This window comes from Stenella coeruleoalba (genome assembly GCF_951394435.1).
Source record: "Stenella coeruleoalba genome assembly, chromosome: 1".
NCBI lineage: Eukaryota > Metazoa > Chordata > Mammalia > Artiodactyla > Delphinidae > Stenella > Stenella coeruleoalba.
In genome coordinates, this window is record NC_137169.1 from 82,492,424 (window position 1) to 82,636,602 (window position 144,179).

The 144,179-nt window shown below is 38.4% G+C and overlaps 1 protein-coding gene across 8 annotated transcripts; it reads right to left on the minus strand.

Annotated features, from left to right (window-relative positions):
- Window positions 1–972: 972 nt before the first annotated feature.
- Window positions 973–83,524, minus strand: ARHGAP29 (Rho GTPase activating protein 29). Of its 8 annotated transcripts, XM_079913554.1 has the most exons (24): window positions 83,096–83,524; window positions 61,204–61,440; window positions 58,692–58,730; window positions 47,250–47,384; window positions 37,621–37,717; window positions 37,182–37,254; window positions 34,985–35,033; window positions 34,419–34,556; window positions 33,457–33,521; window positions 32,920–33,030; window positions 32,734–32,814; window positions 32,342–32,530; window positions 31,469–31,606; window positions 19,449–19,606; window positions 18,766–18,905; window positions 18,381–18,485; window positions 15,835–15,933; window positions 14,380–14,519; window positions 13,903–14,091; window positions 13,496–13,633; window positions 9,135–9,367; window positions 7,583–7,913; window positions 7,342–7,450; window positions 973–4,870 (listed from the first exon to the last, which is right to left on the minus strand). In XM_079913554.1, exons 2-24 carry the CDS (start codon window positions 61,406–61,408, stop codon window positions 3,987–3,989), a joined length of 3,846 nt encoding a protein of 1,281 aa, XP_079769680.1. In that variant the 5' UTR covers window positions 61,409–61,440; window positions 83,096–83,524; the 3' UTR covers window positions 973–3,986. The 8 variants fall into 8 exon arrangements, with proteins under 8 accessions (XP_079769680.1, XP_079769675.1, XP_079769674.1 ...); XM_079913549.1 differs by lacking the exon at window positions 58,692–58,730 and having other exon boundaries at window positions 83,096–83,523; XM_079913548.1 differs by lacking the exons at window positions 58,692–58,730; window positions 83,096–83,524 and adding an exon at window positions 78,454–78,625.
- Between the last annotated feature and the right edge of the window lie 60,655 nt (window positions 83,525–144,179).

Sequence of the window (144,179 nt, forward strand, 5' to 3'; positions counted from 1 at the left end):
TGCCCTTTTCCTTGGCTCACATTCTTTCCATGTGAAATAAAACAACTTCCTGAAGAATGGACTGCTACCACATTACTGGGTAGCAGGGCACAGGGCACGTGTGGGTACTCTGGAAAAAGCAACATCTCAAGAGATACTTGCTTAATGTCCCAGGAAACCAGAAAGCATCTACAGACTAACAGCTTTAGCTGGACAAGATGCCAGAGAGCCCTAAAGGCAAAAAGGAGCCGGAAGTGGAGTCCTCACTTGTGAGGTTTAAAAGTGAGGGGAAACAGAGAGCTCACTTGATTATGATACACTCTTTGGGTTGTCTCAGTAGATTAAAAGAAAATTAAAAGTTTAAAAGTACATTTCCTACTGGGTGAAAGGTTACCAGCTGGTATTCCACACCCAGGTCAGTGACCAATCTGCTCCTTACACAAGCGTGGCAGAAGCAACAGCTCACTCACGACATTACTTCTCCAGAGTCAGTGTGTTATGTCTCTGCTTTATGCTCCTTAGAAAGAAGATGAAGGACTTGAAAGCCTTGATGTGTTTTCCTAGTAGTTGCCATTGGGATTAGGCTGAGCGAGATCCTGAGGACTTTATCCCGTGGTGTGCCCTACTCTTATTTTTGCTTTGTCCGCACGAGAAAAATAAAGATGATAACTTAGTGTTGAGATGTGAATTTGGGGGTTTATATGCTATGGGGAAATTTTTAAAAACAAACATAAAACTATGTACATTATGAGGAAATTATGCAATAAAAAGTATAAAAATTAAAAAAATACATCTTCTAAGTTTCAGTATGAAATGATGAGAAAGTTCTGGACATGGATAGTGGTCATGGTTGCAGAACAACGTGAATGTACTTAATGCCACCGAACTGTACACTTAAAACTTAGTAAAATGGTAAATTCTATGTTACGCATATTTTACCACAATAAAAAAATTTTAAAGGTGCATTTTCTATTGTTAAACACCTGATATTATTGAGTTGGCCAAAAATTTTGTTTGTTTTTTTCCGTAACATGGCTCTAGAAGCACTTAGTTGTCTTTAACTATATGCAAAACAATTTTGTTAGATTGTATTGTGACAGCTGTCATATCAGTGTACATTAAAAAAAAACTTATCAAAATTGGTGAATTTTTGTATAATTTTAATATTGAAGATGGAAGAAATAAGCAACATTTTTGGCATATTATGCTTTATTATTTCAAGAAAGGTAAAAACGCAACTGAAACGCAAAAAAAAAATTTGTGCAGTGTATGAAAAGGTGCTGTGACTGACTGAATGTGTCAGAAGTGGTTTGTGAAGTTTTGTGTTGGAGATTTCTCGCTGGACGATGCTCCATGGTCCGGTAGACCAGCTGAAGTTCGATAGTGATCAAATCGAGACATTAATTGAGAACAATCAACATTATACCATGTGGGAGATAGCCTACATACTCAAAATACCCTAATCAAGCGCTGAAAATCATTTGCACCAGCTTGGCTATGTTAATCGCTTTGATCTTGGGTTCCACATAAGTGAAAAAACCTTCTTGACCATATTTCTGCATGGGATTCTCTACTGCAACATAATGAAAACATTCAATTTTTAAAACAAATTGTGACGGGAGATGAAAAGTGGATACTGTACAACAGTGTGGAATGGAAGAGATCGTGGGGCAAGTGAAATGAACCACCACCAACCACACCAAAGGCCGGTCTTCATCCAAAGAAGGTGATGTTGTGTATATGGTGGGATTGGAAGGGAGTCCTCTATTATGAGCTCCTTCTGGAAAAGCAAATGATTAATTCCAACAGGTACTGCTCCCAGTTAGACCAACTGAAAGCAGCACTCGACGAAAAGCATCTGGAATTAGGCAACAGAAAACACATTATCTTTCATCAGGATAACATAAGACTGCATGTTTCTATGATGACCAGGCAAAAACTGTTACAGCTTGGCTGGGAAGTTCTCATTCATCTGCCTTATTCACCAGACACTGCACCTTTGGATTTCCATTTATTTTGGTCTTTACAAAATTCTCTTAATGGAAAAACATTTCAATTCCCTGGAAGACTGTAAAAGACACCTGGAACAGTTCTTTGCTCAAAAGATAAAAAGTTTTGGGAAGATGTAATTATGAAGTTGCCTAAAAAATGGAAGAAGGTAGTGGAACAAAACAGTGAATACATGTTGAATAAAGTTCTTGGTGAAAATGAAAAATATGTCTTTTATTTTTACTTAAAACCCAAAGAAACATTATGGTCAACCATCAGAATCTGGCAGCCCTGTGTTTTTGACTCCAACTGTTACACCTCTGGAACCTACAGCACATTATTTAACTAAGCGTCAGTTTCCTTATCCATAACACAAGAATAATAAAGTACTTACCTACCCATTATAGGATGCTGTAAACTTGAAATAATTTATGTGGAACTTAGCAGAGTTCATGGCACGCAGAAGGGGCTCAATCAATGTTGGCTCTTATTTTCTTTTTAGGTTTTCATACCAATACAATTCTTTTATATTTTTTACAATGAGGACTACAAACAAGGCTCCAGTACAAAAAGATTTGGGTTATTCTTTCTTCCTAGTCCTTAATGTCATATAGAACTATAGAACAACTTCCCATAAAATGAATTCCATGTTGTAGTCAAGGGACATATGAGCCCCAAGTGCTGACCACTAAGCCAATGGTTAATAAACCTTAAAGTCTCACACCCTAAGAGGCAACAATTTCAGAGAAACCACAAGAACTTGAAATAATTTAACAGGTTAATGTATATATTTTTTATCAAGTATAACATGGTCATACAAAAGCATTTGTTACAAATATAATTCACACATATAAAAAGAGGCTATTTTATTTTTTTGTCCCTTTTATATCCTATTTTACGCAAAACGACAAAACCAAGAAAATAACAGAACTATACTAGTTCCAAAAACTGGGAATTTTATAAATGAAATATATCCAATCATCTATACCTCCTCTCAAATTCCAAACAATGAGGCTTATTGAATTATACTTAGAATCAACTTAAATAAATCTTTGTATGATTCAGATGAAACATACATTGTCAATGGTTATAAACTCAGGTAGAAAAAGTACATAAAATTATTCATAAGTGAAAACACTTCATACAAAAGAAAGGGTTTTTTTTTAAAGAAAATCCCAGACAATATTAAAAGGAAAGGCACTGAATTTTAAAACACTGTTTTGGACTATTATATAAAATACCAAAAGGTTCAGAGCTGTTGAACAACAAAAGTTTATGCAGAACAAAGCCGAGAAGTGAAAATTACTAAATGTATAATAGCTAAAACCAAATAAGACATGACTGAACTATACAATTTGGAAACATGTTTAAGTGCATTTTCTTTGTACAATTCAACTGCCTCTCACGTGTAAAATCTGGCAATTAATTAAAATGCAATTAAATACAGATTTGCAAGCCTTTTGGCCATTACGCAAATATGAAAAAGTTAAGTGACTCGCCAATTGAAAAATACAAGGTTACACACATACCATAAAAGCACAAATGGTCAAAGATACACTATAAAATTGTGTGAAAAAACAATCATACCAAACAAAGATCTTTCAGGCACTTGCACTCAGAAACATTCCTTTTATAAATAAGCATGTAGTTTCACGTCAAAAAAATAAAGCTGATTTCCTCAATTGCACCTATTAGTTGAGAGCTATATCATATATTAGGGATGCACTTAAATGGACCATATTATGGGGAATCAACTGAACTTTAAAAAACATGAGTCCATCTATTTATTCACAACTTCAAAAATACATATAATTCCAGTGAGGCACAGATGGGGCCCTATCAAAACATTCTGTCATTCAATATAACCAATACAGGATAACACAACACAAGGACAAAAAACAAAACCCATGATTTGGCAATCCTATACAAGAGAGGCCCTGTCAAAAATTTCTTCCAGAAAACAAATACACCACCACAAAACAACAGAACAAAAACAGAAAAACTGAATTCTGACAACCCTACACAAACTGTGGGATTTCATCTTCAAGGTCTTCAAACTGCTGCATTCGTTTTAGCCTCGGTCTCTGACATGCTGGATGTACACCAGGTAAGTCACGCTCTTCAGCCTTCTCTTTAGGCTTGCTAACCGGCTGCACGGGACCAGCTGATGCATTTTCAGAACCTGGAACTGATTTCAGCGCGTGCTCCTGGGGAGCGTGAGTTGTGCAAGGGGGCACAGCTGCGGAGGATGTCACAGATTTCTCCTCATCCCCTCTCCCACTAGCAGCAGGAGCAGGTGGTTTATAAAACGTGGTCCAGTGCTGGGGCTGCAGTGTTCTGGGTGCTATGACAGGAGCAGGAGGGCAGGAGTCAGAAGACCGTCTCTCTGACACCTGTCTGGCTGACCTGATGGGTTCTGTGTATGGCTTACTGGTGGTGCTGACTGGGTGGTCCCCACCACTCCTGATGCTCACTGACATTTCTCTTTCCTGGAATGCACTGGGCACAATCACTGCAGTCTTTGCAGTCAGGTCATTTTGTTCATACCGTTTCTCCCGAGTTTTCTGTAGAGGTTGCTGATCAAAGCCATCAAATTTGGAACAAACAATAGTTGGGGTGTCTTTTCTATTAACTCCTTCAAAGGTAGGATTCTTGCAAAACTTGTCTGAATTTACATTCCCCATATTTCTGCCAGTTCTCTCATTAGGAGAGCTTGCAAGAAGTAGTAGTCTGTCTACAGGCAAACTTACAGGTCTAATCTTGGTCCTTGGAGTATGCCTCTCGACACCATTTATTTCCCTATCGGACTTCAGAGTAGGCAGCTTGGAGGTTTTACAAACATCTTCCATCTTTTGTGATGCTGATTCAAGCTCTTGGTCTACAAGCAAACGCACTTTGTTGTCTGAAAAAGGAAAAGATTCATTTAAAAATCAAACTTTATGGCACGTAGTTAACAAGAGAGTCCAAATGAGTTATAGATGAACACCCTCTCAAAACAAGGGTCTTCATATATTTTTTCCAAGTTATTCTCTAGGCAGAGGAGTAAAATACTCATAAAATATTAAAGGTACACTTTGAATTAAAATGTTAGAATTCCACATTTATTTAAATCAATATAATAAAAAGCTACAAAATTCACTGCAGGTTAGTGAAAAAAAACCACACTTGCTGATGTAGCTTCTCTTATGTGCTGTGTATGAACAAGTATTTGCTGGCTGAAAGGGTTGTCACGATTTCAACAGGCAGATATTGGTGTGTTACCCTCAGAAAAGTTACACCAATGTACATGCCAACCAAATGTAAGTATGCCCTGAATCCTAAGGCTTTTGCCAACTCAACCTGCTTTTCAGTTACATTCAACCCACAGTGAGAGCATATCATATTAAATGCCTTCGATGCCCTCATCTTATCAACTGATAAATGGACTATCATATTCATCCTGTCTGATTAAGGTTGAATAGTTTTATTTTAAGTAAAAATTGCCATTCTCTTTATTTGCTGTTTACTCCCAGACGTACTTTCTTCTCTTTCCTATCAAGTCTGGACCCATGTTTTCTCAAACTGGGACCCTGAACTCCTTCAGACCCTATCCTTTTTTGTAGCATCTCCCCTAAAATAGTCCCATTTCTGGTAAGTTCTGGCCTTCTGCTCATGCTCCTCTTTTGGGCAGCGGTCTGCAAACAGCAACCCATCAGAATGACTTGACAGTCCTTACCTCATCTGACCTTTCTCCTTACCTGAGACTGTGGACCTCTCTTCTCTGGGCTTCCAGGACAGTGCTCTCTTGTTCTGATTTCCCAGGTGCTTCCCCACGTGTATAAAACACCCTAAGGGACCTGACACACTGTGGTCAGGCTGTAGGCACCAAAGTGCATTCTTTTTTTTTAAAGAAGATGTTGGGGGTAGGAGTTTATTAATTAATTTATTTTTGTTGTGTTGGGTCTTTGTTTCTGTGTGAGGGCTTTCTCTAGTTGTGGCAAGTGGGGGCCACTCTTCATTGCGGTGGGTGGGCCTCTCACTATCGCAGCCTCTGTTTTTGCGGAGCACAGGCTCCAGACGCGCAGGCTCAGTAGTTGTGGCTCACAGGCCTAATTGCTCCGCGGCATGTGGGATCTTCCCAGACCAGGGCTCGAACCCGTGTCCCCTGCATTAGCAGGCAGATTCTCAACCACTGTGCCATCAGGGAAGCCCCAAAGTGCATTCTTAAGTTCTAAGGGAAAAAACTTGAGTGTAATGGGTAAGAGTGCAGACTCTGAACCCCACCTGCCAGGTTTAACTCAACTCTACCCCTTCTGCACTAGGCAAGGCAATCTCACTGCCCCTCAGTGTCTTCATCTGTCAAAAGGAATCATAATTTTATCTATGATTATATGTGGCCTAAAAGAGCTAACCATGAAAAGTGCTTATTTATCTGGTATACAGTTAGCCCTTGAAAAATGACATTTATTTTTATTACTATTCCTAATTGGGAGCCCTAGCTCATGGAATAGTGAAATAATCACAGACATAGGTCCAAATACTGAACAATTTATTAGGGGCATGACCTCTGACATTATTTAACCTCTCTCAGACTATTAGGCTATGGGTTGAACGGGGCTATTACTACCTATTTATAGCACAGAATTGTTGATAAATGGAATCAAACAATAAGCACAGTGCTTAGCACAGAGCAGGCAGGTACTTAGTGAATGTCAGCTCCCTTACTTTTTAGACCTGTCAGGCTGTGATCACTAATACTTCATTACACTCAAATTTAAAATATATGGCTGCACTTAAAAAAACTGCAAGTTAGCTCTAGTGATGTACAGAATTATAGTAACAAGTGGAAGCCTTTCCACAAATGAATAGCTTGGTAGCTATCACTGAAACTAAAATTACCATACAGTGAATAAAATGATTACAGTCAAGGAAATTAAAAAGATATACACAGAAGTGTGCTTAATGTGTTACAGGCAGGCAACAGGAAAAGGCATTTGAAAAACATTTTAGAGGTTTTTTGAGTCTAAATTTTTTGAATTTTAGGAGTCTAGTTGACACCTTATGAGTAATAAGATCAATACAATGATCTATAGTAATAGAAGATGCTAACGAATCATCATACTGCTTACCAGATTCTGCCTTGACTTTAATTAATGGCAAAAATAAAAATAAAAAAATTTTTCAGAACACAAAACACACCTTCGAACTCCAAGTCTTTTTATAAGAAGGGTTATTGTAAAGAATGAAGGCAACTTTCTTAATGGCTGGCAAAGATGCATTTACTAACGAAGCTTCTTTCTCTGACTTCTCTTAACGCCACTCACCTTGGCTTTTAATCATGGTTTATTGGGACAGTTTTAAGTCAGCAAATATGCATTTTACATGGCCACTCACCAATGAGACATGCATCACATTTTTCGAATGCATTTTGCTTCCGTTCTGATTCCTCAAATGATGCAGTGGATTCAAAACTTTTGCTTTCACTATCTGCAGTATGGATATCCTGTGGATGAAGAAAATTTTTAAACTTGAAGAAGCAAAACACACCTCAAAATAAACAGTTCAAAGATTCTTAACTTATTAATAACGTGAACATTACAAAGTTCCAACACAATTCCATAAGAGCAAAACTCACTTCCTTTGAAGAGAAAAACAGTGACTTCGTAGAATGTTCTGGATCTCTTTCTTCTGGTGATAACAGAGGCTTCGGAAGATAGCCTTGGTCAACCTGAGGTGTACCACCACCTGCACTACACACAGCTATATCTTGTGGCTGTAGGGACCCATCGAAGATCTTCTGTGAGTAGGTAATGAGGAACTCCACCAACCTCGCTTGATTTGAATAGTCAGCAAGAGAGGAGATGGTGATAGGAGCAGCTGTGGGTCTTGGCCTAATGAGACTTGGTCCAAATATCACCCCCAAGTTTCTGGAGTTCATTTTGTTTTCTTCTGCATGATCTACGACTCTGTGATGCAGAACACAAAAGGCTGTATTAGATTTCCTTGACAGTCGTTTACTATGGGCTGGGAAGGGTGGAGGAAAAAATGGGCTGCAGAAGTCTAGGGAAAGGATCTATTTATTTGCTTAAATACTGACCACACACCAAGTTGGGTTTCACAGTATTAGGATTAAATATAAGTAAGTAGAAGGAACCAGTACAGTTTTAACAGCAGAAATTAAAACATACCCCTAAAAGCTGCTCCCACCTTAGTAAATATATATTACATCCTCCCAGGTCCATATGCTGGAAACTTTCTATCTCACTGCTAGTCTTCAAGCCTAGCTGAGCCTAAAGATCTCTCTGCTTTATTGCCAATCCCACTGCTCTGACCTTACCTCAAGCTCTCATCACCTTTTATTTCTCTGGCTATTCAAAGAGATCCGAACTGAAGTAAATAAATACCTCCCCTCCAACCTATTCTCCATATTGCTGCCATAAAGATCTAATAGGCAAACCTGAGCATGTTAAATTCCCGGCTAAAAATTCTTTAGTGAGTACAGAAAGAAGACAGTCGACTCATCTGCCAGGTATGTGTGACTTTACCAGGACTCCTCCAGCTCACTTTGTGCTACGCCTGCTATATCCTGGCCTAACCAAATTACTTAAATGTCCTCAAAAGCAAAATGATCTCTTGTGTCTCTATGTCTATTACCCTCTGCCTGGAATGCTCTTTTGTACATTCTCTGTCACCAAACCATTACTCAGTTCTTCAAGTCTGGCTCAGGGTTACCTTCTCTGATTCATGACCCCCTCTCCCCCATCTTCCACTCATGTTGAGCAAAGTTCCGTCAGAACAAGAATGACGCTGTGCTGCACTTGTGTGTGGGTCTGCCCCTCAAGCTGACAAGCACAACAGATGACAGAAACCTTATATTTGCATCCTAATTTCCCCAGCCAGAGCCTGGCATATAAGTGGCATCTGAGGGAAAGATGTTGGCTGCACGAACACATATTCAATGTCTCTCTTTCCCTAACACATATTAGAAATGAAACATTCAATGTAAAAACAATACCACAAGAGTGTGAATGTACTTCATACTACTGAACTGTACACTTAAAAATGGCTAAAATGGTAAATTTATATGTTATGTGTATTTTACCACAATTTTTAAAAAACCCATAAAACCCGAAAAACTGATCAATTATCCACCCACTAATCAATGTCTGTCTTATTCAAATTCTTACCGCTTAAGATGAACTATGAGGTAATGAAGGCTGTTAAAATTTGATGCTGGCAATTGTCTTAGAAGATCCTTGCTTTTTAGAAGAATTCGGTTTATTTCTATGCACGTACTTGGACATTTTTTGTCCTCAGGATTATCCTTTTTCATCTCTTGTTCTTCATTTACATGTTGGATCTCTATTGCAAGGTCTATAAATTCCTTGTACAATCGGAATAAAATAAATGGTTCTGGTAGCTAAAGAAATAAAATTACATTAGAAATATCATTCTGCCCATTTTTTCCCTGTTAATAACCTACTGAATAGCTACTGAGTGGTTTAGCATGTTCTTTTTAGAGTAACAAGACTTAAGGTCAATGACATTTAGAAATGTACATGTCTCATCACAAGGGAAAATATTTTTCTATTTCTTTAATTTTGTATCTGTATGAGATGATGGATGTTCACTAAACTTACTGTGATAATCATTTCATGATGTATGTAAGTCAAATCGTTGTGCTGCACACCTTAAACTTACACAGTGCTGCATGTCAATTATATCTCAATACAACTAGAAGAAAAAAAATTACACCCAAGAACAAGAAAAAAAAGAAATGTACATATGTTTGCTAGATGTGATCTATAAAGGAAATCCGATATCACCATACATTATATCTATATTAAAAATGACTTAACTGGTAATCAGTAAAACTCTAAACCTAAAGCCACATGATATGATCTTAAAACTCTGATAGATATGCTATACCAATTACATTCATGACTGCCCCCAAGTTAGCATGATCTTCAACTATTTTATTAAAACAAACCCAGGATAATATACAACATAAGTCAAATTAATTAGAAAAAGCTTATTTTCTGTTGGTATGGGGGAGAGAGAGAACAAAAAGCTACAGGGTGCTTGTGTTTTACTCGGGCCAGATGGAAGATTAGCAAAAGACGATATGACTTACGAGAAAGAAACTGTCAACATTTTGTCATCCAATTTTTAAATACAACTTGAATTGCCATAAGTAGGTCAAAAAAAGTTCCTCTCTCAAACTGTCAATGGGCATACCACCTTGATCTGTCTACTGGCATAACTGATTTCAATGATTCCACTGCTCAGCGATGGAAAATACAGCATCTCTCTGGCTAGCTGATGTCCTACAACATCTGTGGTGAGGTAGGCACCACTTCTCCAGTTTCCCCTTCTGTTCCCAGAGAGGGGAAGCCTTGAGATTAATTTCTACCTCTACCATCTTGGTCACTCTTGGAGCTTCAGATTTCCCACATGGTAATGAGTAAATAAAGGCTACTCTCTTAACACTGTAAGAATTGAGCATGGCTTCCCACACTAAAGCTTTGGTCCCATAGTATTTCTAGGATAAAATGAGAGCTGACAGTATTGGACCCCATTTATTTCCTCTCCTCCACTGAATAAAAGAAATAAAGGATGATTCATTATGAGATTAAAAGTCATTCAAAGACACTGTTTCCACTTCTCAGTTGAGAATCCTATAAAATGTGATTGAAGAGATATCAATAGTTTCCTGGGCTAATGTGGCACATCCAACATTTGTACCTAATTTCTTTCCCTCCTACCACCCCACTGAAATACAGTTAAGCCTACAGGACTGGAAGAACAGGAATGGGGACAAAAGTAACATTTCACAGGCTGAAGAGGAGGTGAACAAGTGCTGACGTAGCACTCCTGAGAAAGCTGAAATTCCAAACTGAGAACCAATATGATTTAGCGGATCCTAAGGAGACTCAGGGATTGTCAGACTAGGTCCTCTGATCTCGGGGAAGGGTGAGCTATCTGAACAGCATTAGATTTCTAGACCCTTGTCTCCACTCCATGCTCCTGAGCAACCTCAGAAGTCTGGGGATTTCTTCTCTGGGCAGTGTGAAACAGAGGGTCTCTGGACGGGCAATGCCAAGCACAAGGAACAGGTGGGCAACTATCTTAAAATAAGGATTTAATGACTGTGTGCCTGCTGAATGCAGAGATCCTGGAGCTTCTGACCTAACACGGCTCCCAGAGTTCTGGAACCATACCTGTAGGCAGGGAAAGACCTTTCTCTGGGGTATCAGACCAGCCCAAGAGCAGAGAACTAGAGATACAGACCTCAGGTACTTCCCAAACAGCTCTCCTAGATAACACTACAGTAAGGCTCAAAATCTTCAAAGCCTTCATGTATTCAAGAGCTTCTGGATAGATTTCAGTTCCCAAAGCTTTAATTTTAAGGAGACAACTATGGAAGACAGAGTCAAAATAAGTAGGAAAAAAACCAACTTGAAGGTCTACAACTGTGCTGTCAATATCGTGGCCACTATCCACATACGGCTACTGAGCAGCGGCAAGGTGGCTGCTCCAAACTGACGTGTGCTCTAGATGAAAAGTATATGCCATACTTCCCAGAGTCAGGGCCGAAAAGGTAAATGCTTCATTAATAATTTAAGAACACTGATTAGATGTTCAGATAATATTTTCAATATGTTGAATAAAATATTAAAATTAACTTCACCTGTTTCTTTTTATGTGGCTACTAGATAATTTAATATTATATATAGGGCTCACATTATATTTCTATTGGATGGGGCTAGAAGCTAAGCAGAGGTAAGAATCCTCTTTAAAAAAAGCTACGAAGAGTTCAGGTAGAAGAGATGCTGCATTCAATTTAAAAAAGAATGCTATAAAAGGGACAGAAAACCAGAATTCTTGGAAATTAAAAGACGATCTCAGAAATTATTAAAATAGTTTACAGTAGGAATGGAAGAAAAAGCTGAGGAAGTTTCTTAGAAGGTGTTAAAAGAAAACAAAAACAAATGAAATTAGGGAAAAGGGAAGGAAACTAGAGAACCACTGTGGTTGTTAAGTATCTAAATATAAGTTCTAGAAAGAAAATAGAAAATAGAGAGGAGGAAATAAGCAAGAAAATTAAAGTTCCAAAAACTAAAGGACAAGTAAGCAGAATGACAGAGCTTGTGGAGTGCCTGAAACCATGGATGAAAATACACCCACATCAAGGCATACACTGTGAAATTTTAGGATAATGGAGAGAAAAAGAAGATTCTACAAGCTTTCAGAGAGAAAACAATAGGCCACATAAAAAGAATCAGGAATGAGAAGGATTTCAGGCTTCAAAGAGAATAAAAAAACACCTTCAAATTTCTGAAGAAAAATAATTTTCAGCCTACAATACCATAAACTTTCACAGTATCCCCATTCAAGAAAGCAGAATAAATACATTTACAGATCAAACAGTTTCAAATATTTACTCTTATTCCACCTTGCTCAAAGATGGGCATAACCAAAACAGGACAATAAATAAAAAACAGGAAGACATGACACAGAAGACAGGTGTTCCCTCACAGAATTGGGTAGAGAAGAGAGATCCCAGGATGACAGCTCTTCACCATATTAAAAAGGACCCAGATGAAGAACAAAGCTCCTGAGATGGACACAATGAGGACCATCGTCACTATGCTCTCCGTAACTGTCTCTTCACTTTCACCCAAGGACAGAGAGCTTCACCCAAGGACAGAATGCAGCTGGGCTTGTCCCAGATCTTTTGTACTTGGCTTATCATAACAATGTGCTGGTTGTTCCTGTAACCCTTCCAGGAACTGCTGCCTGAGCCACTATGGCCACTTACTTCACCCACAGAAGCGTTTTCTTCAGACCTACTCCTATAGCATGCAGGTACAAGAGTGAGCAAAGAAAGAGAAAATATAGAGCAAGTCCACTCCCGACCACATTCCTGCTGAATTTACAGTACCTCGTTTATAGGATAGCCCTGCCCCCCAACTAAGGTGAACTTCATGTTCCCTGAATGCATTCACACCTTGACTAGTAACCTCCCATGATAGTTATTTTAAAATATCTATGAAAGTAAAGCCAAACTATGACCCAGACACTGTTCTATTGGCTGAATTCTTCATATAACAGTGTGAATGGTGGACTTTTCTTAAACAGCCAGATTTATGCTTTCTACTCAGTTTTCTAGAACTTAATGATATATTGTTTAGGAATACACAACAGGTATTAAAACTATTAAGAAAAGAGAGGGAGGTATTAACATGGTTAGGAAAGACCACTGGGTAGAGCTGTGGGCTACAACTGGGGAGGGGCAAACAGAGGCCTTCTATAAGGTATAGTGATATTTTATTTCCTTAAGCTAGGTGATGGAAAATGAGTTTTTACTATTATGGGTCTTTAAATTGTACATATATTTTATACACTCTTTGATCTGTACATTAATAATTGGAAAGATATTAACATGGTCTATGTCAATGAAAAAAATATGTGTGGCAAACATCAGCAAACCGCAAATTATATTTTTGCTCTATTTAATGGTAAATTTCAAGGCTAAAAACTTTACCTGTCGAAGGTATAATTTCAAGACATCACAGATGTCATGTGAACTAAATTCTGAAATGTCTACCAAGTGCATTCCATTTTCCAATGCTTGACACAGTTTTTCAGTTTTTATTTTGTTTCCACATACACGATAAATTCCCTTGAGAAGAAAAGAGAAAAAATTTTGCAAAATTCTGCTTCAGTACAAATGATTAAATGCAGACCTCTAAATATACTTAATGTCTACTTCAATTCTAAATATTTTAGGAAAAAACTAGGACCAAATGAGGTAATATTTTCCAAATAAATCTGAATAAATTCAGTTATTTAGTAAAAACTGAGAGCACTGTTCTCCTTTAGTGTCTCCTTATCATTAGAACAAATCACATTTACATTTAAAAATTTTTAATTTTAAAAGTTATAATGTACCTGTAGACACAAGGCTCTATTTTCAATCTCTGAGGCACATATTTTGAGTACAAAAGGGATGCCATCTGGTTCCTTTTTTGCAACTTGTGTGAATTCTGCTCCAAATAAGTGTATTTTCCCCAGAAGTTTCTGATGACCACAGATGATGACTAAATTTTCCAAACACTTTCGGTGACAAACAAGGAGACACTACAAGAAAATGAAAGTCTAAAATGGTTAACTCACCTTAAAACTACTCACAACTGGACAAACTACAGGTAGAGTGGTAACAGAACAAAAATGAGTTTAAAAGGTATTACTTGTGGTGTTTGAAATACATTTACTAGCAAAATGAAATATAAAATTACAGAAATACACCGTGGTTCAATTTATTAAAAATACATTTGCAAAAGATCCTAATCGGTAAAATGAATAACAAAAAGCATTGCTCAAAGCAAAAAGCATAAAAGGGCTAATGTAATTCCAGAATGACCTTACCTCTTCGCATTCAACACCCTGGAATACCACAATGCCTTCACAGTCCCTGCACTTTGTGGGGGATCTCAGTTTGCGAAACTTGTGAGTGAGAGCTGCCTTTGACATCAAAGTTTTCTTAAATGTTCCGAGGGAATTGGGTCCTTGTAACAGAAGTAGAATAGTATGTAAGAATTGTAAGACTACAGAAAAATTATACCGTATGATACTACATTTAAAAAAATCTTTAAATAAGATTACAAAAAGCTCTTACTATAATAACAAAATAAGCATCCAACTTATAGATCTCTTACAAGGCACACATATATCAAACATTTAAGCTACGAGTAAAAAATCACCATCAGACCAATAAGATACTTCTAAAATAGCATGGCATAATGTTTCCAGAATCAGCGAATTTACAGTTATTAACATGTCCTTTATTACACAGGTGGCATTACATTCTTAGAAAATGACCCTTTGAAAGCTTGGAATAAAACTAGCTATATGAGGTTAGTGTGTCAGCATTATTTGCATTAAAGATAAAGCTATTCTCAATTCATTACAAAATTGTAAGTAATACTAGCTAGTTATCTATCAATATCCTACCAGAGGGCTTCCCTGGTGGTGCAGTGGTTGAGAGTCCGCCTGACAACGCACGGGACACAGGTTCGAGCCCTGGTCCGGGAGGATCCCACATGCCGCGGAGCGGCTGAGCCCGTGAGCCACAGATGCTGAGCCTGCGCTCTAGAGCCTGCAAGCCACAACTACTGAAGCCCACGCACCTACAGCCCATGCTCTGCAGCAACAGAGGCCACCGCAGTGAGAAGCCTGCGCACCGCAACAAGGAGTGGACCCCGCTCGCCGCAACTAGAGAAAGCCCACATGCAGCAACAAAGACCCAATGCAGCCAAAAAAAAAATCCTACCAGAGGTCAGATGTTCTTATACTATTTAAGAAAATGATACCAGAACAGGTATCTGGAGGTCTCAAATGAAGCCATTAACGTGACTTCTCTTTTATACCCTTCAGCATCCACAACTTTCCCTGCCCTCAAGAAGTACATGTATTTACTTTTCCCGCCTAGCTTCTTACACTATTTCTTTTGAAGAGGCTTTTCTCATATAGAAATTCTCATGACTAGAATGTCTCTCATGTATTGCAACACTCTGAACAATTACGTCACTATTAGATTTATGAAAGACCAAAATATCTAGCCTATTTTATCAACATGCTAATACATTTTGGCTCCAGTGGTTTTGCTGTTTATTCTTATATTTTTACTTGTAACATTTGATTAATACATTATCAACCCATACTTGTACATAATTTGTTGGGATATATTTAAGTCACCATAATGCCTTTTTTTTAAATACACAGTAAAGGAATTCTTTAAATCATACTATTTTTTCCCTAATATCATGCAATGCTACTGATTCAACTGGTTTAATGGAAACTTGATTCAGGTGAGTGTAATACCAGCTTCTGAAGGGGAAGGTGGCTCTCTTTCATCCAGATCATCTGCAGAAGACATGGTTCCACTGGATGGAGTTCGTGGAAGTTTTCGGTGAAAGTCTCCTAAAAGAAAATTCATTGTAGAATTTAAGAAATGGGCAGTGACAACATTTTTTGAATAACGCAAGTCATACTATTATATTAGCTACAATGTAAACATTTGCTTCCATTCACAGACTTTGGACACAGGGGATTCTGATATTCTTGGGAACAAAAGAGGAATGAGCCAAATCTGACTTTTCCAAATAAATTTAAAATTGAGGATCACACATTCCAATGAACCTTATTGTCAACTTCTGATAGTAAGTGCTAGAGATTATAAACTCAAGGACAGGGAGTATTTTCTATTCAAGTCTTATATCTAATGTCTGACAGAATAGCTGGCACAATGGTAAAGTTGTCATTAAATGCTTGTTGAATTAAATGATAAAGAAATACTTACAATGTAACCTAAAGCTTTCTAAAATAAACAAAAATCTACAAATATAGCAATACAACAGTACCATCACATTTATGTTGCCAGTAAGACAGAAGACCAGGAACCAGGACCAATGATCCTGGCAGGGAGCAGAGCATGGGATATAAGCTGTCAGCCAAGGACTCTGCCATGTGTCTCAAAGCATGGGTGGAAGCAGCCTGACCAGGTAATGAAATGAGGTTTATTTGCTCCCTGCTGATATTACACACAGGGCTGTGTCTAAGTGGAAGGTTACACTTAACTCAAGCCCTTAACAGTCTTAAGAGTTAGAAAGGGCTTTACAAATTATTTAAACCACATCTCTCCCAAAAGATTCCCCCTGCCTTCAAACTATGCTTAAAAGGCGGTCATCTAGTTTTTGTTTTGAATGTGTCCTCTAATGACTAAGAAATCATGAGACCACATGCTGATTTTCGAACTATTCTAACTGTAAAATGACTTCCTTGTATTGCTGAGCAGAAACCTGCCACCTATAAATCCCAGCTCTTGGTCACATGTCTCCCTAAAGGAGCAAACAAGCAGGCTGACTCTCACCCTTTTACACTTCAATGTCTGAGAACAGCTGTCACGTCCCCAGGTTTCCTCTTTCCCAGGCTATGCATCCCTCAGTCTTCACCCATTTATCATGCGACCAGTTTCCAAATTTCTCTCTTTACCACATGAAGTCTTACAGGATTCCAAATAATTTAGAGCTGGCTCTAGACTGTCTCTTAATTTCTGGGGATAGCTAGAACCACTCTGTTTTTACAAAGCTAATTACAAATATTCAGTTAAATGTTTAGGATTGCATCTCCAGAGTGTCCCTGAACAGCAATAATTTTAAAGTAGGACTCAAAGTAGTTGCTGACAATCTGCCTATAAACCCCAGTACGGCATGGAAGTCATTTCTAACTTTAAATTCAAGGGCTTTATTTACATGAATAAAATTTCTGTAATATGTAGAACACCAGGCAAAAAAAAAAAGCCTTGGACTCTGAGGTAGGTTAAATCCTAACTTATCTCCCGCAGTGCCAAGATCGTAGGAGAAAGACACTTAGCCAGGAAGAACAAGACTGGGAGAAGTCTCTGGCAGAAAAGCAGAGGAGAAAGAACATCGAAAGTAATACTCTCAAGGGTTCAAGTGACACCTTCTTCTCTTGCTAGCTGTATTACCTCTGGCAAGTTATTCTCTTTGAAGCCACTAAGGGAGAGTTCAAAACATCTATTCTGCCTCTCTAAGGAGCATGAGACTATCAAAGTACCTTAAAGCACATTTATAAAAAATGAAGTTATCACAGGCACAAGAACTGTTGTTAACTGTACAGTTCATTATAGTGATTAACTACAAAACAATCCAAAAGACAGATAATCACATTTACGTTCATAAAACGGAATACTATACAGCATACAGTATAAAATAAAGACAGCTTCTCATATCAATATGATCCAAAAAAAGATGCATGAAAGAAGTCACAAAAGAATAGTACGATTTCATCTGCATACTATTCCAAAGTGGGCAAAGCTCAACTAGATATAAGTACTAAAACATTTAAAATAGCCAGGGAAAGATTAACAAAATTCAGGACGATGGCTCATCTGGGGGGTGATAGAGCAAGGTTATCAAGGAGGTATACATAGAGGCCTTCTAATATACTAATAATGTTTTATTTCTTAGGCTAGGTGTTGAATATATAAGGGTTTGTTCTATTATTTTTATTTAAACTGTACACATATATGTACAAACCCCTCTCTATGAGACAGTTTATTATAAAAATAAGATAGTTATAAACAACAAGGATTTACTGTATAGCACAGGGAACTATATTCAGTATTTTGTACTAAACTATAATGGAAAGGAATCAAAAAAGTATATATATACATAAATATATGTATAACCTAATCACTTTGCTGTATACTTAAAACTAACACAATATTGTAAATCAACCATACGTCAATTTAAAAAAAAGGAAAAGAAAGTAGTTAAAAATATCCCCCTAAAGGAAAATTTTAATCTGTCATTGAATTTTCACTCTAGACTTAAATACTTATGTACCTGGACTTATAGATTCAGAATCCAGAGATCTAGATTCACTGCTTCCTCCAGTGCTCTCAGAATCACTAAACATCCCAAATGTCCATGACCTTATAAAAGAAGGACCTTTAAGAAAAGAATATTTAAAGTCAAACTTGGCTACGGACAAATTTCATAAGTGTTTCAAAACACTGACATTATTTAAAATGAGACAAGTCAAACTTCTTTAACAGTGTTAAGCAACTGACTGTAAGACAAGCACAGTGCTCACAACTGTGAATAAAACCTCATAAGGTTACAATTCAAGGCCTGATTTTTAAATTCCAGAGCTGCAATTCATTTAATGATCCCATTTAAACAATTTGATCTTTCATATATTAGTGCTCTCTTTAATGTGAAACACTACCTGATATGTCTGCACTGTTAGAGCATCTGTCCTCTTCAATCTTATTAGAGTTGTCAGGAAGGCGCACAACATCTTCTAAAGAGTCGGAAGGTCCGTATCCAGGAGTGTGAGGGGTATTTGTTAACTGTTTATTTACATTCCTAAGAAAAACCCAAATAAAACTCATCATTCAGAAGCATGACTACTTTATTCTATTTTCAGGAAAATCTGTTAATTTAATGAACAGAGTAATTAAATTAACGAAATATTAGGAACAAACCATATTATACTGTTGAACTTCTTAAAAGAGAGGTGAATAAAACTTATTAATCATTTGTATTTATTATAGCTGAAACACAGAAAAAAATAGCAAAAGTACAGTCCATTATTCATATCATGGTTAAACTCTTCTGGTATAACCTGTGTGGAAAATGTAGGTTGTTAAGTTTGTGGACATTCGAAATTGATATGACCATGATTTGCCATTCTCAAAGGATTTCTAAATCTCAAAGAACCGAGCTCTGTGTTAAAATGGAAAACTTTACTCTTAAGTGAGTCGCATCTTAAATAATATTTTAAAAATTCAGAAGGTTTTAAAGTCAATTCTACCAGTGTTAGAAAAAAACATCACCTGACACCAGATAGGAAACTTAGCAGTAAAGGTTTTATGCCTTGAAATAATTTCACCTAACATTAATTCTCACCCATCAACTTTTTCTTCCTCAGCTGAATTCGTGGCCCTGACAAACTCACTGTACTCCTGGCCTGGGTCATAGAGTTTGGCACCATCACAGAGAGACTGTAAATTGTTCGCGAGGGAGGCAGCCTGCAGGTGTTGCATCTGGAAGAGGTTAACCGTTACCTGTGGGAACAGATAGAAACAAAAGGCAACGTAACTCATGTTATAGAGAATGCTGCATAAATACACATTTATTTCAAGTGACAGCACCAAGAAAAAGGTCACACAGTGAAGAGCTCAACAGTGAATCTCCTCGAGAGCACACTATGTTGCCTGACTCAGTACCAGGTCTAAATCAGAAAAATAAAAAAAGAAAGTAGTTTTAATCCAATACCTAAGAGCAATCATTTCTGGCAAAACTGGCTTTAATCTGAAACGTTTAAAAGCACAACCCCGTGTCCCTAATGGTTCACAATTTTAGGAGACAGATATGTTTTTGAGGATCCCCAGCTCTGTACTGATGGTCTGACCACAACTGTCTAAACTGAAAAACATGGGGAAAAATATTCCAATCAGAACACTGTTATTTTGACTTTCACTTCTTCAATCCTTTACAAATAGAAATGCTTTATACTCATAATGTGTCCTACAGCGCTCAGTTTTTATAATTAGGTACTATCCCGAGTCTCTTCAAAATACAGTATTCCACTGAGTTTCTACAAATGCCTAAATACACTGTCACTACTGCCACTTATAGTAACAACAACAATAGCAGCTGGAGCGTGCTTACAATATGCCAGATCCATTCTGAGAGCTGTACACGAATTAACTACTCTCATGTTCACAGAAACCCAGGCTTTGGGTATACTACAGCAAATAAACAGATGAGATCCCAGCCCTCATAAGAGTCTGCATTTTCCTGAGGGTGGTGTTGGAGAGAGGACAAACTAAGTAAATAAGATAATTTCTGGTACTGAAAACTGCTACAAATACGATATATTGTCAGGTGATGGAATATGACCAGGTATATGCTTGCAAAAAGGTACTTTGGACATGACAGTTTGGTGAAGGACTCTCTGAAGAGGTAACATCTGAACTGAGACCTGATATAAGAAAGAGCCAGTGTGAAGTTTCAGGGAGAAGACCAATCCAGACGAACGGAAGAGGCAGTGCAAAGATCCTAGGGCAAAAGTGAGTAAGAAAGAACTTGTCATGCTCAAGAAACAGATGAAAGGTCAGTGTGGCATTTCAGTTTGAGATGAAGCCAGAAGGGGAAGATGTAATCTAAACCAAGGTAAGGGGTCTGGATTTAAGTACAACTGAAGGAAGCCAGTGGAAGGTTTTAAAAGGGTGTTAAGAGCTATAACATGATCTGATTTATTTTTCTAAATGCCACTCCGGCTCCTGTGTGGGAAATGTGAATGAATGCCAAATTTCAATTGGCTTAATGTTATTTCAAAGACTGCCATGTTTCCTCTTTCATCTCTCTTGATTATACCAGATGATATGTTGAACTTCTGATTAGCCTCTAAGTCCTTTCCAAGATAGACAGGCATTCTCCAAAGATAACTAAGAGTCAGCATAAATAGTATTTGAAAAGTGCACATAAATGAATAGCTTGTTTGTGCCCTCTTTCAAGGAACATAGGAAATCCAAACTGTGGATGGTAAAGTTTAAGTCCAGCAATTAGCTACAATCAGGGAATTCTCCAGTTAATGGTAAACTGAACTTACTTTCTTGAGTCAAGGTAACTAACTGTATGTTCATTTTTAATACTTTTTAATAAGCTCTATGAATCTAGTTAGAAACACCAATAATTTAAAAAGCCAAATGAATATACTGGCATAATCGCTCATCGGCTGAATGTTTGTCTCTGGGTACTTATTAATAATAAAGACTTAAGCAATAATATATACTGGAAGCCCAATCTTAAAATCTCTTTTCTCTAAATGATTCAGCCTTCTCCCTCACCTAACAGAAGTGTTAAAGATTGAGGTCCCCATGGGGTAGACCCTACAGGACTTGCTGGGCATCTTAACTGGGGTGGCTCATGGGTACCTCAAAAACCATCATGACTCTAAGATCTTTTTGTCCCCCAATCCCTTCCTGAGTCAGGGACTTGGTCCTTTTCTTCTAGGCCCCCAATGTGTAGCACAGTGTCCTAAGTGCTTCATAAAGGCGAAATGACCAAATGAATAGTAGTAGAATGTGTTATCAGTCAAGGTCATACTGAAATTCTGCACATTTCCTGGTACTGCTAACTCAAGCACATAGGACTTCCAACTCTATGCCCAGCTTTTGTCACCTACATCTAATTTTTAGCTATTCCATGGGCACATAGATTAGCACACATTTCTCTGACAGTTGTTGAAACTGAATATGCCATAATATCAAATCAATGGGAACAGATTCTCCCATATAGATTAGCAATAATCTAAAAATTAATTTTTGTTCAATATAATTTTCTATCCTATATTTTTAAAAAGATAATTTTTTCTTGAATACTCTTTAAAACAAAAGGCAAAACTTTTGTGCTAATGTTTCCCATTCTTCAAAGCCCATTGATTTGATTAGGTCTTTAGTGACTGACTTGGTAATTTCTCCTTCCTCTCACTTAGTAATGTAATTATAATCTACATCCCATACCCTTCAATACTTCATAATTCAAGACAATTTTGAATATTCAGGAGTAATTCTTGTTGTTCATGATATGACTTACAATTTTGCTGGGACATGAAACTGATTTGCGTATCTTTCTTAAGACAGTGAGTGAATATAACTGTGTCTAGCAACTTTACATCTCAAATAATTTTGTTTTCTCTGCAATGATATGCACAATAACATATCCTAGAGTGAAAATAAAATTCTTTTAAAAACAATTTGAGAGATGGTGTTGCAAAATAAGTCACCAAAATCCCCCAATTCTCCTGCTTTGATGGAGAAGAAAACATAAAGAAATCTGAGACAATTATGGCTCTTACCTGGGAAAAAACACCAATATTCAAGAACTCAATGTTGGATTTGGTATCTGCTTGGATCTTCATGTGAATAATGCCATATGGAATAAGTAAAACTGATTAAACTGGTTCAAAAGAACTCCAGCCAGTAAGAAATTCTGCTCACATATATAGAGAAATTTTCTATAAACTGTCTCGATACATTACATGCTGTAGTGATTTTCAGGAGTTTGGGGATTTGTTCAAGTTTGGGGAACTTTAACCTCAAAGTCTACTTCATACACTGATATGTACTGCTCTCCAATTTTTCAGATGTATTAATTCTCTCCCCCTAAATAAATGCTAAACTCCTTGAGGGCAGGTCTTACCTTTCTTTTAAATAAATAGTAGGCATTAATAAATACAGATGTTATATACAAAATTAGGTAACTTCTTGTTTATATCACATCAAATTAAAAGAAATCATAATTGTTGGATCACCAAATAGCATCACTTTTTAAAAGGGAGGTAGACAAACAAGATTAAGCTCATGAGAAAACTCAAAACCATGTCACATGAAGAAAAGTAATCAGATTTGGGGGTGTTTTGCCTGGAAAAAAACATCCAGGGAGAGAAGGTAATAACTACCTTTAAATATTTAAAGTACTATCTTATGGAAGAGGGATTATATCAGTACAGTACAACTTGAAAAGGTCCACAAGAAAACAGATCTTTTTTTAGCTCAATATAAACATCATATTAATTTTGGAGCTGTTCAAATCCAGGCTAAGTAATCATTCAGCAAGACAGCATAGTATTCAGGAGCACAGGCTCTGAAGTTATTCAGCCAGGGTCTATCTTAGCTTTACAACTTACATGCTGGGTGACCTTGATATCAAGTTATTTATAACTTCTCTAAACCTGTGTTTCCAAAAAAGTTAATGTACAAATACATATTATAGGGAATCTTGTTCAAAATGCAGATTCTGATACCAAAAGTCTAGGCTGAAACCCAAGATTCTGCATTCCTCACAGGCTCCCAAAGGAATGACAATGTGACTGGTCCAAGGAATACATTTTGAGAAGAAAGGCTTTCTAAGCTTCAGTTTCCTCATCAGTAAAATGGAGCTTAAAACAACTGTTTTTACCTAGTAGTACTCTGTGAAAATTAAATGAGATAATGAAGGCAAAGAGCTTAAGGCACTGGCAAGCACATAATCTTAGCTATTGTCTGAGGTGAAAAGGACTTGTTAAAGGTAAAAGATTGGCTTAAATAATTTACGTGGGAATTTTGGATCCTGGGATTTTGTAATTCTTTTAAATAATTTTACTAAAATTGATTCTGTAAATTAACCACATATTAATTAATCAGAATTTGATAAATAAATGAAATACAATTTTAAACACCCAGAAACATTTTAAGGAAGACTTCTGATTCAGATGGAATAAGCTTACTTCCCAGTCTCTCAATGAATTTTCCTAAGAACCCTTGACAGAATGCATGGATTAGCTATCTGAGGGCTCTGAAAAGTAAATGGTAGCAGGTAGACTGTGGAAATAAACTACAAATCAAGGTATGTAGTACCAAAGCATACCAATTAGTGGTATGCTTCCTGTTATTTTTTTTCTGCTACTGTGTTTCCCAGCTAGTACACAGCTCCTACTCAAATAAATGTGACTGAAAGAGTGGGGGAAATCCTTTGGTTTCTTTTGTATGTTTGTTTTCTCTTCTGCCCCAGCCCCCAAGCAAGACCCAAGCCCTAAGATGGAGTCCTGTGGCAGTGGCAGTGATGGCAGTAGCAGCAGAATAGACATCTAAAAACTCTTCTCTATAAGCAGAGGGGAAGTAGATGAACTGTGGTCTGAAGAGTGAGGGGTCTGAAATTCCTGTTTTTTCTTTCTCTTTATCCTTCCTCTACTTGGCTCTTAAAGCAGCAGACTAGGTTGACTACAGTTTCCCAGCCAGAAAACATAGAAGGGAGCCCTTAGGAGTTGAAGAGTGAACCTAGCTAGATCAAATGCCTGCAAAACTTTTTAAGAATCAACATTCAATATAGGTTATAAAGAAAACCCAGAGTCATATAAGGTAATATTGCAAATGTCTAGGATATCGTCCAAAACTACTTGTCACACAAAGAACCAGGAAAATCTCAGTGACTCTCAAGAGAAAAGATAATAAACAGATACCAACCCTGAGATGACTCAGCTACTTGAATTATCAGATAAAGACTAAAGCAGATATTATAACGATTTCAAGAAGGGCCAACAATATTAAAACGTGGAAAGACTGAAGTCTCAGCAGAGAATTGGAAGATATAAAAAAGAAACAAGAGGAAATTTTACTACTGAAAAATATAATATCCAAAACAAAAAATTTACTGGATTGACGGTATAAAAAATGGAGATAACAAAGGAAAGAGTCAGTGAACTTGAAGCTAGATCAGTAGAACAAGAGAAAAAAAAGACTGGGGGAAAAATAGGTCCCACATTCCTGTGGGATAATAACAAAACGTCTGACATTTGAGTCTTTAGAGTCTTAGAGGAAGAGGGGAGTGTGTTAAAAAAAAATATTTGAAGAAAAAATAGTCAAAAACTTCCCAAATATTGCAAAAGTCAAACTTGCAGATTCAAGAAGTTCAGGGAACCCCAAATAGGAGAAACCCAACAAAATCCACACCCAACTACATTGTAATCAAACTGCTGAAACCCAAAGATAAAGAAAAATTTTTGCAAGCAGCCGAAAAACCAAACCAAAGCAAAACAAAAAACAATGCATGCCACATAGCGGAACGCTGATTCAAATGACTATAGATTTCTCATTAGAAACTATGGATGCCAGAAGGCAGTAGAATAACATTTTTAAAGTGTTGAAAGAAAAAAACCGAATTCTATAACCAGTGAAAATATCCTTCTGGAATGAAGAAGAAGTAAAGACATTCTCAGATGAAAGACAACCAAGAGCATTCATCACCAGAAGACCAACTATAAAAGAAATGGCAAAGGAAGTTCTTTAGACAAAAGAGAAATAATACCACAGAGAAGATGGAACTTTGGAGTGAAAGAATAATAACAAAAATGGTAAATACCTGGGTAAATGTAAAGACTATTTTTCTTCTCTAAAATATGAGACTTTTGAAAACAAAAATTATAAGATTGTCTGGTGAGGTTTTCAGTGTACATAGATGTAATATACATATATCAAGCACAACCCAAAATGAGTAAAGGAACTTATATGGTGGTATAGTTTTTACATTCCACTTGAACTTGGTAAAATATTAGTTCTAAGTAGACTGAAAAGTTCATATATATATATATACACATATATATAGGTATATATATATGTGTATATATATATATATATATATATATATATATAGTGCAACCATTTAAACAAAAAACACTATACAAACAGATATAATCAAAGATCCAATAGATAAAATGTATATAAGAGATAAAATTTAGATAATCCTTTTAGATAAATTAAAATATAATTCTAGTATATAAATAAAACAGATTAAATCTTTAATAGATAAATAGATGAATTAAAATGTAATTCTAAAAAACTATCAATTTATACAAAATTAGGCAGCAAAAGGGAAACAGATGAAGGGAAACATAAGGTACAAATAGAAAACAAATAAAAAATAGTAGGCCTAAATCTTAACATATATTTACATTAAACATAAATGGTCTAAACATTTCACTTAAAAGATAGAGATCATCAAAATAGATTTTTTAAAAATCAACATTGAAAATATGCTATATAAGAACTTCATTTAAAATATAGTGATTAAAAGTAAACAAATGGAAAAAGATATACCATACTAAAAATAATAAAAAGAAAACTTAAATACTTCTATCAATATTAAATAATGTAGACTAAAAGGCAAGGAAAATTACCAGGATAAAAAGAGACATTTCATAAAGATAAAAGGATCAATTCACCGAGAATATATAACAATCATTAATATATAAGCAACTGAGAGATTCAAAATATATAAAGCAAAAACTGATAGAATTAAAAATGTACAGTAGATTGAAAACTTTGAAACTCCTTTCTCAATAATTGACATAAATAAAAAGTAAATCATCAAGGATATAGAAGAAATAAATAACACCATAAACCAAAAGGAACTAATTGACATTTACAGAATACTCCAGCCAACAACAGAACACACATTCTTTCAAGTGCACACACATGGAACAAGCACCAAGACAGACCATATCCTGGGTCATAAAGCAAACCATAACAAATTTAAGAGAATTAAAATCATACAAAGTATTTCTTTCACCATAACAGAATTAAACTAGAAATCAGTATCAGAAAGATATCCAGAAAAGCCTCAAATAATTAGAAATTAAATAACAAGCTTCTACAATATCCACAGGTAAAATATGAAGTTTCAAGGGAAATTAGAAAATATTTTGAACTGTATAAAAATGGGAAGTACAAATTCAAAATTTGTGGGATGTAGATAAGTAGTGCTTAGAGGGAAATTTAAATCATTAAATATTTGTATTAAACAGGCAGAGATCTTGATGAAACCTAAGCTTCTACCTTTAAGAAACTAAAAAGAATAGCAAAATAAACACAAAGCAAACAGAAACAATAAAAAGCAGAAATAAAAATTTAAAAAGACAACTAGAGAAAAACCAATGAAATCTAAAGCTGTTTCTCAGAAAAGATCAATGAAATTTATAAACCTGTAGCCAGACTAACCAGAGAGAGGAAGTGAAGGAGAAGGCACAAATTACCAGTCAGGAATGAAAGAAAGGATATCACTACAGCCCACTGAGGCACTGAAAGGATAAGAGTTATGAACAACTCTATGCACATAAATACAACAACTTAGATGAAAGGGAGGGACCTAATTCCACAAAATACCAAAATTCACCTAAAAAAAAAATAACTAACTCAAATAGGCTTATATCAAAAGAAACTGAATACATAGTGAAAGATCTTCCAAAAATGAAAACTCCAAGCCCAGATGCTTTCACCAGGGAATGCCACCAAACATTTAAAGAAATAACACCAATTCTACACAATCTCTTCCAGAAAATAGAATAGGAAGGAGCATTTCCCAACTTATTTTATGAGGCCAAAATTACCCTGACTCCAAAACCAGACAAAGGCAGTATAAGAAAAAAACTAAACAAAAACATAATACCAGTATCTTTCATTAACAGAGAAAAAAAAAATACTCAACAAAATATTAGCAAATTGAATCCAGCAATATAGAAAAGGAACAATGCATCATAACCAAGAGCAGCTTATCCCAAGAACGCAAGGCTAGATGAACACTCAAATATCAAATGTAATCCATCATATTAAGAGACTGAAGAAAAATTATATTATCACATCAGTCAAATGATGCAAAAAAACCCTCATTTGATAAGATCCAAGATCTTCATGATAAAATTCTCAGCAAACTAGAAAAAGGGGAAATTCTTTAACATGATAAAAGGTATCTTTTTTTTTTTTTTTTTTTTGCGGTACACGGGCCTCTCACTGTCGCGGCCTCTCCCGCTGTGGAGCACAGGCTCCGGATGTGCAGGCTCAGCGGCCATGGCTCACGGGCCCAGCTGCTCCGTGGTATGTGGGATCTTCCCGGACCGGGGCATGAACCCGTGTCCCCTGCATCGGCAGGCGGACTCTCAACCACTGCGCCACCAGGGAAGCCCGATAAAAGGTATCTTTAAAAAAACTTACAGCTATCATCATGTTTAATGGTGAGAGACTGTTTTCTTCCTAAGATCAAGAATAAGGCAAAGATGTCTTTTCTCACACTCCTATTCAACAATGAACTGTAAGTCCCAGCCAGTGCAATAAGAAAAAAGAAAAAAAGGAATAGTTTGAAAGAAAGAAAGAAAACTGTCCCTCTTTGCAGACAATGTGATTTTTTATGTAGAAAACCCCAATGATTCTGCAAAAAACATTCCTAGAACTAATAAGTGAGTTTATAGCAAGGTTGCAAGATACAAAATCAACATACAAAAATCATTTGTATTTCTCAACACTAACAATGAATAAGTGAATTTGAAATTAAATAAGTGTGTGTATGTATGCATGCATAGATACATATACACATGTACACATAAATCATGTATGTATTTATTTATATCAATCACATTCACAACAGACCCCCAAATAAACACTTACATACATAAGCTTAAATCTAACATAACATGGGAAAGACTTACATGTTAAAAACTACAAAATGCTGATTAAAACTATCATTTACCTAAATAAATGGGAGACACATACTGTGTTCATGGCTTGGAAACTCATAGTTAAGATGCTATGTATATAGTCAATTCTCCCTAATCTGATTAAGATTTAACACAATTCCAATAAAAATGTTGGCAAGAGTTTTTTGTAGATACAGACAAGCTGATTCTAACATTTTTATGAAAGTCAAAGGATCTGAAACACTCAAAATGATTCTGAAAAGAATTAAGTTGGAAGACTCAAAGTACCTGATTTTAAGACTTGCTAGACAACACCAGTAATCAACCCAGTAGTGTTTTGACAAAACAATAGACACATATATATATATCCATGGAACAAAATACAGAAACTAGAAATTGAACTACAAAAACATGGTCAATTGATTTTTGAGAAAGATGCAAAGGCAATTCAATGGCGATGGCACAGTGTCTTCAACAAACAGTATTGGAACAAGTGGACATCTGTATTAATCATGTTTTTTTTTTAAATTTTCTGTATTTTATGATGTTTTAATATCTTAAAAAGCTTGCTGGCTGGGGAGAGATTGCTCCTCCCAATGCTAGCCAATTCTTAGCCGGGGAACATGCATGTCTTTCATATGCAACTCCAACCATCTCTATCTAACTCTCACACACCAAGCCAATATTTCCCCTTACCCTAACTCATCCCAGGGCCAGGTACCAAGCAATTGCACACCATCCCTATTCCCTAAAGCCCACTGAAATTACACAAACGAGCCAATCCTTTATTGCTTATCCTGTCCTACCTTGCCTTTCCCCAGAAACCCCAATAAAGGCTTTATACTCAACTCTCCCCTCACTCCTGCTTCTGCTTCACCAAACCTGGTACCTTTATGGCCCTTTGTGGCATAGTGTGTTCCCTTCTCTCAGGAAATCTAAGTAATTCATTTTTCAATGACATTGACCTCTCCATGTCAACATTCAGTCACCTCTATAAATTAAAGTCCTGTGGGTATAATTTTAATACAACACCCATATGCAAAAAATGAATTTCAACCTATACTTCACACCTTCTAAAAACATTAACTTAAAATGGATCATTTCTCAATGTCAAACTATAAAAGTTTTAGTAGAAAACATAGAAGTGTTTGCGATCTTGGGTTAGGTGAAGCACTCTTAGATATAATACCAAAAGCATGACCCATAAAGGAAGAAATTAAGTTAGACTTAATTTCTTAAAACTTTCTGCTCCCTGAAAGACACTGCTGAAAGAATAAAGATATGCTTCAGACTGGAAGACAATATATGCCAGCTCAACAATAAGAAAACAAACAACTCAATCCAAAAGAATAGGCAAAACACAGATTGCAAACAAGCCCCTTAAAAGACGCTCAATATCATAAGTCATTCTAAAAAACACAAATTAAAACCACTACCTAAGAACAGCAAAATATAAAAACAACAACTGACAAGTGTTGTCAAGGATGCAGAACAACTGGAACTCTCATAGATTGCTGGTTAGAATGAAAAATGTTATGGCTACTCTGGAAAACAGTTTGGCAATTTCTTATAAAGTTAAACAGACATTTACCATACCGCCCATTAATCTCACTCCTAGGTATTCACCCCAGAAATGTGAAAACTTATAGTCACACAAAAAACTGTAAATAAGTATTCATAGTAGCTCTATTCCTAATCACCCCAAACTGGAAACAATGCAATTGTCCAACAGGTGAATGGATAAACACTGTGGTACATTCATATAGTGGACTACAACTCAGCAATAAAACGAAATGAACTACTGATACATGCATAACATTGATGAATCTCAAAAGCATTATGCTGAGTAAAGAAGCCAATCTCCAAAAGATACATACTATAATTGCATTTATATGACATTGTGGAAAACACCAAACTACAGAGATGGAGAACAGATCAATACTTGCCAGGGATAAGGGATGGGTGGAGAGTTTGACTACAAAGGGTCAGCATGAGGAAATTTTTTTGGAGTGATGGAATTGTTCTGAATCCTGACTGTGACAGCAGTGGTTACACAAATTTATATACGTGTTAAAACTCGTGAAATGTACACCGAGAAAAGGTACAGTCATTCCTCAGTATCTGAGGGGAATTGTTTCCAGGACCACCCATGAATACCAAAATCCACGGATGTGCAAGTCCCTTATATCAAATAGCATAGTATTTGCATATATATTATGCACAAACTCCTGTATACTTTAAGTCATCTCTAGGTTATTTATAATAATGCAATGTAAATGCTATGTAAATAGCTGTAAATACAATGTAAATGCTATGTAAATAGTTACCAGCGCAGGACAAATTCAAGTTTTGCTGTTTGGAAGTTCCAGGAAAATTGTTCCCCCTGAATATTCTCAATCCATGGTTGCTTGAATCCACTGATGTAGAACCCGTGGATACAGAGGGCTGACTGTATTTTGCACATACTTTTTTTAAATAAAAACCATGGTAAAGAGGCAAATGAAAACACTTGAGAACAGGATGCTTTGTCTTCAAATAAACCATTGGGTTCAATTTCAATATTTATTAGTTTACTCAAATTTTGAAGAAAGATCTCATACTGCTTATAGAAGTTCCAGGGATTAAATCCACTTTGTCAACCAAGCCAAGAAAGACAGGGGCATAGAGGCAATTTCAAACTCTCAGACTTCAGTTTTAACAGAACAAATCATCAATCCATGGAGTGGAGAGCCAGATAAAAAAAATGAAACTCAAACCACATACCAGTATTAAAAACTGAGAGTCGACTTTTAAAGTCTAAACTTCCCATTAATCTCAGAAATTAAATCCCATAAGAATCATGACTCATCAAGCATTCCTCTCCCTTCTTCAGATATATAGATTATTTTTTCCTCTTTAAAATACTGAAGAAATTACTTACAGCTTTAAGGGTAAGATCACACTGGAAAACGAGTTTCCGTAGTTGTGTTAAAATTTCTCTTTTGGTATTTTCTAGATCATTTCGTCTTTCTTCAACATTTGTCACACAAACTTTGTAGTGTTCATTTGCTTCTTCTACCTTCAGGAGTATCAGAGAAAAAAGTGACACTGGTTCACTGAATCTATATTTTAAAACAAATGCTTACTCTAGTACGGCTTGATTTAAATAATTGAAAAGGCTTATGCATGAAAGTTCTGAAATATTCTATAGTTTAAGTAGAATATTTCTAAAAAGAAATATTCTGTTTTGGTCAGCAATTCAAGGACACTTGTCTTTTATCAATAGTCAAGTATGATTTACAATTAGTACACTGTCTATAAAATTAACATCCACTTCTATTTAATAGCCTCTTCTATTTATATTTACCATTTTCTATACATCTTCTTACAGAATTTATCAATTATATTTCATAAATAACACAAAGCTTCAGCCTAGTCTTGCTACCAGGTATTAGAATAAGTACGCATATACACACAGTTGCCTAAATGGTGAACTTTCTGAACAATCAAGTAAAAAATATTAAGATATATCTTTCACAAACAACCCCCAAAATTCAAAAGATAAGCAAAAATCTCTTAGCATAGTGGTTCTCAGAGTGTGGATCCCCGGCAGCAGCAGCACATGGGCACTTAGAAATGCAGGTTGTCTGGGGCCAACCCTAGACCTGCTGAATCAGAAACTCTGGGGATGGGGCCCAGCAGTCTGTTTTAACAAGCCTTCCAGGTGGTCCTGATGCAGGTTAAAGTTTGAGAACCAAAGCCTTAGCAGATTAGTGCTAATTCAATAATAACAAATAACAAAAAAGATGATTACTTTTTGAAGAGCCTCTTCTTCCAGTCTTCGCTTTTTTTCTAGCTGCCTGTTGAGATTTTTTACTAATCCACCACTTGAGCACAGATGCTCCTCTTCTGCACGAAACATGGAAGATTTTGCTTTTTCATATTCATCTTGACGTTGCATGCACAACAATTTTGCCTTTTTAAGAGCAGTCTCTGTTTCAAGCTACACAGAAAAAAAAGAGTATTAAATAAAGAATATGAAAAATCCTAATGTACAGGTTTCTTTAGCATATTCAGCAAGATAGTTAAGACTGAATTTTAGATAAACTATAGACTAAGATATGCATCTTCCCAGGGTAGATGCTTATAGACTGCAGATGATTTTTAGATGTTCACAAATAGATGAAACTCTACTATAATACTAACCATTTTATTTTGTTCCTGTTTCCAAAGTTCTTTTATTTCTTTCCTTTGTTTTTCCATTTCATTTTTCCTCCCAAGTAGAGGCTGGCAAGGGTATTTTTAAAAAAAGAAAGAGAGAAAAAAGCTGTTTTCTAAAGGTATACTGCTGTTTTTTTTTTTTTTAAGTACATTGTATTTATAAATTTTTACCTGCACAAATTTGTTGGCTTGGAGAGCTGCAATTGTTTGTTGTAAAAGGTGACTGCTCTCTATATCATTAAGAAGAGCATTGGTAAATAAAGACTGCAGTGGCATAAACTCCTAGAATTTAAAATTGAAAAGTAAATTTTCCAATAGAAATGTACTAGAGTTCTAGATCCCCCCCACCCCCACCAAACTTCTTCAAAAAGAGAAATTTTTAAGCTTAGATTTTTTTCAGAAAAATGACTATTCATAAATATGACCATATGAGAAAAATACTGAAGAAAATTAACGAAGTTATTCTAAACCTCGTTAGCAAAATTAGTAGCTAACAAGTTAATCAACATTCATATAAAACTGTGGATTTCCTAGTTTCTTCATAATGGGTATCCTTATAAGTTTAAAAAGATTTTATTTTGTCAGTAAAAAGGTTATTTAGCATGTAAGCTCTTTCCTATGTTAAGTACAAAATTTAATCTGATTTTGCAAGGCGCTCATCTGAGTAATCTCTTGGCAGAGGACCCTAGTAGTTCACTGACCACTTACCTGTAGTCCAATGTTAGTTCTAGTTGCCTCTGCCAACTTGACAATATTTCTAGTGGACTCCAATTCTGAAAAGGTCAAAGAAGGCATCAGAAGGTAAATTCAACTTATTTTTCCCCTCCCATACTCTAAAATTATTTGTAATCCCCCAATTAAAAAGTGATCACAAATACTAATCTGCAACATGATATGAAGTTATGATTCTTAATTGGTAGTACTCATCAAAATCAACTGGGAAACTTTCAAAACGCACTTGATTAGATCTCACTTCTCTTGGGGAATGGGACCTAGGCCTGTGTATTATCTATTTCTAAGGCTATTCAGGTGAATCTGATGGGCATTCCCTATTAAAAGCAAATAATGTAGTGGAAAGAGCATAGGCTTTGGGTAAATTCTATACATACCCTATACTATATGATCTTAGGCAAATCTGCTGACCTTAGGCAAAACCCATCTCATTTGCCTCCACTGTAAAATGGGGATAATAATCTTGTCTTGCCTACTTCCCAGGGTTTTGGTAAGGATTACATGAGATAATGGATGTTGAAAGCATTTTGTCAACTGTAAAACACTGGGAAAATATTAGCTATTAAGATGTTCCTTATATGTTTCCACTGCCTTCTGATCCGACAGCTACTGTTGTTTTTGTCTCCTTTAACCATATTATCTGATTGCATTTCTTTTCACCCACTAGAGTATGACTTCTTTAAAGGCAAAGACAGTATACTATCTGTCTTGGTGCCCCCAGATCTAGTGGTTGGTCCACATCAATGTTCAATAAGTATATTTACTGTAAGAAGAGTCTTTCCTATTTTAAGAAGAGAAAAATGGGCAATGATTTTATACACTACAATGAAAGAGCTACTAATTTGGAATCATATTATTTATAGTCTGTAGAACATGAATCACAAACAATTCAGTTCTTACGTTCCAAAGTTAATCAGATGCCCTAAAGGGCAACTCACCCAAGCTCAGCTTCTTTTCAACCCATGAAACTATGTTCTTGGTATATTTTAACCATGTTTTAGCATATGACAAAGCCAATTCTATAGAGTTAGTGTTCTTTAACAGCATGCTGTCTAATTCTATAGGAGAAAAACTTCCTGAAAATAAAAATATCAAGGTAAGTATACATTAAATATGAGCTCATAACTCTAAACAAAGAAGCATTCATATACTAAGATGTTCTTCAATGAAAACTGGTTAAAAATATGTGACAAATTCATAATTAAAGGGTCACAGTTTAAACTGAAAATAGTTTTAAATTATATTTTTTAATAAATATGTATTTCTATTATTCATCAAGTTACAAGCCCTATATAATTCTTGATCAGTCTCTATCATCCATTATCTATCTACTCTAGCAGGTTTTTTTCCTTAAGTTTTATATGTAAAACTTCACACATCATTCATTTTATGTCTGAAATGAATACTTTAGGTTACTAAGCAAGGAAAGATTAAGTAATCCAAAACATTTATCAAAAGTAACTGTAAAAAGTTTGACTAAAGTTTTAAGTACCTCAAGCATTACCTTTTTCACTGGATGAGTCCACTGATTCCACAGAAACATTTTCAAAAGACTTAAAACACGGAAGAAAACAAATTTAAGATTAGAGCAGAAGATAACAGAACTTTGCTTCAAAATTTTTTCACTCTCATTTGTTACTCTGACATAATTCCTACTAAAGAATTTCAAGCATTTAGAACTCAAAGGGCCTGAGAAATCTGTTTAAATGCCAGAACATTTAATAAGAATTATATAGCTTTTTACAACAGCAGTTCTCAAGGTCCAAGAATGAATAACCTCATTGTTTACTAACAGCATTAGTTAACATTAATGAATCCATTCAAAACTTTAAATTCTGCAGATCTCAAAAATATTAGTCAGCAAGTTATAGAAGCAATCTAAATAGACTGCTATCTAAATAGAAGACAAAGACCTCTCTCTTTCAGCCATCTTTTACCATTTCATTATATGATAAGCTGTCTCTGAAGGTCCACTGGACAGCTTAGTGCAGAACTTTCTATGATGATGGAAATGTTCTATATCTGCACTGTCCAGTAAGGTAGCTAATAGCTACATGTAGCTATATGAGCATTTGAAAAGTGGCTAACTTAAATGAGAATTAAAAATTTAATTTAATGAATTACATGTGACAAGTGGCTACCTTATTGGACAGTGCAGGAAAAGGTTACCTACCGAAATTGTGAGAGTTTATATTTAGTTGGGCAATACGGAGTATGAAGGAATTCAATGCAACAGGAATCAAGTAAAACCTGGGTTTGAAGTCAAGCTCTATCACTCAGTAGCTGTGTAACACTGAGCTATGTATTTATACTCATTTAACTTTGGTTTGCCCTTCTATAAAATGAGGATAAGAACATTACTTCATAAGACTATTTTAAGGATTAAGATGATATAGGTTTAGCACAGTGCATGGTTATCTATTAAGCACTATTAAATAAATGGCAACTATTATTTTAAAAGATATTTTTCAAAACTCTTCATCGAACAAAGTAATTTTATTAGTAGTATATCATCATGGATTTTTAGATTTCAATTTCTAGGGTAAATTAAAAACTGCAAAAAGGAAAAAGTATTATCCTATTAAGAATTAGTATACATGTGCACAACAGAAGTACACGAATAGGAGATATGATTTACACCTAAAATTTAAATTGTTCAGACCCCTTTTACACTGATATAATGTTTTATTACACCTTCTAAATTAGCAGCAAGCTTGAAAATATGAAATTGAGGAAAAATCATAAATAACAGCAAAATATTTAAAGATCTTAAAATTCTTCATCATTCTGATATGGTTTCTACACTATCCTCCTTTAGTCCTTCAGTCACCAAATGGATGACTTCAGAAGTAGTCACAATTGTTTTCTAAGTACTACAGTACATATAACAAATGCCTTAAATAGTCATTCATATTTTGTATTATTTAAGAAAGATCTGTAGTTTTTATATTATTTTGATATAATAACAGGTACTTGGTACATTTCCAAATATTTGTTGAAATCCTTTTGGATTCCAATCCTTTTTGGAAATCCTTAACAGGAAATGATCAACGTATGTCCCTAATGCAGTTTGTTTAAATATCTTGCATTTGGTGAAAAAATTTTAGTCAAATGAAAATATTACTACTACAATTAGTATAAATCTTTAAAGCAATATTCTACATACATTCCTAATGCTCTTTTATTTCATAGCAATTTTTCTTCCAGTTAGGAATCAGAACCCCAATTCTCTAACATACTTATAAGGATGCTCTCAGGGAGAATTCAGACCTTCAGTTCTGTTAGTAAGTGTTTCATGGTAACAAACAAACTGTAGGATGTGTGAAAAGATTAACACCCTCTTTACTTCTTGCATCATTTTTCTACCAGTCTTAAAATCTGCGACAATGTCAGGAAGGAAAAACAGCTATGAATTACTTACTAAAATTTTGGACCATAGACATATAGGTTCATTACATAAGACACTATAAAATTACCAGCTATGTTTTTTTTTAAATGATGGTTCCACTTCAAAAGTACAATTAAATTTTTGGTCCAGAAACTGACCATAATTTATCATATTTAAAATGAACTGAGCTGTTTTTTTTTTTTTGCTAAACTAAACAACTATCAAAGACTAATGCTGAGATTAAGATTAGGATATTATTAAAATATTAAGTTAAAAACATTAAAATCTTTGCTTTCATACAAACTTGGCCTACCTTACTTTCCCGGGAAACAGGCAGTCGCAATAATGAATCATTGCCTACATCTCCCATGAGGAAGTTTGTCAGGCTATCCAGGGGAATTTAAAAAAAAAAGAAATGGAAATAAACAAGTCATGACATTGCTCTGTCACAAGCTTTACATTCAACATGTCATCTAGGTTAAATTTTTTAAAAGTAAGAACCTTAGAAATAAACTGCTAGGAATCTATCCACATAAACCACATAGTCACTTGCAAATGGATGTTGCTTCTAAACAGCTATAAACAACTCCAAATACACCAGTAAAGCAACACAGAATGTAGCTTTTCTGAAGTTGTGATAATATTTCATGCTAGTTAATACTTTACTTTGCATGTATGTACTAAATTATTGTGACATACTCTCAATGAGACATCTAGGCCCTAATTTCTTTAAATGACAGTCCTCTACTTACATATTTCCAAAGGTAAAGGCCAAGGTTTCAATGGAAGAAAACACTTCTCTGAAGAGATCATTTTTGTTTTCTTCATTTACTTCTGTGAAGTTCACAGCTTTAAGGAAAAGTTGGTTATAATAAATGAGGAGAAAATACTTTAAACTACTTTTATACAAAGTCATTTAATCCCTTAAAAATCCATCATTACTACTAGAAGCATTAGAAGATTCAGAAACTGAAAAGCCTAATACACAAAATAAATACGATGTTCATTAAAGAAATCATACAAAAGAATCACCTTGCATAAAAGTAGCCAGCATTCCAACCTGACTGCTCCACACATTACATAATTTGACACATCTAAAAAGTGACTCAATGTGAAATCAATTGATCTTGAGTCACGCAGTCCATGTTACACCAGCCTTCTCTCATTAAGAGTGCTCCGTATTTTTTTCTCTTGCTTATTGCTTCACAGCATTTTTTAAAAACAGCTAAATGCACTGTTTAAGTCACTTAAGTCAATATGAAGTACATTTTCCACTACAAATTACCAATATTTGAAATCACATATACATTTGACATAGCATAAAACCTATATACAAAGCATACCAATTAAAAACACACAAAGCTTTAAAATTTTTAAATTCCTATTTATTTATATCCTTATTTCTTATAGGGTCTTGGGCTCTGAGGTCCATTTTAATTGATACATAGCTGTCTTTTGTTTATCACAGGGACAGTCTAACATTTTGCATTTTGTTAAAATTATGAAACATAACTGAAAAAGGTTTCTTATCATAACTTCATCTGTATGCACCTTTGTTAAAAGCCCAGATACAATCTACAGAGACAAAATCTGAGGGTTGAATAGGTAAATTTTTTAAAGTAACTCATTCTACTGAGATTGAGTTTAAGGAGCAACCGGCTCCCTGTAACCCACCCTCCCTAGGATCCTTGCCAATAACTGGAAGGAGAGAAACCAAGTGGAGAGGAAGCTATCCTTTGTTTTAAAACATAGTTGTTCTTAAGCTTGTCTGCACATCAGAATTGCTTATGCAGCTTTAGAAACAAAGTGTGAGTCCCACCACCAAAGATTCAGATTTCAGAGGCCTGGTGAAGCACATATATTTGTTCAAAAGCTCTCCCAGGTGATTCTAATGTGCAACTAGGGTTGAAAATGTTTCCTGGAAAGCCAGGATTCCTAAGCAGGGATGAATTAAACCTTAAGCCTGGAAGCCTCATGAAATTACAACCAAGATTTTACACGCCTTTGTAGATATGAGGGGGTAAGGTCCACACCTTTAATCAGATTCTTCTAAATATCCCTGATACAAACAAGAAGAAAAACTTAAGAACCGCCATAAATAATTTTAAAAATATTTTTTGATTTCTGCTCTGGTCAAGATGGAAAAACAGGCTTATATATCTGAAACAACTAAAAGAAATCTGTACAAAATATACGAAACAGCAGTTTTCATGACATTAGCTATCAGTCCACACAGAACAAAAATCCTAACAGACAAGAAACAAACATGGTGAGCTCTACAACTGCCCCAAGCCTACTGCCTAATAACACACAAAGATTTCTAAGCAAAGGAAACTACCAGAGATAAAGAAGGTCATCTTATAATGATGGATTCAATTCATCAAGAGGACACAATCTTATACATTTATGCACCTAACAAACAACTTCAAAATGCATGAAGCGAAAACTAATAGAACTGAAATGACAAATTCACAACTACAGCCAGAGATTTCAAAAACCCTCTCTCAATAATTGACAGAACATGTAGACAGAAAATCAGTAAAGGATGTGAAAGCCTTCAACAATACTATCAGCCACCTTGATGAGACCGGCATTTAAAGAACACTCTACCCAATGACAGCAAAATACATGTTCTTTTCAAACACACACTGAATATTTACCAAGATGGACCATATTATGGGCCATAAAACAAGTCTCAATGGGTTTAAAAGGATTCAAGTCAGGTAAAGTATGTTCTGTGACTAGATGGAATTAAATTATAAAAATCTCTGGAAGAATCCTCAAATATTAGGAAACTAACACACTTCTAAATAAACCATGGATCAAAGAAGAAAAAGGGAAATTAGAAAGTATTTTGAATACAATGAAAATGAAAACACAACATATAAATATTGGTGAAGGTGGTGGCAGAGAGGCACAGAGGGAGGGATGACAAAGGGACATGCATTACCTGGATTGTGATGGTTTCACAAGAGTATGCATATCAAAATTGATCAAATTGTACCCTTAATTTAAATATGTGCAGTTTATTTTAAGTCAATTATACCTCGATAATGCTGTTTTTAAAACTGCACTTGAAAGTAGACTTTAAATGTAATTTATAATGTAATACCAGCAAAAATGTAAAGCCTACTCCTATTTCCCAACTTTAACCTGTTAGACTTTAAAAAAAAAATACTTTATAACACTTTGCAAAATCCTATAATTATTCTTCTTTTCCTATAAATGTATTTTTCAAAGCACTAAACATGACTGTGAGATAACTGTAAGTAGTGAAATAATTCTAAGTCGTAAAAAGACAATTATTTGAACCATCTTCAATCATTATCTTCATCCCTACTCAAATGAGGTTACAGCCATCTAATGAAAATTCCTATTACGGCTCTTGCCTCTACTTCAAAACAGCTCTAACAGCTCTATACTTCTAATATCCTTTCATTTTTTTGCTCCTGTCCAGTGTTTCAAAGAAAAGTCTTTGGCTCCTTTCCAATAATAAATCTTCCCATTCTCTCCCGCATTCTCCAAAACCCTTACCACCATTACTCCTCCCTCATAACTTCACTATCTCCTACTAACGGACATTTTTTCTTGTGCTACTAACAACATACCCAAATCTTTTCTACAGGAAAAAAATTAAATTTACCATATTTCTTCTTAAAGCTACCATCCTATCTAATTCAGCATTTCTTTACTACTAAAACTTTATAAATAGATAATGACAATTCACCAGGATTTGGCTTTTCATCCAGTTTGATGGTTAGCAGGGGTTGGAAAACATTTTCTGTAAAGGGCTAGATAGTGAGTATTTTAGACTTTTCAGGCTACACAATCTGTTGCAACTATTCAACTCTGTATAAAGTAGCCAAACATAAACAAATAAGAGTAGTTGTTTCCGATAAAACTTTATTTACAGAAACAGGCAGCAGGCCAGATTTGGCCCACTGGTAGTAGTTTGTGCACCCCTGGTTAAAAGGATGGGTTCCAAAGCCAGTCTGCCTAGGTTAAATCCTAAATCTGCCTCTTAACGAGGTTAAGTAACTTAACTGCTCTGTTCTTCAGTTTCCTCATTTATAAAATGGGGATAATAATATGTATTTTGAGAAACACTGTGAAGATTTAATGAACTTAGAACAGAGCTTGTTACATAGAAAATGCTCAATAAATGTTAGTTATTTTCACTCAATACCACTGAACAACACTGTCAACAATAACCTCCAACTGTTTTAGTCAAACTTGGAAGTCTTTTTCCTTCTAAGTTTTCATCCTACTTCACTGTTCTGCAACTCTGAACAACTCTACCACTTCATACGTATGCAACCTTGGACAAATCACTCTATGTCCCAGCTTTCTTATCTGCAAAATGGGAGTCGATATAATAATAATTTGCTGTGAAGATTAATGGGTAATCCATGTAAAGAGCTTAACAGCATCTGGCATACAGTAAGTACATCCTCAATATATTATGTCAGCTATTATTAATACAAATATTAACCATTTCCTTCTATCTTGAAGCATTTTGCTTAGAAGCAATACATTATAGCAACTAGAAAATGCAAGCCTTCAGAGTTTCAAACCTGAGTTTAAATCTGACCCTTACCACTTCCTATGTTACTCTGGATACATCACCTAACTTCAATTTCCCCATATGTAAAATGGCGTGTTACTGAAAGGAACAACTCAGAAAACAAATGTAAAACACCTAGGGTACAGTGCTTGGTATTTAGTAAACATGAGCACCCCCATATTCTACATCTGATCTGTGCTTCATACAGTTGTTTCCACTCAGCCGGCAGTTCTCATCTTGGCCTTCTTCTCTATACATTACCCCCAGAGAATCTCATCCACTTTCAATACCTTTAACGGAATGAATCCTTAAACTACCTGTCTAGTTTTACCCTCTGAGCTCCAGACCCATATTTTCGATGGTCTGTTTGATACATTCCTCCCCCTATTTCCCAATCTTTACCCACCAGCACTGCAATCTCAACATGTACTAAACTGAACTCTCATCTCTTCCTATCTACTCTGCCCCTCAAGCCTACTCTCTTCCGTACATTCCTTAGCTCATTAGTTTTGCTTCCAAAATGCCTCTAACTTTTTTTTCTTTCTTTCCATTCCCATTGACACTTAGTTCAAAGGCCATATTTTACTTCTAGTTTGGACTATTTACCAACCTGCTAAGTGGCCTCTCTGTCTCCACTCTCTCCCCTCTACTAGCTGACCTTCGAAATCAAATCAAGATTTTGCTTAAAGTTTAAATAATTGTCTCCCTTGGGTTCCCTATTAAGTCACAACAATGAGCACTAAGACACATTTAGTATCTCTTTAAGAAAACACATGAATAGCTTTCATACATATAACCTATTAGAACAGCAACTTTCAAACAGTTTTACCACAACCTTCGGTAAGAAATACATATCACATCATGACCAAGTATACCATATACACATAATAGTTATCAGTTACATAACACCTACAAAGTTTCTGAAATATCCTTAAGTCTTATACAATGAGTGTTACACTCTGATTTTTCTTTTCTATTCTCTTTCATATTTTAAAATGCTGGTTACAATTCACTAACTCGATGTCATAAATCAAAAGCCAAAGTTTGAAAACCACCGAATTAAAAGATATAATGGAAGAAAATGTTCACCATTTGCACAGGGAAAATTCCTTAGGGAGAAAAACAAAACAAAAGCTACAAGATTTATAAACTGAAAACTTCACATTGCTTCTGAGAAACAAAAAAAGACAACCTGAAGAACTTAAATGCATACCATATTCTCAGATAAAAATGCTAAGTATATAAATTCTCCTTAATTTTATTTATAAATTTAATTATAAATTAACTATAATTTATACATTCATAAACTTAACTATAAATTAATTTATAAATTTACATATTTAACTCAAATCACCCTCAAAATACCAATAGGTATTTTTTGGAACTAGACAAGCCAATTCAAAAATCTTGATGGAAAAATAAAAACCTGAACAAAAAGAGTAATGGAAAGAGAAGCTACCCCAACCAGACACTAAAACATACTATAAAACCACAATGAAGACAGTATGGTACTGGCACATAACTAAACAAATCAAGGGGACAGAATAAGGTCCAGAAATAAATATATGTGACAATTTAGTGTGTTTATGATAAAGATGGCATCTCAAACCGATGGGGAAAATATGAATTATTCAATAAATTAGCTAGAAACATAGATACTCTAGAATGTATCAAAGATTTAAATTTAATAAATAACACCATGAAAACATTAAAAGAAAAAACAGTGGAGAATGCTACTATAATCTCCAAGCAGGGAAATCCTTCCCTAATACTCAGAAAGCATACAAAAGGCACAAAAGGGCTTCCCTGGTGGCACAGTGGTTGAGAGTCCGCCTGCCGATGCAGGGGACACAGGTTTGTGTCCCGGTCCAGGAAGATCCCACGCGCCGTGGAGCGGCTGGGCCCCAACGGGAGAGGCCACAACAGTGAGAGGCCCGCGTACCGCAAAAAAAAAAAAAAAAAAAAAAGGCACATAGAAGATTGAGATAGAAATGCAAAATAAAACAAAATACCATAAGCAAATCAAAAGATAAAAAAACAAACTAAAGAAAATCTGCAACTTATATCAAAAATTAAGGGCTAATTTCACTTATATGAAGTTTCTATAAATCAATACTAAAAAAAGACCAACTATCAAGAAAAAAATAAACAGTCAAGTCACATAAAAGGATATGCAAATGACTGCAACATATTAAAAGATACTCAACTGTACTCAAAATGAGGCAAATGCAAATCAAATCTATACTGAGATACCAGTTTTTACTATCAGATTGGATAACAAAGTTTGGTAACCAGCTTTGCTGGCAAAGGGGTAGGAAATCAGCTTCTTCAGCACGGCTATGAGAAGGACAGAACCTCTACAGAGGGCGTTTAGCAATATACAAAATATAAATGCACATGCGCTCTGTTCCAGTAACTACCCACCTAGGAATATACAGGGCTATTCATTGAAGCACTGTTTGTAACCAAAAAAACTGGAAACAATCCAAACATCTATTAGTAGTGAACTGGTTAAATTAATTATAGTACATCAGTATAATGGATTATCATGCAGCTTTGAAAAAACAAAACAAATAACAACAAAAGAAGACAACTTTTTATATACAGATAACTCAGAACAATGAGCAAGGAACAGAATGCTACCCTTTGTGTAAAGGAGAGAACATATTGTGTTTGCTTCTATATGTGTATAATGTCTCTGGAAAGATACACAAAAAACCAGTAATAGCTGTTGCTTATCTAGGGAAAGGAATGGTGGCTAAGGTCTGAGGTAGAAAGACACTTCACTGAATACTCTTTTATACCGTTTGCACTATGAATCACGTGAATGAATTGCCTATTAAAAAAGCTTCAAAACAGAAAGAAAACATGAGGCATCTGCAATTTTGGATGCATAATTAAAGCTTATTTTTCTTTCTTGTTTCCAAATTTTAAATATAGGGCAAAATACAAATCATGAAAAACCTTAAAAATGGTCCTTTTAAATTATATTACAAATAAGATTTACCAGAATACTTCTAAATGATGAAAACACAAATACTAAGTACACAATAAATTACTGAGAGCTACGATGCCTTCATCTACTTCACAAATAAGCTGTATCTCTCTTACCATATTGCAAATATTTTGTAAGACTGAACTTCCTGCTTGGAAACAAGAGGAGACACAGGAAATACAAATCACTATTAGAATGAATGGGGAAAAGCTAAGGATTCTTCTTTTAAAGTTATTAAAAGGTAAATTCTACATTTAAAATAAAAAATAAGAGATGTTAAAAGATCCCAAGTTTATTCCAACGCACTTATTCTTATTATGCATAGGAAGTGGATAGATTTCATGCATTCAAACCTGCAGCAGCACAAATAAGATTATACCTCCCTGATCTAAAGTTATCACTCTGTATATGTTATTTTTTAATGGTTTGGTATGTTTGCAAAATGCATCTGACAGTTGCAAGATCTCCAAAGCAAGTCAGGTTACCACTGTTTTTTAAATGTAATTAGGAGGTTAAGACAAAATGATCACATTCCTGACAGCTTTCTGATCATAATATACAATAGTTTTTAAGTTTTCCTCTTTAATATAGAAGTCAAAATGTACCTTTGTAAGTTTTTTGAAAACATGAAAGTAGACAGCGTATCCAAGACATTCAGATTGCCACAAGATAGACATTCAAAAATGATTTCTACCTCCCCCTTGCCTTTCCAGGGTTTGAAAACAAAATTACCATTCAATGAAAGAATTAAATAAGCTCCAATTTGACATCAATTTTCCACGTTACTGAATATTTTTCATTTGGGTTATCAATGATATTTTTACATGGCCTCAACAATAAGATGGGGGGTGGTTTATTTAAAAACTTAAACTTACACCAAAGAAAACACAATTTTTAAAGTTTTCTAGCATCATGGAGTCCTACTGAAACAGAGTAAGTTCCCCAACAACAAAGTAAGTTTTAAAATTTCATCCAACAAAAAAGTAAAATCGTAACAATAATTCCAAGAGTAAAGACAGTCTTAGAGGGAAATAATACTCAAAAGATTGCTTTACCTCAAAGAAAAAAAGATCTATAAGGCAGCTGAGAGGCCACTTTCTTCAAGTCTGTTTCTGGAATGTGGACATCAACAGACACACTCCTTCCCCAGGACATCCTGACTGCACACAATAGCTACTGACAACAATTGAATGAACTGTGGTGCTATTTCCAAGCATGGAAATTTTACTATCTACAGACACAAATTTCCCTAACTTAAGTTAAATTGCACTTACAAACAATCTATTTTAAAACAAATTTGGTTACTAAGCATTTTTAAGAGGCACGACAGAAGCTATCCATTTTGAAGCCATCTACATTTTTTTCAGTGCTTGAAATACAGAAAAAAGAGAACCATGCAAACATGATTAATCTACATAAAAAGTAGGGAAGGCAGTTCTTAAGTATATGGACTATATTTTATTGACAAGGTTTTTATTTTCTCTTCCTGTCTCATCCCCTTGACACTTGCCCTTTACCCTCTCTACATGTGAGTATGTTCATTAATCACATCCTGTTCTTCACATCCAGAGTTCTCACACAAGCACCCTTTATCACAGTGCCAATCCCCACTCTAACCCCATTAATGCCCACCTGACCTTTGAGACTCAGGACAGGTAATCCCTTTGCCCAAAGAAGCCTTTTGTTTCCTTACTCAACCCATGGTGACTCACTTTTGTTAAACATTTTAATTCATATTACCTATCAGATTGACATTTAACACTGACAATCACTTCCTAGAATATGACACTTCTAAAATTCCATAACATCTTTCTCCAGATCATCTCCCTACTTCTTTAGTGTTTTTCAGGTTCCTCTATCTTCCCTCTGTCCCTGGGATCTCATACTCAGTCCTCTACTTAGTTTGTACACTCTGAGTTGGTGTCATCCTCTTGCATCACCACCCACAGACCAACAACACTCAAGTCCACGTGCTCAACTCCAAACTTCAACTTAATCCCTAACATTCAACCTGTCCTATGTTTCTTCAACAGCCATCCCCTCTCCTGTGACAAGCACATTCCACGACTACCACACCCCAGCTTCTGCCTTAAATCAGACTATTAACCCTCATCTAGCCCATTATTTCTAACAATCTCCTAACTGAACTTCCTAGTTCCAGTCACATTCTTCTCAATCTTTATATAATCTTCACCCTCAATCTTTATATAATGCAGCCTAGGATAACAGATTCTAACAATTTTTGGTGGCAAATCATTTCTTCAAAGGATAATGTCCCAATTCTTACTTCTTTTAGCACATGTAATATATATACACACACATATATATATACACATATACATACACATATATGATAAACTTATTTTCCAATTTTAGTTTCATTTTTCCACATTTGAAAATAAGGTCCCAATTAAGTCTTCTTTTTCTCCATTTGTCTCCCTCCTTTAAGTGGAATAACTACAAATGGCCATTTTCCAGCACCAACTGTCCTCAGATAACAAAGACTTTTTGTACCCTAATAACCTACTTCAAAAGAGCATACATTCTTTCAAAAACTCAAAAATTGTAAACCACAGTTGTTCAGTTCATTTCAGTTAGCATTTTTAGAGTGTTTCCTGCCAAATAAAGTTTTAATTTTTAAAAGAAAGAGAATTTTAGGTGTGATTCAGTGGGGATATTTAAATACCAAAGTGTATATAACTCCTACTGATACACATCATATAGATGCCAAGAGAGATGGTTCTATAACCATTATAAACGAAAATGTATCACCTGGATCCTTTTTGCCCATGCCAACCCACTGCTAATATTATCTTTCTTACCTTTCACTTTTGCAGCAAGCATTTCTGCAGCATTTTGAAGGTCAACAGAATTGAGGTTCTGATGTTTATTCATTACAGACTTTAAAACACGAAGAAGTTCGTCCAGACGTATATGAATGACTTCTTTAAAACAGTCTTAAGAAAAAAAAAATTTTTTTAATTTGTTAAATCAACCATTTTGAAGCACATTTCAGGTAGAAGCAGCGGCTCCACAACTTTTGCCTACTGTATGTTCACTTTTATTTTCACTACTGCAATTATATGCAATTTATTTAGCCTTCAAAAATCCATAATCATTTTAATTCATTAAAGATTTCAAAGTCACTCACAGTCATGGTCAACTTAGCACTACCTTTTTCAGTTTTCTCAGTCTAAATGTGCTCTCCAGATTTCCCTTGGGGCAACTTTACAAGTTTTTCCTGTCTTACAGTTTTTACTATAATATACTTTTTAATATATATGGTAACAGAGTTAAAGCCCTATAATGCCTGATATATTAACTAATATTAAATAGCACTTACATGTTAAGTTTCTATGTAAGAATTGACTCTTTGCATTAAGATATTAGAAATGAGCAACTCACAGGCATATATATAAGGACCACCACCTGACCTGCACATCTTTAAAACTGTGATATAATTTACATACAATAAAATGCATAGATCTTTATATGGTTCAATGAAATTCTCTACTTTTTAGAAAAATTGAAATAATTGCCAATGATGAAAAATTGGGGGATCATTACAAAAGCTCCAGATTTATGCCTACTCTTGAAAAATCAAAATCTGGTTATACCAGGCCCACATCCACCTTGGCCACAAGCAGCTGAAACAGAGCAGTACTGCTCTCTTAGGTGTGCTTCTTTCCCAGTCCCTACCTGCCTAGCCCTAGTCTGCTCTACCCATTTTACAGCAGCCCTGGTCAGAGGGACACAGACAATGTTTTATAACCCCTGGAAATAAGGTGACCATATAATTTATCTTCCAAACCAAAATACTCTAGCAAGAGAAAAGGTGGGTACTACTCATAATCATGCCAGCAAACAGGCATATCCCTGGATCACCATCCCAGGCAAACCAGAAAGTATAGTCATCCTAACCTGTAAAACCCCTGAAGTAGGGACTTCCCCAGTGGTCCAGTGGTAAAGAGTCCGCCTCCCAACGCAGGGGACGTGAGTTCAACTCCTGGTCGGGGAACTAAGATACCCACATGCCGTGGGGCAACTAAGCCCACACGCCACAACTACTGAGCCCGCATGCCACAACTACTGAGCCCGCGTGCCACAACTAGAGAGAAGCCCACATGCTGCAATGAAGAGCCCACACGCCACAATGAAGAGCCCACGTGCCGCAACAAAGACCCGACACAGCCAAAAACAAAGAAATAAATAATTTTTTAAAAAACCCTGAAGTAATCCTCAAAAGTTTGAAAAGACAACCACCTGAAATACAATACTCTGATGTAATGTTCACTTCTATAACCTTACACATAGCACTAGTGTTTAACAATAGCACATTTATTAAGTGCTTCCTATGTACCAGGCACTGTTAAAAGCACTTAAAACCTATTATCTCATTTAATTTTCACATCATTTCTATTAAGTAGATGATTTTTTAAATCTCCATCATACAGATGAGAAAGCTGAGGCAAACCTAAGTTTACCAAGTCAGAATTTGAACCCAGAGAGTATAATTCTAGAAGCTAAGCTCTTAATACTGTCTCCCTATTGAAAGAGCTTAAAAAACAATCAAAAACATTTCTTAAAAGAGTGTTTTAGGGCTTCCCTGGTGGCTCAGTGGTTGAGAGTCCGCCTGCTAGTGCAGGGGACGTGGGTTCGAGCCCTGGTCTGGGGGGATCCCACATGCCGCGGAGCAACTAGGCCCGTGGGCCACTACTGCTGAGCCTGCGCGTCTGGAGCCTGTGCTCTGCAACGAGAGGCCGCGATAGTGAGGGGCCCGCACACTGCGATGAAGGGTGGCCCCCGCTTGCCGCAGCTAGAGAAAGCCCTCGCGCAGAAATGAAGACCCAACACAGCAAAATAAATAAATTAATTAATTAATAAAACTCCTACCCCCAATATCAAAAAAAAAGAGTAAGATGCTGATTTAAATTAAAAAACAAATGTTTTATAATTATGCAATTTTTTCCAGAAATGTTAAAAGATAATCACTAGAAAAACTGTCTATAGGATAAAAAACAAAAACAAGTAATTCTATCATCTATCAAATATTCCATTCATTAACAGCATTATCAAGAGAGAGAAATAAGTAGTATACGAGAAGCAGGCAAGGTGAGTGCAAGGTGGGGAGCTGGGTATATTAGGGCAAAGAGTATCCCAGGAAGGGGTAAAGAAAGAATAGTTCAAGTAGTGATGGAAGGAGAGAGAATAGAGTGCCTTCAGGAAAAAATCCAACTCATTCATCCAAAAACTTTAATAATAGAAAAAGAAACACAGGCGATTAGGTGCTGGCTTAAGCAGCTTTGGAAGTAACTGGAGTCTATAAGATTAAAGGCAAAGGAAATGAACATAAGCACTGTACTCTAGTTGAGAAAGTGTTTTCAATGAAGATTCAGGTTAAAAATGTTGATATTGCTATACATGTATCCTGGAAGTGAATAACTAGGTAACCGGATGGTGGATGGTGGGAGCCAGGAATCTCACTGTTGGAATGGAAATTTACAAACAAGCAGGGAGAGGAGGCTATAATGATCCATGTGGTGATAGATTAGAGTTGGATACTTCTGTAAGAATTCGTATTTAGTTTATCATAGATATAGGTGGCTAGAAATATTTATAGATGTGTGTATATATACAGGTTAGTACACATACATATATTTCTTTTCTTCATCAGGTGAAAGGGCCTAAAAGAAATGATGCCCCAGTAGCAACAAACATACCTAGCACCCTGATCTTGGCTTCTAATACCATTCTCCAATAAAAGGAACCAGGGCTCCTTAGAGAAATGGCTGGTTCTAGGACTGTGTCAGAAAATACACAAGATGAGTTAGGAGCATCTTGTAATGCCAGAAAGTAAGCGCTTAAAAAAAAAAAACCCTCAAACTGAAGAGGGTATGCCAAGGGTGCACAGGAACCAACTGAAAGACCTCCCAATGGCCAAAGGTGGAAAAATTTGAGCAATAAATTTAAAAAGTGGCACTGGATTATAACTCAAAGTATAAAGTAAATATCCATGAGTACATATTGATACAAATAAACATCTGAATAAATTAATAAATGGAAGGAAAGAGACAACTCTCTTGTATAAAAGAATTCCTAATAATTTATATAGATATTTTGTCCTCAAGGAGGTGAAGCATGTGCACAGTGACTTCCTTCCAAAGAGTACAACATGGAAAGGGGGACGAAAAGATTAAACTAAACAAACTTGACAACTACTTCTTATGACAGGTGATCAAGGTCACCATTAACAGTGATAAATCATCTACTCTTGATAATGACATAAGAAATATGTCACTTTACATCTGTTAGCTTCTTCTCAGTATCCCATAACACCAGTCTAATCATGAGAAAAACATCAGACAAATTCTAATCAAGGCGCATCTGGGACTTCCCTGGTGGCGCAGTGGTTAAGAATCCACCTGCCAATGCAGGGGACATGGGTTCAAGCCCTGGTCTGGGAAGATCTCACATGCCGCGGTCACATGCCGTGGAGCAACTAAGTCCGGGCACCACAACTACTGAGCCCGCGCTCTGCAACAAGAGAAGCCACTGCACCACGACGAAGAGTAGCCCCTGCTCGCCACAACTAAAGGCCGCGCGCAACAACGAAAACCCAAGGCAGCCAAAAAAAAAAAAAAAAAGGCACATCCTACAGAATACCTGACCAGTACTCCTTAAAACTGTCAAGGTCATCAAAAATAAGGAAAGTTTGAGAAACTGTCATAACTAAGGAGAGCTTAAAGAGACACGACAATTAAATGTAATGATACAATTCTGGAAGGGAAAAAGGACATTAGAAACAATTTATGGAAATCTGAATAAACTATGGGCTTTAATTAATAATAATATATCATTATTATCAAATATTGGTTCATTAACTCTAACAGATGTACCATACTAATGTAAGATGTTAACAAATAGAGGAAACTGGGTGTAGGAGTATATGGGAACTCTGTACTATTTTCTCAATGTTACTGCAAATCTAAAACTGTTCTAAAAATAGTCTAATAAATGAAATAGAAATGGGCAAAAGATTTTAGAAATTTTATGTACTGTTGGAATTTTTCCCATAAACATATATTACTTTTATAATTTAAAAATTCATTTATAATTTTTTAATTCCTAAGGAAAATGTAAGCATGTAATTTCAAGAATTATCTTAATTAAATGATCACTATCTATTTTGTCTGTTTTATCACTGTGGATATTAGTTTGGTCGGTTTACTTAGCTGAGGCAATACAGCTTAGTGGTTGGTTAAAAGCGTAGTTTCTAGAAACAGATTGCCTGAATTTGAATTCCAACTCCATGGCTGATAAACCTTGGGCAAGTTACTTACCTCTCTGTGCCTCATCTATAAAAAAAAAAGAAGCTATTGGTAGCTACTTCATAGGGTTGTTGGACTAAATGAGTTAAAACACATAAAGCACTTGGAATAGTGACTGGAACACAGTAAGCCCTCCAGAAATGTTGGCAGCTATTGTTTTTAGTTTATACAGAAGTAGAAATAGGTTAACAACATAGACTAGGTCTGAAATAGAATCAAGTAGCTTCGAAATGAAAGAAACTTCTGGGACAATAATACAATTTGAATACCTATAAAAAATAATATAAATGTATTTTTTCCCAGTTTTGCATTGCAAAGTCTATCCTTTGTTTTATATATATATAGTGTATATATATATATATATATATATATATATATATATATATATATATATAACTAAATAAAGCTATTTTATGGTAATAGTTCTGCCTACTTGTCAAAACCAAGGCTGAATCTAATGTCATAACGAGTTGTGCTATACTCTTTCTGAAGCCTAATCTATGTTTGCCTTAAAAAAGAGAAAGGTGGAAATTCTCTGGTGGTCCAGTGGTTAGGACTCTGCGCTTTCACTGCTGGGAGCCAAGTTCAATCCCTGGTCAGGGAACTAAGATCCCGCACAGTGTGGTCAAAAAAAAAAAAAAAAGAGAGAGAGAGAAAGGAAAGCCAGTCATTTCTATCCCCTACTGATGTTTCACAATAAAATCTACAGATACTAACATACTTAGGAAATACTAAGTAAAAATACTTTGTCTTATTTTGAGGTCTCAAGACAAAAGAGCTTGATTTTTGTGTGCCAACAACATCAATATTCAAAATCAGGGTTGGATATTAAGCAAGAACTACAAAATACTAATGGTTTAAATGCCTAAATAAACCAAGTTAGTAAATTCTGGTCTTCTCAGAGGCAAGGAAATTAACTATGTGGAATAAACATATTTCAAAATTATTATAGTGTTTTTGTACGTTTTAAAAACATATTATTATACGTTTTTCAATGTTCCTAGTTTTAATTTCTAACACAGTAAATAGTAACAGATACAGCCCACAAAAACAAAAACTTTTCTGGGTTCTCAATAATTTTTAACAGCATAACGGGTCCTGAGGATTGCTGCTATAATTTTTCTTTAAAATCACTGTAGAACATTCCAATAATTGTCAACATAAATGTTTTACCAATATGAAATTCTTTTTTTCCTACAAGGAAGCCCTTATAAACAGATACTGAAGTTGTTTCAAAGCAAAATACTAGAAAACAATAACTGAGTTATTTAGTAAGAAATTTCAGAAGTATCTCAAATTACCCTATAAATAAGTCTAATTTCCTGTGATTCAACACATCTCTGAAGCCTATAAGTCAACAGAAACGAACAAGATGGCTAAATTTAACAAGCGTTAATTACAAAGATTCATAAATTCTCCTATGTATTTGAGTAGATGAGTCAACTACTAGGACATCAGTATATTCTGATAATACTTCAGCTGGGACTTTATAAAATAGCAAGCCCTTAATTACGCTTTACGAGTGGTAAAAATGTTCCAATGTTCTATTTTCTTATGGTAGAATAAAGCTACCTCAAATTATTTTTATGAAGCAAAAGCCTCATGAACTTTTTTTTTCAGAAAGCTTTAAATTTAGGCAGCTCCTTCACCAACACTAAATATCCCCACATCAACAGCAGCAGCAATGAACAAAGCAAAAGAGAGAGTAATTTTTCTTCCCTAATACAGAAGAAAGGTAAGTAGCTGATTGGTGTGGTAGAAAACAATAGATTTAAAGCAAGAAACCTGAATTCCAATGTTTGATCTGCCACTTGCTTGAAATGACCATAAACAAAACTCTCAGTTTCTCTGACCTCAGATTCATCATCAGTAAAACAGTTGTTGTGAATATCAAATAAATTAACAGAAATGAAACTGCTTTACAGTCTTAATATATGTAAGCTATTATTACTATTAAATCTGTAAACCATTCAAACTAAATACCTTTGAAAACAGAGTTGTCTCACACAGAATTACACTCAGTAACAAATTACAGTATGGTCCCACAATATTTTGGCTAACGAAAAAGAGACATTAAAGTTAAATTTCAATTTAATTTTATAGGTAAAGTCTAAATTAGTAAATTACTTAGAAATAAAATCATAATTAAGAGTGTATTTTACAAAAATATTTCTATACCTATCAAGTTATAGTACTTAGTCATATAATTACCAGGTAATTTTTAAGTTTTATAGTAGTCACGTTGTAAATGTAATAATTCAATTTATACCACAAAGGTATTATATATGCAAATATTATAATGTTCAACCAGTCTTAACACCAGCTATATAGAAGAGTAAAACTCCTGTATCCCAATGTTTGCTTGTTTATCTACCATCCCTATATGGTAATCTGAATTTTAATTTATTGTTTCATTCATTTGTGCCATTTATTTTCTGCTTCATTCAGCTTATCAAGTGAGAACAGATTAGCCAGTTCCACTTTTTGGTTCTCATGCATTAACACAATACCACAGTGTTTATATTGCAAACACTTCATGGAAATGCTTATGTAAATAAATGAAAAAACTACGGTGTTTTTCCTTGATTTAAAAAAAACTGACAATAATTTTTAAAATCAGTCTTGTTAATTCAGCTTAACCCCTCTGGGAAAGCAATGAAAACAAGAAGGAAGGAAAAAGTTTCAGAACTTATCACTAGGAAACTCACTTCTTTTTTTCTGTAATGACTCCTGAATTTACAGGATAAAATGAAGCCTAAAGTGCAGCTTTCGTTATCCAGCCACTTGGGGATTGTAAAAATAATAATAGCTGACATTTTAAAACACTTATTCTATGAGCTTTATATAAATGAATTATGAACTTATTTAATTTTCACAACTCAATAATGTAGGTACTATTATCTCCTTTTAGCAGACGTGAAACTGAGGCAGAGAATATAAGTAATTGGCCCAGGGCTATATACAAACAGTGGCAGAATGAGGATTCCACCTCAGGGTTCTGGCTCTAGAACTTTAACATGGTTAAAGAAGTTATAGCTTAATGACAGGTATACTCTGCAATCTGTGATTTAACAGGCTTTAACTTCCAATCAAATATACCAGTTAACTACTGTAAATGGTAACATTATGTAAGCCATTCTAGGTAAGTGCAGAAGAGGAAAGCTATCTCCTAAGAGCTGGCACATGTGTAATAAATGAGCTACCTGGATTTCATACTTCATTCCTCAAGGATTCATTTTGTACCTTCTAGGCACTAAGCCATAAACTACTAACATTCATATTAGCTTTTCCTAAACGGTAACCATTGGAAATCACTTCTAGAGAGGTTTACTTCTAAAAAAACATAGCAGGAGGACATATCTGAGACTAGCAACTTAATGTTTCCAATATTTCACAAAATATCTTGCACACTATAGAGGGTGAAAGTTAAGTAATAGTCAACAATGGTAAAATTAATACTCACTGGAATTTGCCTAAATAAATTTACACATCCTCCTGTATATTCATTTACTCTGGAAAAAAACTGGGGTAATCCACAAGACAGGATTTCAATTAAGATTTTGAAAATTTATACAGAACTTCCCTCTCACAACAGAACATAATATTTAATGCCATTAAAATTTTTACATAATTCCTTCTTTCAATAAAATTTGCTTTAGAAAGTTAATATACCACTTCTGACTATAGTTCTGTCAAATTTAGGACCCAGAATTCATCAAAAGCTATCACTTAAGAGATCAGTTACCTTTTTACAAATTAAAAGTGATACACTCAAATTAGAAATCATTTTTAATAATGAGAGAACTAGTTTATCTAAAACTGATGATAAAGTTTAATCTTCCTTTCTAGCCTATTTAAAAAACAAAACAGAAAAACAAGCCGCCACTGTCACAACAGTAAACTTTTATTAAAATCCATTTAAAAAATAGTGTTACATAATCAAAAAGCTACAAGAAGTATTAGACTAACTGCCAATTTTTCTTCAAATATATGTTATAACGGCAATGGACACTGCCAAGCATTGAGTACCAGACAAATTAAGCAATTTGCACTACTCTTTCTAGCTGAATTAAAAGCCTTGCACTTTTCAAATTCCCAGATTTTGAACTTCCACGCACGGTGTTCCACCTGGGAATGGGAAGGTATGTCACAAAGAGAGAGTTTAAGATTACTGTATAAACTAGAAGAACATTTATGAATGTGTTCTTTGGAATTCAGAACACATTATTCCTCAGAGGGGCAACCATAAACCTGAACTCGTACTTAGACTGCACATACATTAATCTGCAGTGTTATATTTAAATACAAAGGACATATGCATAATTGCGTGCCTTCAGCATTTTAACATAAGATGAAAATTTTGCCCTGTAATTATTCATAATGCACCTTAATGACACAAGATGGAGATCTAAAACTTCAAATTCCACATCTGCTACTTATATAAGACTACAGGGTAACCTCCTCCTGGAAATAAGTAGTAGACAGAGAATCAACAAACTATCACTAAAAAAAAACAAACAAACAAAAAAAAAAACAATCACTTACCCTATCTAAGTAAGCATGTTCATAGTCCTCTGATCTCCCTCATTAAGCTCTCCACTTTTTGTAAATAAAAACAGTAGAGGAATTCCTTGGTGGCACAGTGGTTAAGAATCTGCCTGGGGGCACAGGTTCGGGCCCTGGTCCGGGAAGATCCCACATGCCACGGAGCAACTAAGCTGGTGTGCCACAACTACTGAGCCTGTGCTCTAGAGCCCACGAGCCACAACTACTGAAGCCCGCGCACCTAGAGCCTGTGCTCTGCAACAAGAGAAGCCACTGCAATGAGAAGCTCACGCACCGCAATGAGGAGCAGCCCCCACTCGCCCCAACTAGAGAAAGCCGGTGTGCAGCAACGAAGACCCAATGCAGCCAAAATAATTAATTAATTAAAAGAAAAAAAAAAACAGTAGAGACAGTGCATACATATCTTAACTCTGTTGGGGGCAAAGAGTTCTTTGGCAGACACTAATTTTCTCTAATCAGTTCATCAACACCTACTGCAATACGAGCTTCACATTCTCACTTGGGAAAATTTCATAAACCCACACTTAAGAAACTTATCATAAAACTCACATTAAAAAATCCTACAGGGCTTCCCTGGTGGCGCAGTAGTTGAGGGTCCGCCTGCCGATGCAGGGGACGTGTGTTTGTGCCCCGGTCCGGGAAGATCCCACGTGCCATGGAGCGGCTGGGCCCGTGGGCTATGGCCGCTGGGCCTGCGCGTCTGGAGCCTGTGCTCCACGGCGGGAGAGGCCACAACGGTGAGAGGCCCGCGTGCCGAATAAAAAAAAAAAAAAAAATCCTACAGACTGGTGGGAGGCGAATGTCCTCTAAAATGCATTACATAGTTTGAAAACAAATACTTAGCTGTTTTCTTCAGCCTTGAATTGTCAATATTCCGAACAACGTAGAATTTCCAACTCTAATCAATTTTTGGATCACAGAATTATAAAATCGATAGCATCTGGTGTAAGTGCCTCATTCTTAACAAATTATTAAATGACTTAAGCCATATTCCAAAACTAGTTGATAGCAGAACTAGGCCTAGAACCTAGATTGTGTGATTCTCTTTCCTGAGCTCTTTCTGCCATTCCTTACTACCAATCTCACCAATTTGTATAAAATGCTTGGAAAGTGATCTGCTAGTTCAAATCAAAGAATGGCATGAAAGCTAACATTCCAAAGGCAATTTGAGGGAGATTCCAAGAATTCCTATGTCTAGGTAAAATTTTCTTTAATTTGCTCCAATAACAACTTTTTCTAGGTTTCCTTTTCATGCTATACAAATCAAAAATACTTATAGCTCAAAAATTCATCTCAATATTCTTGAGATTGATAAATGCCAAATGTCTATACCATCACTGTCTGATAGAAATCTCTGTTAATGATGGTAATTTTTATAACTTCACCATCCAAAATGGTAGCCACTAACCAGAGGTGGCAAATAAGCACTTGAAACGTGGTACTGCAACTGAGCTGCATTTTAAATTTTAATTAAATTTAAATAGCCATATGTCTAGAGGCTACCATATTGGATAGTGCAGGTAGAGATAAACCCCACGGAAAACAGAATTGGTTAATGAAATAATGGAAACTGAGCAGTGTTTTTATAGTACCTGCCACGTGAAGCAGCTGAGATAGCAAGAAAAGAACACACCATTCTGCATTCATGACCTCTGGGTTCCAAATGAAACCACTATTTATCAGCAATAAGAGGTTGATGAAATCACATAATCTAAATTATACATACAACTCATCTGTGAAACAGGTCTAAAAGTACCTGCCTTTGTGGGGACTGCATGATTAAATACCGTTTGTATGTAAAAGTACTCTGTAAAATGTGAAGCACCATATACAATTATATGTCATCTCTGTAACTAGTTTAGGAAAGGGAAATGTGGCTATAAACCTATCACAAAGCTATTAACCTAAGCCTAGTCTCAACAACATGATTTAACACTTGAAGCAGTAGTCAAGTGATTTTATACACCATTGCCTCATGACAGGTAAAGTACATAGAGAAAATGGTATTCAGATAACATCAAAAGGTGATTAGTATACCCACAGTCTATATTCTTAAAAGTTAACTTTTTAGCTTTTTAACAGCCAACTGACATGAATTGAAAAGTAACAAACAATACCAAAAATTTGGTTTCTTTCTTTTAAGGAGGCAAAAGACAAAATACGGGCAAGGCCGCTGATACAATATTGACAAGGATCCCTCACTCCAAAATAAAAACAGTGGCCACAGTTTACAACTATGCTGGTACTAAAGAACAGCAGAAGTCCAGGGATATTTCTCAATACCCAGAGACAAAAGCATGGCCTATGTCTACGTCCAGTAACATATATAATAACACCACCTTAAATAGTTGCAGAATTTAAACTTTTTACCTGTTTTCCTGAAGATCTCATGTGATTGTTGTAATAATTCTATTAAATAAATAAATAGTATGATACTCAAGCTGAAAATCATGAGCAAAATTAAAGAAGCATATTATTATGTAGCATTTCTTGCCATCTATAATGAGGTTAATTTATATGTTTAACATACTCCCTTAAGGAAAACAACAAACAAAAAAGGTTCTATCAATTCAAATAAACTAAAGAATATATTTCTAGATTTTGATAACAATGATGCAAAAACAGAGAAAACAAATTCTTGCTAAATCCAAGATTTATTCTGAGATGGCATACATAAATCCTTTTAACTCTGACTGAAAAACCAAGCATTAAAATCAATCCAAAGATAAATTAATGAAAATACTCTGGCCACTGCCTACTAATGAGAGTTGGTTACCCAAAAGATGGTTTTCACATTTTTAAATTAATTTACCACTCATAAACGGCAAGCTTTTTTATTATTAGCAATATAATCAAGTCTTAAATTATGAAGTACTGGTTTTCTTATTAAAAGAATAACATCCTTTCGGATTTTTAATATTACATTTCTGTAAAAAATATATTTCCTTGAGTCACATTGCTGTGCACCTGGAACTATCACAACATTGTTAATTGGCTATACTCCAATATAAAATAAAAGGTCTAAAAACAAATAATAAATTAAATAAATTAAATAAAACACGGAGACAAGTACAGACACACTCCTAAAATATATATTTCCACACATACCCTTTTACCTCAAAAGGTAATCTCCTTTTGCTGTCTTATACTTATTACCAATTTTCTCTTTTCTTTTCACTTAGGATCAGCTTTCAGTCCTCTTTCTTCCTAATCTATGAACTGTTTACTCACAAATTAAAACTCATAAAAATATTGTGGAGATAAGGAGTGGGTCCAACTTGCTTTAAATTACCATCATTTTAAATCTGTGAAACAAGGGATAAATATGCGAGATGAGGATTTCAAATGATATAAATCTCCTATGGAAAACAAAAACAAACAGATATCCTAACTAAAAATCTTATTTATATTAATGAAAACCTATTTTTATTGATACATTAAATAAAATCAGATTTTACCCTAAAGTGAAGTAAATGATTTGTTAATTAACACATCATTTTAAATTTCGAATTCAAAATTAACCCAGCTACAACAAAAAGAGTAAATTTTACTGTATGTGAATTAAAAAACAAATTTAAAAGAAGTAACTCAGTTAAAAACAAGTCTTTATTACAAAGCTATGCTTCTTTAAATAAATGGCAGATGTGTCATTTTAGTAATGAATCTGTTACCAGTATAATGCTTAATGTATTTAGAATATCTTTCCACATTAACAAGATAACTTTATTACCATTTAATTATCCATAATTAGACTTCAAACTCAAGCTATTAAAATGAACAGAAGTGTAGGTAAATTCTTTTCTAAAAACATACATATAGTGTCAAAAGAATGGCTTATGTGATTGTCATTTTAAGGAAAATTCAAATACTAAAATTTTGAGGCTACAATTCAAGTCCAGGTATTTTGGGCATTTCAACTTGAAAATTATAATCAGGTTAGAAATAAACTCCTAAAAGCAGCATTTAGGACAAATAGAAGACATGGTTGCAGTTTCTGTTTTTCAGAACGCATGTCAGAAAATGAATATCTAATTTATAAACACAGAAAATATTTATGGAAATCTTATAAATGTCTATGAAGTCTCAGAAGGTCTCATATAAGTAACACTAGGAATCTTCATTTTTCTACATCCAGACATACCTTTATGAATATGGACTAAACTGCTACTTATTACAAAAGAATAGGAACTGTATGATTATTAATTACCATTGCCATCAAAATTAGATATAAAAGAGGCACGGAAAGTTGAAAGACTTAAGTACTAAGATCAAGTCAGGGAGTACAAATACATAGAGCTCTTTACTTCAGGAGAATCAAGTCTCATGCTCCATTATCCATTTCTAACTAGACAGAGAATAAAGTCTGTGATTATCTCTTAATTGAGGAAGAGAATAGCAAAACAGAATTAAGTTTGATTTTTGAGGAAAAAATTCACTCAAATCAGTGATTTTAGATTCTTTTAGGAACAATATAGAAAACTGAATCCAGGCAGAAGTGTCAACAATGTAAATTAAAAACATCAGTCTGCTTATTAAAGACCAATCAATGCACTGTGTTACCATTAACAAGAAGGCTAAAATTCTAATTATCTAAAAATCTCCCATGTCAAATGGGTCCAACTTTTAAGAACCAAAGAATGAATTTTTTTTTTTGGATTCCTGTTCCCTCACTTACCAAAGTTTCTACTATGTATTGCACTGTATCTGATTATAAAATACTTTACACTGTAAACATCAAACATTTGGCAAAAAATAAAAAACAGAATAACTAAAGCAGAATACCCTGTTGCTACTACTGTGTATACACTTATCTGTAGCTAGGCTGGCAATTAAATTTTACAAACTATTCAGTAAGAATGCTAAGAGAAAAGAGTTGACGAACCTGAAAGAATAGCTTCTTTCAAATATAGTAACACATGGGAGAACTTCCTGATATCATTCACCAACTCCTTGATGTAATCAGGATCCAAAATGGAGTTGGAATTTATGGACTTGAGCCCCATTTCAGAAGTTGTAACATCAGTAGAGAGCTGGCCTGTTGACAAGACACGTTTTTTCTTTGTCTTTTTCTGTTTGTGAGCAATCATCCTTTCATATAACAGTCAAAAAAACGGAACTCCTTAAGGGGGTGAGAAAAAGAGAGAAACACAAATACTACATTAATCAGGGGACATTATACTAGATTTTCACAAATAGCCCAAAGCCTGCCTCAATATTCTATTTAAAACAATAACAACAACAACAAACCCTGTATTACTGATAAAGCAACTTCCATTTATTAAGTGCCAATAACCTTGAGAACTCTATGATACGCAAGCTACTATTCTCTTCATTTCACAAGTTAGGAACCTGAGGTTTGGAGGTTAAATAATTTGTTTAAGCTCTCAGCTGATAAATGAACTGGTACTTAAACCCACATCTGCCTTGTCACCAAAACCCATGCTCTTAATAAACTTCCTCTTAACTCCTAAGGTACAGAATTTTTTAAACTGTAAAAGTTATTCTGAAATGTCAATTAGTGGAAGAAAATATTCTCCCTCCATGACATCACCTTCAAAAATAAAGGTGAAATATGAGCTTTGAAAAAAGAAAGACCTGTTTTCAAAATCCCCCTCCATCACTTACTATGCGTGACCTGACAAGCTGTTAATCTCCTCACTTTGGTAAACTCATTTATAAAATGGAAATAACATCCTGACGATACCTACCTCATGAGATTATTGTAAGCATTAAGAGACAATGGTATAGAAGTGTCCAACACATAAAAGAAATTCAAGTACAGTATGTTCTCAATAATGCAAACTCATATACACATACACACACACACACACACACACACATATATTCCGGATTATCACCTTTCATCAAGAACATTTCTCTGCTGAAAACAAGTTCTAAAGATGTCCACTAATCTGACACACCTGGATTGGTTGAACAAATAAATGTATGATTACTGGACCAATATTTTTGGTAATTTCAGGGTGGTATAATACAAGATTTGTTATGAGAAAGATTGAGAATTGAATCGTTACTGAATACTTCCTAAATGTGTGACCTGTACAATTTGCTTACAGGCTATATGAAGATTAAAAGGGAACTCAAAGTTTAAAGACTTCATATGTTAAAACGCCTAAACCTGGCACATAGTTGGAACTCAAGAAAATCTTAGTTTGTTTCTGCTTCATCCTTACCTTTTACCTTTCTGTAATTAAAAGTCCTAATTTTGTTTGAAATCAAAAAGGAAATGACTGGAGGAATTGAATTAGCTCAAGCATTATTAAAACATTTTTCAAATGTTTGAGCTGAGATCAGAATGAGTAAACAAAGAGGAAGGAGTAGTCTAGCTGCTGTTACTAATTTCCTAATGATCTCTCCACATCCATTCTTGTCTCATTCCAAATGTAGTGAGTACATTTTCAAAACATGAATCTCATCACGTCATTTCTCTGCTCAAAACTCTTCCCAAAGACAAGTGAGATGCTATCGTGCACTACAAGGCTCAGCATGAAATCTGGCTCCTACTTACCTCTGCAACGTCCTCTGGAGTCACAATTCCTACTCAACACTTAACACTCCTGCCACACACACCTCTTTCTCATTTTTCCAACAGTATTTGTTTACCGTGACCCACAGTGGAGCCAGTATACACATTAAGTATGTTATGTTTGTGTGTGGTGTGTGTGTAGGAATGCGTAAACATAAAACAGATTCTGGCTAAGGAGCCAGGTGATGTACTCAGATGTTTTCTTTCCTATCCCATTTCATTTTTTAAAAAGCCGATTGCAACCCACCAAATTGGTCTCAGAATTATAATGGGTTCTGTCCCTACAACTTGAGAAACACCAACTGTTGGATTCAGGGTCCTGTCTATATGCAGCTCCATTTGCCTGGACTACTCCTTCCTCTTTGTTTACTCATTCTGATCTCAGCTCAAAGATCACTTCCTCAAAGAAACCTTCCTGGACCTCCCCTGCTCCCATAACCACCACCACCACCACCAAACTAGAACAGAATCTCCTGTTATATGCTTTGCACCATCTTATACTTTTCATCACTGCACTTATCGAAGTTCTCATAGGTGATTCGTGTCTCCTTATCCAGACTATAATCTCAAAATCATGACCAATGTTTGCTAACCAAGCGTTCTCTGCTTAAAGCACAGTGCTTCGCATATGAGGGATAAACAACTCAAAACTGTCCACAGAATGAGTGATGAATTTGCAGAACTAATAATGAATAATAATAAATAAGTAGTTTATAATGAATTTATAAACTTTAAAAGTTTATAAAGTTTCAACTAATTTTTACAGAAATAAAAATGTTTAACTTTGGATTGTTGCAGTGTTTTGAACGGAAAATAGAATCGGTTTTTAAAAATCTGTCTCTAAAATAGTATCTTACCAAAAAACCAAGCATATGAAGTTGAGTAACGGCAGGAGTACATAAAATTGAAATCAAAGGTTGATTTCTATTATTGTTTCTCTACTTCTGGTTATTAAATAAGGTGTCCTGACACTTCTTCAATGGCTTTTAAAATTCCTTTATTCAGTATTCTTATTAATCTCAAATTACTTCTGGAAATGCAATTTCTACATTTAATCTAGTTTCAAACCTATCTAACATTAATCCTTAAATGTGTAAATAACTTCTAAAATGAACTTAGCTATAATAATAGTGCTCCCCAAATTGTCCTAAGTCTCCCCTCCAACAAAAACAAACAAAACACTCAAGTGCCTTGTTTGGGCAGCTCTTTTACAAATCGCTAATTGAGAAGACTATTAGCTTAATTCATCACTTTTGCAGCTTACTTAATAAAGTCACTCTGATTAATTTTGATGGCTTTTAGTTTAGTAAATTAGAAAATTGGTCATTGTCACTGGTAAAAAGATGGTTATAAATTTTAAAGCATATATCACAAGCTTCGATTGTGATATTCACTTCAATTCACCTATTTCAGTAAAAAAAAATTATTTTAACTGTCAAATTAGTAGCCCAAAGTTGTAAAAAGTGTTTCAGAAATGCATGAATACATTTAGTCAAGACTAAGAATGTCTGTAAACGAACAAAAACGATGGGGAAGAGAGGAACTAAAAGGGGTCATACTCTACCTCTAGTCAAGATTACGGTGAGCAATGTACTACTTTTATTACATATACTTTACTACTTTTCATATTTCAAACTGAAGGAAACATTACAGTTGAAAAAAATGTTAACTTAAAGTTAATCCAAGCTTTCACAAAATTGAACTATGATAATGAGAAAGTTTGGAGGTTATACACTTTCCGAGATCATCCGCATTACTTTCTCATGTCCCAAAATGAACATCCTCTAGTTGGTGGTAACATAAAATGTAGTTACTAACAGATTGCAACTGGAAATTTAATTAAATGAGATAATAATATGGGAAGCACTTAGCACAACGCTTGGTTCTTCATGAAGACTCAATAACTGTTAGCCATTATCACTAGCGTGCTTTACTGTGGGAGACTGTTAACATACGTAAGTAATGAACAAAATGTGACTTCACTACAGTATATCTGTAAATTGTGAGCAAGAAATATAGGACTGGAAACAATTCCAGAAACTTAACTGACTTCATGGAAGCCTACTAAATGGCTTCCAAGTGAAGTTTGAACTGTGCAAACAGACTGTTGAGCAAAATATTTGTGAAACTCTCCTAATTCTCTGCATCTCTTCCAACTCCAAACCACCAACAAAAAAAAAGCATTTTATCCACTTCGCAAAGAACTTTGTAGCAAAGAGAAAATCACTGTGCCAAACTACTTTCTCTATATATTCTAAATTCTAAGTAATATGTGTATTAGAAATGTGAACACTAACTTCTGGTACCCTGGAATGTGGCTTTTCCAAGACTTCAGGAGCCTGTGTTAATCAAATGTTCTTGCCCCATGTTCCTCCTCCCCAAATGTATCCTTACAGAAGTATTTTCATTTTAGGCACATGGCTGCCTAATTGAAGAGTAAAACAAACCCAAATATCTGTACTTAATAGTTCCCTATCTTACTATTTCTATCTCAGGAAAAACCACCATGTATTTCTGAAATCTGCTATTTCAACAAATTTCTGATTGGTAATAATCTATTGATACCTAGAGATGCTTTTTAAAAATCAGGAAAATTCATTCTGGAGGTCTTTCATTATGTTTTTTAAATGCACGTTTCACAAAAACAGAATGGGGCATGTTAAAAAGTTTTATCAATAATATGCAAATAACTAATTTCTAAAGAAAGGCGTGCAACGCACATACACTTCATTCCTGGGCAGTTAGAATTCAGCACGTTTAAAGAAGATGAAGCTGCCCAACCTCCCACACCTCCAGAATGTCCAGCATTCCTGACAGGCAGGGCTCTCCAAAACTACCCAATGCCAAAGACCACGTTCCCCATCCCAGAATTTAAATACAGAATGGGAACATGGAGCAACCAAAAAGGGCTGCAGGCACTGATAGCGATGGACAAGAGATACCGTCTCGGAGACACCTGGAGAAACGGCAAGGGGCGCTCAGCTCCCGCCTTTAGCAACTAACAGTCCTCCTCTCCGAAGAGGTATCAGGCCAATTCTTTATTGAGGAAGAGAGTCAAAAAAGATGAATATGGAGACACAAGTCTCGTGAACCACTAGCGCTCCAGCTTGAAACGTCTCAGACTTGGGCTCACCCGTCAAAAAAAAAAAAGTCAAGCCCCAAACACGCCCACAACGGAATTGGCGAAAAAACATTGAGGCTCAAGAGGCCTCGGAACGAAACACCCCTCCCTCAGCTCAAAAGACAGGGACGAGAACAATGCACCACGGAAATCCTAAGATATCTCGGGACAGAGACCCAGATGAATTGAGGGCTGCTGTCAGGGCAGGGGGGTGGGACAGGATCCGATCGGACTCTGTAGCTGTAGGGAGCACAGATTCTGGAGCAAAACTGTCCAACTTTAAATCACACTATGCCAATTACGAGTCTGTGTGTTCCGGCAGGTTTCCCCCGTGTGAAAACTTAAATAATCGTGGAACTCTCGTGAAGTTAAAACGTGTAGCGCTCTTAGAAAACTGTACGCCGAACGTGGGACGTGCTATGTGTTTGCTTTTATTATCTTCATCATCTGCTCAGGGCCACAGCTCGTGCTCTCCCCGCTCCTCCGCTCCTGCCCGCCGCGCCCCACGTCCGGTCGGACCCCTCCCGGAGGACCAGGAGTCTCGGGGACACCGGCCCGGCCCGCCGCCGCCGGCCCCCAGCGCAGCCCTCAGTCGCCTCCACTCCGGGCCGCCGCCTGGGCCGCCCGGACCCCAGACGGCAACTCGCGGGTGACCCCAGGCCCCTGCCGCCGCCGCCGCAGCAGCAGCAAGCGCCGCCATCCTCCACTCACCGCGGCGCTCCATCCCGCGTCCCGGACGCGGACGCCCGCCCGACACTCACGGCCGCCGCCGCCGCCGCCGCCGCCGCCGCCGCCGCCGAGGGCTGGAGCTCGCCGCTCCCATCCCCCACGGCCCGCGGACGCCCGGCCGAGCCGCCGCCGCCGCCCCTGCAGCTACAGCCACTACCACGCCAGCCCCGGCCGCCCCGCCCACGGCCTCGCACCTCCCGCCCGGCCGCGGCCCGCCCCCTGGGGCCCAGCCCATTGGCCCGCGCGCCCGGGGGGCGGGGACGGGCGCCTGCGGCAGGTGGGGCCGGCCACTGGCTCTCGCGCGCCCAGCGCAGGCTGTCAGCTTCGCCTCGGCCCGCAAACTGTCCCGAGCCTTGCAGGACGTGTCAGCCGCCCCGTGCGGCTTGCGGCAGGACAGGCGGAGGAACCTTAGGAACAGGTCACCTGATGACTTCATCTGGCAAATCGGAATTTCTTGGATGAGCAATCTACATTTTTTATGAGGTACTTCTTTTGACCACCTCGTTCCTCTCTCTCCAACTCAAGAAAACAAAAACAAGACCCCACACAGGTAAAGTGTAACACAGGCCTGGCTCCTTTCCGGAAGAATAAACTTCCTCAAAACCAGCCAACTACTCTGCCCTCTGTACAGGGTCATATTTTCCACTTAGACCTATATTACTTCAACTGCACTCTCAAACTCGCTCAGAATGAGAAATATGTCTGAGAAAGATGGACTAATTAAAGAAAGCAGCAGGGGCTGAAAGCTTCTACATCATTCTACTCATGAGAACAAGCCTCGTCATTAGTTATCTCAGTTCTGGAACATTCAGAAAGAACTGATGGAGAAACAGAGGGCACATGGGCAGGGTGGCTGGCGGCAGTGGTGGAGGCAGAGAAAAATATTATCGCATGTGGGAGAAAGCAGAAAAAGACACGGGAGAGTGTGAGGAGAAGTAGGACGAAAGCGGGGCTGCAGACATAGGGAGAGAGAGGGGCAAAACCAAGGAAGGCAGAGACAGGTGGAGGCAGAAAGAGAAAATATTGAGAAATAAAAGAGAAAGGAGAGACTGCCTACTTACAGGGACAAAATGGAAGTGAGCATGAGAGAGCCAACAAGTGAAGTAGTGAGATAGGGAGAAAACACTCATTGGCAAAGAGAAGAGGAACATCTCTCATATCTTTGAACCCTTATACTAAAAACAACGCTGGGGAAACAGAGCAAATTTGGCCCTTCAGGTGCTACTTGGAAAAGATAAATATGAAAATGCTCAGCGTCTTGGATATTTTAGCTCCACACTGGAATTGTCCGACTCAGCTTACACAAATTTACCACTTGAAACCCCAAACACAACAGTACCAAGGACATGCCACAGGCACTAAGGAAACCTCAAAACCAAACTCTCCTTCTAACCACACATAAAAAGAACAATGCACCATGGACTCTCACCATGGAAAATGATGATGCCCTGAACTGAAACAAACTGAGAGGTCAGGGGTCCCAGGGCAAAAGGGGGCTGGAGCATCCCAACCCTTATTAAATCATAAGGAAGATTTGGGGAAGAAATATAAGGCAGTCACTCAATCTCAAACACTCCTTTATATCTATTTTTAAATACCTGTATATTAATTATTTTTTACTTTCTTACTCCATTATCACCATTTCCTTAATAAAGAGAATTGTTTTCCTTATTAAAGTTGAACAATGTCTCGCACAAGATCCTCATGGGGAGAAAGGGTATGTGAGGTAGAAGTGGTGGTGTGACAGAGACAGAAAGGAGCACATGGGAGGGAAGGAGAGGAAAAAGCCGTGAGAGATGTGAGAAGGTGAGAAACAATTGTGGAGAAGAGAGAAAGAAGACCAAGAAAGATGCAGAGACAAATGGAGGCAGAGAAAGAGAAAATAAGATGCAGACAGAATAAGGAAAAGAGACAGAAATGATAGAGAGAGAGAGAAATAGGGAGACTACCCATGGACAGAAAAAGGGGAGATGGACACCTTTCACACCCAAACAATTCTGGACAAATAAACCCAATTAGGGCCCTAGGTTGTTACTTGGAAAGGATAAATATGAGAACCTCAGGCTCCTTGATTACCTGGGCTCTACTATCATTTTGCAGATAGTAGAGCTATCTTAATTTCTATTTATTGTAATTTCTTTTATCTTTGCTTAATTTTTAAAAACTTTAAACATAACTGTGCCAGATCAAAAGCACTAAAAATGCTGGGGACACCTAACAACCAAATGTTCCTTCAAATCCTAATGGAGGAGAATGATGCACCATGGACACTCACCATGGAAGCCACTGATGACTAAACTGAAGGACACCAATGGGGGAAAGAGGAAAGGATTCTGAAGGCCATGGAAGGCAGAGGCAGGGTAACCCTCAGGGAACTCAAGGGAGGAAAGTCTGCCCCTTGGATCTGCTCTGGGTTAATCTCAAGACCCTTCCCACCAGATCTACCTCTAAACCATCTCAAAACAACCAATTATTCTGCATAGAACCAACACAGAGTGAATCGTCAACGAATATTAGACCATTAAATTATAAGTACGGTTATCTGAGGAAAATTTTGAGAAGTCTCTCAATCCCAGTCCTCCTCTTATAGCTTTTAAAAAAATAGATTAATTATCTGTCATCTTTTCTACTCTTTTTCCTTAGTAAGGAGGAATACAATATTTGGAAACATTAGCAAAAATGGTAGTTCACTTTTAAATTAAAAGGGTTGTTTTATTAATTCCCCCTAACTTGCATTTTGTTTAAAGAAATTTTATGTCACACAAGTAAGTTTCAAGTATGAAAAGTACACTATTGAAACAATACCTTTTTGCAACTCCAAAATTCTTGGTTTATAATTAAATTATAAAGGGTTAAAAAAATTAAAACCATCTGTATATCTATTGTAGAAGTACAACATCTTAAAATTGTGTTTTTACCATTTTTCGTTATTATTGTCTCTAGTATTTTTCCCTTCTAAAACAGAAATCACATCCTCTGTGATATTGCTCTTCTGTCATTCTATGAAGCCTCAACTTGCATATTGTTAAAATCTTTTTCATGTGTTCTATTCAGTGTGAACATAGGTAGTATTGCTATTTTTGCCGGGTAAGGATCTTCATATTCCTGAAGTTGATTCTGTAGTTCAGGTAGCCTACTTTTCATAACAGAATATGGTTCTAAAAACATTTTACAATGTCTGGTGACATCTTTGATTGTCACAACTGGAAAGGAGTTGTACTGACATCTAGTGAATAGAGCCAGGGATGCTGCCAAACATCCTACCTGCACAAGAGAGCATGCCTGAGCCCTCCTACCTCTACCCCTAAGAAAGAATTACCCATCCCCAAATGGCCAATAGTGTCAAGGTCGAGAAACTTTGCTCTAGACCCAATTACCACTTTATAAGCAATATAGAAGACAAGGGAATATATTAAATTACATCACAGGATGCACTCAGTAAAATCTAGACTGTGGGTCGTTTTATAGAGCAAACAACAGTTCCTTAAACAAACAAATTGCAAGGAAAACGATGAAAAGAAAATCTCCAGATTTAAAAAAAAAAGTCTTAAAATTTCAAATACATCAAGTGCAGGAATAAATGAGATCAGACTTGCCCTTCCACTATACTGTTTTCAGACATTAGACTACAAACAGCACAGGACTGTGATCCTGGAGAGATGGGATCACAAACAAATGAGGTGATCCCTACAGTCACCCCAACTTTCTGCCTGGAGACACACTCTAGACCATGGCATGCAAGAAGGAAGCCAAACAGAGTGTGGTACTCTTGCTAGGTTGAGGAGAAAGGGATCATAGTGCAGGGAGACTGGGACAGCTGGAATCTGTAGGACAGAGTACCAGATAGGAAGAAGGTAGGCAGAAGAAGAGCTCCAGAAATTTGCATAGGCAACTCTTTAATTTTCTTGCTGAATACAAAGCTATATATGTATAGGGTGAATCCCCACAAGGAGAGACAAAGAATTTCCAGGGACCTGTAGCTGAACAATTCCCAGGGCTTTCGCAGGTCTGGGAGACCTCTGAGTGTTCATCAGCCGGAGTAGAGAGACCTATTGAATACTCAAGGAGAGATCCCAGAAGGACATGTGTTAGTAGTACATCTAACCCAGCCCTACTAAAATAGTATTCTAGACTCACCCCAACAAATCTTCAAAACAAGCGTCATTTCGTAAATTTCTTAAAAAAAAAAACCTGATATTTAAAACAAAAGTAATAACAATGTGTGTGGCATTTACAACATATGCTGGATAGCAAAAAGTATCACAATAGCAAAAATTAAGGGAGGAGGGAAATCAAAGTAAGGTTCTTACATTATATGTGAAATAGCATAATATTATTTGAAGGTATATTATAATAAGTTAAAAATGTGTATTAAAATCTTCAGAGGTACAGTTAATAAGCCAACATTAATAAGACATAAATGGAATTTTAAAAAATTAATCCAAAAAAAAGGCAGGACAAAAAAAAAAAGAAACAAAGAACAGATGAGAAAAATTAAAGACAAACAACAAGATTATAGGCTTAAACCCAATCATATCAATAATTACATTAGATATAAATACTCTAAACACCCCTGTAAAAAAGCAGAGATTGTCAAATTGTATAAAAACTTAAGACTCAACTACATAACTGCCTGTAAGAAACAGACTTGAAATACAAAGACACAGATAGGTTGAAAGTAAAACCACAGAAAAAGATATGCCATGCAAATACTAATCATAAGAAAGCAGAAGTAGCTCTATTATATGAGACAACCCGTTTTACTAAGGATAAAGAGTACCATTTCATAATGATAAAAGAGTCAATTCATCATAAAGACATTATCTTAAAAGTGTATGCACCTAAAAATAGAGCTTCAGAATATACAAGGAAAAACCTGACAGAAATGTGAGGAAAGACAGACAAATCTCAATGATAGTTAAGATTTCAACAATCCTCTTTCATTAACTGATAGAACAAATAAGAGAACAAACGTATGGACACCAAGGGGGGAAAGCGGGGGTGGGGGAGCTGGCGAGGGATGAATTGGGAGATTGGGATTGACATATATAACTAATATGTATAAAATAGATAACTAGTAAGAACCTGCTGTTTTAAAAATTAAATTAAATTTTTAAAAAAGTGGATCAAAGAAAAATGTGTAACAAGAAAAAAAAAGAATAAGAGAAAATCTGTAAGGATATAGAAATTTTAAATAATACTATCAACCAATTTGACCTGATATACATTTATAGAAAATTCTACCCAACAACAGAATACACAGTCTTTTCAAATACACATAAAATATTCACTAAGATAGACCATATGTAGGACCATACAATAAGTCCAAATAAGTTTAAGAGAACTGAAATCATACAGTGTATGTTCTGACCCAAACAAAGTTAAATTTGGAATAAATAACAGTAGGATAATTGGGAAATCCTCAAATATTTGGAAATTATAAAATATATTTTTAACTAATCCATGGGTTAAATTTTCACAAGGCAAATTTGAAAATATTTTAAACTGAATAAAAAAGAAAACACGATATTTCAAAATGGGTAAGTTACACAGTAAAAGCAGTGGTTAGAGAAATATTCAGCTTTAGATGCTTTATTAAAAAGAAAGGAGGGATACTTCCCTGGTGGCGCAGTGGTTAAGACTCCACCTGCCAATGCAGGGGTCACGGGTTCAAGCCCTGATCCAGGAAGATCCCACATGCCGTGGAGCAACTAAGCCCCTGATCCACGACTGCTGAGCCTGCATGCCTAGAGCCTGTGCTCTGCAACAAGAGGAGCTACCACAATGACAAGTCCTCACACCGCAACAAAGAGTAGCCCCCGCTCGCTGCAACTACAGAAAGCCCATGTGCAGCAACAAAGACCCAATGCAACCAAAAAAAAAAGAAACAAAGGAGGGCCTAAAATCAATGATTTAAGCTTCCACTTTAAGAAGCTAGAAAGCAAAGAGCAAATTGAACAGGAAGTAAGTAAAAGGAAGGAAATAATGGTAAGAGTAGAAATCAATGATATAGAAGACATATAACAGAAAAAATCAACTAAAAGTTGTTTTTTTTAAAATATCAATTAAATAGATAAATAGCTTGCTGAACTGATCAGAAAGAGAGAAAACACAAATTACTAATATCATGAATGAAATAAGGAACATCAGTACAGACCCTACAGATATTAAAAGGGAAACGAAAGAATGTTATAAACAATTTTGCCAAAAAATTCAACAACACAGATAAAATGTAAAAATGTCTTAAAAGACACAAATAACCAAATCTAACACAAGAAATAGAAAATCTGGATACCCTTATATGTATTAAAGAAATTGGATTCATAATTTAAAATATCTCACAAAGAAAACTGCAGACCCAGATGGCCTCGCTAATGAAATCTATTGAACCACATAAAATAGTCCTACAAAAACTCTCAGAAAATAGAGGAGGCAGGAAAACTTCCCAACTCATTTTATGAGGTCAACATTACTCTGATACCAAAAGCTGACAAAGATATTACAAGAAAGCTACAGATCAAATTTCCTAACACAGTATTAGCAGGTCAAACTCAACAATATATAAAAAAGAATAATACATTAGAACCAAGAAAGTCTGTCCCAAGAATCAAGCTTAGTTTAATATTCAATAGAGAAAAACCACGTGATCATCTTAACAGATGCAGAAAAAGCATCTGACAAAATTCTTCAACCTTTCATGATTAAAGCAGTCACCAAAGTAGGAAGAGAAAAGAATTTCTTCAACCTGATAAGAGACAGCTACAAAAATCTACAGCTAACATCATAGTCAGTAATGAAATACTATGTTTTCCCCTTAAGATCAGGATCAATATTGTTACTGAAGGTCTTAGCCAGTACAATAGAACAAGAAATAAAATACACTCAGATTGAAAAGGAGGAAGTGAAACACTTTATTACAAGTTGACACGTTTGTGTACCTCAAAAATCCTAAGGAACCTATAAATAAGGTACTACAACTAATAAATGAATATAGCAAGGCCACAGATTACAAGGTCAATATACCATAATCAATTTTACTTCTACATACTAGCAACAAACAATTGGACAGTGACATTTTAGAAATTAATACCATTTATAATAACATCAAAAAACAAGATATTTTTAGGAATAAATTAGACAAAACATGTGCAAGATCCTAAATTTAAAACTACAAAACACTAATGGCAAGAAATTAAAGAACTGGATAAATCAATAAGTATGCCATGTTCATGGACTGGAAGACTCAATACTGTTAAGACTTTACTTTCTCTTAAATTGACCTATAGGTTCGAGCAATCCCAAACAAAATCCCTCCTGGCTTTTTTATGGAAATTGATAGGCTGAGTCTAAAATGTATATAAATATGTAAAAAATGTGAACAGCCAAAAAATTTTTGAAAAAAGAACAAACTTGGAAGATTCACAATGCCTGATTTTAAGATTTACTATAGAGCTACAGTTGTCAAGACAGTGTGATATTGGTATAGAGATAGACATAGATCAACAGAATAGAATAGAGTCTAGAAACAGACCCACAAATATAATCAGTTGATTTTCAAAAGCTGCTAAAGTAATAGGGGGAAAGATGGTCTTTTCAATAAATGGTGCTGAAATAACTTGATAACCATATGAGAAAAAAAATGATCCTTGATCCTTACTTCAGAGCATGCCCTAAAATTAATTCAACATGTGTCATAGACCTGAACATATAACCTAAAACTATCAGTCTTTTAAATACTGGAGTTGGAGGAGGCAGCTGCTTGTTTTTATAAAAAGTTATGGGGGGACACAGCCACGCCCAACTGTTTATGTACTGTCAATAACTGTTTTTGCCCTACAACAGCAGAGTTGATTGGTTGAGGTGCTGTAGCCAGTAAGCCTAAAATATTTATGATCTGGTCCTTTAAGAATATGTTTGAAGATCCCCATTCTAAAAGAAAACTTGGGAGAAAATCCAGGGAACAATTTCTCAGACACAAAAATCAAGAACCATAAAAAAAAAAAAACTGGTAAACTGGACTTCATCAAAATTTAAAGCTTCTGCTTTTTGAAAGACAACTGTTAAGCCCACAAACTGGGAGAAAATATCTGACAAAGGACTTGTATTCAAATTACATCAAGAACTCCTACAACGCAATAATAGAGTGAATAACACGATAAATTAATAAGTAAAAGATCTGAACAGACACTTCAAAAAAGAAGATACACAACTGGGCAATAAGCACATGAAATAGTGCTCAACATCATTAGTATCAGGGAAACACAAATTTAAGCCACAATGAGATATCACTAAATATCTACTGGAATTCTCAATTTTAGCTAGACTGAAATACCAACTTTGGTGTAGGAAGGATTTAGAGCAACTAAAACTCCCACACACTGCTGCTATACACGGTAAACACCACTTTGGAAAATAGCCTGGCAGTTCCTTATACAGTTGAACATACATTTACCATACAACCCAGGAATTCTACTCTTTTATATACCCTCCCAAAATGAAAAATACAGTCATCCAAAAACTTGTACACAAATGTACGTAGCATTATAGTCAAAAACTGGAAAAAACCCAAATGTCCATCAACAGATAAATGGTTAAACAAATTGTGATATAGCCTTACAATGAAATGCTACTTAACAATAAATATCTATGACGTAGCAAAAACCCATGGGTGAATCTCAAAAACATTATGCCAAATGAAAGTCAGGCACAAAAGAATATATGCTGTATGATTCCTTTTACATGAAATTCTAGAAAAGATGAACCTAATCTTTAGTAACAAAAAGCACGAATCGTTGCCTGATGACAGGGTTGTAGTATGGGAGGTGGGGGGAGTTCCAAATGAGCATTACTTTTTGGAGTAATGGAAATGTTCTGTATCTTGATTACGGGCATTACATGAGTGTATACAATTGTCAAAACTCACTCATAGTGTATAAAAAGCTGTTATCATTTTTTAGTGCTCAATGAATATCAGATAAGTAAATTAAAAGTAAAATTGTAGAAGGTTCTGTTTGAATAATCCCTGAAATTCAACTTCCTCTCTCCCTTAATATTTTTCAAAATATTTTCCATTTTCTTCCTTAGAAAGGAAGACTACGGTATTTGAAAACTTTCTCAGTGACAAATACTGGAACATTTTTTAAGAAAAAGAAAAAACCCTTATCCTAGGGAGGCAATATCATCAAATGGCTCTTTTGCTTATCAGAGTAATGATAAAGGCAAGGAAGAAACTGCAAACCCTCCACAAAAATCCTCACCATATCGAAACGTGTTCCTAACCTTCCTTTTAAACCTCCTTGTTTGTTTACACATGAATGTGTCTTTCTGTGTTGTGGCTCATCATCATACTGGAGATGAGGTGGGAAATTAAAAACAAACAAAATAGTCTTCAAAGCAGAATCATGGAAGCTGATCAGTGATATCCTTGTATGTATTAGAGATAACCAGCAATTCTGCCCCGAAGGATCCTTCTGCCTTCTGTGCTTATTAAAATCATTCTCTTAATTAACTTCAATATCACACAAAACATCACTTCTTCCAAGAAGCCTTTTCATTCCCTCCAGTGAAAATAAATCATCCCTTTAACTTTCCCATAGGACATTCAACATACTTTTCTCAGGTAACCCAAGATACTATGCCTTGGGCCCTATTTATTTGGAATTGCCTACTTCTACCCAATAGACTGAAAGGTTCCACAGGACCTTGTCTAACACAGAGTGGGATCACACTAAATTTTCTGAGCAAATGCTGAATGCATCACCAATGGTACAGGAATGAAAATCTTTCCAGGGTACCTTCTGGGCATGAGCTTTGTTCAATGCAGTACTAACCACTGGGACCAACAGCAGTGGTTGTAGCACACATTCCTAGGTCAAGGGCTTTTACAGCTGGGAAGTGAAGGTGCTGATAATTTAGGTGGATGTTCTATTTTAGGGAGGTGGGCAGAGCAGGAATGACCAGCCACCATAGATTTGCAGAACAGTGCTTTCTTCATCTCAGCCAAAGTTTTATCTCCTGCCAATCTGGGGACTGAAACATTTTCAACCCAGGTCTATCTTACTTCCCTTCAAAATCACTCTAAAACTTTTCTCAGAATCAGGAGACTAAAGCTATTTACCATAAAACTAATGAAGCTTTAGTGTCCAGGTTCCTCACTTGCACAGTTCCTACAATCAGGAAGCATTTCTAAGTATGCATTCTTGGCAACTGCCTATAGAAATCTCTGAAGAAAGGGATTTAAATCTCCAAGACTCATAATTTGATTTGTAATTTCTTGACTCTTCTAAATATTCACTTTCATATTAATAATTATGAATTCTTTTTCTTGAACAGGAAACTCCCCTCCCTCAAACCGAACAAAGGGGCAAAACTAATTGTCAAAAAAGAAGAGAAAAGGAAAAGGTAAATGTGCAACAAAAAGTTCTTTGGTTATTTTGGCTCCACCGTCGTCTTGGAACTTTCCCCTCCTAACAGCTCCTAAAAGATCCACCGTTAGAGATAGATAGAGGATGTCGAAGATCAAACAAAACAAAAAACCAAAATACCACCAGTGGGGGTAGTTGGTAAACAAACCTCCCCCTCGTTTCTAAAGAGGAGTGGTGATGAAAAAGCGAGATAGACCCTGGAAATGTCAGAGGGGCTCAAAGACAAGGAGAGTCCCTGGCTACTTTGTTCTGGCCAAAGGAAGTCCGTCCCTCGAGCTGAGGTTTGGAACAGGAGTCCTGGGACAGCCTGGGAAACAAACTCACAGGGATACGCTCTCCTCTCCTCTTAGTAGCTGCAGTCCCCCCGCCTGTCAACTTCTATTTCGCAAAGCACAGGGCTTGCCCTAGGACCAGGCTGGGTTAGCGCGCGCGTGCGTGCGTGCGTGTGTGTGTGTGTGTGTGTGCGTGTGTGCGTGCGTGCGTGTGTGCGTGTGTGTGTGTGTGTGTGTGTGTAGGACGGCTACAGGGGTGTGAGAGAGAGGGTCGCGGTGGTGGGAGAGGGAGGGAGGAGTGTGAAGACAGACAGAGATGCACCAGAGTAGGGCACTTGGGTAGAAAGGGGAGTGTTTTTCTACTTTTCATTCCCGACCCCCCCAACAAAAATAAAGAAATAAACAGCCGGGCCTAGGTGAGGCGAAGTATGATAAAAGGTAGACAGGGAACACGAGGTGTTTGTTATTTTATCTCAGCCTTTGTATTTGTCAGAATAAAATTTCAGAAAGGGCACCAAACTTCCGAAAACATCCCAAGTAAAGACGACAAATGTGAAGACCCGGTTAAGGAAATCAAAAGTGGGGCGGGGAGGAGTAAAGGAGCCCCCGCCCGAACTCCGCTTAAAGGCAGATGAGGGCATGTGGTTAGAAAAGGGAGAAGGGCTACAGACGTTCAGCTGGGACTTGGAAAAGGAGTAAAGTCCGCCTCGAGAGCCTCTCCCCAGCGGCCGGGCGGCGTCGCCTAACTGGGGACAGCGGGGTCCGACGGTCCTTGCAACGCCCGCTCTTGCCCTCCCCGCTCCTCCGCTCCTGCCGCGCCCTCCGCGCCCCCCGTCCAGTCGGACCCCTCCCGGAGGACCAGGAGTCCCGGGGACACCGGCCCGACCCGCCGCCGCCAGCCACCAGCGCAGCCCTAAGTTGCTTCCACTCCCTTGCCGCCGCCTGGGCCGCCCGGACCTTGGACGGCGACTCGTGGGTGGCCGCCGCGTGTGACCCCAGCCCCCAGCCGCGGCCGCAGCGAGCGCCGCCACCCTCCACTCACCGCGGCGCTCCATCCCGCGTCCCGGACGCGGATGCCCGCCCGACATTCACGGCCGCCGCCGCCGCCTCCGCCGCCGCCGCCGCCGAGGGCTGGAGCTCGCCGCTCCCATCCCCCACGGCCCGCGGATGCCCGGCCAAACCGCCGCCGCCTCCCCTGCAGCTACAGCCAAGACCACGGCAGCCCCGGCAGCCCCGCCCACGGCCTCGCACCTCCCGCCCGGCCGCGACCCGCCTCCTGGGGCCCAGCCCATTGGCCCGCGCGCCCGGGAGGCGGGGACGGGCTCCTGCGGCAGGTGGGGCCGGCGACTGGCTCTCGAGCGCCCGGCGCAGGCTGTCAGCTTCGCTTCAGCCCGCAAACTGTACGGAGCCTTGTAGGACGTGTTAGCCTCCCCGTGCGGCTTGCGGCAGGACAGGCGGAGGAACCTTAGGGATAAGTCACCTTTTGCACCCTCCAGTAGTGAGCAGGTCCTTGTTGTTTAAGCGGACGTTTCTCAGGTGGACATTTTGAATTCCTTCCAGTCAGGAATTCGGTCCCCAACTTGTTTAGTCCTACCCCTGCCCACACCCTCCTCTCCCTTTAGGAACAAAAATACATTTTGTCCTTAACTTTAAAACTGCCACACTCTTTTCTGTCTTTGACTGATTGTCATTTTCAGAAAACTAAATTACCCAAAACGTCAACTATTATGTACAGTACCAGGCTCGGGGGAGTTGCTCAATAAATACTAGTCGAATGCATGTCCCCCTAATCATGCTACTTAGTTCTTACCATTAAATGCTCCTTTACTGATGGGACTCACCAACGTTATAGGGAAAATGAACAACAAAAATTAAAGCATTTATCTAGATTTGGATCACACATCATAATGAAAAACGTACAGCGTTTCTATTGAATAGAGTACATAGTAGTAACACTTAACTCTACCAAGAACACCCTTCCTGTCATCTATGCTGAGACATAGCAGGCACTCTGTAAATATTAGCTGAGTAAATAGGTAAAATTATGGGAAGGGAATTTGGAAAAGTTCCTCAATCTCTTCCTCCCCTTAAACCTTTTTCAAAATACATCAAACATCTGCCATATTCTCCACTCCTCTTCATTAGTTGGGAGAAATATATTAAAAACCATTCTCAGAGGAAAATGGTAACTCATTTTTGCAATAAAATAAATACAATTAACTGAGAATGAACATTAAAAATCTGTTATCTGCTGTAAACGAACTATAATTCAATAAAAATTTTTAAAAAGGAAAAAAAGTCTGTTATCTGGGACAGGTGGCTCATGTGTCTGGTAAAGAAAAGAAGAAATAAATACCTCCACCAAATCCTATAAACTGTCACAGCATTTACCCTTATAAGCCAACTTGTTTTTTACCTATAAATGTTTCTTGGTTAAAGTGGCTCAGGGTCACGTCTTTGGAGAATGAGGAATCAGAGACAAAAAACAAAAATCAGAGGCATAATTGGATGCTGGATCAATAATGAAACATTCATGACAGATGTTTAGTATAACTATTTTATAATTATAGTATTTATTAATAACACATAACTACTTTGTCTATTGAAATGTTCTTCATTCTTTCTGTGATAGAGAGAATACAACCTCTGCTCTGAAGCCTTCTGTTCTCACTGAAAATTAGTCATCCCATTTAATATTATATGGTACATGGAACCTTATTCTTATGGCACTTTTGACTTTCATGCAGTCTTTTACTTTATACTAACACCAATGTTTATTTATACTAATTAGATTGTGGAGGTCTACAGCGTTATGTTACCTAAGTCTGTGTCCAGTACACAAAGGGTCCCTACTAAGTATTTTCTAGAGGAATGTTTAGGGACTGACCAGTGTGTCCAGGAATAAAAATCCTTCTAGGATGCATTTTCTTTTTTACCGTAAGCTCTATTCAATTTGTTGTAACTAATGAAATCAAGTGCAATGGCCACAAAAACCAAATGTCTAAAGGAAAGACGGTCCCAGGTACCCTGTGCCCAGAGGCGAAGGGGCTGATGAAGGCAGATGTTCCACGTGAGTGATGGAGGTGGGAGCCCAGCCCCAAAGGAGAGTACAATGGACAGGTGCTCTTCCTGTCAGTCACGCTTCAGTGACAGCCTGTTTAGGAGAGCACAACATCATCCACCAGACAATATTTATTGAGTACCTCCATTGTGCCAGGCATTGTTCTAAGCACAGGGGTTATATTAGTGACCTTTCAATCCACTTTCAGACTCTCTTCAACCATGGCTAAATGCCTGGGAGAGGAAAAGAGATAATGGAAGCAGGCATGTTCCCAGTCACTGAGACTGTCTTTGCCCCTCACTGCTGGAGCACTCAGAAAGAACCACGGAGAGCCTGATGGGCCACAGTGAGTACAAAGGCTCCAGATTCCAAAGTGGACGAAACTCACCAAGCAGGTTATTAATCTTGATTCTGTGATGGTTGTAATTGAGAAACAAGGAATCAATTCAGACCACATGCTGGAAATGAATGTGAAAGATTTTACAAACATCCAAGAATTCTGTGTTGTCTTGAGGAGTGGGAACTGAGTAAGACTGACTGAAAAAAATAACGAAAAACTCAAGTGAGTATATGGATATGATATCATACTCATTTTATGTCTAGCTTAAGGTATTAAATTTTAAGCCCCAATTTGTTTGTTATTTTAAGCTCTCTATAAGACATTTGATGACATAAACCTCTGTGCTTGAGTCACCACACACCATGACTCTACCTAATGTCCTAACACGTGTAAGGAAGCTCTCCAGATAATTAATGATTGGTGCCAAATTATACTACTGGCCTAAAAATTGAATTACTGATATTGTTGTGAATAAAGAGATGATGATTATGATGACAGTAATAATAAGTAGCCCTCCCTGGTTTACTCTGTGCTAGACACTGTCTTAATTATTCTTTATATTTAGTAAGTCATTCAGTCCTCACAACAACCCTATGAAATACTATCATCCCTATTTTACGAATTAAAAACTGAGGCACAGAACAAAAGAAGTTCACTGAAGAGTATCTTTTGGATTTTATGAAAATCGATCTTAAAATGAAGATAAATTTGACCATACTTTTCTTAGAAAAAGATAGTGGGGACTCACTCTTATTCTTCCTCTGCCTCTCTGGCCTTTTTGCTGTTCCCCTGATACCCCAAGGTCCCTCTTGCCTCTGCTGTTCCCTCTGCCTGGAAGGGGCTCCCCTGCCCCATATATGTGACATGCTCTTTGCTCCCTTCCAGTCTCCGCTCAAATGTTCCATGTCATTGACATGTTCCCTGACCACTCTGTAGAAAAGAGCATTCCCCTCTTTGATACTCCTATCTTCCTTACCCTGCTTTATTTTTTTTACTACAATAGTTAATTTTATTTGTTCAAGGACTCATCTTGCAAGCATTAAAGCAAGTCTGGGCTTTGATTCTGGGAGCCCGGATTCCCATACTTAGGAAGATAACAGCAAAAACTGCTCCATGTACATGGATGAAAACTAAAGGCTCATGGTTAATCACACTGTAGTTTTTAAGTTTCTACAGCCTAGAAGCCAGAAGTCACCGGTCCTTTAGGTCCATCTGGATGTCCCACAGGGTTTCTGCACTTTTATTGAGTTGGGCAAACTTATCACTTACCCTGCTTTAAATACCATAAAGTGCCATAACATGTACCCCTCTACTGACTTGGTATAGTTGTTAATTTATTTGTATATTTTTCATTTCCTCTCACTAGTGTGGAAATGTCAGTGGCATGATGAGAGGGACTCTGACTGTTTTGTTCACCATTGTATCCCCAGCTCCTGGAAAAGTATTTGGAATTAATCAATAAATAAAATAGCTTAAAGAAAATAACAGTACAGCCCAACTACTAGATTTATCTTTCAAAAAGATTAGTTTAACATTTTGAAAGTTTTAATCAGATAAGAGAAACATATTGCTTTGTTTGACAAAAATTTTACATTAGCTGCTTATAACTGACATACTAACACATGCCAAGTTTAATTACTTCACCTAGTCTTTATCTGAAAGAACCATAAATAACTCTAGAATCTTAAATTATTTCTTTCCTTCTTTAAAGTGAAGGGGTGAACATTTTCTGCTATTGTTTTCTTTCATCTATTCCACCAGATACTGACTAGATATATAAGCAAATACAGCTACTCCTCACCTACATATTCTATTCAGTGGATGACCCTGTGCTTTGGATTACATCACGTCAACTGACCCTCACAAAAACCTTTACGAGGAGACTTCCGAGAAGATGGCGGAAGAGTAAGACGCAGAGATCACCTTCCTCCCCACAGATACACCAGAAATACATCTACACATGGAACAACTCCTACAGAACACCTACTGAAGGCTGGCAGAAGACCTCAGACCTCCCAAAAGGCAAGGAACCCCCCACGTACCTGGTTAGGGCAAAAGAAAAAAATAAACAGAGACAAAAGAATAGGGACGGGACCTGCACCAGTGGGAGGGAGCTGTGAAGAAGGAAAGGTTTCCACACACTAGGGAGCCCCTTCGCGGGCGGAGACTGCGGGTGGCGGAGGGGGAACGCTTCGGAGCTACAGTGGAGAGCGCAGCCACAGGCGTGCAGAGGGCAAAGTAGAGAGATTCCCGCACAGAGGATCAGGGCCGACCGGCACTCACCACACCGAGAGGCTTGTCTGCTCACCCGCCGGGGCGGGCGGGGCTGGGAGTTGAGGCTTGGGCTTCGGTCGGAGCACCGGGAGAGGACTGGGGTTGGCGGCGTGAGCACAGCCTGCCGGGGGTTGGTGCGCCGCGGCTAGCTGGGAGGGAGTCTGGACCTGCCGAAGAGGCAAGAGACTTTTTCTTCCCTCTTTGTTTCCTGGTGCGCGAGGAGAGGGGATTAACAGCGCTGCTTAAAGGAGCTCCAGAGACGGGCACGAGCCGCGGCTAAAAGCGCGGACCCCCGAGACGGGCGGGAGACGCTAAGGCTGCTGCTGCCGCCACCAAGAAGCCTGTGTGCGAGCACAGGTCACTCTCCACACCCCCCTTCCGGGGAGCCTGTGCAGCCCGCCACTGCCGGGGTCCCGGGATCCAGAGTCAACTCCTCCGGGAGAACGCACGGCACGCCGCAGGCTGGTGCAACGTCACGCCGGCCTCTGCTGCCGCAGGCTCGCCCCGCACTCTGTGCCCCTCCCTCCCCCCGGCCTGAGTGAGCCAGAGCCCCCAAATCAGCGGCTCCTTTAACCCCGTCCTGTCTGAGCGAAGAACAGACGCCTTCCGGCGACCTACACGGAGAGGCGGGGCCAAATCCAAAGCTGAGCCCCTGGGAGCTGTGAGAACAAAGAAGAGAAAGGGAAATCTCTCCCAGCAGCCTCAGAAGCAGCGGATTAAAGCTCCACAATCAACTTGATGTACCCTGCATCTGTGGAATACATGAATAGACAACCAATCATCCCAAATTAAGGAGGTGGACTTTGAGAGCAAGATTTATTATTTTTCCCCCTTTCCTCTTTTTGTGAGTGTGTATGTGTATGCTTCTGTGTGAGATTTTGTCTGTATAGCTTTGCTTCCACCATTTGTCCTAGGGTTCTAACCGTCCATTTTTTTTAAATCTTTTTCTTAATAATTTTTTATTTTAATAACTGTATTTTACTTTATCTTCTTTCTTTCTTTGTTTCTTTCCTACCTTCCCTCTTTTAGACAACAAATCATCCCAAATTGAGGAGGTGGACTTTGAGACCAAGATTTATGATTTTCTCCCCTTTTCCTCTTTTTGTGAGTGTGTATGTGTATGCGTCTGTGTGAGATTTTGTCTGTATAACTTTGCTTCCACCATTTGTCCTAGGGTTCTATCCATCCATTTTAATTTTGTTTTTTTTAATTTTTTTTCTTTCTTTTCTCTTAATAATTATTTTTTTATTTTAATAACTTTATTGTATTTTATCTTCTTTTATTTTATTTTACTTTATCTCCTTTTTTTCTTCCTTCCCTCCTTCCTTCCTTCCTCCCTCCCTCCCTCCCTTCTTTCTTTCTTTCTCTCTTTCTAGTTCTACTAATTCTTTCTTTCTACTTTTTCTCCCTTTTATTCTGAGCCGTGTGGATGAAAGGCTCTTGTTGCAGCAGCCAGGAGTCAGTGCTGTGCCTCTGAGGAGGGAGAGCCAACTTCAGGACACTGGTCCACAAGAGACCTCCCAGCTCCACAAAATATCAAACGGCAAAAATCTCCCAGAGATCTCCATCTCAACACCAGCACCCAGCTTCACTCAATGACCAGCAAGCTACAGTGCTGGACATCCTATGCCAAACAACTAGTAAGGCAGGAACACAACCCCACCCATTACCAGAGAGGCTGCCTAAAATCATAATAAGTCCACAGACACCCCAAAACACACCACCAGACGTGGACCTGCGCACAAGAAAGACAAGATCCAGCCTCATCCACCAGAACACAGGCACTAGTCCCCTCCATCAGGAAGCCTACACAACTCACTGAACCAACCTCAGCCACTGGAGACAGACACCAAAAACAACGGGAACTACAAACCTGCAGCCTGCAAAAAGGAGACCCCAAACACAGTAAGATAAGCAAAAAGGGAAGACAGAAAAACACACCGCAGATGAAGGAGCAAGATAAAAACCCACCAGACCTAACAAATGAAGAGGAAATAGGCAGTCTACCTGAAAAAGAATTCAGAATAATGATAGTAAAGATGATCCAAAATCTTAGAAATAGAATAGAGAAAATGCAAGAAACATTTAACAAGGACCTAGAAGAACTAAAGATGAAACCAACAATGATGAACAGCACAATAAATGAAATTAAAAATACTCTAGATGGGATCAATAGCAGAATAACTGAGGCAGAAGAACGGATAAGTGACCTGCAAGATAAAATAGTGGAAATAACTACTGCAGAGCAGAATAAAGAAAAAAGAATGAAAAGAACTGAGGACAGCCTCAGAGACCTCTGGGACAACATCAAATGCACCAACATTCGAATTATAGGGGCTCCAGAAGAAGAAGAGAAAAAGAAAGGGACTGAGAAAATATTTGAAGAGATTATAGTTGAAAACTTCCCTAATATGGGAAAGGAAATAGTTAATCAAGTCCAGGAAGCACAGAGAGTCCCATACAGGATAAATCCAAGGAGAAATACGCCAAGACACATATTAATCAAACTGTCAATAATTAAATACAAAGAAAACATATTGAAAGCAGCAAGGGAAAAACAACAAATAACACACAAGGGAATCCCCATAAGGTTAACAGCTGATCTTTCAGCAGAAACTCTGCAAGCCAGAAGGGACTGGCAGGACATATTGAAAGTGATGAAGGAGAAAAACCTGCAACCAAGATTACTCTACCCAGCAAGGATCTCATTCAGATTTGATGGAGAAATTAAAACGTTTACAGACAAGCAAAAGCTGAGAGAGTTCAGCACCACCAAACCAGCTTTACAACAAATGCTAAAGGAACTTCTCTAGGCAAGAAACACAAGAGAAGGAAAAGACCTACAATAACGAACCCAAAACAATTAAGAAAATGGGAATAGGAACATACATATCGATAATTACCTTAAACATAAATGGATTAAATGCTCCCACCAAAAGACACAGATTGGCTGAATGGATACAAAAACAAGACCCATATATTTGCTGTCTACAAGAGACCCACTTCAGACCTAGAGAAACAAACACACTGAAAGTGAGGGGATGGAAAAAGATATTTCATGCAAGTGGAAACCAAAAGAAAGATGGAGTAGCAATTCTCATATCAGACAAAATAGACTTTAAAATAAAGACTATTAGAAGAGACAAAGAAGGACACTACATAATGATCAAGGGATCAATCCAAGAAGAAGATATAACAATTGTAAATATTTATGCACCCAACATAGGAGCACCTCAATACATAAGGCAAATACTAACAGCCATAAAAGGGGAAATCGACAGTAACACATTCATAGTAGAGGACGTTAACACCCCACTTTCACCAATGGATAGATCATCCAAAATGAAAATAAATAAGGAGACACAAGCTTTAAATGATACATTAAACAAGATGGACTTAATGGATATTTATAGGATATTCCATCCAAAAACAACAGAATACACATTTTTCTCAAGTGCTCATGAAACATTCTCCAGGATAGATCATATCTTGGGTCACAAATCAAGCCCTGGTAAATTTAAGAAAATTGAAATTGTATCAAGTATCTTTTCCGACCACAACACTATGAGACTAGATATCAATTACAGGAAAAGATCTGTAAAAAATACAAGCACATGGAGGCTAAACAATACACTACTTAATAACGAAGTGATCACTGAAGAAATCAAAGAGGAAATAAAAAAAATACCTAGAAACAAATGACAATGGAGACATGATGACCCAAAATCTATGGGATGCAGCAAAAGCAGTTCTAAGAGGGAAGTTTATAGCAATGCAATCCTACCTTAAGAAACAGGAAACATCTCAAATAAACAACCTAACCTTGCACCTAAAGCAATTAGAGAAAGAAGAACAAAAAAAACCCCAAAGTTAGCGGAAGGAAAAAAATTATAAAAATCAGATCAGAAGTAAATGAAAAAGAAATGAAGGAAACAATAACAAAGATCAATAAAACTAAAAGCTGGTTCTTTGAGAAGATAAACAAAATTGATAAAACATTAGCCAGACTCATCAAGAAAAAAAGGGAGAAGACTCAAATCAATAGAATTAGAAATGAAAAAGGAGAAGTAACAACTGACACTGCAGAAATAAAAAAAGATCATGAGAGATTACTACAAGCAACTCTATGCCAATAAAATGGACAACCTGGAAGAAATGGACAAATTCTTAGAAATGCACAACCTGCCAAGACTGAACCAGGAAGAAATAGAAAATATGAACAGACCAATCACAAGCACTGAAATTGAAATTGTGATTAAAAATCTTCCAATAAACAAAAGCCCAGGACCAGATGGCTTCACAGGCGAATTCTATCAAACATTTAGAGAAGAGCTAACACCTATCCTTCTCAAACTCTTCCAAACTATAGGAGAGGGAGGAACACTCCCAAATTCCTTCTACGATGCCACCATCACCTTGATACCAAAACCAGACAAGGATGTCACAAAGAAAGAAAACTACAGGCCAATATCACTGATGAACGTAGATGCAAAAATCCTTAACAAAATACTAGCAAACAGAATCCAACAGCACATTAAAAGGATCATACACCATGATCAAGTGGGGTTTATCCCAGGAATACAAGGATTCTTCAATATACGCAAATCAATCAACATGATACACCATATTAACAAATTGAAGGAGAAAAACCATATGATCATCTCAATAGATGCAGAGAAAGCTTTTGACAAAATTCAACACCCATTTATGATAAAAACCCTGCAGAAAGTAGGCATAGAGGGAACTTTCCTCAACATAATAAAGGCCATATATGACAAACCCACAGCCAACATCATCCTCAATGGTGAAAAACTGAAAGCATTTCCACTAAGATCAGGAACAAGACAAGGTTGCCCACTCTCACCACTCTTATTCAACATAGTTTTGGAATTTTAGCCACAGCAATCAGAGAAGAAAAGGAAATAAAAGGAATCCAAATCAGAAAAGGAGAAGTAAAGCTGTCACTGTTTGCAGATGACATGATACTATACATAGAGAATCCTAAAGATGCTACCAGAAAACTACTAGAGCTAATCAATGAATTTGGTAAAGTAGCAGGATACAAAATTAATGCACAGAAATCTCTGGCATTCCTATACACTAAGGATGAAAAATCTGAAAGTGAAATCAAGAAAACACTCCCAGTTACTGTTGCAACAAAAAGAATAAAATATCTAAGCATAAACCTACCTAAGGAGACAAAAGACCTGTATGCAGAAAATTATAAGACACTGATGAAAGAAATTAAAGATGATACAAATAGATGGGGAGATATACCATGTTCTTGGATTGGAAGAATCAACATTGTGAAAATGACTCTACTACCCAAAGCAATCTACAGTTTCAATGCAATCCCTATCAAGCTACCACTGGCATTTTTCACAGAACTAGAGCAAAAACTTTCACAATTTGTATGGAAACACAGAAGATCCCGAATAGCCAAAGCAATCTTGAGAATGAAAAATGGAGCTGGAGGAATCAGGCTTCCTGACTTCAGACTATACAACAAAGCTACAGTAATCAAGACAGTATGGTACTGGCACAAAAACAGAAAAATAGATCAATGGAACGGGATAGAAAACCCAGAGATAAACACACGCACATATGGTCACCTTACCTTTGATAAAGGAGGCAGGAATGTACAGTGGAGAAAGGACAGCCTCTTCAATAAGTGGTGTTGGGAAAACTGGACAGCTACATGTAAAAGTATGAGATTAGAACACTGCCTAACAGCATACACAAAAATAAGCTCAAAATGGATTAAAGACCTAAATGTAAGGCCAGAAACTATCAAACTCTTCGAGGAAAACATAGGCAGAACACTCTATGACATAAATCACAGCAAGATCCTTTTTGACCCACCTCGTAGAGAAATGGAAATAAAAACAAAAATAAACAAGTGGGACCTAATGAAACTTCAAAGCTTTTGCACAGCAAAGGAAACCATAAACAAGACCAAAAGACAACCCTCAGAATGGGAGATAATATTTGCAAATGAAGCAACTGACAAAGGATTCATCTCCAAAATTTATAAGCAGCTCATGCAGCTCAATAACAAAAAAACAAACAACCGAATCCAAAAATGGGCAGAAGACCTAAATAGACATTTCTCCAAAGAAGATATACAGACTGCCAACAAACACATGAAAGAATGCTCAACATCATTAATCATTAGAGAAATGCAAATCAAAGCTACAATGAGATATCATCTCACACCAGTCAGAATGGCCATCATCAAAAAATCTAGAAACAATAAATGCTGGAGAGGGTGTGGAGAAAAGGGAACCCTCTTGCACTGCTGGTGGGAATGTAAATTGATACAACCACTGTGGAGAACAGTATGGAGGTTCCTTAAAAAAGTACAAATAGAACTACCATATGACCCAGCAATCCCACTACCGGGCACATACCCTGAGAAAACCATAATTCAAAAAGAGTCATGTACCAAAATGTTCATTGCAGCTCTATTTACAATAGCCAGGAGATGGAAACAACTTAAGTGTCCATCATCAGATGAATGGATAAAGAAGATGTGGCACATAGATACAATGGAATATTACTCAGCCATAAAAAGAAACGAAATTGAACTATTTGTAATGAGGTGGATAGACCTAGAGTCTGTCATACAGAGTGAAGTAAGTCAGAAAGAGAAAGACAAATACCGTATGCTAACACATATATATGGAATTTAAGAAAAAAAAATGTCATGAAGAACCTAGGGGTAAGTCGGGAATAAAGACACAGACCTACTAGAGAATGGACTTGAGGATATGGGGAGGGGGAAGGGTAAGCTGTGGCAAAGCAAGAGAGAGGCATGGACATATATTCACTACCAAACGTAAGGTAGATAGCTAGTGGGAAGCAGCCGCATAGTACAGGGAGATCAGCTCGGTGCTTTGTGACCGCCTGGAGGGGTGGGATAGGGAGGGTGGGAGGGAGGGAGACACAAGAGGGAAGAGATATGGGAACATATGTATATGTATAACTGATTCACTTTGTTATAAAGCAGAAACTGACACACCATTGTAAAGCAATTAGACTCCAATAAAGTTGTAAAATATATATATATATATATATATATATATATATACATAAAACCTTTATGAGATGGGAATATGAGATCTGTTTTCCCCAAAAGAATATTGTAACTTTCAGAGTCAGGGGATGTTAGAGCTCCTCTACTACATTCTCCTTTATTTTATTTAAAAAAAAAAAAAAAGCCCAGGTCAGTTTTCCCAGAGATCACACGGTTAGTCATTGGCCTAAGTAGACTGGAACCAAGACCAGGGCTCTTTCTATACCAACTGATAAATTAAGCTTTTAAATTGTACGTAAGTCTATGAAATGAGATCAAAGCCCCTACCTGAATCGTTCTTAATTTATGTGTAAGTATTTAAGCTATACTAACATGTTTAAATGTGAATTTGTTCTGCATATTTACTCCTATTATTTCAGAGTTCTGACTTATTAAGTTACTAAACAATGTTGGCCCTTAAAAAATGGGTGGGTTAGCATGGAGCCAATGAGGAGCTTGGTTTGCTCTTGAAGTAGAAAGTTGTCCTGAGGCATTCTGGAACACACGCACAGATTACCGCCTCTCTCCTAGGGAGAAGGCTGGCTGGCTTCAGGAAGGAGTAGAGCCCAATGGAAACATTGCTAATCTCTTTCTTTATCTACACACTGAGCAAATATTGCTGAACCCTGAGAAACAATGCAACCACTAGGGACTTTAATGAGTGTTAATCTTTCTAACTGCGTATTTATATAGGGGTGGCTGCCTGTGGCATGCTTGCCAGTGGATTGGGAAGGGACTGCTTGTAAAAGCTGAAAATATTTAGTTATATGAACCTGTTTCAGCGACATCTCCTTTTACGTTCATTCAAGTGGACATTACATTCCATAGCAACAGAAGAACTATTATTACTCAATCATTTAGATATCTGGATTTAAATGATTTTATTTTGAAACTCAGTATTATTAATTAAATGAATATTGAAATTAACTCAGTAGCTGACAATGTATGATTTAAATTAGAAGAAATAAAATACAGGAAAAAGAGTATTATATGACTTAATAATCCTATAATATTGGCATCTCGAAATATCTGTAAACTTGTGTCAAAGACCTTGAAAAATAGTAACTGAGAATCATTGATGGATTGACATCCTTTGCTGCTGATGGATTTGACATACTTACTGTGCTTGATGACATATTCAGTTTAGGATGTTCATCAGTGTAATTAAATTTTCCTGGGAGCTACATGGTATTAGACTATAGGAGGTCACAAGCATAACGTATATCTTATTAACCAAAAAGCTGATGAAATACCTGTTATGTAATATCACTGAAACCATCTGCTTAGTATACGCAAGGTGGAGAACAGATGGAATGACAAACAAGCTATTAAGACAGTCAGTTGCCTTGCTTCGGAGTTAGCTCAAGCTGGGTTGCAAGGTGAAATGCTTTAGATCTTTCCTATGAATAGATGAAGACAATCCTCATGGTTAGAATGAACAATATCAAGCTGACTTCTAATATCTTCCTTCTGGGTAATAACTAAGAACCAAGAGGAAAAAAAAAGAGTTCCATTCTGGAAAAGTTATTGAAAGATAAAACAAGCTTACCAAGAAACCAGAATCTAAGGAAATGAATAGACCAGTAGACAAGAGGTCTTGATATAAACCTTGGAGTTACTTAAGGACTAAAAAATTAGAAGCATAGGATGTGGATCAAGGAACAGTGGATTCTAGAAGGACTCTTTAAACGTGTTTCACAGGGAACTGGTATTTAATTTACACAAGCTTTTCTTGAATACCAACAAGTCAGTGAAATGGAGCTGCCAATGCCAATGGCATTGTTGTATTTTCGAACCAATGTTTGAAGTGCAATGAAAACTGAAGGGGCTTTTTGTAGTTTTGTAGGTGGTAGGTGGTTTGGTAGTGGGGATGGGGCAGGGCTATGGGGAAGAGGAAAACATAACGGAGATAGTGATTACTGGGAAAATTTCTTAAGAACAAAGTAGATCACTGATTTATCAGACAAAGTGCTGTAGGCTGAATTTTATCCCCTCAAAATTCATATGTTGGAGTCTTAACCCCTAGTACTTCAGAATGTGACTGTATTTGGAGATAGGGTCTTCAAAGAGGTATTTAAGTCAAAATGAAGCTATTAGTGTAGGCCCTAATCCTATATGACTGGTATCCTTGTAAGAAGAGAAGATTACAACACAGACGCACACAGACCACATAAACTACAGGGAGATCAGTTCTACACCATGCAAAAACACAGAGAAGACAGCCATCTATAAGCTGAGAGACACCTCAGAAGAAACCAACCATGCCAACACCTTGATCTCAGACTTTTAGCTTGCAGAATTGTGAGAAAATATATTTCTGTTAAGCCACCCAGTTTGTGGTACTTTGTTATGGCAGCCATAACAAACATATAAGACAACACCACTTAAGTTCTAGGAATCAAATAATAATACCATTAATGGGTTCTAGTTGGACCCAAGATAATTTCCTTCCCCTACTCCATAGAAATATTAAGTCCAAGTCTGGCTGAAAGTTGCTGTAATCCAACTCTTTAAGTGGACCATTTCTTCTTCATAATATTCACGAGATGCAATAAGTCAATATCACTCCTACTCTGGGGTGTAGGCCAGGAGGGAGCATCATATCCATTGTAATATTATCATTAAAATCAGAAGGCAGGATGTTTACAAGCCTGGTGTTCTGTGAGTATTTTCAGTGGGAGGAGGCTGATTGGTTTCTACTCAGAGTGGAAGGGATGCCCTGGCCTCTTCATTTATATCCAGTAGAGGAAGATTTGAGAGTGGCAATTTTAAGGGTACAATTTTAAGCCACTGCAAGCAGTATTAATGGCTAGTTAACAGTAATAATTTCATCACAGTGCTTGGTTCATAATAAGAGCTTGATAAGTGTTAATTTACTTTTCTATTATTTTTGGTTCTATGGCATTTCACAGTGTACAAAGCTACATTATCTCAACTTATCTTCAAAATAAGTCGGTGAAATATGAGTTATTGTGATCATTTTTATTCAGATCTCTCATAAGAAAGCTGTATCTTTTTATTTATTTTTTTCTTCCTTTTTGCAGTATGCGGGTCTCTCACTGTTGTGGCCTCTCCCATCGCGGAGCACAGGCTCTGGACGCGCAGGCTCAGCGGCCATGGCTCACGGGCCCAGCCGCTCCACAGCATGTGGGATCTTCCCGGACCGGGGCACGAACCCGTGTCCCCTGCATCGGCAGGTGGACTCTTAACCACTGCGCCACCAGGGAAGCCCAGAAAGCTGTATCTTAATGAGGGTAAGTTCTTTACCCAAAATTGCACAATGAACTAATATCAGAGATTGAACTCAAAGCAAGGTCACTGTCTCCTCAAGCAGGACTCTTTCCAATACCCCCACCAGCTCTAAATAAGTTTAGAGCTGTAAGTTTCAAATAATCCACTGTAAGTTTAAAACAATCCACTTTAATCAAAAAATGACATATTCTGTATTCATCAAGTATTCCAGGTAGTAAAGAGATTCGATATTTATTATACAAATTGTACCTATCCTATAAATACTACATGAATAAATACTTTGCACATGCAAATGGACAGAAGAGGAGACTGTCCCCAAAACCTCCTAGTAAGTTACTTCTCACACCATTGGCCTTGGTCCAGAATTCCTAAAGAATGAGTGTTTTTTAAAAAAAGAATACTTAGAAGATACTTTTCCTTATATAAACACAGAGTTCCATCTACTGATACCCAGGGATCGATTAAGATCTAGTACTAATCTTTAGATATTATAAATTGTATTTATTTTATAATACATATAGAGTATTTTATTTGGGGTGTGTATATGTGTGTGAGATGGGGAGGCAACAACATTGTTCCTATAGGAATATGCCTTTTGATTCTTTATGCTAGACTTACAAGCAAACTTTTGGAATACAGTCCATTCATTGGATGGGAACTCCTTGAAAATTAAGAATTTTCAGAGAATTTGTTTATATTCCCCTTAAACCAATCCTTATATGATTCAGAAGGCACTTCAAGAATCTTGTATTGTCTACAAATGATTATTACGACACATGTGACATAGCCCAATGATAAATGCTCTCTAGATTCAGAGAAAGACTAACTAATAAGACACCAGATGATGATAAAGTGTTAATGATATTACATAGGCATTGCTATGCTATAGGAAATTCTATCAGAAACCATGATAGCACTGAATGAAGTCCAGCATATGCACTGATTGATGACTCACCCCACACTCTTTCCTTCTAAGAGAAGGAAGATGATAGAAGCCCAGTTCAGAGATGTTGAATTCCAAATGATGGAGGACCAATTATTCCATGTGATATACAAAGGTTAGTTAAAATACAGATTTAAAACTCAAAATCCTAGAAGTAGGGGCAAACTGAGAGAGCTAGATCCCCTGCAGGAGGTATTCACTCTTACTTAGCTCCAGATCACTGAGGTCACGGGTAGGGTAACCAACCACATATTCTGATTTGCCTCAGGCAGATTCAGTTAATGCCTGTTGCTCAGGCGTAATTATTAATAGAGCCTCTTCTTACTCTCAGAAGTGTGCCAATTTGTACAATACAGTATACGGGCACTCTAGTTATAGGAAAATTTAGGTATAGTATTGCCTGGTCTTTTGGTTTTTCAAGCCAGAAATTTGGGTTTTAAAGCACATCTTTGGATTTTTTTTAATGTGGCCAACAAATTCCAATTTTTTGTTTTGTTTTTTTGTTTTTTGCGGTATGCGGGCCTCTCACTGTTGTGGCCTCTCCCGTTGCGGAGCACAGGCTCCAGACGCGCAGGCTCAGCGGCCATGGCTCACGGGCCCAGCCGCTCCGCGGCATGTGGGATCTTCCCGGACCAGGGCACGAACCCGTGTCCCCTGCATCGGCAGGTGGACTCTCAACCACTGCGCCACCAGGGAAGCCCAAATTCCAAATTTTGTTCAGGCCAGGGAAAACTCATAAGGAGCAGGATGTGGCCTGGAGTTGACTGTTTGCAACCTCTAGGTTAAAACCTCTGGCTGATATGAGAGTGCTCTTTGGTTTGCCTTTTTGGAGAACATTTCTCTCTTGTAGCTGGTGACAAAGGGTCTTCAGATGCCTCCTGCATGGGAGGGCCTTCTTGCTCTATGAAGTTCCAGTAGAAATCAGTGTGGAGTCAGGACATATAATATGAGCAGCTTAAGCCTGTTGTTCTAGGCCTTCGTAATGATTGTAGCTAGCACTTCCCATGTACTACACGCATTGCATAGTCTATCTCATTTACTCCTCACGATAGGTCTGTGAGGAAGATATTACTATCTCCATTGTTCTAATGAGGAAACTGAGACTTAAGTGACTAATTAGTTTGAACAAAGTCACTCAGCTAGTAAGTGGCGAAACCAGGATCTGAACTCCTGACAAACTTAACTCCAAAGCCCACGCCTTTTTCCTCTGTGTCTGCTGCTTCCCAAGGTAGAGAGATCAACTTTCTCTTTCCCTTGGGACATTTTTCATTTGAGTAAATCCTTTTTGACCTCTTGTCACTAGGGAAAATTATAGTCTTGACTCTGGGTCTACAAGAAGACATTTTCTCGCTTTTATTGAGGGCTTTAAGTCAGAGGTCCAGTGGTTCAGCTCACATCTCTGGGAATGGGGGACCCCAAGGGAGTTTAAAGCCAAAGTCCCACTTAGTCATAAGCAGTGTTCATTTACCAGGTGTCCCCTTCTACTCAGACCCTTTGAGAATCTATAGTGATGCTAGGCAGCTGGTCATAGATTTAAGGTTTCATAACCCCAGTCATCTCTGTATCCCATATCCATTTTAGAGATACAAGTAACAAATAGACCTCATCTAATGGGGACTAAGAAAAAGCATAGGATTTTCTTTCCATTATTAATTTGACCAAAGATTGGGAAATGTTTAACATGTTATACTGGGTTGAATAATCCCCACCCTCCCACCCCCTGCCACTGGCCAAATTCATTTCTGCTTGGAACTTCAGAATGCGACCTTATTTGGAAATAAGTTCTTTGCAGCCAGTAATTAATGAAGATGAGGTCATACTGGATTAGGGTGGACCATAATCCTAATCTGATGACTGGAATCCTCATAAGATGAGATAGAGACACAGAGACCTACACAGAGGGAAGGTGGCCATATAAAGATAAGTAGAAATTAGAGCAATGCAGCTGTAAGCCAAGAAATACCAATGACTTCAGGCAATCATCAGATGCTGCAAGAGGTAGAGGATTATTCTCTAGAGATTTCAGAGGGAGCACGGTCCCGCCAATGCTTTGATTTGGACTCCTGGCTTCCAGAACTGTGAGAGAATAAGTTTCTATTGTTTTAAACTATCTAAGTTTGTGGTAATTTGTTACAGCAGCCACAAGAAACTTGTGCATGTAAAGAAAAAAAAAGAAGTGTGAATGTTGGGCTTCCCTGGTGGCGCAGTGGTTCAGAGTCCGCCTGCCGATGCAGAGGACACGGGTTCGTGCCCCGGTCCGGGAAGATCCCACAGGTCGCGGAGCGGCTGGGCCCGTGAGCCATGGCCGCTGAGCCTGCGCGTCCGGAGCCTGTGCTCCGCAACGGGAGAGGCCACAACAGTGAGAGGCCCGCGTACCGCAAAAAAAAAAAAAAAAAAAAAAAAAAAGCGAATGCTGTAACGCCCTTTCAGGATGCAGCAGAGGAATCTGTATTGAATATTTAACTTCAGAGTTCACAAGTCAAAAGTTCAAGAAGTATTTCATGACCCACTATTAGTTAAAGAACAAACTCTTCAGAGAGGAAAAGTTCTCTCCCTATATAATTCAAAAGCATCTGTGGAATTTCTACAGAAGACAAAAGGCATCCAGTATGCTGATTCAATATGGCTCAGTTCTGTGCTAATCCTGACCAAGACTGGCTGTGTTAGGGAATTCCTCTACCAATCTACCACCGTTAGTCATCCTGTCCTAAGCTTGAAATCTGATAGAACTGGGGTGAGTCATAGGCACTGGGGTGTGCATTATGTGGTAGTCTTTTCCCATTCTCTGCCATATTTACCCCGTTTATCTGACTGGTATCTGACTCAGTTTCTCTCCTGGGACTATGATTCTGACAACATCACCAGCTTTTATTTCTCTGAGGGCAAATTCCTGCCTTACTCTAGCCTCTGGCTGGGGTCTGCCTCAAACTGGATGGACTCTCTGTATTGGGGGAAAATCTCTTATACTCTCAATTCCTGAAATGCCCATTGCCCCTTTTGAGGAAGGCTAGTCACAGCTCCTGCATTCTGACCTCAGCTGATACAACCAAATTTGGATGTCTTATCCAAGGCCAGCCCATCCATAGGCCTATCAGTGTTCTATGAAGCAGTCTGGCAAGTGAGCTCTACCCAATGAGGGAAAAGATAAGCAACAGCACCAATAGGACCTTCTGTGTTGGAGAGTTTAAATAAGAGGCCTTTGGAGAGCCCCTGCTGTTGGTAATATGGACAGAAGTTGAAAAGACACACAGAAAAAACAGACACAGAAAGCAGAAACCATGAGGTAGAAAATGCCATCAGTGAGCAGAAATCAAGAGATAAAAGGAGGAAAACAGGAAGTTGGAAGTAAGTGGCAAGAGCCGTAGAAACAAAGACCAAGAGTAGCTGCATCATTGTAAAACTTGCAGAGCATTAGAGTCAGGCTGGCAGATGCCCAGGGGTGCAGAGGATAACCCAAACTGCATTGTATTCTAAAGTGGCTTCTAGTTCTTAAATGATGGTCTGGCCTCTGAAGCACAGCTGTGCAGCTGTTAAGAGTGTTCCCTGACTTTCTTACATTCTACCTCCCTACACACCATCTTCTTATCCCCGTCTCCCCCACCATTAACTGAGGTAAATGGGTCTGTATTCTTGAAATGTTAAAAACCATGCCGTGAAACAACCAACTGCCACTGCTGAATTCCATTAGATTAGAATTCTTGGATAGCAGCCCAGTGAGCCTGAGTATCCAGTCTCCTGTTAGACATTGACACTTGGACTGCTCATTACTCTAGCTTGGCTAGTCCTTCTTACCCCCAGCTCTGCTGCTTCTCCTTTCCCAATTCTCTTGCTGCAAAAGCTCTGACATGCCTTGTAAATCAAGGCACATGGATTTTGATAACACTGATACCATTTAATAATGAAGTAATAAACTCTTGTGTTTGCTTCAACAAGGTGGGGTCTCATTTGTCTTTACAGTGTTAGGCATGTGGGTCAAGTATAACTACATCTCAATAGAATTTAAAGTTTCAGTAATTTAGAAGTAAGAGATTTGTGTTATTTTGTGTCTGGCTTATCTGCCATCAGAAATGGTAATGTCAAAAGATGTTAGAGGACTTGCAGACCCTATGTACATGTGTAGTTTTGAGATACAGTTATGAAGGGTCCCATAGGGAGGCAGAACCCCTCAATGTAATAAATTTCACCCCATCCTCTAATTCCCCTTGGGTGTTACACGATATGTTTATGCTTTCTGCATATGATAACACAAGTTCATTTTAGAAAATTTGTGAGAATTTTAAAATAATCTATAATATCACTACCCAAGATAGTGATTATTAATGCCTTAGTACTCCTCCTTTCAGTCTTCTTTTTTGTGTTGATATATTTAAATATTTTAGCAAAATTGAAATTTTTCTATGTATGTCACTTTCTACTTCTGTTTGCTTGTTTTGTTTTTTGCTTTTTTCCACTAGCATTTTATAATATACGCATTTTCCCATGCCGTTTAGGATTCTTCAAAAGCATGATTTAGTGTGACTACATAATACTTCATTTTCCAGAAGTTCCTTACTTTTGCCAGGTCAGTTCTCTACCTTTTAATGTTTGTATTGCTTCCAATTTTCCTTGAGTATGAGTAACACAATGGTGAGCCTCCTTGTACATAAAGCTGAGTCCACACCAATCCTTATTTCCTTAGATTAAATCCCTAGAAGTGGAGTTTTGGGTCAAAGGGTAGCCATACTTTTATGGATCTTTCTACGTATTGCCAAATTGTCTCCAGAAAGAATATACCTCTTCATAATCTTGGCAGTAGCATATCAGAATTTCCAACTCACCTCAGCAGCCCTTGATTTCTTTCTCCCATGTGTTAGCATGAGTCCCACTGAGCCTCAGGGGTTCTTGCTGGGTCCTCTCTGAGTCTTTCTTTGTTAGGTTCTATGCTAATCCTCATCTCATCTCCACCATTTGTAATTGGTACCCAGACATCCAAAGCTACCCCGTCTATCTCAAGACTGAGAAAGCTCCATTTGGGAAGAACATTGATGGCCCTTGCTGGACTAGTCAGTGGAGTTCTGGAATGGTCTTTGGTTTACTGACTGAAACATAAGACCCAGGGACTTCAGGGTCTTTGGGCAACGATACTCCCTGAATGCCCCTCTGTAGCTCCTTCCACTTGCTTCACTTAGGCTTTTGAGTTTACTCAGGGGAGTCCCACGCTATACCCCACCATCAAGCTGGGATCTGCTTCCCCTGCATTACCCTTCCTGCCCCATTTCCCGGGGCTGGGCCACTCACACTCTTCTCCACCTCTATTGGAGAGACTTCCCTAAAAGATTGAACTTTACATCTCACATTCCTCCTTCCCAACAATCCTCCAGACCATCTTACTCCTGGTCTCGGCCAGAGGCCGGTAAGGGCACTCCCTTAAGCTGCTCCTCTATGTTAGTTGTCCCTTTGACTTTGACATCTATGAAAAGGGGCGGTATTTTCTATACCTTCTTGGTCTCTTATTGCCATCTTCTCCTCTGGGTTGCCACCTCTGTCCTACCTTTGCTCCTGACTCTGGTAAGTTCCTGTCACTTTGGCTCAGGACTTCTTCTCTGTTTCCAGCATGCCCTGGCCCTTGCACTGCAAGTCCAGTGAGACACTGACACTTCAAGGCCTTGCTTCAGGATATTAAGGGAGTGTACTAAGTGTGCACCAAAGGGCTGTGGCAGTTTTCCAGTTTCATCTTAATAAACCCTATTTCATTCCCCAGACTTATCCCCTCCCTGCTCAACTTCCATTTGGTCCTTCCTGCCTCCCATTTGTTTAAGGTTCGTCTCTGGCATTGGCATCTTGGTTGACCTTCCCCTCTGGCCCCTGGCCCACCATATAATATTCTCGTTCATTACTTGGCTCTCCCCTCCTGCCTTGGCATTACTGGCCTGGTCTGGCTTCCCTATGAGCTGTATCCATAAGCTGCCCTGGCAAGGGTGACCTGGCATTCTTGAGGGCCCTGCCTCCTTCCAGGCTCTGGCCCTGCTCCAGAAGCTGTGTGGATAGGATATTTTAACCCCTCCACGTTCAGTTTTCTCCTGAAAAGTTAAGGCCTAATACTTGAACGTGGGCAGCTCAGACTCAGACCATCCCTTTCCAGAAAACCCTTTCCAGGGACATGCCTTGGGGAGGAATGTGGAAAATAGGGGCAGCCACTCAGATATGAAGAAATTCTAAGAAACAAGCCATCAATCATTGCCTAGAATTCCCCGCTCATGACCCTATGGGATATTCTTACCCAAGTCCACATCATCAGTTACTGGGAGCTACAACAGTGCCTTCACCACATAGTTAGGATCTCCTCTCCTTGCTATTGCTGCCTGTTCCCTAAGTTCCAGTGACTATTTCCTTAGACCTGCTGCTGACTCTCTGAATTCCACTGCTTCAAGGGTAGGGGGGCTGGTTGCCTTAGTAAGTGCACCAGGGCCAGGGGCTATTTTACCAGAGGTAATGAGGAATACCAAAACCAAGAAGGTGAGGAGCTATCTCTTGATTTGTAAAGCCAAAGTTCAAATCCATGGGGAGAGTCTGGTCCTCTCTATCCACTCTAGCAGCTGTTACAGACTTGGCACAGAACCAGGAATGTGGATGTAGGGATACTGGGGAGAATCATTGTCCTTGTTTCTGGCCTATTTTATGATCCAGCAGGCAAGGCTCATGGTGACTCAAGGCTCAAGGCTCAAGGCTCAAGGCTTGACTCAAGGCTCATTGTCTCTGGTCAAATTGCTTTTGATTAAAAGAAACCAAAAACTATTCAGAGTTCAGGCAAATGGAATGAGAGGAGGAGCTGGCCCTTCTAAGGCAGACTAGCAGGGCAGTGGGGTTGATAGGCAAATTGACTGACATATCCAGAGAAGCAAGTCAGCCAAGCTCAAATGCCAGGCACTAAATGGACACTGGTCACTGTCATTCCTCCCCTTCTGCCGCATGCTTATCCCTCTTGCCTACACAAAGACTAGGAACTCCTGAAGCCCATGCTACTCCAGAAACTGCTCTCAACAGAGTCTATATTCTCTCCCCTCCAAACCATGTTGAGGAATTATCAGAGCTTCTAACAGGATTCTGAGTCTCTCTCCCTTCCTGAATATTGCGCTTACTGTGCCCACCTAAGAGCTAACAATATCTTCTTGCCTCTCTTCTCGTTTCCCCTCTATTCTTCTCTCCTCCCCATTTCATGGACCGGGCCCCTCAGTGCTGTGGGCTTTGCTTCTTTTCATCTGCATCATGGTGGGGTTCAGGGTCTAGAACACAGAGAGAGTCTGGGAGAACCAACTCATTCCCATTAAATAACTCTAGTTCTAAAGAGGACTCTTCAGGGTCAATGGAGTACCTGTTGGCCATTTAGTTCCTAAATTCATAAAAACTTATCACTTAGTATTCATAGCCTCCACTGCCCTGGAGTTTCCCATTCTAAGCTTTTTGAATCAAACTTTGTGGTTCCAGAGACACATATACAAATAATTTATTTGTGGCAACCAATCATCAACTCTTGGAGGAAGTACACTCACTGGCATTCTTTAAGCTTTACAGCATTGGGCATCAAATGTATGAGGAAACCAAGACTCAGAGGTGATGTGACTTGCCCAAGGTCACATGAGTTAATGGTAGAGCCAGGACAAGAACTCAGATCTCCTATCTTCAGTTCAGGAATCTTTTCATTACCCTATCATGCCTTCCTCAGAGCTTTGTTCATCTTTGGTTTATGCAACACTCTCTTGAGTTGAAATTACTTCCACAGCTTAGAAATAGGCCAGTTGCCTGTTTAGCATTGTCTTTCTGGCTTTCTGCAATGGAGCCTCAGAATACTCTGATCTGCTAAAGTATGGAACTGAAGTGTCACGGGACTATCTTAGATCCTGAACAGGTGTGTTCATAATCCTAAATCTGGAAAGTTCTTGTTGGTGTGTTCTCACTTAAGATGTAGTTCTACAGCCTTGGTTTCCAAAGGCTGTAGTGTCACAGTGCTTGAATGTGGATTATGGCTATGATGTCCTTGAGTAACCCTTTTTAAAATTCTGGGACCAGGTAAAAATACAGTACGATTATCAAATCTTATGTACATTTCTGCTCTGTTCTTGTGAAGATTTAACTCACCTATATTTTATCTCCCATCACAGACATGAATGTAATAGTAAAATGTAGTAGAAAGGTGGTCCAGCATAAAGAGTAAGATGGTGGATTCTGAAGTCAAACAAATCTGGGGTCATATCCTGACCTGGCCACCTGCTTACTGTGTGACCTTGGGTAACTTACATAACATTTCCAGGATCTGATTTTCTTGTTCATAAAATGAGTATTAGTTGAAATAATTATAAAAATAATCCATGAAAAGGGATTAACCCTGGGTGTGGCCAATAGCAAATGCCCCCCAAATAATGATTTATTATTATTGCATTCCTTTGAACTACCTCAGTCTTCACTATATAATAAAAGCCTGAATACTCAAGCTACTAGATGAAATAATTGCATTTTTTTGATATACTGGCAATGCTAATATTTGTTCTGGTACCTTGTCCCTCTCTCTCTAGCTCTTTTAATTATTTTTACACTGTGTAAAAATAATTTACCTCAATTAAACATGGGCCTCTTCCAACAAACAGAATGATTAGTAAATTGCACTAATTATAGTTCTGTTTAATACTTTGATTTTTAAATTATGTCTGTCAGTTCAGATATTCATTTTGAATATGATCATTGAAGCTCTTAGTTTAATTAAAATATTTGTATTAAGTGGCAAGACCTATAGGCAACATTTGATACATTAATTTCAAAGATATCCACTTTACTAATTCCCTCCCGGTCTTTAAGTTTTTGGTCAAATCTCACCTTATTAATGGGGCTTACTCTGATCATCCCATTGAATTCTGCAAGCTTTCACTTTCACTCACTCCTGCCAACCCCCCACCAACACAAACACTGGCACCCCTGAACAACCTTATCTTGCTCAATTTTTTTTCCCTAGCACTTATCACCATCTAACATACCATGTAATTTTACTGTTTATTGTGTTTCCACATGGACAGGGGTTTCCCTCTCTCTCTCTCTGTCTCTCTCTTTCATTAATATATCGCAAGTGCCTAGAATAGTGCCTGAGATATGGTAGATGTTCCGTAAATACAGTAAATATCAGTTGAATGTTTGCTAAATAAATATACTTGCACATTTAATTAAAGTAGGTCTGCTTAAACTATCAACTGATTATCTTCTATAGTAGAAATATAGACAAATCTCTGAGCCATTAACTTTTTAAAAAAATTTTATTGAAATACAGTTGATTTACAAAGTTGTGTTAGTTTCTGGTGTACAGCAAAGTGATTCAGTTGTACATATATATAAGAGTTTGCATTTGCTAATCCCAAACTCCCAATCCATCCCTCCCCACCCTCCTCCCCCTTGGCAACCACAGGTCTGTTCTCTATGTCTGTGAGTCTGTTTCTGTTTTGTAGATAAGTTCATTTGTGTCATATTTTAGACTCCGCACATAAGTGATATCATATGGTATTTGTCTTTTTCTTTCTGACTTACTTCACTTAATATGATAATCTCTAGGTCCATGCATGTTGCTACAAATGGCATTATTTCATTCTTTTTTATGGCTGAGTAGTACTCCATTGTATATATGTACCACATCTTTATCCATTTATGTGTTGATGGACAATTTAGATTACTTCCATGTCTTGTCTGAGCCATTAACTTCTATTTGTCTTTCCATATTTTCCTACTAAACCAAACTAGACTTTAGTAATGGCTTTTTACATATGTATGCATGTATATATATACATGTACACATATATACATGTATCATACACATATAAGTGCACATATATCCACATATGTAAAAAGATAACTTTTGTTGCAATAACTTTTAAGTCTGTCAAAAGAGTATAATTGTTTTTTCTTTTTTTCTATTTTGAGGCAATGTTTATTTCTAAAAACATAGATATTTCTTCACATATCCCATAGAGCAATGAATGTCCTGGGGTGAAAGTCCAGAAAAACTTCCTTTTCAAAACTCCCAGAGTTGAGTCCAGTTTTAGCTAAGATCCAGTTAGACAACGGAATCATTTACCATGTTGGTGCTCGAATATGGAGCATCATTTTAGAGTGAAGCTCAGAAGGAATCTGTTTTTATCTAAAATAAATTTGTTTCTAGCTCTTTAGCCTTGGCAGACTGACTTGATTCCTTTATTCATGAACATTCATTTTAATTAACTTATTCATTCCTGTTGTTTGTCAGGCACTGTGCTAAGTCCTGGTTATATATGATGTTATATATGATGAAAGGACAAAGTTCATTCCTTTAAGGAATATAATATAGGAGAAGTAATAGACAAGTAAAAAGGCAATTATAATGCAGTATAAGTGCCTCTGTACAGCTGACAACAGAATGCTAAAGGAAGACAAGAGGCTAGGATATACTCACAATCTCTAAGTAATCCAGACCACTACCAAGTTCACCTTTAGGCAATCAAATTTTTGAGATTGGATCAGCCGTTTTGTCTGCTCTGAATTGGCAATTGTTTGTGGCCAGGAATAGAGGAAGCAAACTTTATTATTATTATTACTACTAGTAATATTACCTTTTTAATGATAATGATGATCACGAAGAAAAGGCAGTTTACAGAATGAGAACTATAATCTTACTCATAATTAAAGCAATGCAAATTAAAATAATATTAAAATAAGAATACAATAGATTAATGCAGTTATTGAGCACTTGCTTACTGTGTGTCAGGCCTGTTGAAGGTGCTGGAGGTGGAGCAGAGACTAAAGCCTGAAAAGTCATGGCTCTCAAAGAGCTTATATTCTTTTTGGAATAAACAACAAGAAATACAGCAGAGACATAAAATAAACAAATAATATGTAGGTGCCTGTAATTAGAGTCCCAGCTGAAGCCCAGTTTACGGTGGGTCCACTGGGCCCATGGATCCAAATGGGGTCATTTCTCTTGTCCTCAAGTGTATAACTGAGACTGACAAACATGGAAGTTGGAGGTAGAGAAAGTCAAGGGGATGAACAACAATGTTACAGTTTTGCTCCAGGGCTTTATTAACTACCCTGCTTGTCATAATATGATCTGAAAAAGAGAGCTGGACTTCTCTCAGAACATAATTACCTTGATAACATCGTTCTGATCAGGCAAAAAAAACCAAGAGATAGTTAGCATGCTGGAGACCTTGTTTAGATACATGCTCACCAGAGGGTGAGAAATAAACCCTAATAAGATTTAGTTTTCAGGGTCCAGTGGTCAAGAGTGTGCTGAAATATGCCTCCAAAGTAAGAGACACATTACTGCATCTTACATTCTCTACTACAAAGAAGGAAGCACTGTGCCTGATAAGCCTTTTGGGTTCTGGAAGCAACATATTCTACACCTAGGAATATTGTTCCAGGTCATATATCAGTGTCACAAAAGATTGCCAGCTGTGAGTGGAGCCCAAAGCAGAAAAGGGCTCTGCAGCAGGTCCAATGCAAGCAGCTGGGCTGCTTGGGCCATAAGCTCCAACAGACCTATACTGGTCAAGTTGTCAGTGGTGGAAAAATGGAGTTTATGGTAAGTCCCAGTGGGAGAATCACAATACAGGCCTCTGGAGTTATGTAGATGGTTGTGCCATCTGTAGCTAAACATTATGCACCTTTTGAAAAATAGTCTTGATGGTAGACAGAATGCTTGACCCTGGGTCACCAAGTATCCAGAACTATCTATAAGTTGGGTTATTTGGGGCCCACCAAGTCATAAAATCAGACAGATGCAGCAGTAGTCCATGAAGAGAAGGAACTTGTACAACCAGGATTGAAGTCAAGCAGCAACACAGGGTACAAGTAAGCTTCCTGAGCAGATAGTCCAGAGTTCCATGTCACCCACCACAGTTATACCAGCATCTGTCCCTTAACTTGCACCTACTTATGGCTTAAGGGACGGAGGGGGATCCCTGTATGACTAGCTTAACCAGAGTGGAAAAGCTTGAGCTTGAATTACGGATGAGTTGACTTTGCTGATAGGAGCAAGCCAAAAATGGACAGCAGCTACATTACAGCCACCCTCAGGGATGGACTTGAAAGAGAATGAAGAAAGAAAATCTCCCCAACAGGCAGAGTTGCAAGCAGCACACCTGAATATCTACTTTGTGAAGAAGGAGAAATGGCCCAAGGTAAGAATGTATATTTGTTATCTATTGCTACATTACCAATTACCTTAAAACTTAGCAGCTTAAAACAACACATATCTCACAGTCTCTGTGGGTTAGAAATCGGGTGTGGCTTGGCTGGATCCTCTGGCTTAGGGTCTCTCACAAGGCTGCAACCAATATTTCAGCCAAGCTGGAGTCTCTCCAGGCTCGACTGAGGAAGGATCTGCAACCATGCTCACTCATGTGCTTGTTCACAGGACTCAGGTTCTCACAGGCTGTTAGACAGAGGGCCTGGGGTCCCGGTTAGGGCCTGTTAGCCAAAATACTCCCTCAGTTCCTTGCCGCCTGGACCTCTTTGTGGGATAAATCACAACACGGCAGCTGGCTTCTGTAAGAATGAGCAAGTAAGAGAATAAGAGAAGGCAAGCAAGATGGAAGTCAGCATTTTTTAAACTAATCTTAGAAATGATATCCCATTACTTTTATTGTGTTCTGTTTGTTAAAAGTAAGTCACTAGGTTCTGCCCACACTCAAAAGAAGGGGATTATAAGGGCATGAATACCGTGGGTGGAGACCATCAGGAGCCATCTCAGAAACTGCTTTCCACAATAGATTCCTGGGCAATGGCCAGTAGTGACTGCCCATTAGAGCATTAGAATGACGTCCTGAAGGTCCAGCTGCAGTGTCAATTTGGTGGCAATACCCTACAGGATGCATGCAGTGCCATTCTTCGGGACATAGCTTTTAGAGACCTCTTCATGAGACTATATCCCCTCTACAAAAAATACAAAGAGTAGAAGCAGGCATAATCTCACTTACTGTTACTCCCAATGACTTATCCTGCTAATTCTGGGCTCTGCAGGGTTAAAAGTACTGGTCCTCCAAGGAAGTGCCCTCTAGCCAGGGGACAGAGCAAGGAGTCCCACTGAATTACAAAGTATAGTTCCCACCTTGGCACTTTGGAACATTTGTATCCAGAGACCAGCAGACAAAAAGTAAAATCAGGAATAATTGACCCTGATCAGTGAGAGAAATAGGGATGCTTTTATATGATGGGGTCAGGGATGAACACATGTAGATTATCTACTTGGCCACCTCTTGGTAATCTGCTACCCAATTGTAACTATGAACAGTCACATACAGCAGCCCTGGTGCAGAAAGAATATGAATACCCTTCGAGGATGGGGGTTTGAATTCAACCACCAGGAGAGCCACCAGTACCTGCCAAAGTGAAGGCTGAGGGTGAGGGAGATTTAGAATGGATAGTAGAAGTAGGAAAGGATGAGTACCGGTTTTGACTCTAAGACTAACTGCAGATATGGGACTGTAGTTTGTCCCACTAACCTCCTTTTCTAAGTTTTTCCTAAGGAAGAGGGGACTATGGGAACCACAGAGGAGCTGCTCTTTGATCTTGTGTGGAGAAGTGGGTCTGTGAGGCACATGGGGTGACTGTGGTGACCATGGAAGTGGGTTGTCAGATCTCCCTTCAAGAGAACCAGATGCAAGGAGTGTAGTGCAGCCTCCAGCCTTTGGATACACTCTAGTGTTCACTCTGAGGCCACAGTTCCCCAGCCAATGACTGAGATGAGGGGGTACTGGAGCTGGGCTGTTTCTGCTCTCCTCTGATGAGCAATCTTAGCTCTGGACCTCTCCACTGGCCTGGCTGCGACTTCCTCAGAGTTGTATTATAGTTGGAGGTTCCCCCTACCCAATTCTCCCTCCTCTTTTCTCCTTTCACCTATGTTAGACCTGCATCACAGTCTGAAGGCTCTTCCTGTCTATTCCTGCTTTCTTGCCCCTTGTATCCTTCATGGGCTTTGCCCCCAGTAGATCTTGGGCATGTCTAATTCCCTCTCAGTGACTGCTTCTACGTCCTTACCAGGACTGACACAAAGCAGTGAGCTTATCCCTCGGAGTTCAGGGGAAAATTCCAAAATAGATTTCTTAATCTAGATAGATTTTAATCCAATGCGTGAGCATCCCAGATACAAATCCACACTGCAGTCCAACTTTCAGAACACAGATTTGTACATTAACAAAAACTGTACAATTCCTGTTGCTATGGGCAATTAGACACAGTGCCCAAGCAGGTGACTCCTCAGATGGGTAGATGACTACTGACTGGAGTCAAGGTAGGAGTGGCCGACTGCTCTCAACTCCTGTAGGGCAGAGTCTTGGTCAATGCCAAGACTTTGGAAATCTTGAATGCTAAAGGAAAAACTGAAATTCCATTCAAGCTTCATGATCAGAAAGAGCAACTAATAAATAACATGTTAGGTGAGTCAGACAGCTGTCCTCCTTTGCGAGAGCTACAATCCACTCTGCAGGACATTTGTCTGATTAAAGGACTTAAGCAATTTATTTTAACAAGAGTGGTCAGCAGGCTTTCCAGCTATGAGGGTTACAAGTTAAATAACAGATGCCTTTGGGGATTCTTGGCTTGGTCTTTTATTTATCATTCAGACATTTCTTGCTAGAAAAAGAAAAATCCTTTTATATATGTAGTGCTCCACCCCTGCCTCCACACTTTCAAGAAATTTAATAGGAGTGCTGTGGGTGTTTGGTTTTAGAGACAATGGAGTAATATGTTGGACAGATCCCAAATTAGGGGATAAACATGTGAAAAGCCAAGCCGCATTTTTGTTTGTTATGATAGAAAGGTATGTAAAACAAACCTCTTATATCAAAACATGTTTATTAAATACCCAAAGATTTTGCCTTAGATTTTTTTTTATAGAATTAATAAATTTTTTAGTCTTTGTTCTCAGGAGCTGAGCAGTTTATTACTAAAAATGTGGTTGAACCCAAAGTTCTTTCAAATGGCAATGCCTCTATTAAAGCTAGAGGATGCTCTGGCTCTATTTTTATTAAACAACTTTTTAAAGCAGATGAGGAATAGCAGAAAAAGGACAAGAAAGAATATAGGCAAGTCTTTTAAAGTTGTAAAAATAACAGCTAATATTTACTGAACACCTACTATATGCAGGTTTACAAGGATTAACCCATTTATTCCGAACGAGAACCCTATAAGATAGAATGTCATTATTATCCCCAGTATCCAGATGAGAAAACCAAGAGAGATTAAGCAATGTGCCCAATGTCACACAATCAGCTCTATACAACTCTAGGGCAGAAGTTGGCATACCCTTCTGTGAAGGGTCAGATGGTAAATATTTTGGGCTTTATGGGCCATATAGTCTCTGTCTCTCTGTTGCAACTACTCAGCTCTGTTGTTGCATCATGAAAGCAACTATAAATGATAATGTAAATGAATGGGCATGTCTGTGTTTCAATAAGATTTTATTTACAAAAACAGGTCATCTGGATTTGACAAGTGGGTCTAATCTCTGTGAATCTTTTTCCCTGTTCTCAGGTGAAAGTGTTTTAAATTGTGAGGCATACAGCTTGTTTTTCGAAATAAATGTATTGGGGTCCTGCAGAGAAAATTCTAATCAAGTTGGAACTATCTAAAATACAAAGTCATTAATTCAGCAAATACTAGCTGAGTGCTTACTGCTGGGATGTTGGCAATACAGTGATAACAGATAACTTAGATGGAATTTACAGTGGGAAAAAAGACAAGTAAATAGACAACTATTGTTTTAATAGACTGTGACGAGTGCTGTATGTTAGGGGCAGGGATTAGGGCCCCAAGGGAACATAGAGGAAGGGCAACTAACCTGGCCCGGGGAATCGGGGCTTTCTGGCAGAATGGGCCGATGATCCAATGCCAACTCTATGCTCCCACCACTCAACTCCATTCTCCAGGAGCAAAGGTTATTTGAATAAAACAGCTGGAGCATAGCTTTAGCTTGCTGTAGTCTCAGGCCATTTAGAGTGTAAATGTCCCATGCACCAGGGCTTGACATTGTCACCCGAAGGTAAAAGAAATCCCCAGTTAATTTTTAAGGATCTTAGTAACGTTGCCTTGAACCCCGACCCTCTCTGAGAAGCCATCGTGCTCAATCTCATTTGTTGTTCACTCCCCCAAAGAATAGCATGTAGGACAAATGAGTAACTGTGGATTGGCCTGCCAGTGGTTCTGAAACTTGACTGTCTATGAGATACTTACTTGAAATAAAGTTCTAGGGCCCTAATCCTAGAGACTGTGATTTAGAAGTTCTTGGTTTAGTGTCTGAGAATCCAGTCTTTTAGCAAGCGTCACAAGTGATTCTGATGTGCATGAGCTATGTTTGGAAACTGCTGGTCAGGAGGATTTCTAAAGTTGCTTTTAACCTTTCCAGCCAGCTATTCTGTGTTTATTGCCATGACTACATTTACAAACATCCTACCAAGAAGGAAGGAAAAATCTGACTGGTTTTTGGGATGTTTACCACCGTTTCTACCTTCCCATCACTGCCATATAGGGACAATGATTTGTGTGATAGGCTGTGGTGGAAGAGTAAAATTTGTTGCCCTAATATGCTGAAGAAGGGTCAGGATTTCCTCCTTGGTAGGTAACAGAACAAAAATGTGAATCTTGGATGGAGAGTTCCTGTGTGCTTACTTCAGGTGTGCTTTACATAGCAAAAGAGCAGCACCTGTGTATAAATCAAGTCTGGCAAAGCACGAGCAAGACGTTTTCTGCCCCAGGTTCTGGACAGGCTGGGGTTTGGAGGTCTTCTTGGCACCCAAATTGGTTTAATGTCCCACAGGGTCACTGAGTGCCAGTTGGCAAAAGCTATACGCAGGTGAAGGAGAAGGGTAACGGATGAGGAACACACAAGAGAGGGAGTGTTAGAAGGCAATGAGAAAGAAAAGCGATGTTAGAGTGGCAGATAGTCTCCTGTTTCCTGATTCTGCTTTAAACATTCATCCAATTATTGAGTTTTGAGTTCTCTGGTACTCCAAAGACCTGGAATTTTCAGCTTCTATTCCCCGCCCCCCCGGGTACTTAATCAAATTTATTTATTTATTTATTTATTTATTTATTTATTTATTTATTTATTTTAAAATCTCTATTGGAGTATAACTGCTTTACAATGGTGTGTTAGTTTCTGCTTTCTAACAAAGTGAATCAGCTATACATACACATATATTCCCATATCCCCTCCCTCTTGCATCTCCCTCCCACCCTCCCTATCCCACCCCTCTAGGTGGTCAAAAGCACCGAGCTGATGTCCCTGTGCTATGCAGCTGCTTCCCACTAGCTATCTATTTTACATTTGGTAGTGTACATATGTCCATGCCACTCTCTCATTTCATCCCAGCTTGCCCTTCCCCCTCCCTGTGTCCTCAAGTCCATGCTCTACATCTGCATCTTTATTCCTGTCCTGCCCCTAGGTTTTTCAGAACCATTTTTTTTTTTTAGTTCCATATATACGTGTTACCATACGGTGTTTGTTTTTCTCTTTCTGACTTACTTCACTCTGTATGACAGAATCTAGGTCCATCCACCTCAATACAAATAACTCAGTTTCGTTCCTTTCTATGGCTGAGTAATATTCCATTGTATATATGTGCCACATCTTCTTTATCCATTCATCTGTCAGTGGATGCTTAGGTTGCTTCCATGTCCTGGCTATTGTAAATAGAGCTGCAATGAACATTTTGGTACATGGCTCTTTTTGAATTATGGTTTTCTCAGGGTATATGCCCAGTAGTGGGATTGCTGGGTCATATAGTAGTTCTATTTGTAGTTTTTTAAGGAACCTCCATACTGTTCTCCATAGTGACTGTATCAGTTTACATTCCCACCAACAGTGCAAGAGGGTTCCCTTTTCTCCACACCCTCTCCAGCATTTATTGTTTCTAGATTTTTTGATGATGGCCATTCTGACTGGTGTGAGGTGATACCTCATTGTAGTTTTGATTTGCATTTCTCTAATGATTAGTGATGTTGAGCTTCCTTTCATGTGTTTGTTGGCAATCTGTATATCTTCTTTGGAGAAATGTCTATTTAGGTCTTCTGCCTATTTTTGGATTGGGTTGTTTGTTTTTTTGTTACTGAGCTGCATGAGCTGCTTGTAAATTTTGGAGATGAATCCTTTGTCAGTTGCTTCATTTGCAAATATTTTCTCCCATTCTGAGGGTTGTCTTTTCATCTTGTTTATGTTTTGCTTGGCTGTGCAAAAGCTTTGAAGTTTCATTAGATCCCATTTGTTTATTTTTGTTTTTATTTCCATTTCTCTAAGAGATGGGTCAGAAAGGATCTTGCTGTGATTTATGTCATAGAGTGTTCTGCCTATGTTTTCCTCTAAGAGTTTGATAGTTTCTGGCCTTACATTTGGGTCTTTAATCCATTTTGAGTTTATTTTTATGTATGGTGTTAGGGAGTGTTCTAATTTCATTCTTTTACATGTAGCTGTCCAGTTTTCCCAGCACCACTTATTGAAGAGGCTGTCTTTTCTCCATTGTATATTCTTGCCTCCTTTATCAAAAAATAAGGTGGGTGACCATATGTGCGTGGGTTTATCTCTGGGCTTCCTATCCTGTTCCACTGATCTATATTTCTGTTTTTGTGCCAGTACCATACTGTCTTGATCACTGTAGCTTTGTAGTATAGTGTGAAGTCTGGGAGCCTGATTCCTCCACCTCCGATTTTCTTTCTCAAGATTGCTTTGGCTATTTGGGATCTTCTGTGTTTCCATACAAAGTGTGAAATTTTTTGTTCTAGTTCTGTGAAAAATGACATTGGTAGTTTGATAGGAATTGCATTGAATCTGTAGATTACTTTGGGTAGTATAGTCATTTTCACATATTGATCCTTCGATTCCAGAACATGGTATATCTCTCCATCTGTTTGTATTATCTTTAATTTCTTTCATCAGTGTCTTATAGTTTTCTGCAAACAGGTCTTTTGTCTCCTTAGATAGGTTTATTCCTAGGTATTTTATCCTTTTGGTTGCAGTGGTAAATGGGAGTGTTTCCTTAATTTCTCTTTCAGATTTTTCATCATTAGTGTATAGGAATGCAACAGATTTCTGTGCATTAATTTTGTATCCTGCTACTTTACCAAATTCATTGATTAGCTCTAGTAGTTTTCTGGTAGCCTCTTTAGGATTCTCTATGTATAGTGTCGTGTCATATACATACAGTGACAGCTTTACTTCTTCCTTTCCGATTTGGATTCCTTTTATTTCTTTTTCTTCTCTGATTGCTGTGGCTAAAACTTCCAAAACTATGTTGAATAAAAGTGGTGAGAGTGGACAACCTTGTCTTGTTCTTGATCTTAGAGGAAATGGTTTCAGTTTTTCACCATTGAGAACGATGTTGGCTGGGGGTTTGTCATATATGGCCTTTATTATGTTGAGGTAAGTTCCCTCTATGCTTACTTTCTGGATGGTTTTTATCGTAAATGGGTGTTGAATTTTGTCAAAAGCTTTCTCTGCATCTATTGAGATGATCATATGGTTTTTCTCCTTCAATTTGTTAAGATGGTTTATCACATTGATTGATTTGCATATATTGAAGAATCCTTGCATTCCTGGAATAAACCCCACTTGATCATGGTGTATGATCCGTTTAATGTGCTGTTGGATTCTGTTTGCTAGTATTTTGTTGAAGATTTTTGCATTTATGTTCATCAGTGATATTGGCCTGAAGTCTTCTTTCTTTGTGACATCTTTGTCTGGTTTTGGTATCAGGGTGATGGTGGCCTTGTAGAATGAGTTTGGGAATGTTCCTCCTTGCGCTATATTTTGGAAGAGTTTGTGAAGGGTAAGCGTTAGCTCTTCTCTGAATGTTTGATAGAATTTGCCTGTGAAGCCATCTGGTCCTGGGCTTTTGTTTGTTGGAAGATTTTTAATCACAATTTCAATTTCAGTGCTTGTGATTGGTCTGTTCATATTTTCTATTTCTTCCTGGTTCAGTCTTGGCAGGTTGTGCATTTCTAAGAATGTGTCCATTTCTTCCAGGTTGTCCATTTTATTGGCATATAGTTGCTTGTAGTAATCTCTCATGATCCTTTGTATTTCTGCCTTGTCAGTTGTTACTTTTCCTTTTTCATTTCTAATTCTGTTGATTTGAGTCTTCTCCCTTTTTTTCTTGATGAGTTTGGCTAATGGTTTATCAATTTTGTTTATCTTCTCAAAGAACCAGTTTATAGTTTTATTGATCTTTGCTATTGTTTCCTTCATTTCTTTTTCATTTATTTCTGATCTGATCTTTATGAGTTCTTTCCTTCTACTAACTTTGGAGGTTTTTTGTTCTTCTTTCTCTAGTTGCTTTAGGTATAAGGTTAGGTTGTTTATTTGAGATGTTTCTTGTTTCTTGAGGTAGGATTGTATTGCTATAAACTTCCCTCTTATAACTGCTTTTGCTGCATCCCATAGGTTTGGAGTCGTCGTGTTTTCATTGCCATATGTTTCTAAGTATTTTTTTATTTCCTCTTTGATTTCTTCATTGATCTCTTGGTTATTTAGTAGTGTATTGTTTAGCTTCCATGTGTTTGTATTTTTTACAGATTTTTTTTCTGTAATTGATATCTAGTCTCATAGCATTGTGGTCAGAAAAGATACTTGATATGATTTCAATTTTCTTAAATTTACCAAGGCTTGATTTGTGACCTAGGATATGATGTATCCTGCAGAATGTTCCATGAACACTTGAGAAGAAAGTGTATTCTGTTGTTTTTGGATGGAATGTCCTATAAATATCAATTAAGTCCATCTTGCTTAATGTATCATTTAAAGCTTGTGTTCCCTTATTTATTTTCATTTTGTACGATCTGTCCATTAGTGGAAGTGTGGTGTTAAAGTCCCCTACTATAATTGTGTTACTGTCAATTTCCCCTTTTGTGTCAGCTTCTATTTTGAATTAGAGCATTTGGGTAGAAGCAAAGCCACACACCTAGCAGGAGGATTTTCAACCTAAAACTTTTCTGGAAGCCATCCTGGATATTAAATGATTGCATTTGTCTCTTCAGAGGGTATAGGGAAGGGAGCATCTTGTTAGACTCTAGAAATGTAAAGAATATGATCTCATAGGGACAATCTTATAAAGGCAGCAAATGATCACATTAATCTCTAATTGTTCATGTGTAGTGTTGATTTTAGAGATTTTAAAACAGATAACATAGGTATTAGAAATTCATGAGTCCCAGTTCTCCACTGTCATTGTAGTTCCTATTACTGATATATTGGTGTATTGGAAAAAAATAGTCCACCTGTATGTTTTTCAATTTCTTTTTTGTAATATTTGTCACCCTGCTCCTGAGCACTGTAAAGGGCCAGCTAACTTTAATGAATAATTATGTCTTAAGAGTCTTAGCTATGACCCCCTAATTGTTATTGAGGCCTTTTTGAATACTAAAAATGAAAATAGACATGCTTTCAACAGGTTTTGACACAGCAGAAACTTTCCCCAAAAGTCAACTCTTAATTTTCCATGCTTTGGAGCAGAGTGCAGTTTTTCCTCTTGCTCTGGAATGTCTTTTTATTCTAACATTTGAATAAGAATGTTTCTAGAATTCTGGGAATCCAATGGACTTTAAATAAAATAATGTTGCCATTCTGGGAAGATCCAGCTCTGAAGAAATTGGAGAGCAAGCCAACTTGTCATTCTTAAAGATGAGTTAAATATGCAGGGGGAAGGAATAATGTCACAATGAAACTGAAAGGCAGATTTGTCATGGATTTGGATAATCAACATTTGGCTGTACTGAATGAGATAATTCAGACCTTGTTTTTCCTCAGATCATGCTATCCTAAATTACTGCTCCAAGTGAAAGAAAATGCTCATTTTGACTATGATTTTAAACAATTTAGTTATTTTTTTAAAGGACCAATTATTTTTATAGGCACTAGATGGATCAAATTCAGTATTTGATTCTATCTTGTGTGTGTGTGTGTGTGTGTGTGTGTGTGTGTGTGTGTGTGTGTTTTGTCTTAGAATGGAAGAAGAAAAAATAAGGGATTATACTCTCCAACCTGGGAGAAAGGATAATTCCATTGTAGCAGTGAAATAGTTGATATTTTAATTTTCCCCTTCCCCTTTCTCTGAAATTGTCTCCTCCTTACCCCATCAAGGTAAATATCCCACAGTATGATCTTCCTGACATGGTGATAGGCCAAAGGAAGTGAAAAGGATAGGCTGCTGATTTGCTTTTAGCCTCAGATCCCTACTGGAGGGAGGCAGGTTGGTTAGAGCTTTTCTTCTCCATCAATTGCTGATGGGTCCTCCTCCAAGAAGTAGCTCCTGGAAGGAAAGCAATTCAAGCCCTCAGGAGTGGAAGGGTTAAGTAGTTTGAGAAAAATAAATACATCTTGGTAACTCCAGATTGTCTCCAAATTTTATTTGTACATCGGCCAGTTAATAAAATCTTTCAAGGTATCCTTCTGTGCACCGATAATACACCCAGTCCTAATTCTACGACTTGCACAAAGCCATCAGAATGTTTGCTATTCATTTAAGTGTGCATGTGCAAACACACACACACACACACACACACACACTATATATATATATATATATATATATATATATATATATATATATATATATATATATATATATATATATATATATATAGTACAGTTTAGTACCCTTTTCCTCCCTAAAGGGGAAGTACTGAGAACAGCCATTCAACTGTTGCCTTAATAAAAGGTAAGAATTGGAAGGGATTTTGAATACCTTGTCCAAACTTTTTTCTCTATAGATAAGGAAAGAGCAGCCCAGAGAGGTTCAGTGATTCTTCCCAAAGTTACACAGCTAGTACCAGATTCATCAAAGGCTAAAATCCATGCCTGGTATGTGCGCATGCATGTGTTTCTCACCACATCCAGGGAAGAAATATCCTGAGAGACATTCTGAAATTCATTAAAAAGTTAACCTAATAGAGGCTGAAATTGAGGGTGTCTTTTTTTTTTTTTTTTTGCGGTACGCGGGCCTCTCACTGTTGTGGCCTCTCCCGTTGCGGAGCACAGGCTCCGGACACACAGGCTCAGTGGCCATGGCTCACGGGCCCAGCCGCTCCATGGCATGTGGGATCTTCCCGGACCGGGGCACGAACCCGCGTCCCCTGCATCGGCAGGCGGACTCTCAACCACTGCGCCACCAGGGAAGCCCTGAGGGTGTCTTAATTAGTTATTAAATTTATTAAACCAAACCCTTTGCTGAGGACCCTCAGGGCACAGTCATATTAAAATATTTTAAGCCATATAAAAGCCTCACTTTAATTACTCGGTAGACATGCCAGCCTGGAAAGATGGGTTTTGGATCAGCCTGTTAATAGACAGGAGCAAATGCTTAGCAGCTCCACAGCACGAGGCCAGCTGCCTGGGAGAGCTCCTGTGGCTGCTTCGGTTTGTCACAAGCTTCAGAGGAAGAGGAGTGATAAGGACTGTAGTCAGGCTTATTGGGTAAATGCACAGATGTGACCATTAGGAAAAATACTAACTTATGATGTGTAGGAGAATAAGATGATAGTGATATTGATCAATTTATATCTGTTAAAGAGTCAAAGAAGACGAATTACAGTGTGCCTTTGTAAGAAATCAAGGTGACGAGCAACTTGTAATTAATCCAGCTACATTCGTATGAGTGTCAGACAATAGTATCCTACTTTCTAGCTTCTTTGATTGTTTTGGCCAGGTTTGGTATTTCTCATGGTTTCCTTTTTTCCGTTAACACCGTGGCTCTCCAAGAGCAGCTGTGAGGGTCCTCCAGATGGTTAATCTCCAGCAGTCTCAGTATTTCTTCATAGATTAGTGGGCAGCTGCTTATGGGATGAAGCAATGCTTTGCTTGCCATGAAATTTCATGCCCCTTTTTGTCTGTGCTGTACCCTCTGTCTGAAGAGCCCTGCCCTCTTCTCTGACTCATGAGCTTCTACATTATACTTCAAAGACTAGGGTTAAATGTCATCTGTCTAGGAGGTTTGCCTGACCTCGAGGGGTGGTACAAATCTCTCCTTCCACTCTACGTCATTTCTTTTAACACATAAGCTTGTTACAGCACCTTTCAGATCTTATCAAAATCGCTAATTTACCTTCCTATCTTTAAAAGTAGAATGGAGGCCTTGGAGACAGTGACTGTCTTGCTTAGCTCTGTGGCCACAAGTTTGGCCTGTGTGGGCCTTTAGTCCATGCTTGTCAAATGCATGCCTTTGCTTCACTGTTTATGGCTCACTCAATAGATGTGTTCATGGAATCTCTTCTCTGGTCTAAATTTCTGTCTTAATTCTTGGGCCCCACTTCCACCCTCATTCCCACCCCAGTGTCCTGAGAGCACATGAAAGGGTACTGTTGACTTGAACTTTCACTGTACCTATTGTCTTTCCTTCAGGGTCTTTCCTTCCATTTATTCTAATGGAAATTTCGTGAGCATTGGCCAAGGTTTCCCTAATCTGATTCTAACTTTGTCTCATAGCCTCTTGATACCACCTTCCACCATACATCTTGACCACATCCAGCTATTATACACCATTCATCACAGTTCCCTTACACTTTCACAGTTCCCAGCCTTGGCTCAGATTTGGACCTCATTCATTTATTCATTCACATTATTCATTACACATATTTACATTTCATTTATTCATTCAAAAAGAGCACTTACCATATGCCAAGCACTGTTGTTTACTGTGTTCTACCAAGATCACCCTTCTCCTCCTTTAGGAATTCTGTTCATCTCCTGATCATCCCTACTTAGACCTAATTTTTCCTTCTCCTTCTCACTCTTAGCACTTGTTTTCTGGAGGTCTTTTTTTGTTTGTTTGTTTTTAATTGTATTTTGTTTGATGGTTAGTTTTTTGGTTTGGCTTTTTTCTCCAGCAAATGAGGAGCTCTTGGAGGACAGGAAATGGTCTGCAAAGTTGTATTTCCCAGGCAGCCTGGCATAGTTGTTTTTTTGTTTGTTTGTTTTTTTGTTTTTTGCGGTACGTGGGCCTCTCACTGTTGTGGCCTCTCCCGTTGGAGAGCACAGGCTCCGGACGCACAGGCTCAGCGGCCATGGCTCATGGGCCCAGCCGCTCCGTGGCATGTGGGATCTTCCCGGACCGGGGCACGAACCCGTGTCCCCTGCATCGGCAGGCGGACTCTCAACCACTGTGCCACCAGGGAAGCCCTATTTTTATTTATTTACTTTTGGCGGTGTTGGGTCTTTGTTGCTGTGCACGGGCTTTCTCTAGTTCCGATGAGCGGGGGCTAGTCTTCTTTGCGGTGCTTGGGCTTCTCATTGGGGTGGCTTCTTTTGTTGTCGAGCACGGGCTCTAGGCACATGGGCTTCATTAGTTGTGGCACATGGGCTCATTAGTTGTGGCTCGCGGGCTCTAGAGTGCAGGCTCAGTAGTTGTGGCGCATGGGCTTAGTTGCTCCGTGGCATGTGGGATCTTCCCAGACCAGGGCTGGAGCCCGTGTTCCCTGCATTGGCAGGCGGATTCTTAACCACTGTGCCACCAGGGAAGTCCCCAGCCTGGCATAGTCTTCTATAGATAACCTTCCCACGGTAAAAAAATCTCTTGAATTGAAAAATTAACAAACCATTAAGAAACCTATAGAGGAAGATTGGAAGGTTGGAGGCTTCCACAGTTCTTGCATGTATACCCTTGCTAACCTCTCCTACGGGCCACATAAATTGGTCACAATGAGCACAGTTGATGCATGCATTTCACCATTAAGTACAGAAATTTAATGCCATTGAATTTGTATACTTATGAATGGTTACAATGATAAACATTATGTTATTTATATTTTATCCCAATAAAAACAAGAAATGTTTTGCCCTTGAGTTAAGGAAATAAAGAATAAAAGACAACTTGGAGGGCACTAGCAGGAAGGAGAGTTGTTTTGGGAAGGAGAGAAAGAAAGTCTAGAGCTTATCCCGACTCTTCTGTAAACTGCAATCCAGTCTCCAGCTGTTGTAACCAGGAGGATGGGATGGATTTGTCAAATTACCTAGAAGATGGAATAATGGCAGGATAAGTAGAGAAAGCTGATGTCCTCCCTTCCATTCTCCTGTGTCACATCCTCCATCAATCCTGGGTTTCTAGGCATCACTTCCCAACTTTGAATAATGACTTCCAGTGACATAGAAACATTTCAACTCCCTTCAAGAGTTAATCATATTGCCACAGTTGACAGCTGTGCCCTGTTATGATTATTAGCTATAGAGTTAGCTATAATATTGCTCTCTGAGAGACAAGAAACAGTAGAAAATTTGAGTCTTATAGTATATTAGTACGCATGCACTGTATAGCACACATACACACACCCATACACACACGTGTCCAAACACATGCATTTACAAAATATTCATGTAGGTATATATGCATACACATTTAAAGTTACTTTCTAAAACGAGGATTTATAATTTTCTAAAATTACTCTAAATCCTTATGTTTGCCAAATATGACAGCACGATAGGGAAGGAATTGAGGCCCCTGTGCTCTCTCTCTGGGCAAGCACAAGGCAGGAGGTGCGTTAGGGGCTGCTCTTTCTGGAAACAGCCCAGCACTTAAAGCTAACCCTGAGATCAACACCATCAGTGAGACGAGTTACAGGCTTCATGGCAGCGCATCACAGAAATTCAGGAATGTATCAAAGCATTCGTCACTCTGGTGGCAGGAAATGAGCTGAAAGAATTTAGAGAATTGCAATCACACATAATAGTGTTATCACTGGGAACTGTAGAATTTGAATTATGTACATGCAGGCTTCTCTTTTTAAATGAGTTCCTGCAGCAGGTACTGCTTACAAGAACTCAAGGAAAAGGGGGTTCTGGATAGAATCAACTAGCGACTAGCTACCTACACTTGGACAAATGCTCTACAGAGCAGCTAGGGTTGGTGAAAATCAGTTCTGAGCTATGTGTGCAGCGTTGGCAGCACTGCTGGGGGATTTTTTTCCCCTGGGGATGTCATGTCCTAGGACTACCATGCGGATGGACATGCAATTATTGAGGCCTCTGCATGGAATATTCTTTGGTCCATAGGTTTACACTCCTCAGCGTTTATGAGAGCATGGCATATGTGTGGGAGGGGGCAGTGCAGACAGGTGGTGAGGGGGGTTATGGAACTCACCAGGTCTCTCTAGTGCCAAAATGATCCGAGCTCCAGGTACAGCTCTTTTACCAAAGACAGAGACCAAAGTAACCCATAGCCTGGCAAGCCTCTTAATACTTCCTAAAGTTGGCAGATAATCACGATCACCAAAAAACTCTTTAAAAACACAGATTCCTAGGCCCTACCACCCCAAAATTCTGATTCAGAAGATTTGTGCTGGAGCCCAGAACCCCGTCCTTTTAAAAAGTTCCATGGGTGGAACTTTTTAAATCCAATGTAACTATAAAGCTATACATCAAAATGTAACTATAAACTTAGAAAATCAGTGGAACTTTTTGTAATCCAATAGGTTTGGGAACCATTGGTTTGAGTAATGGTCCATTTTTGCTAATTCTTGGTAAAAAATGAAAAATAGGAGGAAGAGAAAGATGGCAGAATGGGATTTGAACACTCTTCAGGGTCTTCAGTGCTCTTCTCTGCTGTGTGAATGTCCATGGCTCTGAATTATTTACTGGATGATGAGAGGGGAAGCCTTGCAACCTGGAGACTGATGAACTGCTTCATGCTAAAGAAAAAGAACCAAGAACGGGCTCTGTGTAAACTGATGAAGATGATTTTCCTCTCTGTGTGGTTTGTCCCCAGGCAACAATTATGACTGACATCTGACCAAATCTAAATTACTCAGATCTAGTTCAAATCAGTATATCTCCTTCTATGGGTAAGGGAGGATATATCCATTCCCCTTTTGTGGACATGGTCCTTCCCTCACTTTTCTCTCCTTTGACAGTATAGGCCTAGTATTTAAAGCTCTATAAATACCAAGTTAAAAAGTTTAGCAAAGACACAGTGATCAGCAACCTTTTTTTGAAGCTTAAGAAAAAATGCATAAAAGCATTGTTTTAAATTCCATTGCCAACTCTATAAGGTTCTTGTTATTACTGAGTTTACTTTAATGAGATTACAAACATGGTAGGTTCTGGTTTTGTACCAAATAGGTAGCCATTTGAATGGCAGCCTGTGTACCACTGCTTCTGTATTTTAAGCACTGCATGGTCATGAAGAATATTCTTCATAAGATGACATTGCTGAGGGATAGCCTGGTGCCAGGTACACATGGTTCATCGGGCTGAATGGTTTAGAGAAGTCTGCAAAGGCACCACCCGTGAAACTTTGGAGCATCACTCCTGTCCCTCACTTCAAATGAGATTTCTTAAGAGGTTGAAGTGGAAGATATATAATATATTTCAAAGTTTCACTTTCCAATGCCCCAATTGCACAAGTTTTCAAAAAACACATTTGGTAATTCCCCTGGTTACCAAATATTTAAGAGAACTAGAATCAGTTACCTCATGGAAAGAATTTTCAACTCTATACATACATAGAATTTATGTCACTCTAGGAAGAGTAATGAAAAAGTGGTAAATTACTATTTTACTTAGTTTTTAATGGGTATATCCAGAAGCAATCTTACCAGGATTTGTGTAACTCAACCTATATGCCAAATCAGACAGCCATGCTCTTTGCTCTGACATTATTTGGTAGGAAACGGTGTATAAATTTAGCAAGTCAATAAGATGCTTTTAAAAAGAATTATCTTCAAAATGTAACTATAAACTTAGAAAATCAGTGGATACTGTGAAATGACAACATAAAACCCCAATTCTACTTCCAAATATCCTTATCAGCACCAAGAAATCCTCTGGGTAGGGAATTGTATGAGTTTCTAGTGATGCAAAAAAGGTATGAGACGTGGACCTGTTCCAGTTGCTTACAATCCTGTTTGGAAAACAGAGCTCAAACATGAAAAAATGAAAAATAAATCAGAAATTTTATCCAACCTAATTCTTCACAGATCATCTTGATTCTGACAAGAACGGCCTTGATGGAAAAAAACATGAAGCCAGTGCTGGAAACATGATTCAGACTGTTTCAGTGGGGTCTTCAAAGAAAAAATTAAAAGGAAGAGTTAACTAGTTTACTTTATTCTGAAGTGCTTGGAGAACTTTACTTATGAATATCAGGATTTTTAAACTTTTAAACTGAAATAGTCACCATTTCCTGACAGAAGACTTCAATGTATCAAACACTTTACATACATTATTTTGCATCCTCACCTCAGTCTTCAATGCAGAGATTATTATTATTATCATTATCTTTATTATTACTATTTTACACATGATAAAACAAGGACTTGAACAGGTTAGGACACATAGTATGGTATGTGGGTACCATACATACAAATAAGGGTGTGGTTCACCCTTTTATGCTCCTCTCTGTGTGAATCCACATGTGGTCACATGACTTGCTTCAGCCAATGAAGTGTGAGCAGAAATGATGTGTGTCACTTCTGGCAGAAGCTTTCATGGTTCATCGTGCTTTCTCTCTCTGCCATGAAAACAGCAATGTTGCAGATGGAGGGAGTCTGCGTCCTGGAGTGAAGACTATGTGGAATAGAGCCACACTCAGTCCATGATAGACATGTAGCATGAATGAGAAACAAAATTGGGAAGTGGTAAGGCACTAATGTTTGGGAATTATTGGTTTCTGCAGCAAAACCTAGCCTATCTTGATGGATATACCTAGCAAGTGGCAAAACCAGGATTCACACCTAAGGCTGTTTAATTTTCAAGCCCTGGACATAGCAGAAAGGTGCTTGGCACAAACTCGGCACTCCATAAATATTTGTTGATGGAAGAATGAGTATTTATTGCTCAGAACTGAACACAGTGCTTCAGATGTGATCTGATCCACATGAGGATCATTAGGAATACAAATACTCTTTTGACGCTGAACATCTGTTAATAAGGCTTAAAGTGCATTAGCTGTTTTGGGATCAATCATACTTATTTTTTTAACAAAAATGTATTGTCCATCTAACATGTACAAAATGAGATGTCATGGATGATACAAAAATAAAAGGTAGAAATAATTGGCTCCTAGCTAGTCATGATTTTATGAGTAAGAGTCACATATTCGCAAGCAACTGGGTCACAAGGCAATGAGTAGAGGGTTGGAGAGAGTGTGTTGTTGAATACAGAGTGTGGAACTAGGAAGCCATGAGTTTCATTCATTCATTCTGCAAATATATGTTGAGTATCAACAATGAGTTGGGTCCTATGTTTGCCTCTGCAGATTCAAATTTAAGAAATACAGCTCCTGATCTCAAAGATCTCACAAGCTAGTGAGAGAGACGGATTTGATAATAGGGAATTACAATAACAGCTGTGATAAAGTTAAACTCAGGAAGCTGTGGTATATAGAGAAGGAATATGAATCAGCCTGGAAGAATCAAGGAAAGTTTTCCGGAGGAAGTGATCCTTAAGTTGATTCCTAACAGATGAGTGAGTATTGCATTATGAAGAACGAAAGGGGATGTACTGGTGGAGAGAAGGAGAAATTATTTCATACCCCAGTGAACAGTGAGTGAAAAAGCCAGGCAGGTCACAAAGACAAGATAGTCTGAAAGAACATGATTTGTTCCAGGAGACAAGTAGCGCACTGTCTTAGCTCAGGCTGCCATAACAAAATAGCCTATACCAGGTGGCTTACACAACAGTGATTTATTTTCTAACAATCTCATTGTGGGTTAGGACTTCAACACATGAATTTTGAGAGCACACAAACATTCAGTCCATAACACACACCATGGCTGGAAAAGTAAGGTACAATTTGAAGAATAGTGGAGAAAGAAAGAAAAGTGCAGAGTATAGCAGACACCCATTAGATATTCTTTCAGCTCACAGTGATTCTCAGTTCTTTGTGAATGCCTTATACACAGAAGGGAGCCCCCAGTGGTCACACCTTTGCCATGTGCTCCTTCAGAGAGTATAGAGATTAACAGATTTACCCATGCTGGGCTAATCAGAATATTATTCCTGGGAATTTTGAAACTAGAAGTGAGGGACACAGAGCCTGGGAATCTTTAAGCTGAGTCACATTAATGACAGTTCCATAAAAAGAAGGACCACCACAAACAGTGCACAATTATAAGTGGTAGCCCTGGTTAAGGTTTTCCAACTTCTGCTGCTGACATCCTCAGAGCAGCCCTGGTTGGGGTTCTTCCTGGCACTTGGTTGTTCAATTCCTCCAATTCCACAAGCTTCTCCAATATCATTTCAATAAACTAGCCTCTCTTTTCTTGACTTAGCCAGAAGTTTTTTAAAAAACAGTTCCTTGCAACCAAAGGAATTTGTACTATTAGAGATTATTACATCATGATAGTGTGTTTGGATTTTACCCTCAAGACAATGGAGAGTCACTGAAGGGGTCTGAGAAGGGAATTAACATAATAAGACTTTTGTTTTGGAATGACCGTTCCTTTTTTTTTTTTTTTTTTTTTTGCGATACGCGGGCCTCTCACTGTTGTGGCCTCTCCCGTTGCAGAGCACAGGCTCTGGACGTGCCGGCTCAGTGGCCATGGCTCATGGGCCCAGCCGCTCCACAGCATGTGGGATCTTCCCAGACCAGGGCACAAACCCGTGTCCCCTGCATCGGCAGGCGGACTCTCAACCACTGCGCCACCAGGGAAGCCCAGAATGACCATCCTTTTGGTGGTATGGAAGATGAGTGGATTAGAATTACAGAGATTGGCTAGAAGGTTGTTGTAATATTCTTAGCAAGAAATAATGAGGTCAGGGGACTTCCCTGGTGGCTCAGTGATTAAGAATCTGCCTGCCAATGCAGGGGAAACGGGTTTGAGCCCTGTTCCGGGAAGATCCCACATGCCGCAGAACAATTAAGCCCACATGCCACAACTGCTGACCCCGAGTGCCGCAACTACTGAGGCCCACGTACCTAGACCCCGTGCTCTGCAACAAGAGAAGCCGCTGCAGTGAGAAGCCCGCACACCACAACATAGAGTAGCCCCCACTTTCTGCAACTAGAGAAAGCCTGGGCAGCAATGAAGACGCAACACAGCCAAAAAAAAAAAAAAGAAAGGAAGAATGAGGTCAGACGGAATAGAGAGGATGATTGGATTTCAGAACTATTGAGAAAGAAATAGGATCAACAGGGCTTGGTGATCAAATGAAGGGGTAAGAACTGGCGCGTTAGGAGTCAGAGGTGATTGCAGAAAGTTGGGAAAATGGAAAGCGGTGCCATTCAATAAAGGAGCAGGGCTGCAGCAGACTGTAACGTGGAGAGAAATAGTAATCATTTAATTTGTAATACATTGAGGTCCGGGCACTGGTCAGATATACAGTCCAAACTCTCAGCAAATTAGATTTAGAATTCAGGAACAAAATTTGACCTCTAGACTTAGGGACCATCAGTGTACAGATTGTTCATGCTAGTGACCATTGACAGTGGATAAGAATACTTGGAGAGATGAGAAGAGCATTAACTGAGAAGGGGGAGATGAGAAGAGGGAAAAGGAACCCCAGGAAAATGTCAACATTTAAGAAAAAGAGGAGGGCAGGAAATAATATTGTCCTAGAAGGCAAGACAAGAGAGAGTTTCAAGAAGGAAATTGACAACAGTGTCAAATTTCTTCAAGAGGCCAAATAAGGCAAAGACTGAAAATTCAGTTGTATTGAGAAATTAGGAATTCATTGCTGACCATGCCAAAAGCAACATCAGTGGACAGTGTGAAACTGAAAGGTACTGGAGTGAATTAAGGAGAGAAAAAGAGTGAGAAAGGTAAAATGGCAAGCATAGACCCCTGCTTTCAGTTTAAGAAGATTTGAAATTACATTGTTTTGGGGAAAAAGGGAAGATGTTGACTAGGGACACCTAGAAGGGTCAGAGGTGAGGTTAGAGATCTTAAAAGAATAGTGACTCCAATATGTACAAATGCATGTTCTTCTCCACCAGTGTTAAGTATAAGGTGGAGAAAGTGGTTAGTTGAGTTGACCCAGGATTGGGGTTTTTTCAGATGGGTATGTAAAAGAATGAGGAGAAATAGAATTGCTAGTATCAATTAGGCAAGACAGAGATTGAAAGGATGTACCTTTGTCTTTTAAACTGCCTGGAGAAGGAAATGAGGACAAGATGAGACTGAGAAATTGGAGGTGGGGTGGAGGAGTCAAGGGGCTTCCGCTTTTGATACAATTTAAAAATATGCATTGATAAGGTTAGGAGATGGTGCTCAGATAATAGAGTTTAAGATTTCAGAGATGGAACAATTCCAGTTGATGACGAGATCTGGGGTGTAATCAAGAATGTAGAATAGAAAAAGTAGGTAACAGGTAAAGATTAAGGATCTGTGAGGCTGGGATACTTGAACATGTTTATACATTGATGAGAAGAATACATTAGAGAGGAAGAGTGTGTCAGTCACTAGGAAGCAGATGACATACTCACATTAGTTTAATTTAAGAAAGGGACTATTTACAATGGTGTAGTTACAATATAGGGATCCAACAGGGGATTGTAAAGTACCCTGGGGCAAAAAACCAGTGGAACCATTACCTTAGATTTAAAGGGGGGCGAGGGGGGCGGACACAGTCATTCCCAGAAACCAGAAGGAGAGGGCTGTTTTATTTTTTGCGGTACGCGGGCCTCTCACTGTTGTGGCCTCTCCCATTGCGGAGCACAGGCTCCAGATGCGCAGGCTCAGCGGCCATGGCTAACGGGCCCAGCCGCTCCGCGGCATGTGGGATCTTCCGGGACCGGGGCACGAACCAGTGTCCCCTACATCGGCAGGCGGACTCTCAACCACTGCGCCACCAGGGAAGCCTGAGAAGGCTGTTTTGAGAGGACAGTGACTTTGGTCAGAAGAAACAGCAAACCCAAGAAGACTTAGAAAAGAAAAAGTCAGAGAAATAAATACTCCTATCTCATGGTCCTCCCTCTCTCAGATCTCCTGCTGGGGCTTCCCATTGGCCACACCTCCAGGGAGTAGAGGGCAAAGAAGCCTGCTGATACAGTTCATACAGACTTCAGCCTCCCCCAGCACAAGCAGGGTAGACAAGATAAAAGTGCCTCTAGAGAGGTAAACAGCGCGACTCAGCTTAGTGATGTTAGAGATACAGGCTAGAGGAGGGCAAATCAACAGTGTGGATTTCTGACAAGGTGGGAGGGGATGAGATCCCAGTCTCAGATAAAAGAATGGGAATTAAATAGGAAAGATAATTCCTTTGTTATAAGAAAGGGAATTAATAGAGGATGGGCTATCGTAGCAGATGGTTTTATGGTTTCCATTTTGTCTAGGAAGCAGAGGTCATCAATTGAGATGACTGGAGGAAGAGATGAGAGTGATGAAAGGTTTGATGTTACCATTGGGGAACATCAGAGAAAGCCAACCAGAGAATTGTAGCAGGATTGCTGAACCATACTGAGGGTCATTTGAGGTATGATCATGAACTTAAGGTAAAATCAGTATGCTCTGTGTGATATTTCTCTAGTGTTGTTTAATTGCTCATGTTCAAGTATGGAGAAAGCAGGTAGTTAGGCTCCATGGATGGAATTTTTGCCACATGGAGGCAAAGGAATTTTTGAAATGATGGACCATAGATCTAGTTGCAAAGGGGGGGAAGTAAAGGCAGGAGGGGACTAATCCATAAGGAAAAACAAAGGAGTTGATAGAGCGCTGGGTGCTCTAATAAGGCATAATCGAACAAACTAGCTGGAAAGATGACAAGTTGTGGAAAAAACAAGATTCTTGAACTCATGATTTTGAAGGTTGCATTGCCCTGTGCCCTTTCAGTCATAAGTAACAGAAACTAAACTCAAACTAGCTTAAGATAAAAAGGAAGTTATTGGCTCACTTAACTGGGTCCAAGGGCAAGGGCAGAGGTAGCCTCAGACACATCTGGATGCATGGGTTTGGAGGACACTATCAAGGCTCTCTTTTTTCATTTCTAAGGTTTCTTAGAGGTTTCTATTCCTTAATCTCTCTTACAAAAGACAGACTTTCTCCATAGGGCCCCCTAGGGAAATATGGTTACTGGCAGCTCTAAGCTCACCTGACAGCACCTCATGGTCCTTTAGGAAGACTCCTCCAGGGTCCATAGACCAAATTTTCTGGAAGGAATGAGACTGACCTTGCTTAGGTCTCAGCCCATCCCTTGAGCACTCACGTGCACGGGGCACTATGCAAACTCTCTTATATCCACAGTATTATTTAATTTTCATGACAATTCCTGTGAACTACTGAATTGGATGGTCATTGGTTGCCTCTCCACTGACCATTCTCCCTTCCCCTTTCCTAGTAATGTCCAGATTTTCCATGGGGAAACAGGAACTCCCCCATTGTTAGCAAAATTGTTAAAGGATGACAGATTCCACTCTTGGATGCAGGGAGAGTCCTGGACTGTTTTAAGCTAAGCAGAGATACTCACCTCCCTGGTCTTTCATGGGATTTATTAGTATGTAGCTCTTTTTAACACATGTACATATACTTTAGAATAGTTTATACTGCATATAAAAAAGTAAAATTACTTTTAGAATAACATGTATTCAATTTTTTCTATTATAAAATTATGTCCATTGTAAAAAATGTAAATGGCTTATGTCATTTATAGTTGGACCTAGTGTTTATGGTCATTTCTATAAAGATTTAGCATTAGGTCTTTGGACCAGAAGAACACTTCTTCATTATTTGTTGTTCCATGGGAAAATCACCTTGATTTCGATGATTTTCAACTTATATTACCTAATTTAGCGTCACTGGTCATGACGAACACAAGGATTACTTGTATGAAAGCAGTCTCTCAATCTCTCTCTTTCATTCTCAGATTTGTGATTATTTAGATCTATAGCATTTTACACAAGACAAGCTAAGCATAGTCCTTAAAAATTATTTTTGTTTTGGTTTGTTTGTTGCCTACAATGTATTCATAAAAACATTTACCAGAGAGCAATGATGTAATTATCTGTCCTTATGGTCAAGAACCTATGATGCAGGACTTCCCTGGTGGCCAGTGGTTAAGAATCCGCCTGCCAATGCAGGGAACATGGGTTTGATCCATGGTCTGGGAAGATCCCACATGTTGCAGAGCAACTGAGCCCATGTGCCACAACTACTTAGCCTGAGCTCTAGAGCCTTTGCGCCACAACTACTGAAGCCCGTGTGCCTAGAGCCTGTGCTCGGCAACAAGAGAAGCCAATGCAATGAGAAGCCCGCGCACCGCAATGAGGAGTAGCCCCTGCTTGCAGCAATTAGAGAAAGCCTGTGTGCAACAATGAAGACCCAACACAGCCAAAAATAAATAAATAAATTTATATTAAAAAAAAAGGACCTATGATGCTATGTGCCACAAAAAAATAGAGAGATGAAGAAGAGTGGATAAGTAAATAATGAGTTCATTTGTATGGTTTCACAGACTTAATCTTGCAAGTCCAACTCATGACAATAAACTTATGAAAACAAAGCATTAAAAAACTTAGAAAGTAATAATAAACTGTAAACACAATGCTGCTGAAACTCAGCTCCACCACATCCTCAGCTCTGGCTTGAATGTAACACAAGTGTTTTAAATTGCACAGGGTGGAGGCCCTGGCAGGAAGGAAGCATCGGATATTGCTGGAACATATCTTTGTTTGAGCAACAGCTAATGAGAAAGGTCACCATTATGCTTTTCTTTCAAACACTGTGTTTGTTTTGAAATTGGTACTGAACATTTCTTCACAAATGCTGGTTTATAACATTGAGGTACACAATCCTGTAGTATTAACCTTTTTACTCCTAAGTGGAGAATAAAATCCAAAACTTATATTCTCACCACTGTTTTGGTCAGAATATGTCTGTTAAAGACAAAATGACTTCCTACTTATGGGCTCAGGGTTCCTATTTATAAAATTCCAATAGTGGGTTTAAAGGAAATTTAGCCTTATAAATTTTTTCCTGCAGTTTTAGTGTTATTCATAAAATCATTGTCAGGGTTTGAGATGCAAAGCTTTCGGGACTTTGCTTCCTAACAGTTTATTGCATTTGTTTAATGGACCAAGTCAGTGGCACTGAGATCCTAAAACAGACGTTAACTTTTTTCTGGGCAAAGTGTTTGCTGACAACTGCAATAAACATCAGAAGGCCTCCTCCCTGAAAGGACTGATATATCAAGAATAGTAAAAGCAGTAACAGCAGGCATTTCTGCTTTAGCTTTGAGGGAGAGAGAGAAAGGAATCTATTAAATCTCTCCGTTTATATTTTTGGTTTTCTCTGTTGGCTGGGCTGTTGTATTCCCATGTCCACAGCACGTTCCACTGTGGGAGCCTGGAGGTCTCAGAATAAACTTTGGGAAAGGCTGGGTCCACCCTCTGGGGATAAGGGAGCCACAGGGAGGAAGGGGAGGGGGTAAAGGAAAAGGGAAGGGGACGGCTGTCTTCCTGTGTTTGGATGACCTTTTCTTATGTTTATCTGGAGGGACTGCGCAGCCCCGCTGGTTGATGTCTTTCTGCCATGTTGCCCCACATGATCTCTTTCTTTGCTTTATGTAGGTAAAGGAGCTTTGCTTCTGCTGGAAGGACTAGATATAAATCTCTGAGGAAAAACAAAAGTGTACAAGTCCGCTAGGGGTGAGTGCCTAGAGAAAGAAGTCTTAGCAAACATGCACATAAGCCTGTGTCTAATGGTTCCTTAAGGGAAAGATCTGGGTGTCTCTTGGAGCCTTTTGAGGGAGGGCCCTCCAGTGCATCTGCCTTCCTGCTGAGAACTAGACTAGAGATTGTCTTCCTTCTCCTGAATCCTCATCATTTAGCAAAATACCCCCCACCTGTGGGTATTCCATAAATATTTCTTGAATGAGTAAATAAATGAACAAATGAATGAGCAGAGTCACTGAGAGGGGACTGGGCAACAGGCAGTGGGGTCCCTACAATAGCTAATTTATTTGCCAGTCCCTCTCTAAGGCCCTGTGTAGCTCCACTTCAAAGAAACCAGTTTCAGGCCTTCCTGCCTCACATTCCTGGTGGGTGAATCACTTGTTTCTTCTGGGTAGGTGAGACTAACACCTCTGGTTCCCACCTCTACTTTTCATTTCAGTGTTGACCTCTCACCTTGGGCTGGCCTTAGCTTAAACCAGAGCAGCTATCCCTTAATGCCCTCACTCTCCTCCATCTCAATTAGATCCTTCCAACATACCTCTCATGAAACTCCATTTTCTTCATTGCACTTAACACAATTTCTAGTTCTATTCATTTGTGTGATGATCCATTCTATGCCTGCTTTCTCCACTAGATTACACACTCCTGAAAGAGAGGGGACCATGTTTATTTTCTCATCACTATATTCTCAGCACCTAACACAGTACCTGACATATAGCAAGCACTCAGCAAGTATGTGTTACATGAATGAATGAGCACATTAGTGAATGGATTATATTTGGAAGGAGAATTTATACTAGGTTACTAAGTGGGGATGGAGGATAAAGGTGAGAGTCCAAAAGCCCTACCCCAATCAGACCTTGAACACTTGATGAGTTTGAGATCCTAGAAGGGGATGAAGAGGTTAGTAATCATAAGTAATGTGCATTTTACCTTTGGAAGCTAGATAGCACTCAAGACTCCTGGGAGCACCAGTAATTTTCTCTTCCATACCCAAAATAGCAACTTTTTCCACTTCTTCAGTAATAAATTATTCTTGGTCACCAGGAATCCAAACCTCAGAAGGACTCTTTTCCTCACACCACACACCTTCACAATGCTTCTTGCTAGTTTCTTCCTTTCCATTCCCGTGAGGGCCATTTGATCCAGTGTATTAGTCAGCTTCCTTTCTATTGCAAGTTACAGAAATTCAGTTCTAATTAGCTTAAAAGCAAAACCCAGGAATATACTGGATCATGTATCTGGGAAATTGATGACCACAACCCCTGGCTCACAAGCTCCTCATAGCAGCAGAGAGGACTCTGATTGCACCCTTGTGACCACTCCTGAATAGGTTCCTGTTGGGGGAAAGGGGCAAGACTATGATTGGCCTGGCCTGGGTAACATGCTCAACCTTGTAGACCTTGTGTGGAGGGTGATACAATCACAGAAAGAGCTCCTCAAGGAGAAGAGGAATTGTGTTACCAGGATGAGCTGAGGAAGCGGTGACAGATAATCAAGAACAACTAAATATCTTCTTGCAATACACCCTGTGCCAGGTGCAGTGGTAGGTCCTTTACCTACACGAGGCAGGATATACAGGGGAAATGAGGATGTGCTGTGGAATCAGATTGCTTCAGTCCAAATCCTACCTCTTTTTTTTACTAGCTGTGCTATTTTGGACAAGTTAATCTCTGTAAGTCCCGTTTTCTTGTGATAAAACAGTGATGTAAGACACTCAATGGAATAGTATTCAGCCTTAAAAGGGAAGAAAATCCTGGCACACGCTGCAGTATGGATGAGCCTTGAAGACATTGTGCTAAGTGAAAGAAGCCAGACACAAAAGTATAAACACTGTGTGATTCCACTTACACGAAGCACCTAGAGTAGTCAAGTTCACAGAGGCAAAAAGTAGAAGAGTGGTTGCCAGGGCCTGGAAGCTGGGAACGGGGAGTTATATTTTAATGGATATGGAGTTTCACTTTGGGAAGCTGACAGAAGTTCTGGAGATGGTTGGTGGTGATGGTTGCACAAGAATGTGAATGTACTTAACAGTATTGAACTGTACACTTAAAATAGATTAAAATGGTAAATTTCATGTTATCTATATTTTACCATAATAGAACAGTGATGTAAGGATTAAATGAGACAACAGGCATAAATGTAAAATATTATTATTCTCATAATAATCCTTAGAATGAGGTATAATCTCTATTTTTATCACTGGTTATATGGAGACTTAGAGGTTAAGTAACTGGTCCAAGCCCACCTAGTTAGAGGGTGTCCAAGCCGGACTCAAACCCAATAGTTGACCCCAGAGCCCCTGCTGTTTTCTACTATTCCATGCTTCTTCCCAGCACACTGCTTGCTAACTACTATCACCTGATTAGTATTTTAAATGCTGCTTTATGTCAAGCTCCTGTTTAACAAAACTTTAAGAGGTTTACTCCCGGTCTAAACCCCAAATGCCTCCTCCTGGCACAATTTTCTTTGCAGTCTGACCTCGCTGACTTTTCTAGCCTCATCTCAAGGTCTAGGCCCTGTTTTACCCTGTCCCGTGTTATCTGTGTCCATAGCACATACTGGTTCTCCCGCTGGGACAGTATTGAAACTCTACCCACCTTTCAGTGCTCAGCTCAAGACCCAACTCCTCCAGAAAGCCTCACCTAATTGAAAAAGAGGCATAGTCAGTTCTTCCCCTTAACGGACATAGTGTTTATTATTTGTGAGCAGCACACCATGTACTGCTTCCATAAAAATGATGACTTCAGTTGTTCATTTCTTATCTCCACAGCAGACTGTCAGCTCACAGAGAGCGTGGACTGTGCCGGTTACTTCTTTAAAATTCCTCTCAGTGTTAGTTTAGTGTTTTGTATGGAGCAGTGACTTGAAGATACAGTAATTTTTTAACAATGTGGATGTAGAAAATATGATTAATGACAACTAGTTAGCACAACCATTATTTGGATTGAAGAAAAACGTGTATTATTTTCTTTCTTGTTAGAGAAGATCCTGGAACTTTTCCTTGTACTTTTAGGTCAGTTCAGAACATAATGTTTCCTAGTCAGCATGGAAATAAAAAGATTAATCCTGGTTAAAAAAAAAAAAAAAGATCTGCTGGTGGGCCTGTGTGAGAAGTACATGTCTCTGGCTCATTAAATTCTGAAAAACATAAGCAGGCAAAACTATCTACAAGGCAACCAGAGACGAGGCAGTGGCTTTTTTGAGCACATCTCAAAAAATAGAAAAGGTCACTTCAGGCTCTGCAAATAGTTCTTACTGTGCAAATACTTCGGTCTCTACCTAGGTGCTGGAAATGTTAATCATGGTGTCTTCAGTCCATAAACCATCTAAATGATGCTGTCTTTTACCTCCAGCCACTGCTTAACGGCCAGTCTTCTGTGGACCATGTAAAGGATCTGCAGAAGTCCCCCAGAGAATCATGGTCAAGGTGCTAGAAACAGCAGTCTGAGCTGATGTTCAGCAGAATGCCCTAATGAATAGCTCTCAGTGGTCATGTGGTTTGTTCTGATTGACTTGTTTGTGTTCTTTAAGTATTTTTAATTTCATCCCCGGGCAAGGGGAACAGCACTGGAAGTGCAGGCTGTTCTATGTGGTAGGAGCACAGAACATCAATGAGAGAATGATAGAAGATGAGGCAGGAAACATATAGGTAAGGACCAGAACTTGAAAGAATTCAGATCAACCATTTGGGCATATAAGCCACAGAGAATTGATAGGAGAGTACTATGAGTAGATGTACCTTTTCAAAAGATGAGAGAGACTGGCTTTAGAGTGGATCAGATGAGCAATGATGAAGACTTGAACCAAGGGCTTGGCAGTGCCAATGGATAGGAGGGGATGATGTAAGAGATATATTTTGAGTTAAAATCGACTGGGTTTATAATTGGATGGAGACAGTGTCAAAAGGAGTCGGAATCTGAAATGCGAATTTTCTAATTGGTGGAACATGCCAAGAATACACTGAAGTTTCATGTTTATTTTCACTGCCTTCCCTCAAAGTTCAGGGAATAAGTTGTGGTTGATCATGCATAGGATACGTGAGTAGGGCAGTTGAATGTGAGGTTTCTGGCAACTCTTGAAAAATGTGGTCACCCCATCTGACCACATTTTGGTTCAGTGAGAGTCTAGACTAGAACAACAACTCATTTAAATTTATGAGTATGAGTCCAGGCTTGCCATGACTGAAGGAGATACGGAGGATATTCTGAAGGCTGACGGAAACTATGGACACAGCAGCCAGATGCCTTCAGATGAGGCCATTTCCTAACCAACTTATAGGACATCATGTCCTCTTCTTTGCAGTAGTTGAGCCCTGGGTATCAGTGGGATTGCTATAGCTTTTTTGGATCTTTCCCTACCTACAAGGCAGTCAGGCTGAAAGAGCTATGATGAGAATGGAGAGCATCTCAAGAGTTTGGAAAGCCCCAAAGGAGTGACTCTGAGTTATTTCCTCAGGGTGGAACAGAAAATCACCCGGCTGAAACCTGGGTTCACAGAGAGGAAAAGTGTAAAAATATTGGGTTTTTATATCCATGGTGATATCCATCACATCCATGGTGAATCCATCATATCCATGGTCATATCCCTTATGACTACCTTCTTTAGTACTTCTTTAACTTTACTTGTCTAAGTAAAGGAAAATATAATAAACCACTAAGCAATTTGAAATATTAGTAGATTTTAAAATTTCATCTGGATTTAGGTCTACAATTTTCTAACTCAGGATTTTCTTTTGAATGATATTTCTTCAAAGATAGAAGTAATTTCTCCTCTCAGTGAGGACCAAGACTAAGGTATCCTTACAGTTTTAAAGTTAAACTATTCTTTGGACCTGTAAAGAAGTATTCAGTTGTTGTAACCTGAAAATAACCTTGGAATTTTCCCACACTCTAACAAATCCCTAAACTGCCAAATGGACATGTACCAACATTTCCAGATACCCCTGGGAACACATTTGAGAATGCTTAGTACCAAAGAAAATGTTAGGGAAATATATACACATGCAAAAAATAGGAGTTCACACCAAAAGTGCTCTCCTGTTACAAGGGAAGTATCTCAAGTGTAACATGATTATATACGTATGATAAATTATTTATACAATATTGAGATCAGTTGTAACTTAGCTTTCTTGCTCACAAGTTAACATTTTTATTTTACTAACAGACATGTTTAAAGCAACAACAAAACAAAAAAATTGCACCTCTCTTCATTTGTTCACACATATTCCCATTTGATGAATAGAAAACAAAATTATTTGTGTTCTATCTTTACCAAAAGGAAGACAAAGAGATAAAAATATCTTCATTTCTTTTGTTCTTCTCTCCCTCCATTATGCTTGTCTTAGCCACACCCAATCCCAGCATGAACCCAACTAAATCCTTCTTCATGCCTGCTCATGAGCAGCTGAGCGTGGATGAAAAACTCACCCAGACTGCAGATAAACACTCTTATAAATTCTTGGCTGCTTTCTCCTCTGTAGGACACTCTGTTAAGCCAGCTCTTCTACTTTTATTTTTTAATTAATTAATTAATTTATTTATTTATGGCTGCATTGGGTCTTCGTTGCTGCATGCGGGCGAGGGCTTCTATTGTTGCAGAGCACAGACTCTAGGCACACGGGCTTAGTAGCTGTGGCTCGCAGGCTCTAAAGCGCAGGCTCAGTAGTTGTGGCGCACAGGCTTAGTTGCTCCACAGCATGTGGGATCTTCCCGCACCAGGGCTCGAACCCTTGTCCTCTGCATTGGCAGGCGGATTCTTAACCACTGCACCACCAGGGAAGCCCCTCTTCTAGTTTGCATTACAATGATCTCAAACCCTCACTCTCCTCAAACATCTGATCCTCTATGCCTTACTGTAAATGGATGACTTTGGATAACATTTCATACAGAAAATATAGGCAAATCGCGGCCAACACCCTAAAGGGATTTTATAATGGAACATAAAGTGACTGTAAAGGTTGTCCTTAAAAGTACTTACACAAGAATAACCAAAAAAATGAGAAAAACAAAAGCAACAGGGGCAATATTGCCCTCCCAGTTATCAAATAAACCAAAAAGCTTCATTAAATCACGTGGAATTGTTGCTGCAATAGATAATACATCAATGGCACAGACCAGAGACCACAGATTAGAATACAGATAAGATAAAGGTAGATTTTACAACATTGGGAAAGGTTATAATGTTTAACAAAATGGTGTTGGAACAATTGGCTGTCCATGTGGGAAAAAAATAGTTTTATTTCCCCTTCTCACCAATTTAAAAAATTGGATACATTTTAAAAGCTGTAGGTTAAATACAAAATAAAACTATAAAATTAATAAACCGAAATATGGGAGAGTGTTTATGATTTTCATAATGAGAAAGTCCTTACAAAGCAAGACAAAATCAAGAAATAGACCCTAAAAAATGGACAAATTGATTATAGACTATCACTGACAATAGGCTATCACTGATTATCATATGTCATTGTGTACACTGACCTTGGCCTTTAAAGAAGCCTATCTGGTAATAGCTATCAAACTGTTCCTATTCTTTTATTTATTTATTTATTTCCAAGATTCTCTTCCTTAAAATTATTCACATCTCTAGACAGATGTTCATTGTAGCACTGTGTGAAACTAAAAAGTTAGAATCAATTTCACTGTCCTGCAATAGAGGGGTGCTTTAAATAAATCACAGTACATTCATATGGAAAACTACAAGCCTTTCTAAAGAATGAGGTGGATGATAATGTATTAACATAAAAATCCCTTCAACAGAGAGAGATAGAGAAAAAAAAATCAAGTTTCATAACAAGAGTATGTATGATCACATTCGTAAAAACCAAAACAAAACAACTTTGTGGTGTGTGTGCATACTTATTTAAATGCACAGAAAATGCTTTCAAAGGATACACATCAAATTGTTAATTCCCATTCCTCCTCTGAGCTGGGAAATGGGATTTGGAAGGATGGCAGGTATGAAGGAGAAATTTTAGTTTTACTGTACTACTTTTGTTTTGTTTGAATTTATTACATAGAGCATATAATCAATTATACTTTAAAAACTTAATTTAAAATGAATAGAATAGAAATTATCAGAGCCACTGCACATAATAAAGGCAAGCATTATTTCATCAAACTACTGTTTTCTGAAACATTTGTCTCAATTGTATGTGTGTAGAGCACATACTGAGTCCCAGTGTGTTAAGATATATTTCTTACTGGAAGTTTCATCTTAAAAAACGATTTAGGTAACATTACTCTCATGAATTCTTTTCATCGGCTTCCAAACATAATCTACTATCTTCCATCTCTGAAAATTTTCCCTGATCTTCACACATCCATCCAGCTCTTGTCTTGTTGACTCAGGTTTGTGAATGAGTGGTCTGCATTTGAAGATGCACATCCCAGTCACTTCTTAACACACCTGCTCTGGTTCTGCCATCAATAGCCTTCCTGTGGAGAGATCTTTCACAGCCCTTCACCTTCTTTGATGTCTCAGCAATAGTCTACAACAAGGATAGGCTATTCGTTCCTTCTTCATACATTCTCTTTTAGCTTCTATGAGAATGTACTCTCTCCTTTTCCTTCTTGCTTTTCCTTCTGCCTCTTTGCCTACTTCTTCTCCTTGGGTGGCTTCTCATTTGTGGGCCACCTGACCCTGAAATGTTAGCATCCTTTGGGGCTGGTCCTGTGCCCTCTTCCCTCCTCACACTCTACCCCCTGCCTAGGCAATCCCAGCCATTCTCATGTGGACACTAACCATATGTGTTGTTCCTCACTCTACACCCACCCAGCACTTAACACAGTACCTGGCATACAGTCGGTGCTAATGAATAATCATTGACTGAGTGAATAAATGACCAAGGGTCTCCTGACTCCTGATCATATTCAGTCATTCTTGCTGCCATGAATCTTATATGTTTGTATTTAATTGTTTTAAAATAATTTCGAAAGGAAAAGTGCTCCTGAATTTAGGAGTGTAATTTTAAATAATTTTCCTAGGCAAGAGCACATTGCCAGCCTTTACCCCCTATTAAACAAATGCTAGATCTGGTAAATTAGAGAATAACACAGTAAGTTGTCTAATTATTTCTATTGTTTTGACTGCTGGACAACATATACACATTTTCAACATTTGTAAGACATTTGTTTCTGAACATTTCCATCTGGCAAAGCATTGATGCTTTTATTTTTTCTTACAATGATAGTAGTACCCATGTGTAGTCCTCAAGAGTGAATGTAACTCTTTGTCATTCCTCTCTATGCATCTTTGAATACATAGTGGATTACACGAGGACCGGCACAAAGTTTATGCTCTAGGTCTGTGGATTTGATTGAATTTGAATTATTTTGATTATAATAAAATATCTTAGAAAATAATTTTAGTAATTAAAGCTTAATAATGCCCAAATGATAATAATCCTTCCTAGTTTACAAAATATTTTTACATAGATTATTTGAGGAATTTCCCTTCCCTCCCCCGCAAAAAAACCCCACTAGAATATAGGGGGAAAGATACTCATAGTAGTAGTAGTAGCAATTTACCCCACACCCCCTTCCCCTACTTCACCAGAGAAATTAAGCAGTTTATCTAAGGTCTTGGTCTGGGTCTCTTTCAATTTCAAAAAGCCAGGTGGGGCATTTGGGGATTGCATTTCTTAATTCTACAGAAATACATAGTTCCTCAGAAAATATGATGGAAAAATAATGTCTAAGATCTACCCTCTTTTTCTGCAGAGAGATGGTATATGATAACTGCTATCAATACTAAAGCCAAGGCATGCCATCATCTTCTTTGTTTTCATGTCTGTCAGCTGGGATTGTATCTTCTGCCCCACTTCAAACCCTCCTGATCCCTTTCCTTACTCCAGCTGCTGCTGCAGGAACCCGTTTTGAGCAAGTGTCAAAGGTACAACCTGATATGGCCTTTCCTCATCCTGCACCTTTTGCTTTCACTTCCTCCCCTGGGGTCCAGTTGGCACTCACAAGTGTGCAGCCCTGAAGAGATGGGGAGTCAATGCCTAGCGGGCCACCCTTGACCAACAGAGGTACAAATCTCTGGATAAGTGCGCCCCCTTTTAGTTCTTCAGGGGACCGTTCAGAGATGCATTTCATAAGGCGCCTCAGAAGGTTGTGTGACATTGAGCACCTGTCACCCGCAGCCCTGACCAACACATACTTGTACTGGCCTTCCCTCCCTCCTTCTCTCTTTCACTCCTCCTCTTCCCAGTCCTGCTCCCCAAAACCACATTTCCAAATGTACAACAGGGGTGTCGTGCATGCAAGCCTTTGTCTCAGGCTCTGGTTTGGTATGAACGCAGGTGCCACTGGGGTGAACCTCCTTCTTTTAAATGTTACTGTATGATAATACCTCCTAACATTTGCTTCACACTTTCAGCTATTCTATTTCATTGTCACAACAAACTTATGAGAACAATATCTCTACTTCTATTTGGTAGATGAGGAAACTGAGGCTCAAAGAAGTTAAGTAACTTGATTAGGGTCACATCAGCTAGAGAATGGTAGAACCAGGATTCAGCATAGGTCTGCCGAGGGGAGGTCAGTTCCTGCTTTGCTATGACACAGCCACCTACCATCAAAATATTTGCAGAGGGCTTTGCTCTCAGTGCCTACCACTCTGGAAAGTGTCGTTCGTCACTTATCAGCTCTCTGCCATGACACTCGCAGCTGTTCCAAATACATCCACGTTGTTTCCAGCCTCAGATACATCATGCGTAGAAGATTTTTTGAAGAAGAAGAAGTTTTGTTATGAAGGAACACAAAGGAATAGAGCAGTAGCTGGAGAGGGGAATGTGGGTCAAGGAAAGGGTTTTTGAAGGTGAGAAATATTTGAGCAGATGCCTGTGCTGAATGGAATCACCTGGTAGAGAGAAAGAGCTGGATGATGCAGGAGAGAGAGGAAATAGGTGAGAAGGGATGAATCCAAAAGTAGAAGTAAAGAGACTGGGTTTTGGAGGGATAGGGTCAATTCTTCTTTTATAACTAGAGGAGAAAAGAAGAAATTCCAATAGATAAGTTCCAATAGATAATAGAGGAGAAAAGAAGAAATTCCAATAGATAAGTTCCAATAGATAAGTTCTCTAAGTAAGTTGAGATCTGCCTTATTAAAAATACAAACCAAAAGGAAAGTCCTTCTTCTGATCCTACACTGCATACTCCACAAAGGCAGGGGCTATGTCTGATTTCTCTACTGCTGTATCCCAATACTGACCTTTTAGAAGGTTCTTGATAAAGATTTGCGGTTGCTGAATAAATAGATGTAAATAAATTATATACTTCCCTTCACTACCAAAAATTTCTGAGACTAATACTAAATCATCAAGAAATGGATAAAAAAAAATGTCATGAAACAAGAAATTTTAGTGAGTTGAAATAACCCACACATAAGTCACTCCTCCAACCTTTGCTATTTAATATGGGTAAATATACACACAAGGTCCAAAAAATCCAGCTGGCTAGGTGTGGGGTGGTAAAGCCCTTACCTGGCAGCAGTACTTGAATCAAAAAGCATGGGTGTTGCAGTAGCCGGACAGCTCAAGGTGAGTTAGCAGGGGGATGGAAACAGTGAAAGAGGAATGAAATCCTGGCTTCCTGTACCTGTTGAGGGAGGGCATCTATGGCCAGAGGAGATGGGCTCCTGCCTACTTCCGCTGGATGGAGTCTTGTAGTGGTCTCCAGGTGCCACACGTTCAAAGGAACAAGCTGGTACATGTGCAGTGGAAAACGACCAGTCTGTTTATCAATATACGTGAAACATTCTTACATGAGGACCAGTGAAGGAACTGGGTGCGTTTAATTCCAGCCAAAAGACTCAAGAGGATCATAGCAGTGGTTTTTCGGTATGTGAAAGGCTGCGACCTTTCCAGCACATTCCCTCTGAGACTTCGAAGCCAACCATTCTTTGACTTACTTGGGCCTCCAATTGATTGGCCCTACCGCCTCTTCACTATCTCACTTCCCTTGTTGGCTAGCTCAGATTACATAGGCCAACATGGTAATCACTTCCTTGTTTATACCCTCAGATTCCTCACTCCCTCTCACCTATCCAGTGCTCGCTTCAGGGCTGAAGGGAGGTTCAAGGCCCAGGCATGGCGCTGGACAGCTTCTCATGGTCCAAGACCTTTCTTTCAATTCATGACTGTTAGGAGGGAAACCTCCTTCCCCATACCTGCTGTTTTCTTCCATGTAGGGGACATGAATTAGTATCACACTCCTGGTCTCCTTCTCTCCAACTAGCCCTGTCCCACTCTATCCCCACCAGATAGCATAATGGACCTCACTGGTGACTTTGGAAAGAGAAATTGGACCTGTGCAAACACACCTTCCTTGCCTCTCTCTTCTCGGCAGTTAGTTGCCTACAGGGGGTCACTTGTTTTCTGCCTTTTCTCTTCCATGCTGTAAATTTCACACAGGGCCCCTTGGGAAGGTCTGTGAAGGTCCATCGAAGCTTAAGCCTGGGTGGGTAGGCCTGCGTAATTCTGGGGTTCAGTATATCGAAGTTCATTTAGTTCTCAAATCAAAGCCACGTTTTCCAACTGCTTCTTTCCTCCCTCCTGAAGGGAGTTTGCCACTTTCAAAGAATATTGATTCCTTCTGTTCATAGGGCAGGAGAGCTAACGAGCCTACTGGAGTCAACCTCCCCCTCCCGCCTCTCTCCTCCCTACCCACCTCTGAGCCTGACCCTGGAGAGAACGAGCCCTGACTGCAGCTACAAATACCTGGGACTTGGTTAAGTGTGACACAGATGTTTGTAGGTCAAATAAAGTAATAGATGCTATATGTTTTAATAGAGACCACATTTGAGGAGTGGGAGCAGAGGGAGGCCCGGAGTCTGGTGGCTTAACCTCAGTGACCCAACAACAACATCATCTTAAGTGACCTCAAACCTTTGCTGCCTGGCAATCCTCATCGATCTCCTCTGACTCTCCCATTCTCCAAAGACAGGTTTTCACTGATTCTCTGTCTCCTCAAGTCTTCTCACTTTCAACTGTCGGGCTTGCTTCTTATTTTACTTAGAAAATAAAAGCATAATAAGAGAGCTTCCACAGACGTACCACTAAATCTATCAAATGTCTGCATCTGCGTCCTTGCATTCTGTGTTCCTCCCGTTGCAAGGCTCCTCCTGTAACTGTCTGTGTTCCTCTCCAAGGCCAACACTCACCTGGGCCCTGGCTCTCTTCCGCATTCTCCATGCAAGTACCTTGCTCCTGCCATTGTCTCCTCTCCTGCATCATCTATCTCCCTC

Coding starts and splice junctions, on each gene's coding strand:
- ARHGAP29 (XM_079913554.1), bottom strand. CDS start 61,408: ATGATTGCTCACAAACAGAAAAAGACAAAGAAAAAACGTGTCTTGTCA. Junction 31,607..32,341: donor AAGAAGAGGCTCTTCAAAAA/GTAATCATCTTT, acceptor ATACTCCTGAAG/GTAGAAGAAGCAAATGAACA. Junction 7,914..9,134: donor CTCATAGTTCATCTTAAGCG/GTAAGAATTTGA, acceptor TCTGCATCACAG/AGTCGTAGATCATGCAGAAG.